The 104,577-nt window shown below is 43.7% G+C and overlaps 2 protein-coding genes across 3 annotated transcripts; both read left to right on the top strand.

Moving 5' to 3' along the window:
- The first annotated feature begins 365 nt into the window (after positions 1 to 365).
- Positions 366 to 10,099, top strand: spns3 (SPNS lysolipid transporter 3, sphingosine-1-phosphate (putative)). The gene is made up of 13 exons (XM_015961754.3): positions 366 to 501; positions 2,543 to 2,789; positions 2,871 to 2,936; positions 3,123 to 3,259; positions 5,893 to 6,044; positions 6,238 to 6,304; positions 7,035 to 7,177; positions 7,646 to 7,798; positions 7,887 to 8,076; positions 8,189 to 8,254; positions 8,352 to 8,450; positions 9,180 to 9,351; positions 9,991 to 10,099. Exons 2-13 carry the CDS (start codon positions 2,564 to 2,566, stop codon positions 10,056 to 10,058), a joined length of 1,539 nt encoding a protein of 512 aa, XP_015817240.1. The 5' UTR covers positions 366 to 501; positions 2,543 to 2,563; the 3' UTR covers positions 10,059 to 10,099.
- An 8,124-nt stretch (positions 10,100 to 18,223) lies between these two features.
- Positions 18,224 to 93,373, top strand: spns2 (SPNS lysolipid transporter 2, sphingosine-1-phosphate). Of its 2 annotated transcripts, none has more exons than XM_054730900.2 (13): positions 18,224 to 18,624; positions 38,562 to 38,627; positions 57,558 to 57,694; positions 61,648 to 61,799; positions 63,154 to 63,220; positions 66,250 to 66,392; positions 68,190 to 68,342; positions 68,440 to 68,629; positions 70,989 to 71,054; positions 75,349 to 75,447; positions 77,686 to 77,849; positions 82,004 to 82,040; positions 93,118 to 93,373. In XM_054730900.2, the coding sequence occupies exons 1-13, from the start codon at positions 18,390 to 18,392 to the stop codon at positions 93,142 to 93,144; spliced, it is 1,536 nt and encodes a 511-aa protein (XP_054586875.2). In that variant the 5' UTR covers positions 18,224 to 18,389; the 3' UTR covers positions 93,145 to 93,373. The 2 variants fall into 2 exon arrangements, with proteins under 2 accessions (XP_054586875.2, XP_054586876.2); XM_054730901.2 differs by having other exon boundaries at positions 82,004 to 82,050; positions 93,118 to 93,319.
- Positions 93,374 to 104,577: the final 11,204 nt, after the last annotated feature.

Below are 104,577 nucleotides of genomic sequence, written 5' to 3'. Positions count from 1 at the left end.
GCCCCCACCGTGTTTGACTGTTGTTTTTTTAAACACAGTGTTTGTTTTACACCAGGTGGAAAAGGACACACACCCTCCTCAGAACGCAATATTTTCTTAAAGTGTTTGGGATCAATCAGAGCCAAATGTTTGTTGTTGCAGCTGTTGCTCAGCTTTCAAAGAAATATAAGAAAATAGAACAGTCTTCCATCCTCCCTTGTTATAGATCTAACGAAGAGTGACTCAACACATTGACACACGCTGCTGATTACAGCTGAAACACATTCAGTTACAGCTTCACAGCTACAACCAACCATGAATCGAGCCAAATGTGGAAACCCTGTGACCAACGCGACAGCCCTGAGTGGGACGTCTCTTCACTAACTTAATAGAGTCAAGTCAAAAGTGAGGCTGTTAGTTTCCTGAAACTCTGAAGCGGGGGGAGGACTGCGCTGTTCTCCAGCAGCCACAAATCTGCCACTATGGAACAGATAATGTTTTAAAGGCCTTATCAGCAAATAGGTAAGTTTAAAAAAATCTTGTTGAACTATTTGATGCTTAAAATACGCAACACAAAGTGATTGCATCAGTAGCTGTGAATCTGGTAAAAAGACAGAGGACTTTGGGTTTTGGAGCTGCTGGGAGATGTTTAGAGAATAGATTTAATGGCCTTTCGACTTCCTGTTATCACCTGGCGGACTCTGTAACCTCTAAACTAATGGGGCTTTTCCATGAGGACCCCTAAAACCAAGATGCACCATGTCTTATAAACGTGTTCTTTGTGATCCAACGTTAAATCATTTAGTGAAAAACAAACGTTTAATCACCAAAAACTTACTCAATGTGCTGTTTGCAAACACTGTGAAATACATCTTCCTTCTCTTTTCTTATTTATTTTGTCACACGCCTTCACACTTGTGCAACTGATGTTTCAAAAGCGTCTCTGTGTGTTGGCTCATTTCACTAAAATGAGATTATTTGCAGGACTTCAGAAGGGAAACTTAAAAAAAAGACGAAGGACGTTCTCGCCATTTGCTGTCGAATGATAATAAAGCTGCATGTTAATAAAGTTGTGCGTTGCTGACTGATTCAGTTACAGCACATTTCTTCATCACTTTCCTACCTAAACCCCTTATTTCTTTCCATTACTGGGTAGGGTTAGGTCAATGTGTCAATCAGATTATTAGTCAGGAGATGATCGGATGAAAGCAGGAGTTAACTGGTATGGTGGATCCTGGCTTGTGTGCTGACATTGGATAAGAAACAATTGCTGCAAATTCACCCCAAGGTCAGAGGTCAATGTTTAGAGAAATGTTATGAAGCCATAGAGCTACACCTTGGACTACAGCCCACATCAGCAGATTACAGGTCATGAAAGGGTAATCCATCCATTTTCATCCACTTATCCGGAGTCAGGTCACGGGGGCAGTAACCTAAGTCGAGAGGCCCAGACTTCCCTCTCCCCAGTCACTTGGGCCAGCTCCTCCGGGGAAATCCCAAGGCTTTCCCTGACCAGGTGAGAGACGTAGTCCCTCCACCGTGTCCTGAGTCTACCTTCAGGTCTCCTCCCGGTTGGACGTGCCCAGAAAACCTCACCAGGGAGGCGTCCTGGAGGTATCCTGACCAGATGCCCGAGCCACTTCAACTGAATCCTCTCGATGTGGAGGAGCAGCGAATCTACTCCGAGCCCCTCCCGTATGACCGAGCTTCTCACCCTATCTCTAACAGAGAGCCCAGCCACTCTGCGGAGAAAACTCATTTCATTTTGTATCCTTGATCTCGTTCTTTCGGTCACTACCCAAAGCTCATGACCATAGGTGAGGGTAGGAACGTAGAGCAACCGATAAATCGAGAGCTTCGCCTTCTGACTCAGCTCTCTCTTCACCTCGACAGACCGGTACAACGCCTGCATCACTGCAGATGCAGCACCAATCCACCTATCGATCTTTCGCTCCAGTTTTCCCTCACTCGTAAACAAGACCCCGAGATACTTAAACTCCTCTACTTGGGGCAGGACCTCATCCCTGACCCGGAGAAGGCATTCTACCCTTTTCCGAATCAAGACCATGGTCTCAGATTTAGAGACCATTTAACACAGCAATTAACAAACAAAGGAGCAAACTCCTGGAGCAATGCCTAAAGTAGACGTTAATCCATAATACACAGCAAAATGTTTTTGAAGAACCAAGCACAGCGCAGATAAGACTAGCTATCAGCTGTCAGCATGGGGGCGAGAAGCTGATGATTTGGGCTCCTTGCAATCAGTCATTAACTCCTTAGTTGATTAAAAACTTCTGGAATCAAATGTGAGAGCATCGATTTGACAGCCGAACTGGAAACCCTGGGCCGTAACACAGCAACAAAGCTACAGAACAATGGAAGAAGACGAGGAGAAGGCGAAGGTCTGCAAAGCTCAATGAGCAGAAGTGGTTTTGCACACGCCACTCTTCTATTATCTGTTGTTTGTAAAAGCGTGAAGTTAGATCTGAATCATTAATATAATGACCACTTCCTTTTGTGATGTCCTGATATGATTAACCTCATGTTTGAAACTTATTTTTAGGTGAAGAAAGAGCTGCTCACCATGGAGAAAAACGGACCTACGAGCTCCACCCAGGACCCCTCCGTGCCTCCGTGCAGCCGGGGCTCCAGCTCGGGGCTCCGCTACGGTTCCCTTGTCAACAGCGTTTCATCGCTCGCTCCAAAAGCTGCAGAAGCATCGGCCGTGTCACCTAAGCAGGCTTATGTGGCCACAGCTGTGCTCTGCTACATCAACTTGCTGAATTATATGGAGCGATACACAATAGCAGGTTGGATGATGTTGTGGAGTCTTCTCACTTTTTATGGCCTCTAGTTTGGTGTGTGATTCTATGCTGTTCTCTTTCATGCAGGTGTTCTTTCTGACATTCAGAAGTTCTTCAGTATAAGCGACAGCACAGCTGGACTCCTGCAAACAGGTATGAAGGTGCAAACTTTGCAGATGCCACAAATTGTGCAGAAGTAATCCTCAGGCTGAGCAGGTGAACTAAAATTAGTCTGTGTGTTTGTGTGACCAATTCTGATACTACTGATGTGACTGGCTGGGTTTCTTTTTTAGGTTGATGCTTTTGGTGTAAATGAGCTGCAAATTCATGCACATACAGTTTTCATCTGCAGCTTCCTGCTCCTGGCGCCCCTCTTTGGTTACCTGGGGGATCGCTACAATCGCAAATACATCATGATTGGTGGACTGAGTGTGTGGCTTCTGACTGCAGCCGGCAGCTCTTTTGTCACACAGTCGGTGAGGAACAAACGCGTTCAGATGTTATTCAAAGCTCAAGAAGCGGAAGACTAAGCGAGGTCAAATGGTGTCACTTCTTTCTTTTACTGGTCTGTTTCCCTGCCTCTGACATTCAGCTTCATTGGGCGTTCTTGCTCAAACTGGGAATGACAACATGTCAGTTTGTTCAACTTCCTTGTTGAGGCTACCAGAATGCAAAGCTTCAGCTGCAATACAATGTTCTTGTTGTTGGCATCACCCATCATACATCATCAGGGATTGTGTGAGAATTTAGAGGCAAGAAGCTCATTTATAAATGTTAAAGTTCACAACTAAATATTTGCTTAGCAAGATAAATATTAATTTTAGAATTCAATATTTATTTTATGAACTAAATATTAATGTCAGACCTAAATGCTTAGTTTGTTAAATAAATATTTAATTTACTAACTACATTATTTTCGATCCATTCATCCATCCATTTTCATCCGCTTATCCAGAGTCGGGTCGTGGGGGCAGTAGCCTAAGTCGAGAGGCCCAGACTTCCCTCTCCCCAGCTAATTGGGTCAGCTCCTCTGGGGAAAACCCAAGGCATTCCCTGGCCAGGTGAGAGACGTAGTCCCTCCACCGTGTCCTGGGTCTACCTTTAGGTCTCCTCCCGGTTGGACGTGCTCGGAAAACCTCACCAGGGAGGCGTCCAGAAGGCATCCTGACCAAATGCCCGAGCCACCTCAACTGGCTCCTCTCGATGTGGATGAGCAGTGGGTCTACTCCGAGCCCCTCCCAAATGACCGAGCTTCACACCCTATCTCTAAGGGAGAGCCCAGCCGCGATCTCGTTCTTTCGGTCACTACCCAAAGCTCATGACCATAGGTGAGGGTAGGAACGTAGATCGATCGGTAAATCGAGAGCTTCGCCTTCTGACTCAGCTCTCTCTTCACCCCGACAGACCGGTACAACGCCTGCATCACTGCAGATGCAGCACCAATCCACCTATCGATCTCACGCTCCAGCTTTCCCTCACTCATGAACAAGACCCCGAGATACTTAAACTCCTCCACTTGGGGCAGGATCTCATCCCTGACCCGGAGAAGGCATTCTCCCATTTTCCGAATCAAGACCATGGTCTCAGATTTAGATTCTATTTATATTATTTTTTTCAAAGTAAATTTCTTTTTCAAAATAAATATTTTGTTCCCAGCTAAATAGTTATTTTGGAGGTAAACATTTAGTTTACAAAATCAGTGTTTAGGTTTAGCCCCAATATAAATATTTAGCTGTGATTTAAATATTTATTTTGTAAAATAAATATTTAATTAGGAGTTCAACAGTTTGTTTGCAAACTAAATATTTAACTCCAAATGAAATATTTAGTTGGTAAATTAAATACGTATTTTACAAACTAAATATTAATTTTGAACCTAAATACTTAGTTTGTGAAATAATTATTTAATTTAATAACTAAATATTTATTTTTCTAAGTAAATTAATTTTTTTCAAAATAAATATTTAGTTCCTAGCTAAATATTTATTTAGGAGATAAACAATTATTTTACTAAATCAGTATTTAGGTTTAGCCCCAATATAAACATTTAGCTAGGATTTAAAGAGCAAGTCACTCCCAAATAAACTTTTTTTTGCTGATAAACTAAATAAACGAGTGTCTAATTGTGCTGCAGACACGTGTCGTCAATAATTTGGCACTTCAGTGCATCTTAGTTAAAATTTAAATATTCTGCCTAAAACTGGCAGTGTTGTGCCGTTGTCAGGTAAAAACTCTGCACTGTATTTGAATTTAAATCTGTCATCGCTATTGGCTAAGAGGTATGCTATGATGTAAACTGGTACATTATGATGTCACAATGCTGTCGTGAGCCTGTGTGTGTGTGTGTGTGTGTGTGTGTGTATTTGTTAGCAGCTCCGCCCTCTCGGTCTGCCAGGCAACAGCATTTGTTGCATTTTTCAAACATGAAGTGAGAGTGGAGTTAGACTCTGGTAGGAGGTGACTTGCTCTTTAAATATTTATTTTGTAAAATAAATTTTTAATTAGGAGTTAAACATTTTGTTTGTAAACTAAATTTTTAACTCCAAATGATATATTTTGTTGGTAAATTAAATATTTATTTTACAAACTAAATATTTAGCTTTTACCTAAATATTTTGTTTGTAAAATAAGCCTTTAATTCTGAATAAAATATTCATTTTACAAACTAAATATTTAAGTTTAACCTAAATATTTAGTTTGTAAAATAACTATTAAACTCTTAAATAGATATTTATTTTACAAACTAAATATTTAAGTCTGACCTAAATATTTAGATTATAAAATAATTATTTAACTCTAAATGAAATATTTAGCTTGATAATCAAATATTTAGTTTGGATCTTTAACATTTATAAATATATGAGTAACATGGTGAAAATAGGACTTGGGTTAAGTTGTGACTGTTTGATTTTACAAATAGCACCCCACAGATGTCCTGTAGAACAGTTGTATAAACTCTCCTTCTCTTCCTTTTTCTGACTGCTGAAGCTAAAGAATATTAAATTACATGTTAGAATCATCGACATATATATAGGTTAGAATTGTTGGGATTTCAAGTGGAAGACTGTGAGCTGAAATCCCTCTTTGCCTTTGACTTGATCCCTTTCAGCAATTCTGGCTCCTGGTTCTCCTGCGGGCGCTTGTCGGAGTAGGAGAAGCCAGCTACTCCACTGTTGCTCCCACCATAATCGGAGACCTCTTCAGCGGGGGTCAGCGGAGCATCATGATCTGCGTCTTTTACATCTTCATACCTGTTGGAAGGTTAGAAGAAACAAACTTTGTCTAAAACCTTGTGGGTTTGTTCCAGACGTGGAAATTTGGCTCCAAGCGGCTGCTGCAAAACAATAGGAGCTCTAATTTAGATCTAATTTTGCAGATTTATTTTTGTTACTGTACATGAGTCAGCGTATGGGCTCTGCTGATCCTGTTTCTGCTCTGTGGTCGTTGTTTTCAGTGGTCTTGGATACATAACAGGAGCGGGGAGTGCTAGCCTCACAGGGGACTGGCACTGGGCTCTCAGGGTAAGATGTTTGCAGTTGGGTCTCTTCTTTACAACTGCAACAAAAATGCAAAACATGCACAATATTAGCACTGCTGGCATCATTCTGCACTGATTTGAAGGCTACTTTTGTCTGGTGATGTTTTTGAAGTGACATAACTTTGTGAAATGGTTGCAAAATTACATTTATTGCTTTGCAGGGGTAAGGTTGCAGGTTTAAATCCCAGCTGTGACCTTTCTGCATAGACTTTGCATGTTCTCCTTTCCATGCCTGCGTGGGCTTTCTCCAGGTTTCATCAAACAGTTCAAAAACATGCATGTTAGGTTAATTCGTAGACTTTAAATTGTCTCTATGAGTGAGTGGTGATGGGCTGGAGACCTGTCCAGGGTGTCCACCACCTCTCACATAACGAGTTAGACACCAGTTCCTCATGACACAACCGAGGAAAGGTTGTTAAAAATAATGAAAGACTTGGTGACACATGCAGATATCTTATGTTTGGGCTCAGATGTTCCACTTGCATGTAAATGCAAAATAATCAGCCTTAAATCATTTGGATCATGTTGTAAAAACTCAGCCTACTTTAGGTCTAAATAATAGCATCAGCATGTGCAATAGTTCACATGCTGATGTTGTGCGCTTTGCTTTTTGTAGGAGTTGTGGAGATGTGACACCACTGATGTGACTTTATAGATGAAGAGGAAAATGTGTGCGGAAGTACTTTAATCAGTTTTTGTTCTGGTGTTGTCAGATCACTCCCATCATGGGGGCTGTGGGACTCATCCTGCTGGTGTTCTTGTGTCCTAACCCACCCAGAGGCGCAGCAGAGACCCAGGGAGGTGGAGTGGCAGTACAGAGCACATACATGGAGGATGTCAAGTATCTTCTTAAAAAGTAAGATGTGAAAAAACATCTGGATTGTTCACCTAACCTGCAGAAATGTAAAAATTCCTGAAAATATAAACCATATAAGATAATGTCGTCCACATCCCTGCCACCTTTCATGCCAGAGTCCTCAGATCTCAAAACTAACGACAATCCCGGCGCAGCAAGATTTCATTCACTTGCATCAAAACTTCCCTACAATTCCCCCTTTGGCTCACAAGTACTTTTCCTAACGATCACACATCTACAAACAGGTCAATTTACTCTCATTTGGCTTAAGGTGGCAGGTCAAATCTGGTTTGCAGGAGATTATTTTGCATGTGAACAAAAACCTTTCCAGTGGCGACCAGGAATTTCTCACGCACACAATAATCCTTTATCTCTCCTTTTCTCTCTCAGTCACATGCTTTCTGATGATGATATCCTGCTATTCCGGGTATGAACTCTTGGTTTTACTCACGTGTTTTCTGATCCCAGTAAAAGTTACGTTTGGTCGTCTCTCGGGGTGACGGCTCTGGCCTTCCTCACCGGAGCTCTGGCCTTCTGGTTGCCCACCTTCCTGTTCAGAGCTCACGTTACCCAGGGGCTCCGAGAGCCGTGCAACGGAGACGCCTGCAACACCACAGACAGGTGCTGCTGGCCTTCTGACCTGCACTTGTTTCACTCTTGAAACGTTTCAGCAAAGGAGAAACAACGATGTGTGTTTCTGAATCCACAGTTATATATTTGGTGCTGTGACAGTAGCAACAGGTGTCCTGGGAGGAGCTCTGGGCACCAGCTTGTCCAGACGCTTTGTAGATAAGTTCCCACATGCAGACCCGCTCATCTGTGCTGCGGGCATGCTGGGATCAGTCCCCTGCCTCTTCGTCATCATTTTTGTGGCATCTTCAAGCATTCCCGCTACTTACGTAAGATTAAATTCTGTTTGCTTCTCACTTCCTGAATTAGTAATCTTCAAAAAGATGCAACAGCTTCACTTGTTTAGAACTTTCTCCTTTTGTTTGCAATGTTTCATTCCAGGTTTTTATCTTCTTTGGCGAGTTGTTGCTCTCTCTGAACTGGGCCGTCCTGGCAGATATTCTGCTGGTGAGGCTGATCTGGGCTTTTTAAAAGGAATAAAATAAAACAATTTGCTGAATGTTGGTGCCGACCGGTTGTTTTGTGCACGCTTTTCCCTCTTCAGTACGTTGTTGTACCGACAAGGCGAGCGACGGCCGAAGCTCTGCAGATCACAGTCGGCCATCTCTTTGGAGACGCTGGGAGTCCGTACTTGTTGGGAGTGGTGAGAAATCACTCCACTATCTGTTTACTGCTTTATAAACTTGTGGGATTTGGTGAACTGTGGCTTTTTGATGCTGTTTTCATGTGGGGTGCCATTTTCTTTGTCATTAATACGTTTAAAAGTGTTAAATTTACCAACAAAATATTCACTTGGCAAGCTAGATATTTCATTTGGTGTAAATTATTCATTTGACAAAATTAAGATTTAGTTTGGAAACTAAATATTTAGATCAGACATGTTTATTTATTTATTTATTTGTTTGTTTTCTAAACAAAATATTCAATTTACCAACAAAATATTTAATCCAATTAAAGCATTTAGTTTGGCGCTAAATATTTAGTTAGTAAATTATTAGATTTCAGAAAATTTTTCTTTCCCAAACAAAATATTTATTTAGCAAACTAAGTATTTCATTTACTAACTAAATTTTTTCTCCAAACTAAATATTTTTTTTCCTTAAATAAATATTTAGGAAATGTTTTGTTTGAAGCTACATATTTAGTTTGAAAACTATACATGTAGCTCCAGAATAAACATTCAGCTTTGCTAACCGTATACTTAGGAACTTTAACATTTATGATTGTATGGATGACATGGTAAAAATATGACTTTGAAAAATGAACACCCATTTTTCTTCTCTTGTGACAACCTAAATAAACTAAAGTGTTGCTGTTAAATTCTATTTGACTTTACAAATAGCACCGCATATTTTCACACCTGCCCTGGTAGATCTCTGATGCCATACGCTCATCCAATCCCGGAACCCACGACTGGAACTTCCAGAGTCTAAAGTACAGCCTGATCCTTTGCCCCTTCGTTGGGATCCTGGGTGGCATGTTTTTCCTGATTACCACCCGCTACATCACTGAAGACAGGAAAGCAGTCGAGCGGCTGGTTGAAGGTGAGACAACACGGCTATGTTTGAGTGAAGGACCCAGAGGAGAATCTGACTCCTTGTCCTGTGTCAGGCTGGAGTGTGTTTCTCCTCCTAAACAAATGCTCCTTTATGGAGGTCACTTATGGACGTGGCTCTGCTCCTTCTGCATTTCAGCACTAATTCTCCTGAAATTCTGCAAACATGCTCCCAAACAGTTGAGTTTTCTGGCATCTCAGAGACTTAAATGTCCAAGTTGGTGATGAAAAGGATATTTTTCTTGTCTGAACTGACACATCTCTTTCCTTTTGGAAAACTGATCTCACATCAGTTTAGGAGATTTTTTGGAAGCTTCGTGTTGCTTTGGTCCTGCTTAAACTCTCCTTTTTTACAGCTTAGCAGCTCTTTAGGAATAACCACGTTTATGCAAAATTACATTTTTGTTTCAGTGAAAAAAAGAAAGCTGTGATGTTTTTTTTAACAATGTGGTAATTACAACATGCTTAAATGCTTCTCTGCTAAAATGTCTACTGACGCAATGAATGCTCATCTCTTCAGTTATGTGCCTAGTTTTCTGTTTGTGCCTCAGGTTGGTTTTTGTCTGCTTGTATATTTCTGTTATTGTCAGAAGTGCTTCAAATATGTTTTTGTTTGTGTTTCCAAAAGATCTGCAGCCAGAGGCGTATCCAGTTCCTGATTCCTCTTTAGAACCGAGCAACAAAAGAACGGAATAAAGTCGGACATTTCTGGACGTGGAAATGTCAAATAAAACACGCTCAGCCTCTCGTGTGTGTTATTTTCTTTAAAAATCACAACCTTTTTGTCTTTTTTCCCCCTTGAACTATCAGCATAATGGTAATGAGCTCAACATTACCTTCCATCTTTCCAGCAAAACCTGAATAATACATGTAACATAATGTAAATAATGTGTTTTAGAATTTAATATATCTACAAATAAAGATTCCTTGATATTTGACAGAGTCTGGGTTTGGTTAGCAGCCACAGGTGCTGAAATAAACTGGAGCTTGGACCAGACAGGGTCAGAGAGAAGGACAAGGATCCCAAACACAAGAAAATCCCCCAAAAAGGAAGAGAAAGGGTTCAAATATTGTTAAGATGAAACCAGTGAAAAGATTATGAGAGCTTGCAAACCTTAATCCATTAGTTTAATCCTATTATTTTGCAACATTCAAACATGTATTAGTGTAGAGCAGAACAGTTTAGTTTTGTTTAAAACTTACTGTGTCACATTCTAAATGTGATAAAAGGAAAAATCTGTGGGCTAGCATTACACTTGTCATCAGAACCATCCAGCTGTATTTTTGTTTATTATGGTGTTGCTGACGTTTCTGTGGCCTATTGTGGTCCTCTACTTCTTCAGCTGCTTTGACCATCCCAGAGCAGCCGAGTCAGCATCCAGCTGCTCCTGGTGAACGCCTCAGGCTGCACCACACGTGCATCATCACTAATCTAAAGATGGACGACCTTCATTTCCTGTCACTCTGTTGAAACTTGCACCAGTTAAAGACCCACTCCAATGAAAATTGCGTTGTTTTTTCTTTTAAATGGTAAATGGACTGTATTTGATAAAGCGTCTTCTAGAGTGCTGGAACCCCCCAAGGGGCTTTGCACACATTCTCACCCTGTTTCTGTTTCTAACGTCTTTTTGAGGCATTTTCCTTATACTACAGGACATATTTAAATAGATTCGAGCTGAAAATGGCACTTTTGAGTATTTCTGCATTCATATCGCTGTGAATCGGTAGCAGATGAAAAGATTCAAACTAAAACTGACTTTGTTTAATCACAAACTCCCCTCCGCTCTGCTCCCTCGGGCTCTGAGAAGTAGAGAAGATGGAGGAACAACACCTATGTGCTGTAACGGGATGTAATACTAGGAAGAGAGATGGTGAAATTAGCTTTCGCACTTTACCAAAATCCTTTTCTGTTAAACAAAACTGGATTTCGTTCTCGGGGACATTAAAAACACACATTGGTTGTGAGTGGACGTCCAGTAGGAAATGGCCTTAACACGTGCATTATATAGTCCTTCATGCCCCTCTATGAAATCAACTGTGATAAAGCTGCACTAAGTCCTTGAATGGTTAATAAAATAATTAATTGAAATTGCCAAGAAGTAGAGGTTTACTGACGTCCTTCGCACGTTTTGATCAAGGCTGTGAAAAACGTGGAATTCACTATTTATTTTGGAGTCTCTTACTAGAAGTTTCTCTGCACTTAGATGGTATGTTGTCCAGGCGCTGTGAGGAGCTGCTGGTTGTCTCAAAATGTATCGTCTGTTTTCCTCCACTAGATGGCGCTGCAGCAACACAGTAAAAATAATAGTTCTTGCAGGAAAAAGAGGTTTTAGTTCTTTTTGTGCAGCAAAAACCAGAAGATCCAAGCACCTGTTGTGAGGTTAAAGCTTTGATTTAAAAGCTTTTGGATACTCCCGAACTCTGGAAGGCTGTGACCTATGCAGAGTTCACTTTTGACGCTGCTGACATCCAGCTCCTTGGCTGCTCTTTTCCAACACTTGCACAAATCATGCAATAAGGGCTTATTTCCATACTTGAGTGTGACGGCTCCCCGTCAGTCCCAGGCTAAATGGCTCAGACAGCTGCTGTGGAGGAGCTGAAGGTCCTCTGCCAAATCCCAACAGCTGCAAGTCAGCACGCGTCCCCATTAGTCTGCACCAGAGAGGTCAAAGGTCAATGCTCTTTTTGCTCCCGGGTACAGGTTCAGTGAGTAATAGGGCACACTGTCACGATGTCAAAGACTTTGTGGACTTGTTGTGATGTTTCCTTTTGTTTCGGAGCTCTTTGTCATCTTCCAGAAGCTGCGAGTTGACTTGGAATGCAGCCGGTGGGAATGGAAACATGACGAGCGTTATTTTCTGAATAACAAGCCAGCACGCACATGCAAACTATGTGGGAAATGTTTTGGAAGTCGCAGTCGGACTGACCTGTGTTTTACCACAACAGGAATTGTGCAGCTCATTTCAGAGCTCTTTATCTTCATACCTTTGCATTTCCACCCCACCAATGGAGCCTGGCTTTACAGGAAACAGTCACAATGCCTAATAAATTGTGCATGCCAAAATAAACTGTGTGTGTGTGTGTGTCTGGAAGAAGGGATCTGCAGTATTTACTCAGAGAAACTCATCTGCAGGAGCAGCAGAGGAGCGGCCCTCAATCAGAATGCTGTCATTGTATCATTAATATCCAGGAATGGCTCACGATCATCACAAAGACAAGAGCCAGCTTATCTGTCCCGTGCTTGAGCTCCTCTCGACCACAGAGCAGCGATAAGAACAGTCTAACCACATTTGTGGATGTGATGTTGGACTTTTTTCCTTATCACAGCCAAACTGCTGCAGCGACATGACGTCATGCAGAAGAAGAGTCCTTCCCACCCTCTGTGCTGTTGCTCACGGGGAACCATTACATCACTGGGTGTTTCCTGTGGTTGGTGTGTGTGTGTTTGGTAGCTGATGTAACTAAATTTAACTAGGTGTGATTATTTAAAAGGTACTGATTAAAATAGGGGTTTTATTCAATAAAGAGAAAAATGATCTGGATTGGTTTCTGAGAGACTGAAAACGTTCTGAATTTTGATTTTAAAATTGATAATTTTGCCTGAAAATTTTACACAAAATTTCCAATTATGAATAAACAATTGCTGCTTTGTTAGAGGGGCTTGCATTTAATTATCTCAAACTTTAGAGCGTATTTGCAACTGTTACTGTTTTAAATACAACAACTGTTCCATTAGTTTTAAAATGTAGCTGTATGCATGTCTCTCAAAGAAAACATGGAAATATTTGTCTAAAATCACATTATGACATAAACATCAGTACTTGTTGATTATTGGGTCCACCTTCAGCAGTGGGGGCACAAGAGGGTCCAAGCTTGTTGTCAGGGCAACACTGGCCTACCCTAAGCCCCCTCTAGAACCGCCCCTGTGAATAAATGAATAAACTGTATTTCAAGTGTAGTGGTGGACGAAGTACTTGATTCTTTTACTTAAATAAAAGTACAGATAAAGGGGTAAAAAATTACTCAAGTAAAAGTGGAAGGATCCAAGAATTTTCATTAAAGGATTTTTAAATGTACCTAAAAGTAATAAAGTAAAAGTAACCTTTAAATCTGCATTGTGTGTGTAGAAGTGTACTGTTGGACTCAGGGGTTGGGGACAAAACACAAATTAAAGTACTATTACCTTTGGAGGTGCAAGAGAGTACGCTGCCCATCCCGATTGGACCAGGGAAGGAGTGGGATTCGGATAAAACGCAAATAAACTGCTTTTATTTTGAAACACTTTAGGAAATGTAATGGAGCAGAAAGCAAGTGAACTCGCTTTAAACTGCTGTGGAGTAAAAGAAGAAGGTAGGCCTCATGAGAATTACTTAAGTAAAGTACAGGTCCAGAATAATTGTACTTAAGTACGGTAACAATGTACATGTGTTTCATTATATTCCATAAGTGTTAAAGTGTAAAAAGAACTAAAATAATTAGAACAAACATCAAAGCTTTTGCCAGTCGCTCATTAGGGTTTCCATGGTAACAGCACACCTGTGTCTTTCACAACCTGAGAGCAAGAGGTCGACAAACTAAATGCTTAAAAATGAGTTGAAACCTTTATAGAAAAATAAGAACACTCATTTATTCCTTTTATTTCTTTGAAGATGCGGGGTGCAAAAAAAAAAGAAGCAATTAACTGCCTCAAAATCCCAGTCGGACTAGAAAAGGTGCATTCTGATCCGTTTGCACCCTTAAATCTGCATTTATTTTTTATTTTAGCTTTGAGTTTGCTGCAGAGGGTTGCAGGCCACTGAGCTGAATCACAAAGCAGCAGCGGGCTTCCCACAGAACTAATCAAATGTTTGCAGTTCATCAGGATTTTAGATTCTTCTCTGCATAACAAATATAGTCTGAGCTAAAGTATGATGCAAAAAAAGAAGGTTGGCTAAAACGTGGGCTAGTTTTACCTCCCAGACTGAAGATTCTGGTCTGAGGAGTCCAGCCTGGATGGAACTGTCAAATAAATAATGAAATGAGCAGATAGACGGCGCCGTCTTTGCCCCCAAGCTCTATATTTAGTCCTCACTGTTCCTCTGCTGCGCACCTCAGGTCATACTTCCAAGGAGAGGAGACATCGCCCCCAGAATCTTCAGCTGCTCGGCTGCTCTCCTGCCTGTTGTTGTTTTAGTCTAAATGTTCGCCGCCAAAGTAAAAGCATGGGTTGTTCCTGAAAGTTGCAGGAAGACAGACATCTCAGAGGTCAGGAGGTCACAACATATGAGGACAGGTCAGAACGGCTGGTTGGGCACCTCCGTACGGAGCGGAGCCGGGACGGCTCCGGCTTTAAAAACAAATGCGTGTAAGAAGAGATGACAAGAGGCTGGAGCGGACGTGCCCAGAAACAGATTAGTCTTCAGTATTCTTCAAGTGTTCTCTTATTTTTCTTCTTTTGGAGCCTGGAAAGAAAGTGTAGAATCTGTGAAAAAGTCTCAACAGATTTTTACTGTTTTTGTTCAAATAAAAGACAAAAAAGAGGACCCCTAATAAACCAAACCAACAGAGGATTTCATCGATCAAAAAGAAATAACTAAGACATCCTGGCCCTTTGTGAAAAAGCAATTAGCTCCTAATAAATCATGAATTAGCTTTGATGAACTACTTCAATGTCACCAGGTACACCAAGACATGGGTCTAAATCTACAGCCAAACCTGCAGAGTAAACAGAACAAAGTGGGCTAAAAGATCTCAAAAAGCAGCTGGTCCTGCCCTGACGGGACTCATATGAGTTGAGCCATGAGAGAACGGCTTCTACCAAAACTGAAACTGGAATATGATGCAGATGTGGAAAAAGCACCAAGTGTGGCTGAAGCAGGAGACTGAGCCACACTTTGAGGAATGTGATATGACCTAAAACTCTGTTGTAATAAACGTGTAACTTATGGAGATGTTTACGTTTGAATTTCACGCAGGAGGAATCTGATTGGTGGAAGGTGGTGATGGGGTTTGATCTTTAGTGGACGTTGTTTTCCAGAAGGCACAGCCTCGTTTGTTCGTGCAGGAAGGAAAACTACATATAAACATGCTGGTGGGTAGAACAATGAGAGGGTCCTGCGTGTGTGTGTGTGTGTGTGTGTTCATGCATGTGAGCGTGTGTGTGTGCGTGTGTGTGTGTGTGTGTGTGTGTGTGTGTGTGAAGGAGATAGAAGGTGTGTGTTAGAGAGAGAGAGAGAGCGTGTGTGTGTGTGTCTGTGTGTGTGTGTGTGTGTGTGTGTGTGTTCACGCATGTGAGCATGTGTGTGTGTGTGTGTGTGTGTGTGTGTGTGCGTGCGTGTTCATGCATGTGAGCATGTGTGTGTGTGTGTGTGTGTGTGTGTGTTCACGCATGTGAGCATGTGTGTGTGTGTGTGTGTGTGTGTGTGTGTGTGTGTGTGTGTGTGTGTGTGTGTGCGTGTTCATGCATGTAAGCATGTGTGTGTGTGTGTGTGTTCACGCATGTGAGCATGTGTGTGTGTGTGTGTGTGTGTGTGTGTGTGTGAAGGAGAGAGGTGTGTGTTAGAGAGAGCATGTGTGTGTGTGTGTGTGTGTGTGTGTGTGTGTGTGTGTGTGTGTGTGTGTGTGTGTGTGTGTGTGTGTGTGTGTGTGTGTGTGTGTGTGTGTGTGTGTGTGTGTGTGAGTTAAATCACCTCAAGTTAAGTTTAACTCCTCATTTGCTTTGCTTGACTCTAGAGGGTTCTGATGAGCTGGAAGTGGTGAAGATGTGTCAGCAAGTGGAACAGCTGATAGACACACACACACACACACACACACACACACACACACACACACACACACACACACACACACACACACACACACACACACACACACACACACACACACACACACACACACACACACTCACACACACACACACACACACACACACACGTGGCAGTGGGGCATTTAAACTTTACTGGCAAACACTTTTTTTTCTTTTTACATTTTTGAACGACCCGGGCTTATCGTGCTGCAGGCGCTGGACCCGGCGATTAGCAGGTTTATCTCCCATCCTGCAAGTGGAGGCTCGGCCCTGTGAGGAGACAGGAAGGAAGGCCGGCGCAGTGACTCAGTGGCTCTGAGCCGCATGGAAGAATAACATGAGAGATAGTCCTCGGTCTGGGCAGCCGATGGAAAAACACACACCATCCCACAGACATGAGCAGCATATCAAACACGCCAAAGAAAGAAGGTGTGTGTGTGTGTGTGTGTGTGTGGTGGGGGGGGGGGGGGGGGGCATACTGGGGGCTCCAGAGAGGGAGACTGAACTGCTGTGGGGCTCCATTCTAAGCCCTCCACATGAGACCATGAGATCTGCAGTGGATCTAATTTTGTTTTCTGCTGCCAGCCTACACACACCTTGTTTTCCTCACATGCATCTTTCTCCCTTTTTTCTTTTGCATTTCACAGATATTGACAAACTCTGCATTTTTATTGTATTTCTGATCAATAGCATTTGAGCCGCAATACAGAAACTCCCTCAGGATTTCTGCCAGGCTACGTGATTTAGCTCAGATGTTGCTTTCAGGGGCAAATATTAATAACGCTGGGAACGTTTTGGGATTTTTGATGTTTGTGGCCAGACTGATCTCTACACCTTGGAAACTAATGTTTACTCTAACCTTTGAGAGATTTCGATCATGAACAAACAAAGAAAACAAAAACAAGTCAAATGAGCCTCGTCTGTACGGTGTTCAGGTTCAGCCTTAAAGCGAAGGCGAGAGGCTCCTTCATGTGGGAGGGGCTTGGAGTAGAGCTGGTGCCTGGTTCAGGCATCTGATTAGGATGCATCTTTGGTCACCTCCCACTACAGCATGTTTTAGCTATTTCCCTGCTCCAACACACCTGATTCCAGGATTAAATAGCTCTTGCTTTAGCAGATATTTAAATGTTTTACTTCACGCCAGAGCTCCATATTATAAGACGTAAGTTTATTTTAGAATGACTATGTCTTTTAACCATCTAATAGCAGGTCAAGCACTTGGCAATCATTTAGTAGTTCTCATATTTTCACTTGAAAAAACAACTAAACAGAGAAAAAAGTCTAGAACTATGAATATATTTGAATAAGAAGTTAACAATGTTTTTCATTATTAAAGCAACAATATCATCACTATTACTTTATGTTAATAATTTGTTATGTATGCTGCAAACAAACAAGACAATTGCCTTACAGGACCCAAGCTGACCAGGGGCCCCCAGACCCACCCCGCCCCGTTTATGACATTAATGCAGGACAAACAGTGTAAGCTCAGCTGGCTCGTCTTTTAAATCTCTATTATGAGTTTTTAATGATCAAATTGAAAGATTTGCTGTGTGAAGATCCTTGAGACGGCTCTTGTTGTGATTTGGCGCTATAGAAATAAAGCTGAATTACCAGATATGAGGGTTAGGGTTGCTGTTCTCCCCATGCATGCGTGGGTTTCCTCCGGGTACTCCAGTTTCCCCCACAGATCACAACATGCCCTATATGTTATAAACTGTAAGTCACTTTGGATAAAAGTGTCTGCTAAATGAATAAATATAAAATAAAAACTCCAATTATAGCTTCACTTCATTGACCTACTTCAGTGATAAATGTCCTGATGAATTATTTATGTTAGTCATTTGTACCTGATGGAGAAACAAAACCAGTCCAACCCGGCTCTAATTATAGTGAAGCTCTTCAGAAATGCGCTTCCTTTCTGAATTCCCTCAGCATCCATCAGGTGCACCATCCTCCGCTCCGCAGAAGCCCTGGTGGGAGGAGCTACAGCAGGAGGACACGCCCCTACACATAGAGGAGGAAAAAAATTACTAAGGAGCGCACAGCAGTCTGTCTTCGCACACTGCTAGAAAAATATGATCCGGAGAAGATCGCGCGTCTTTTCCAACAGGACAACATTCCCAGTGCGACTCATTTCAGCTGAACACCACCGAGGCTTTGCTCCCTAGTGAACTCTTCTCTTACAAAAATCTCTCTCTTTTGATTTCTCCCTTTCTGCGCTGGAGCTTTCGTGCCAGAAAATGTGCGTGGAGAGCGATGGATGCGATATCGAAGGCTGCAGCAGTTCGGATGAGGTGCGCACGCTGTCTGGCAGCATGAGCCCGGGTCTGATGCCCAGCCCGGACCTGCGTCCCTGCAAGCCGGGCCAGAAATTCCGCGCGGCGCTGCTCAGGTACCGCTCCATGCCGGCTGTCGCCGCGGGGATCCTCACTTTTGGAAACGTCCTCAATTACATGGACAGATACACCGTGGCGGGTAAGAGAACGGACTTTCTGTTTGAGACTAAATGTTTTTTTTTTCACACCCCCGGGACATCTGCGGACGCGGCGCGCTTTGGTGTGATTTCTGAGGTGGATTCGCGCTAATTGGCTCCGGCGCAAAAAATAAAACAAAAAAATAGCTGCTCCCCTCAGCTGAGATGTGGGAACAAACAATGGGTTTGCCCAGGCGCAGTGGTCTATCAGCCTCCAACACACGGTGATTAAATCACCCAGATAGCAGCTCCCCGTATCGCTGACGAAAAAACCAGAGCGTAAAGATTTGCGCTATTTACGCGGCAGGGATAACAGATGATTGCAGATCGATCAATTAAGATGATCAGCTCTGTATCCGCCCACAAACCTGGCCGCATGTTTACCGTGCGGTGTGTGTGTGTGTGTGTGTGTGTGTGTGTGTGAGACCACCTTCATCTGCTGTCAAAATGACAATCAGTCAGCTTCCGAGACGGGATTGATGATGCTCTGAGGAAGGCTGCTAATCCTCCTCAAACATCCAGACTTCCTTTCTTTAGACCCACATTGATTCATTAAATTTTAAAAAAGTGTAGAAAGTTAAAGTTAAACTGTTATTTCTCATGGATTTTAAAACATTATATAAGCATTATCCGCCTTAAAATTCCTTCCTATTTGTTTGAATCTACTTTTGAAAAGTACATTCACACTCTAACATTTCACAGTTATCACTGTTTGGTGCAGAATGGGTTAGAAATATTGCTGCAGAGGTCTGAAACCCCTCTGGAGATGCACATAATGAAGCACGAGCTGCCAGTTAGAACTTTTTGCAGTTTTCCATCATTTTATTGTTTGAGGACATTGAAAACTCAGTAATTAATTTAAATTTTAAGCACAGTTTATGTGTTTTGCTGATTATATTTAGTGGTGGAACAGCTTATGCTCGAGATTTCATGGAGTTGAATTAGCTCGTTCCTCATGCCACACAATGTGCGGCACAATCAATCTGAAAAATTACTGAAGGAATGTCCCCTGAAAGAGGGAGTGGTCCATTTTTTTGGACCCACTTTGAGTATTCATGTGCCAACAGCTTCTTGGCTTCAGGTCCGTCATCATTTGAGTAAACCTTCTGGCGCCTGATGGGTCGTTATGGGCTCTCCTCTCCTATCGGATCCTGACAGGAATGTTTGTGGATGTACAGCGGCGTATCTAATCTTAGCATCTCTACTCAGTCGCAGCAGATAGCTGAGAACTAAACAAAACACTCCTCCTCTTTAGTCACTGATGAGTCAGTCCCACTCTATAGCACTGATGTGTCCTCCTCACCTCCTCCTGCTTTGATTAGAGGAAAACCCTCATTACGCTGCTCAAAAGCTACTGTATTCATCTCATTCCCATCATGAGCGCGCTCCAGAGCGGGCCGTGAGCGTTGAAGGTAAAATCTGGGCCGGGATGAGAGTGATGAAGAGACGGGTAAGGTGCATGGTGGGGTTGGGGGTTGATGCAGTATTTGGGCCTTGAGGAGTTGGTGGGGGGGGGGGGGGGGGTGGGGGGGGGGTTGCTGCCACTTGAGAGATGCTGTTGGACAGTTCTGCATTATGTATGGGTAGCATCGTGGTGAAGCCCATTCACACACACATGCACACATGCATGCACGCACATACACACACCAGCAGCCGCAGATTCCCTCCATCGCTCGTTAAGCTTTTTTCTCCTGCCGTGAGCTGCAGCAGTGATTAGCCTTATGCAGCAACTTTCTTCTGTCTGCTGCCTCGTGGCACCGCTGTTTTCACCCAAAAGCGCATCCCAAACCCATCGATCTGAAATGTCAGTTAAGCAAAAATTAGAACATGCATGCACAGAAACAGACACACGCACTAGAAAAGTCCCACACAAGCATTGCAAGAGGTGCTGAACATGTGTTGGGAGCTGTGGAGGGAGGGGCAGGCTGCTGCAGTGGCAGGCCGTCAGAGGCAAGTGGAGGCAGAATACCCCCCCTCGTCAACGTCAAAAGCTCTTTGTACCACCAGCTCTTACTGTAGTGTGTGTGGATCACTACAGCATTGTCAAATAGACACAGGGTGACCGTTCTGGACACGGGGGCCATTCTGATCCACAACAATGATTGGAAGTGTGCACTCACCAGTGCACGGCAGCAGCACCAGCAAACTGGATCTTTCTGTCATGATGGAGGTGAAAATCCCCTGCACGAGGAGCCACAAACGAGAGACTTGTTTTGGTTTGGTTTTGGACAGATTTACTGCCAATGTGGATTTTTTATTCAACTCACTCAGAGCAGGGGGAAGCAGCGGCTTCAGAACACAGTAATTACATGAGACGTAAGCCGCTGCTGACTGGAACTCACGTTTAGGTCCCAGCATGGTGGCAGTCTGGGGAAAACAAATTTAGTTAGGCATTTGATGTACATTCTGACTCAAATTACACATTTGTGTACAGAAAATGACTTTTCAATCTGTAATGTGAACAAATAAGACACAAGCTTTTTCTAAATTTCCACCACTTCAGCTGCTTTTCTCGTCCCTTTTGAAATATTTCCTGAATTTCTGCTGGAATCCTGTTATGTGGTGTGTTCAGCCATGGTCATCAAACGGCCGTCAGGGCTCACATTTCTGTAGTTCCCACTGTTCTACTGGGTGTGTGTGTGTGTGTGTGTGTGTGTGTGTGTGTGTGTGTGTGTGTGTGTGTGTGTGTGTGTGTGTGTGTGTGTGTGTGTGTGTGTGTGTGTGTGTGTGTGTGTGCGTGTGTGTGTGTGTGTGTGTGTGTGTGTGTGTGTGTGTGTGTGTGTGTGTGTGTGTGTGTGTGTGTGTGTGTGTGTGTGTGTGTGTGTGTGGAATTGGCAGTTTAGTCTGAAACCTGGTTTTGCTCACACACACTTTCTCTATGGGCCAAATCCAAGTGTAAACAGGCAGAAAAGAGACCGATATAAAGTTTCAAAGGTGCAGACGGGAGAGAAACAGCCGAGCTGGACTTCAGCTCTCCAGTCGCTCTGGGTCGGGTCAAGCGAGCCTGCTCTTGTTCTAATGTCTGTCTGCGATGCAGACGAGGCAGAAACGTGTGGTGAGTGGGTCGTCTGTGTAGAGTTAAGAAGTGTGGAAGAGGAGAGGTGGAGATGTGGCGAGTTCAGCCGGACCAGTTAGTTTGCTTTGGCAGGGTCCCTCCTGTGTGTGTGTGTGTGTGTGTGTGTGTGTGTGTGTGTGTGTGTGTGTGTGTGTGTGTGTGTGTGTGTGTGTGTGTGTGTGTGTGTGTGTGTGTGTGTGTGTGCGTGTGTGCGTGTGTGTGTGTGTGTGTGTGTGTGTAACCCCCCAGCCACTTATATGTTGTCTGTTAGAGTGCATAAGAGCTCTGAGATTTAAAGCCCCACTGTGTTAAATTTAATTTGAGGTGGCTTTGAAACCTTAAATCCTCGTGTTGGTCCCTAGCAGACAGTCCAAGCTCCACCACAGCTTACCATAAAGCGGGGATTAACTGTTTTTTATTTTATTTTAGAGAATATCAGGATATTTGAGGCAGACAAGCAGCACTTAAAGTTATTTGCTTTCTAAGTAAGTACCCCTGATGTGTGCTCATGCTTTTTTTCCACCTCCCTTGCGTGCAAACAGGACGGTTTGTGGGGTACCTTCTGCAGCCTAATCTGCACTAAGCCACAGTCGTCGTCTCGGTCAAGCTGTCTTTGGAGGGGTACCTCCGAATCCAGACGAACCTCATTGGACCTTCACATGAAAACCTTTAGACACAGATGAGCTTGGAGGAATAATCCTCTTGAGACAAGCTCTTTTGCGACTCAGTTAAAAAAAAAGATGAAGTTATTTATCCTGTCTGACCAGCCGGGCAGATTAATTCCTATTAGCCTCGTCCAGTTTACTTCACGTCTGCTCATAAACGCCGTGCACACAGGCCCGAGGCCGTCTGCCGGAGCGGGTAAATGAGCTGGTTTTCTGTCTTCTGGGCTTTTCCTGAAGGTTGTCACCGACTAAACCATTTACTCTGTGTGAGGAGTGCCCTAAATGTAAGACACTGCCCTACTTTGAGTTCCACAGAGCAGAGAGAAGAACAGTCCAATGAATAAACCAAATCTACAGTCAACAGAATCACACAAGTGTTGGTTTTTTGGTGCTTTTAGATCTGTCATTACAAGCATTTTGTTTGTTTCAGAGGATTTTATTGCAAATTACAGTCAATTCATGCAAAGAGTCGCTCTGCAATTTGTCCTGTAAGCCGTCCGTCGACTCTGACCAAATTCACGCCTGATAGAACCCAATTCTTTCATATTTGATGCTCGGAGCTTGTCTAAATTTCTGGTATTTTCATTTGTTTCGGTCACAAGTTCAGGGATTTTCCTGGACGTAGAACCAACATGTACATGTTTTGTTTCCCGAGACACTTAGTTCTGATGTTAGCATCACGGCACGGTTCTCCATTCTTGACAAACTGGAAACGTTCCTGTTGGTTAATACTTTAAAAACGTACTTTGACAGTTTGCAACAGCAACACAGAGATCCAGGGCATGTCAGCGTTAGTGTGAGGGGTTGATGCTATAGGGAAGTTTTGGGGATTTGTCTGCTGGTTGTTTTCACCCGCCCCCATTTTCCCAATTTCACCCTCTCTTGTTTTATGCTGTTAACATTAAAGGTCCCCAAACAACAGCAGAGGGAATAAAAAGATGGAGGGGCCTCTAGTAATTTTCTTTATGGGGTTGCAGCCTCGCTCCTGCTGTGCTCCTTCTGTCTGAAGTTTTCCACACAAACGGCACCGTCTGGTAGGACTCCACGCCTTTTCGAATCAAACTCTCATTCACTTTCTGTTCATTTTCTTACATTTCAACATCTTTTGTTTCACCGTTGGGAGCGACGCCTGAAAAGCAGGAGTCGTTCACAATTACACCACTTCCTACCAAGTGGACTTTTCCAGACTGGTTTCCCACAGATATCCTACTAATCACATCACGTCCATTACACTGGCGTGCCACCGCTGTAAGAAAACAGCCTGTGTGTTCTTTAGGCTCCGATTTAGCAGACGTCTGTAATAGTAACTGATGGATTTAGACAGACAGAGCTCCTTCCTGTGCCCATGGAGGCCCTTTCATGTGGCTGCTCCGGGGTTTGCCATCCAGCAGACGCGTTTCCAAGGCGGCGGCGTTCACCTAGTGACCCCGGCAGCCATAAACGGTGCCGCTTCACAGCTCTGCTTGACGGTCACTTCATTCTCAGTTCTTCACTTATTTTACAGTCGATACAGCAGTTATTTTAACACGCACCCGGTGTTACTCATCACAGCAATGAGCCGCTCCATGTGTTGCATTCTGGGGAGGATATTTTTACACCCTGCCGACTTTTTTTTAGATTATGAGGCAGACTGTCAAAGCTCATGTGAGGCTAAAGCAGCTTTTATGCATGCTCTGGCTAAATGTGGTTGAGTTTTACTGATGAATACATAAATTAACAATAGTTTGCATGCATCTAAAGTGTAATAATGGATGCCATCGCTAAACTTCACTCATGTAAAAAAACTGCTTTGAATCAGTGATTTTTACAGATTTTGAGCTAAAATTATACATATTTTGTAGCCGAGAGTCAATAAAAACATATGAATGCTAATTCTTCATGACAGGTTTTAGGAGGATGTAGGAGAGTTTTGACCTCTGAAATGGTTTTAACTCTCAATATGTGAGGATTTTAGTTGAAGTCTAACACCACAAGTTCGTTTCTTTGCTGTTTGTTTTTTTGAGACAGAGCCTCGAATTTGCCACTGATCTTTGACACGGGTAAGCGGTAGCTTGATAATCACTGACCTCTTTGTCATCATCAAAGCCCCTTGTGTGTGTGTGTGTGTGTGGGGGGGGGGGGGGTTGAGGAGGTGCATTCTTTAGTTTAAAGAGTTTGCTTTAGGATTACAGCACTTCAGATAAATACAGCGTCTGCTATCTTCACTCAAAGAGGGTTTTTTAAGGACAAGCACGGGGGGGGGGGGGGGGGGGGGGATTCATGCAGCCTCTGTCCAGCTAGAGTTTACATGCTGCTCCTCCCTTCCTGCATCATTATCCAAAAAAGATTAGAGTGTTTACCTGAACAAGATGTTGGAAGACGGAAAGATTGCAGGGAGGAAGCGGGATGAGATCGCAGATGTGTTCCGAGTAGATAAATAAAAGCTCATCCCCGTGTAAAGGTGTGGTTTGACTCCATGCATTCCATCTTTTAGGAGCACAGTGGAATTCTGTTATTCCTATCCTATGGTTGGGTGTGATGGAAATAAAAACGCAGCTACATCTTTGAGCTGAAATGTCAAAAATATACTTTTGATTGCTTGGATGTGGTTTTTCTTCCCTCGCGGCCGTCCCCAACAATCTCTGACATTCGCATCCATTTCAGCACAAGCTGAAACTTCTGGGTCGGGAAGGTTGGACTGTTTTATTCCCCTGAGCCCAAAGCTTGCTTCAGACTGCTGATACACACAGAGAAGAGCTGGAAATACAAGCCTGTGAAATCCTCATTTTGTGTCCATGGGAACAGAATATTGATCAACAGGATGGCTCAGAATCAGTAAAAACAGATGAAATCCTGGGAATAGAATATAATTTTTATAGGATTTAAAAGTTCTGTAGAGGATTTTAGAATCTGATGTTGACCTCCAGACCTCCAGCTCCTGGTAATATTAGCTCTCAGCTTCTGGAGGCTTCCAGGGTCGCTAGAATAAAATTATGAAGGATGATCCTGCATATGAAAAGCCTCCAAGGAGAATTTAATCTTCTCCTCAATTCCAGCGGATGCTGCAGCTTAACCAGAAGTCTCCATCAGTCAAGGCGTGAGGTTTGTGTTTGTTTGTGCATCCTCTCGTGAATTTCATCATCGGTTCTTATTTTGACGTGAGGAGCGGGAAGCTGTCATGTCATCAGTGTCAGAGGAGATTACAGGAGGATTTTTATTATTGTGTTTTGTGTGGGGGATAACGCTGCAGGTGGGAAAATAACAAAAAACACATGACTGAATCAGAGCACTGACCAAGTCAAGACCTTTTAGTTAATGAGCTGGGTGGGCACACACACACACACACACACACACACACACACACACACACACACACACACACACACACACACACACACACACACACACACACAGGTAGGTAGGTAGGTAGGTAGGTAGGCTAGTAGGTAGGTAGGTAGGCTGGTAGGTAGGTAGGTAGATGGGTAGGTAGGTAGGTAGGTAGGTAGGTAGATGGGTAGGTAGGTAGGTAGGTAGGTAGGTAGATGGGTAGGTAGGTAGGTAGGTAGGTAGGTAGGTAGGTAGGTAGGTAGGCTGGTAGGTAGGTATGTAGGTAGGCAGGTAGGTAGGTAGGCTGGTAGGTAGGTAGGTAGGCAGGTAGGTAGGTAGGTAGGTAGGCTGGTAGGTAGGTAGGTAGGTAGGCAGGTAGGTAGGTAGGCTGGTAGGTAGGTAGGTAGGCAGGTAGGTAGGTAGGTAGGTAGGCTGGTAGGTAGGTAGGTAGGCTGGTAGGTAGGTAGGTAGGTAGGCAGGTAGGTAGGTAGGCTGGTAGGTAGGTAGGTAGGTAGGTAGGTAGATGGGTAGGTAGGTAGGTAGGTAGGTAGGTAGGTAGGTAGGTAGGTAGATGGGTAGGTAGGTAGGTAGGTAGGTAGGCAGGTAGGTAGGGTGGTAGGTAGGTAGGTAGGTAGGTAGGTAGGCTGGTAGGTAGGTATGTAGGTAGGTAGGTAGGTAGATAGGTAGGTAGGCTGGTAGGTAGGTAGGTAGGTAGGTAGGCTGGTAGGTAGGTAGGTAGGTAGGTAGGTAGGTAGACTGGTAGGTAGGTAGGTAGGTAGATGGGTAGGTAGGTAGGTAGGTAGGTAGGCAGGTAGGTAGGGTGGTAGGTAGGTAGGTAGGTAGGTAGGTAGGTAGGCAGGCAGGTAGGTAGGTAGGTAGGTAGGTAGGTAGGGAGGCTGGTAGGTAGGTAGGTAGGTAGGTAAGTAGGCTGGTAGGTAGGCAGGCAGGTAGGCAGGTAGGTAGGTAGGCAGGTAGGTAGGTAGGCTGGTAGGTAGGAAGGTAGGTAGGTAAGTAGGCTGGTAGGTAGGCAGGCAGGTAGGCAGGTAGGTAGGTAGGCTGGTAGGTAGGTAGGCAGGTAGGTAGGTAGGCTGGTAGGTAGGTAGGTAGGCTGGTAGGTAGGCAGGCAGGTAGGTAGGCTGGTAGATAGACAGGTAGGTAGGTAGGCAGGCTGGTTGGTAGGTAGGTAGGTAGGTAGGTAGGCAGGTAGGTAGGCAGGTAGGTAGGTAGGCTGGTAGGTAGGCAGGTAGGTAGGTAGGCAGGCAGGTAGGCAGGTAGGTAGGTAGGTAGGCTAGTAGGTAGGCAGGCAGGTAGGTAGGCAGGTAGGTAGGCAGGTAGGTAGGTAGGCAGGCTGGTAGGCAGGCAGGTAGGTAGGTAGGCAGTTAGGCAGGTAGGTATGTATGTAGGTAGGTAGGTAGGTAGGTAAGTAGGTAGGTAGGCAGGCTGGTAGGTAGGTAGGTATGTAGGTAGGTAGGTAGGTAGGTCGGTAGGCAGGTAGGTAGGTAGGTGAGTAGTGAGATAGGTAGGTAGGTAGGTAGGTAGGTAGGTAGATGGGTAGGTAGGTAGGTAGGTAGGTAGGTAGATGGGTAGGTAGGTAGGTAGGTAGGTAGGCAGGTCGGTAGGGTGGTAGGTAGGTAGGTAGGTAGGCAGGTAGGTAGGGTGGTAGGTAGGTAGGTAGGTAGGTAGGTAGGCTGGTAGGTAGGTATGTAGGTAGGTAGGTAGGTAGATAGGTAGGTAGGCTGGTAGGTAGGTAGGTAGGTAGGTAGGCTGGTAGGTAGGTAGGTAGGTAGGTAGGTAGACTGGTAGGTAGGTAGGTAGGTAGATGGGTAGGTAGGTAGGTAGGTAGGTAGGTAGGTAGGCAGGTAGGTAGGGTGGTAGGTAGGTAGGTAGGTAGGTAGGTAGGCAGGCAGGTAGGTAGGTAGGTAGGTAGGTAGGTAGGTAGGTAGGTAGGGAGGCTGGTAGGTAGGTAGGTAGGTAGGTAAGTAGGCTGGTAGGTAGGCAGGCAGGTAGGCAGGTAGGTAGGTAGGCAGGTAGGTAGGTAGGCTGGTAGGTAGGAAGGTAGGTAGGTAAGTAGGCTGGTACTTAGGCAGGCAGGTAGGCAGGTAGGTAGGTAGGCAGGTAGGTAGGTAGGCTGGTAGGTAGGTAGGTAGGCTGGTAGGTAGGCAGGCAGGTAGGTAGGCTGGTAGATAGACAGGTAGGTAGGTAGGCAGGCTGGTAGGTAGGTAGGTAGGTAGGTAGGCAGGTAGGTAGGCAGGTAGGTAGGTAGGCTGGTAGGTAGGCAGGTAGGTAGGTAGGCAGGCAGGTAGGCAGGTAGGTAGGTAGGTAGGCTAGTAGGTAGGCAGGCAGGTAGGTAGGCTGGTAGGTAGGCAGGTAGGTAGGTAGGCAGGCTGGTAGGCAGGCAGGTAGGTAGGTAGGCAGTTAGGCAGGTAGGTATGTATGTAGGTAGGTAGGTAGGTAGGTAGGTAAGTAGGTAGGTAGGCAGGCTGGTAGGTAGGTAGGTATGTAGGTAGGTAGGTAGGTAGGTAGGTCGGTAGGCAGGTAGGTAGGTAGGTAGGTGGGTAGTGAGATAGGTAGGTAGGTAGGTAGGTAGGTAGGTAGGGAGGGAGGGAGGGAAGTAGGTGGGTAGGTAGGTGGGTAGGGAGATAGGTGGGTAGGTGGGTAGGGAGATAGGTAGGTAGGTAGGTAGGTAGGTAGGCAGGCAGGTAGGTAGGTACAAACTTAGCAAAACAGTTGTGATTTGTTTGCAACTGTGTCTCATGCCCCACATGATCCAAAGTGTTCTGCAAAGGTGTCAGAAATGTACTTATTTTATACAACCTCAATGACCCCATGAGTAAGTGGCTCTCTTTTATTCATCTGTAGGCATGAAAAAATATTTAAATATTAAAATGTTAAAAATTTGTATTTATAATATTTCTTAACATGTCCACTCAGGGAGACAACATTAATTTACATTATTAATTTATTATGTCATAATAATCAATGTGGCCAAAGTGGTGGTTTATGTGCAAGTATCCCATCAACACCAACTCATAAATAAGAAAACAGCTATTGAGTAGCTGTCCACTTTAGTAACCACTATGCATGAAAGGGTTAAATATTTAATGATGATTCAGTTCGGGTTGCAGAAGGACTTCAGACTGACACTCAGCTGTTTTTCACCTGAGGTAACAGCGCTGCTGGTATTTGAGTTATTCTTTAGTCAGGCTGGTATGTGCAGGAAGCTTTGAGAGAGACAAAACACCTAAAAATTACCTTGGTGTGTTTTCCCACACAGGGCAGAACTTAATCTCACCTCATTTTTTCACTATGACACGTAAAAAAATGTTGCCTGAAAGGCAGTCACATTTTCACTGTAAACGTTTTTTTTTTTAAATCATTAAAATATGGTTATTTGTGTTTGAGATTTCAGAAACGGCATCAGATGAGTTAAATGGACTCAGGTTTGACACTTGGCCTAAGGCACGCACGACTTCACCAACCATTTTGTAATCCCACACCAACACGGGGCTCCCATTTAGCACCAAGATACCATGAGAAAAATATATGTTTTAAATAACGCCAACAATATTATGTCACACATGCTAAAACGATTTATAGATTATTTTTAGTGTCATTTGGTTTTATTTTGTAGTGATGACATATTTTGCATATCTGTTCCAAATTTAGGAACAAAAGATAGTAAATTCAGTTGTTTACTGCATTCAGTGTTTGTTTACTTTTTGTTGGTTTGCTACTCCTGTAAAGTTTGAATCAATAGCCTCAAAAACACCAATATGATTTAATTGTATTACAAAAAGCGTTAATGGTAAATGGCCTACGTTTGATATAGCGCCTTCTAAAGTCCTGGAACCCCCCAAGGTGCTTTACAACACAATCAGTCATTCACACATTCACACGTTGGTGGGGATGAGCTACGATGTAGCCACAGCTGCCCTTCGGCGCCACCGCTCCCTCTGACCACCGCCAGCAGGCAAGGGGGGTTAAGTGTCTTGCCCAAGGACACAATGACAGCAACAGACTGAGCGGGCCTTGAACTTGCAACCTTATGATTACGGGGCGAGCACTTAACTCCTGTGCCATTGTCAGCCCATTAATGACTTTAATAATAGTTTTTTATTTTTTCAAACATAGTCCTAGGAATGATCATCTGTTATTGACTTGTTGGTATGGGGGCCCCGAAAGAAAACCTGTTTAGGGCCCTAAAACATCTTGAGCAGGCCCTGTCCATTTTTCTGGGGTTTCCTATTTCTAGTCCAAAAATGAGCACATTAGCGTAATTAACCATTTAATCTGCTTTAGGAGTCAAACGTGAGTTAATGTAGTTGTGTGTTTCTGGGTCAAGTGGAAAATGGACGGATAAACACTTCCCAATCATGAAATGTGATGTTTTTCTCTTTATTTTGACTCATTGTTTCTTCCCTTCATATGACCTATATGCAATTAATACAGATCAGTCGACTCGTTTACATCTGAATATTTAGATAAAAAAGACCAATTTTTTAAGTAAATCCAAGGTTGTTTTTTTTTTGGAGTGTATTTCTCACTCTATTTGCCTTTTAGAGACAAAATTTAGGAGAATCCTCATTCCCTCTTGGTTTATTTGGAAGGAAAATCTGTCTAACTTTTTCTAAAAGGCAGCAAGGCCTGAGACACCCTAGTAAACATTTGGAGACATTTTGCAACGTCCTACGGGAATATCGTTCACAATTTGTGGCTATGTGGAACCAGCTGCGCCCTGCTGGTTCTTAATCCCCTATTTCTGAAACCCAAACAGGTTCATGCTCCTGAAAAAAAGCAAGCTTTATGTGAAGCTCACTTGATCCGAACACAGAACATTTAACCCATTTTAAAAAAGCAAGCTTTATGTGAAGCTCACTTGATCCGAACACAGAACATTTAACCCATTTTAAAAAGGCTTTCTTTGAACATTGGATCTACCCTCTGCAGGAAAGAAAGCACTGATTTGTTGACAGATGCTGTGATTGCCTGCAGGTGCCTCATTGTTGAGCATTACAGCTCATATTGTGGCTGAATCAAGGAGAAGTCAGACAAAGCAGACGAATCAGGTGTCAAGCAAAGTGTCCCAAACTATAAAAGTACATTTTATTTAAAGAGTGACTCTCGGGCTTCGTACGAGTTAGAAAACAATATGATAAAACAACATTAATCACACTTTTAAAGTAGTTCACTCGCTTTTCTGCGCTCCCGTGCGCCGATGTGCTCGCACCACTGCAGACACATTATGGAAATGCTTTTCTTGTAGAGAGAGCAGTGTTATCTTTCTGTAATTACACATGTTTTACGTGAACGGGTGCTGTTAAATGAGCTGGTTTAACAAAAGCTGTCTGTGTGATAGAATTTAGGAAATGGGATGTTTCGACAATCCCACAGAGAAACCAGAGGAGAGAGCTGCAGAGGAGACATGATATCTCATTAAAACACGACATAATGACTTTAATCCTCCACACTGTTATATAAAACAGGAGGATTACTGACAGATGCACATGTGATTGTGGCTGCGTGTGGTTGTCACGAAACAGGATGAAGATGGCTGAAAAATGCAGAAAAATCCTAAAAAATCAGGTTCAGATTCAGGTTGCTTTAGTGTCTTTTCTTTTGTCATGTGTCATTTCTCCGTTTAATGCACCAATCTCACCCCCCCTAAACAACACATTTCAGGTAAAGGTCATCCGCTGTTCAGTATTCCTGGGAGACATCGACGTGAATGAGGGTGGCTCGTGGATGTCCCGTAGCAGTCAGACACTCTCATCATCCCAAATACCTTCGGTTCGCTTGGCTGCACCTCTTTCCAAAACATCTCGTGCATCAGCTCATGCGAACAAGCGGGCCAGACCCTGGATGTAATATTGATGAGCTATAGGTTTAGTCTGCTCCCTTCATGCAGCCGCAATGCTGACATCAAACATTTATTATGTAGCGGCTGTGGCTAATGGAGTGGAGCTTTTGAGCCTTTTGATTAGAGATGGAAAATTAATTGAAAGAGATTTTAATCAGAATGGTAAAGCTGGCGATCCTACAAGCCTCTGGCTCAGTTGAGCAGCAATGGTGGATTCGGTGTTTGATGCATCTTGTCCCTTCAAAACAATGGAACTTCTCAAAAGCCATGTTTCCACTATCGGAGTTCTGGGAAAATTCTGGGTGAGAGAAAAGGGACGGGGAGATACGATGGCTCTGTACTCTCATTTGAAAATCGGCCCTTTCGGGACTTCGAGACTGCACGGGGACTGATGGGGACAGAGACCACACCTTTAGGAGCTGCTTGTTAAACGATTGCGCCACATTGCCGCCACGGTCTGATCTTATAAACGGCCTTTATCCTCCCCAGGGAGCGGTGGCAAATCCCGCTTCGGTCCTGTAAAAACAGCAAAAGAAGTGCAGTTACAGTATTTTTCTGCGCTCTGTGAAACCACATTTTTCGGCATTGAAAGATTGGGAACGGCCATTTTAAAGCGGCAACAGAGCATCTTATTTTCCATTCTGCTTCATCATCTTTTCAAATTTTACAAATGCTGGTTTTTTAGTCATGTCTGCCAAAATCAGACTTCTGACCAATCAGCTTGAATTAACCACAAGTCCCCCCAGTGACTCTACAGGGCCTTTTCAGAGTACATACCCCACCCAGTTCAGGTGCTCGGTTGGTCCCTGAAATGGAAAGTGGTCCTTTTGGGCCAGCCTGGTGAGATGGAGACATGCGTGTACCGTGAAGGTTTGGTGAAAATACCCGGAAGTTCTGATCGTGGAAACGAGCCTTTGAAGATGGAAAATGTCTTCCACTGATGACCCAGTGAGATTGTAGTGTCAGACAGAAGAGGCAATTCATCCTTAAGACATTGGTTTATGTTAATATGTTGTTTGTGTCTTTGGTTAAACTGGAGAAAACCCACGCATGCACATGAGAAGCCACACAGGAAAGTCCTCCATATTCCCCCGCAGGCCTCATCGCAGGATTTCCACCTCTTGTAGGAACTCCGGAGCCCTCCCGTACGGGCGGCTCCGCACTGTTTCCCGCACATCTGCTGCACGTTTCCTTTCTGTGTGGCAAGCAAAAGGAAGTCGAATGGAAAAACTTCTCCTCCGCCCCACTGTGGCCACATGGCAAAGGGAGGGAAGCAGTCGGTCAGGAGCCCCGCCGGCCGCAGTCGCGCATATTTGTGGTCGACTTTCTCCTCTGCTGCAGTCTCAGGCTCTCTGCAGCTCTGCCTGCCTCCACGCTCCAATCTCCCCCAAAAAACACTCCAAGTACAATCAGAAAAGAGGCACTTTCTCCTCACTCATTATGCTCCTTCACCGCCTTAGCTCCCAGACTATTTATACTGGCGGGGGTGACTCCGCCCAACACACTCCGAACAGAATGAATGGCTTCCTTCTATTTGATCCTAAAACTCAAGCAAAAAAAAAAAAAAAAAACAATAGAAACGTGTTCTAAAAACACATTTGTCTTTGCTTCTCCTCCCCATTGTTCCTACTTCACCATCACTTCTCGTCCTCTCTAGCCTAGTTTCTCTGAACAGAAATAGAACCAGGAAGGCTGCGTCTGAGTCCCTGTTGGGGAATGGATGTGAAACCTGTCTTCTCCAAGCTGATGGGGGTTTCTGACCATGCACGGCTGCTGCCGGGTTTGTTAGTCTCACATGCCCGGTGCTACCATTGTTTATTTAGCCTTTACACTAAGTCAGCAGTCTACAGAAAACTCTATTCATATCTAGGAATGATTATTCACCATTCATGGATCTGAATGTGCCGTTTGTGGCTCTGGAACCATTTGAGTCCTTTCGTCTGGTTCTCTGCTGGTCGTAAAGGCAGACTTTATGAGCGTGTAGCGCCGCTGCGGTGTCAGTGCTAAACTCAGCTCAGCATCACAATCGTTTCATGAGAGAGGCCTTTAATTGGCAACAGCAGGGTTGTAGATGGAGGATGGGCGTGGCCTGCTGCTGTGAGCGAAGCGCGGCAGCAACAGGTGTTCCGAGCTGTCAGGTAGATCCACATTCCTGCCGCGTTTCCTCCTTTAGCGGCACCTGCTAACAGATTTTAAACTCAAGGAACATGCTCAAGTTTAACCCTTTGATTGGATGAAGCGTAAGGTGGAACTCCATCGCTTCTCGCTAAGCTCGTCACCGAGAGAAGGAGATTCAGATTGGAATAAAAACTCTATTTGAATAGTTGAAAAACGATTTTCTCTCCCCCTGACCTTTATCCCCTTCAGAGCACAGACTGCATCGCCATGGCAACTGGAGTGGTAGTGCTGCCAGCTGGAACGAAGGCTGAAGCATCAGGAAAGAGAAAAAGAGCAGGAATCGCTGAGAGATTGACGAGGGAAAGTGTGGCGCGGTACAGGGAGGAGGTGTCAGAAGGTTCTGCAGTGAGAATAAACGATAGTTGCGCCTGGCTGCAACACAACGCTTCTCTATAATCCCCCACAGATGAACTCCTTCCACAGCTCATTTCACATGAAACCCGTGCAACCCACAGCAGCTCTAATCTGACTTCCATCTCTTGTTTGAGGTTGTGTACTGGAATGCAACAAGCTGTGTGTGTGTGTTTTTATCTTGTCTCGTCCCAGCGTGACCAGTTAAGTGCTTTATGTGACAGCACTGACAGCCAGCTCTGCCTTTATTAATTGTTCTGTAATTGTGAGGTAAGCGCAGATGGGCGTGGCTCAGACAAACCCACACACCGTCCAGGAGGGACGCCCCACCATCTGGTGCAGGAATCCTCCTCCCAGCAGGCGTGTAGACGGATGGGGAGGTGGGAGAACGGTCAAGGCTATTTACTGTACAGCTGCAGTTTCACACTCTTGCTGCTGTTTGACAGGCTCGACAACGGGGACAGTCGTTGTCACTGCTACCGTATCTACTGAGGACATGTTGGGAGGACAACCCAGTGTGTTTCTGCGTCAGGGGGCTTGTGTGTGTGTGTGTGTGTGTCTTTGTGTGATTACTGCGTATCAGACAATCTCGGCATACGCCCACTTGCTTGTTCTAGCTGTTCGAGTTTCTGCCCTAAAAGATGATGTGATACAGATCTGAACACTTGGTGGAAACCAAGTCAGGGACGATGGATTTTTATATCCAACAATTAGATGTGATTGGTTTAAGCGACACATGAAACGGCTACTAACATTTGTTTATTATGGATTTGTTTCTTTATAGGGATGCACCGATGGATCGGCATTTGATCCCAATCGGCCGATAGCGCCCCTATCGGTTTTGATCGGAGTTTTCAAAATGGATCAAAGCAGACCGAACAGACCATTTTAGATTAGGTTACATTTCCTTTATTCCCAGATTATGTAGTTTGTAGCACTCATTATAATGTTGTAGAAAATTTCTGGCCAATCCACGTAATCGGTATCGGTGATCATCATTCTTTGATATTGGTATCAGTGATCGGCTGCAAAAAACCCGATCGGTGCATCCCTATTTCTTTATATAAATTACCCTGGTGGGCCCTGGTTGCATGGGCCGCAGAGTGTAAAAGGAGAAGAGGAAAAAAAGTACTGGCAAATCTGAAATAAAAAAAAAGATTTTTTTGTATTAAAATCCTATTTTTTTAAATGGAATCAAATGTAAGTTAAATTTGATTAAAGGTAAATCTAAATATTTTGAATAAAATCAAAGGATATGAAGTTACATTGTGATATTTAGCATCAAGCTGAAATGATGTTCAAAATAAATATTTTTTTTCTCTTTTTATTTCATTCAAAATAAAAACAAATAAAACATATAAACAGTAAGAAATACATAACAAAAAATCTAATTTGAACAAAAAGGAGCAGAATGAAGAAAAACATAATTTCTGCCCCCTTTTCCAGAAGAAATAATCAATTTATATACAATTTCCATTTGTCACACACACACACATACAGATTCATTTTAAACTTTTTTCCAGTTCTAAATTCCAGTGCAATCATGATCATTGATTTAATTTACATTTTCATAATTATTTAGTACACTCAATTTGGTACATTTTTTAATATATTAAATAACAGAGTTTTTTAAATTTCCCTTTTAAGGTTATTCCATAATTTAACACCATTTACAGATATATTCCACTCCTTAATTTTAGTTCTAAATCTAGGTTTTGTAAACACGTCAGTTTCTTTCAGCATGTAATTACTAGTTCTCTTTTCAAACATCCCCTGAATGTTTGTTGGCAGAGTACCTAAACTGGCTTTATACGTGGTTTGTAAGATTTTCCAGTCTTTTAAATCATGAAATTTCAGTAATTTATATTTAATAAACAATGGGATTGATGGATCTCTACAGCCACTATAAAAGATGATTCTCAGAGCTCTTTTCTGTCAAATAAATAAGGGTTGTGTATAGTTTTTGTATGTTGCTCCCCAGATTTCTACACAATAAGTCAAGTATGGAACAATCAGTGAATATGTTAGTTTTAAAACAGATGTATAAAAGTAAATATAAAAAAGTTTAGAGTCAAAACATTATGTGTGGTTACATTTAAATAAGTACCTAATTAAATGTAAAAGTTCATTCTATTCAATTTTTTTAATTTATATTAAATCTTTAGTCTTATTTTTGTTATTATTATGGTAATACTTTACAATAAGGGTCCCATTATTAATGTTAATTAGTGCATTATTAGGCATTAATAAACAAAAGATTCCTTTATTAATGTTTCCAGTATTGTTATTGTAACTATTAAGTGTCCCTAAGGTTTGGGGGGGGCATATAAAGTCATTGTTAATACTTTATTTAATAGTTAATTATTGCTTAATAATGCACTAAATAACATTAATAAAGGGACTCTTATTGTAAAGTGTCATTAATATTTTTATTAATAGTGGTCATATTGATCATACACTTTAACTATTTTATTATCAGGTTCAGAATCGTTTTCTCTTGCCACGTAAGTGAGCAGTCTTATATTATTGGGTATTTGCTTTGTGGAATGATGAAAATACCCATTTATATTCTGTATATTTAGACTCTAATCCAGGGGTATTCGATTCCGGCCCTGGAGGGCTGGTATCGAGCACATTTTAGTCGTTCCTCTTCTCCAACACATCTAATTCAGTAGTTGAACCTGTGCAGAGGTCTGTTAATTGTTTGCTAATTGAAATCAGGTGTGTTGAAAACAGAGTTAAAGCCAAAAAGTGCCTTCCAGGTCCAGATTTGAATTCCCCTGCTCTAATCATTTGACTTCACTTCTCTTTCAAAGCTGTCTGAATCTGTGTGTCAGCTAAACATGTAATCTAGCATGGATTATATAATACATTATATTTTTATCTACATGCTGAATATGGCACATGTACTTTACATCAGAGCAACACCTGTTGGTCTTTTCTCCCCTTTTGCTTTAGACCTGAGGTTTAAACACAGGTAGATGAGTCACTTTGATGACGTGGCTCTCTCTCTCTCGGTTCATTCGCCACACCTGAGAGGATTAGGTCATTGTCACCTCCTTTACAGTAGGTGACTGGCTGAACTGTGGGTGTCACTGAAACTCAACGATGAGTTGCGTTTGCGCACATTTCGGTTTGTGTGAAAGAGGAGGAAATCTTAGAGCTTCGACTGTAATACTTGAAATATGCTGCGGAAATGTAAGCCAGTGGTTTGACTCATCTGACAGGAATCTGACCTATCTGCACCTGCACCTGCCTCTGCACCGCAATGCCTTGCTCCGCTGCCGATCACACGGGGACATTACCATATTTAGAGGAGTTATGTGCTCGCCTGGTCTGGATCGTTCTCGTCATTGTTCCAGTAGACAACGAGGATTTTAAATCTGTGTTCTGGAAAGATGCAAAGATGTGGCTTTGATGTAATGTTGGTCTGCTGGGTTCACAGGAGGGTGCAGACACACCAGCAGCAGCTTCTCTGCATGCCATCCCCGGGTCCAGCCTGTCAGTTGAACCACCAGGCACACCACACACACACACACACACACACACACACACACACACACACACACACACACACACACACACACACACACACACACACACACACACACACACACACACACACACACACACACACACACACAGACCTAAGATCTGATATAAGATAATTTAAAACACACTTTCAAGCTCAAGAAGTGCAGGATTTATTTGACTTGCTGCTTCTTGTTTAACTTTCCTGGGACTCATAAAAGAATTTTGTTTGCTCTGATCTTATCTTCTTCATCGCAATCTTCTGATGTTTGCGGTGTGTTTAAAACTTTACGAGCTCTCTTCTACGTACGCCTTCAATCATCACAAACTAATCATAATGCTGCAGCGAGGAGATAACCTGTTTTATTTTGTTGTTGTTTCCATGAGATCAGATAGCAGTCGCCTCATAAAGATATTCGAACCTCATCAGAACATGGACTTGTGTCTCTAAAGCCCGGCTGATTCCGGGTTACAGTAACAGAACTGAAACAGCATCAAAGCCCTTGTGGTTTTTCTCTGCGGCGTGTTGTTAAATTGTTGCTGCATGACTGGCGGAGGCCACCAGATACATCGACCTCACGCAGTCGCTCGGTTACTGTATCATCTGGTAAAACCCAAATCGAACCTACTGTTCCTGCGCTGCTCCTCAGAGATGTTTACAAGAGCCTGAGAAAGACTGATGATGTAGAAAGTGTGTGTGTGCGTTAGGAAATTCTGCAGCAGAACACACCTTTTGCTAAAATCCAGGAAACTTTTAGATGTTCTTACGCTAACCCTATTTTAAACGCTGGGCCTCAAACGAAACAACAAGGAAGCTATTTCTTTGGAGTGTTTGAGATGGCGGCGACTTCAAACATCAAACACCCATAAAGCCAAACTTTTCAATAAAATCTAAATTTAGCGCCACCAGAAGCCCCGAGAGCCTGAATTAGCTCTGCTGTCAGTGTGAATGTGTTAATTATTATGTTTTCATTTTGCCCGTGGCCCTGTGTGCAGGTGTTTTGCTGGACATTCAGCGGGATTACAGTGTGACGGACAGCCAGGCCGGCTTGTTGCAAACAGGTAAGGCTCCTTTAATCCTTTAATTACACATGTGAGCATAGCTGTGTGTGAGATGGTAATTACCCTGTAGCTCTAAATTAAAACAAACAGGAGAATGAAAAACAGCTGCTGCGATACCAAAACTCACCTTTTGAAGTGGACACAAATTTTAGGATTAAAACAGAATTTACTCTAACAAAACAAAAACACCTCTCTCTAAATAAAAACACTAAAAATGTCAGAGCTGTGACTCTCGGTGTAGGTCACATGTAAAAAATGTGGCTGTTTTTATCACACGCTGTGGGAGAGGCGTTTCCTCGCAGCAGCGTCAGCAGGGCTGGACGTTAGCGGAGGAAAACACAGAGCCTGTATGCACGCTCCCAGGGCGACGGACGGCTCTGGTTCGGGGTAGGGTTTCCTGCGCCGCTCAGTACCCCAAATAAATGTAGCGCTATTGTGGGGGGGGGGGGGGGGGGGGGGGGGGGCTGGCAAAGCCCTCTTATTGGAGGACAGAAGCCCGTCTTGTCTCTGCTATGCATTCAAACACCAACAAACCTGCACACAAAGTGGCATTGAGGACAAGCAGGCAGGTTTGGGTGTGGGGTAGGTTAGAAAGCAGCCCAGTGTTTGGTTAATGACAAAAATATCCAGCTGGAAAAAAGACTTGCTGTGGCAGCGAATGCAACATTTCTGCCCTCTTCTTTTTGGTTTCTTATTTTTAAAATTCTTAGTTGATACAGAGACCCACGCCTCAACCTTCCAGGTCCCAGTTCAGACTCCACTCGCTCCCTGATATCCAGGTGACTCGTTTCTCACGCCGTTCTGAGGAATTCTGGTCGTCCAGGCCTTGAATTTGCGAGAGAGGGTATGTGCGGATCAGGAGGTGTGAAGAAGGTGTGAGAGGGATGATGTTGTCTGGATGCAGGAGGAGAGAGCCCCTCAGCTCGGTGGATATTTACAGTTTGGAGATCCGGTGTCCGCCCCACCCCTCAGTGAGTCTCTAAACGGGGACAATCCTTGCCTCTGTGAGCACCTGCAAGCCAGGCTGCTTCTGTCTCTCCACCTGGACGCACCAACGTGGATGTTTCACGGGCTCGTTCTCTGCTGCCAGGTCGAAATGACCAGATTACAAATCAGAGATTTCAGCAGCAGCAGCCAAATTAAACATCCAGGGTTCAAGTCTGCCAGGAATTTCTTCCCTTTTCACCTCAAACAACCACGGAAAGCCTTTAAAATGTGTTATCTGTCATGTGCTGTGTTAGCTGGCGCGAACGCCTCGGAACAACACGAGGAACATCCCCTGTGGTGAGCTCAGCCTCTGTGTTTGGCAACAGGCGCTTTCAAAAGCCGCTTACAAAACACTTATTGACCAGATAGGTGTGTGCTCACCTTCATTGGTGTGTTTGTGAGAGGATGACATCTCAGGTCGATGAGTTTGTAGTAAGTGTGAGATTTTCATTTGTGAGCCTGGAGCACTCGGGCCCATCAGGTCTGTGTCAGTGGTCCTCGGGCGGCTGCAACCTGAAGAAACGGAGTCTCACAAAGCTGTGAAGAGGACAGGCTCGAGGGTACGGAGGGAGCTGGAGGTTAATGTAAGAAAGGAAAAGAAAGAGAGAGAGAGAGAGAGAGAGGCCCACCTGGATGGTGTTACCGTTTGCGGGGGGGGGGGGGGGGGGGGGGATAGGCACTCTTGTTTACTAGACCAAGAAATCTGAGAGAACCTTCTCCAGCAGGTAACACACTGCAGTGATCGTGTTCAGGAGCTTCGAGGCAAAGTTGATGCGTTGAGTTATCTCCTGATGGAAACTGGCGTAATAATTATCCCTCACTGGTCGGTCAGGATGGCTGAACACTGGAGCTTCGGCTCGACCGGGAGCTGAAAACGAGCGTGAGTGTGGCAGCCCGCCTCATCTGAAACACGATCCCACGCACACACACACACAGACATTGACCCAGTCCTGACAGGGTGTCAGTCTGCCCCTGTCAGAGCGAGACCTGTAAGGAATGAGGCCACAGCTGCTGTGTGAGACTAGTGACTTGATCTTCTCACACATCTGACTTCTACGAAACATGCTGCGGGCAGCAGGGGCATGCAGGTCACCCTCTCTCCGTCAGAAAATGATAGAGTTAAAGCTGCTCTGGTCAAATCTCAAAAGCAACCCAGCGTGTTCTGCAGACTGTGTGACGGGGCGACCGCACAAACCCGTGGCTCATGACCTGGTTTGTGCTGGCTGATGCTGACTAGACGCGGCGGCCATTATCGGTTGAAGATGAGCATGAATGACTTCTGAAATCTCTCGGGTGGTTTACGAAGTGTTCGCCATCAGACACATGTAGGGGAAAACAACCCTGACAGCAGTGTGTGTGATGATCTAAACACAGAGGCAGAGCAGCGAAAGGGCCAGCACCACAAGGACACGGCCAAGAGGAGAGGACAAACATGCCCTGAAAACCGGAGACTAAAGCTGCAGGAGCCAGGTGGGATCGCTTCCAAAGCTGCAACTTGTGACCTGGTGTGAGAGGAGAGCAGAAAGTAGGACAGCAAATGTGGAGACGAGAATAGAGAAGACGAAACCAAAGCAACAAACAACACCATCGTGCTTGTAAACAGCCGTGAGTCAGAAGCTTGTCGTGTCCAAAAGAGGGACCTCTGACTTCCTCCATTGCTGCTTGGTCAGCTGGTTTGGTTGCTCTCAGCTGCTCTTGTTTTGTCTCTTGGCCTCGGTGGCATCCCCCTGAAACCTCTCCCTTCTCTCGCGCAGCAGTTTAGCTGCTGTTGCTAGCGTGCTGTCACAGCCACTCATGCCTCATAGAGACGAGAAGCTGAAGGGAAACGAAGAAGCCACCTGTGACTTCCTCCCTTTGCCCATGCACAGCAGCAGGGTTTAATCTTCCTGGTTATTGATTCCCAAACCCGGGTGATTGCATCGTGATGGTATTCAACTCCTCTCCCACTCCTTTTCTTTTCACTTCTCTCTCCTGCTGCGACAAAAATAGCACGATGACCCAATGATGCATCAACGTAATGGCGTCGTCTCAGTCTGTTTTTAATAGCCAGGTCTCAGAGGGTGGGGACAACGGTGGGGTGATGATTGGTGGCGTGCTGTCTTCTTTACCTCCATGATGGACTGCAGGTGCTGCAAATCCAGCCAGGCCTTTAAGACCCGTGACAAGCACCATCAGATTATTTTATTGTTATCTTTAAACAAGTTCTGGCTTCAGTAAATAGTCAGTGACATCGATTCAAGACTAATCTTTTATTCGATAGTGATGACATTCTTCTGTGGCGTCAACAGAAGATGGTGGAGACACCTGGTCTGTCTTTATTCATTTTTATGAAACTAGACCCATTGTGACTAGAATCTGGACCCACTTTTCACTTGTTTAAGATGTGTCATGATGGGCAGGCTTTAGCACATTTTGTTGTGCTGAACTCAGTGATAAATGTTCTAAATGGGATTCATGGGGCCAACATTTAGAACTGACTTGGTTAAACACAGGATCCTCGACTTGGTAAGACTTGACTTGATTCAACAAGCAAAAATGACCTAACTCAACTTGGCTTTAATAACTTGACTTGACTTCAACCTCGACTTAACTCGACTTTGACTTAACTTGACTTAGACTAAACTCAACTCAAGTTCAACTTCGACTTGACTTCGATTGACTTGATTTTGACTTGACTTGACTTGATTTACACTCAGCTTGACTCAAGTTCAACTTTGACCTGAGTTGACTTGATTTTGACTTGACATATATGACTTGACTTGAGCTGACTTAACTTGACATGACTTGAGTTGTCTTGACTTTGACTGAGACGGTCCATGTCTACAACCTTCTTGGTTAGATGAGCTGTTGCTGCAGGGAGCTCAAGTGTACACAATGTATAATATAATTTATTATCATTATCATTATTATTATTATTGTTGTTGTTATTATCATTGTTATTATTATTGTTGTTGTTGTTGTTAGCTGCTTCTCCTCTGACTCAAAACATCAAACATGACAGATCCGAGGTTTAGTTTTTGAGATATTTCTGTTTGCTCAGCACAACTGGCCTGACTCAAATTGTATTTTTGCACAGACAATGATTAAAGTTTAAGTATAAATCTCCTATAGGAGACATTTGATGTTAGCTGCCTAAAATAATTTAGGTTTTCTCTTTTTTTATGAGGGAAGACCCCTGCACATATCGGTTTATATCGATAATTAAGGGTTAGACTATATCGGCATATATCACACATCTAGTAAATAGAATAATTGATAAAAATTGATCATTTTCAAACTGAACATTGCGATCAAGCTCGTGTTACAACAAGATTCTGCCTGATTTTCTGGTTTATGCGTGTCCAACAAGGCTGAGTCACGATCAATTGTTGCTGCTCCTCTCACACTCCTCTGTGACATCAACAGATCAATTAAGTACACACACACACACACACACACACACACACACACACACACACACACACACACACACACACACACACACACACACACACACACACACACACAGACACACACTCCATCCCTCCCAGTCCAACACATGTGCTCCGCTCGTGTGTGCCGCATCCTCTCAAGGTCAAAAGAAGGAGAGGATAACTGCTATGTTTGCAGTCACTACCATGTCCTCGTGTTTGCGTATAGCAGATTTGTTTTGTTTTATTCCCGCAGCCCCAAATACACGGAGAGCACACGGGAACACAAACACAGACGAGCAAGGTGCTCTTTCATTTTAGTTGGGACTGGTCATTAAGTCGGCTGCTCCTGCCGTTACCGCAGGAAATGGCAGGAAAAGAAAAAATAAATAAAAAACTCGCTCTGTGCTCAAGTGTTTCACTGCTGGACTTTAGCACGGTGCCGTGTCAGCAGCCGCAGGAAAGCATCCTTAAGAAACGGAGAAAAAAAAGAGTTACGCTGCAGCTTGGCGTGATAATTTGGAACGTCTGATTCTTTATTTTTACCAGATTGTTTGTTAAATGTGTCGTAAATGCACAGAAGATGAGATTCTGGTGTGCTCCTGCCAGTCGGGCAGCGTGTAATGCTCCCCATCTGCAACGTTCACATCAAGCAGGTAGACAGATTTGCTACAGCTGCAGAGTTCAGTTCTCCACTTCTCCAAATGGTTATTAAACGTGATCAAATTAAACAACGAGCTTAAAACGCTTTGCAACAAAACAACCTGGATGGGAATTAGCCACTCAGTTTGAAAGAAGCTGATCCGACCCATGTTTCTCAGTCATTTATCAACCAACTGCCTGGTAATAAAGTGCCGCTGGACCTGGGATTCTTTGAGTATTAGCGGTGATCAGAAATGTGAGGAATGCAGACATATGTGCGGTTCGAATTCAGAAGGAGGAAACGTGATGCAGGAGAATGTCTGAGAGTTTCAGTCAGAGTCATCGGCCGGCTCAGGTGTCCTACTCGCACCAAAGTTATGTGTTCCACCCACCACAGGCAGTGCTGTTAATCATTAAAGGCAGAACCCCCCTGACAGAAAACACAACCGAGCGCCGGACCCCAGAACTCTGGTTCTGCCGAAACTCTCAGGCTCTCTCTCTCTAAACTCTAACTTTACATGCCAACAGGTTTCTCCTCCACATGCTGGAGCAGAGAAACATTTAAAACATGCAGAGAATAGTTGCGAAATTCTAGATTTATTGACTTTATCAACACGAATAAATCTACTGGGTTTTGCAATCTGTAGTCAAAGAGAAAAATCATGCCCTCGGAGTTTCATTTTTTCAAAATTCAAAACAAAAATATGCTGGAGTGGAGAAGATGGTATGAGCAAATTCAGCTTTAGACTTGAATCTTACAGCTTTGCTACATAGGGATCGGTTTTGTTTTCCTTCACAGCTAATAAAAAGATTATTAAAGTCTTTCGGGAGCGATTGGTGGATGCATTTTCCAGTTACACTTAAAGGTGTTCTAGAATTCAAAACCACATTTACCTTGATGTTGTTAAAGATGCATGAGCAGCTTGGGGTGTCTAACTTTCAAAGAAGCCTATGTGATCTCCGACCTGCTTTAGAAGCAAACAACAGTTGTACAGTTGTAGCATATCCACAAGAGGACAGTTTTGTGTTGCCACAGCAACATGCTTTATTCTGAGAAAAGCTGGTTTAACACGTCGTAAGCCTAAACAAGCTCCCTTAAGTGAACATGTCCCAACCTACTTCAACATTGGCAATGTATAAATGCCGGTGGAGATAATGCTAACCACAGAATGACGCAAGCCCGCGTTACTGCCAACACTAGTCGTGGCTACTGTTAACGCAAGCCCGATCTACTGCTGCCTCCAGCATGAGCTACTGTTAACGCTAGCCTGACCTGATAGCGCTAGCACAAACTATTGTTAACGCTAATAAGGAACTTTTACAAAGGAGTGCTTCCTGGACTCAACACAAGTTGCTTTGAGGTGCTCTTTGGATGGGAAGATGCAGTCGAAAAAACAAGAGACACTCCAAGGCACTCTCAAAGAGAAAAAGGTAAAAAGCCTTTATTGTAATGGTCACAAATGGCCTTTTTAAAACTCCTACGCGTTTCGGCGAATGTAGCCTTCGTCAGGGAGTCAAACCACGTTTTGACTCCCTGACGAAGGCTACATGGTTAGATTTAAAAACCTGAAGAGTTTCCAGTTAAAAGGACTCATTACTTTAAAAAATAGATAAATCATGCTGAACTACTCTGTGGTCTACCCTGTGCACACGTCCATCCAGAAGGTGTTGCAATGATGGAAGGGGCTAAGACACAAAGGTGGAGGAGACTCCAAACACTCCGTGTATTTTTAGAAGCCGGGTGTGTGTGAATGCTGACACTTGGACACACACTTCCCCATCAGGCTCGTCACAGTGACACTTGGTGGTGCCTTTAATGTTGTGACATGGCTACGCCTCGGCTGTCGACATGCACCAACCTGCAGGAAGGATATGCTTACTCCTGGTCCTCTAATTGTGTTTCAAACAGCTGATGGACATTCAGGTGTGAGACTCTGAATTGGACAGCTTCTCCTGCACACACAGAGGGAAAGGTTCAAATCCCAAACAAACTGCAGACAGTGAGCACAATAATGCCGGTACTTGTTACAGCAGTATTCTCGGCTCGTACTGGTGATGCATTTATCTCTAGAGAAGCTCAAACTTGCTTACTTTCATTTGAAAAACTGCTTTGCAGAATACTTTCCAGCAATTATATCATACCTTCTTCTATCTAAATCGTGGCCTCCAAAGAAATTTCTATCATCTCATGTCCTCATAAGCAGCTGAATATGTTATTTTTAATGGAAAATTAAAAGATCAAATGGAGCATTTGGCACCCGGATGCAGAGCCTTGCAGGTGGTCTCTTCACGGAAATCCTGTATTTCAGCACAGCCTCAGTGAATATCAATCACTGCTCGTGAGCTCCACAAGCATGGAGCTGTGAATCTTAAGGGGTGAGTCATCCTGAGAGCCATTGTTGCGTTCAAAGCGAGTGCTGGACGTCCAGCGTGTTCCCAGCATCTAAACGCATCTGCACCCCGATCAACAGTTTCATTGATATCAAGTGACTTTTCTAATCCATGATGTTGACCTATAACGAGATTTAGATGTAAGTTACTTTTGTTGCTACAAGTTCATAAGGTGGCATCAATAATAATATAATTATAATATTAGTCATTTAGCAGCAGAGTCATCATGTCTCTCTCCTATGGTCACACTTTCTTATGGTATTGCATAAGAATTGACCTTCTGTTTGCAGTTAAAAAAATACTGAAAAATATGCAAATTATAGCTGACTTTTGTTTTAAAAAATAAAGATGGAAAAAGAAATGTTCACATAATCAAAGTGATAAAACTGTGCTGCTGTCATGTATCACAGCCGTAATCAGGAGGATGAGGAGATTTTGAAATCTGAATGGCTAAAGGTCCCTGCTCTACTTGTCACGTTGCGGAGTAGTTGGAGGGGGACCATGTGTGGTGGAGCTGACCAGGAGGCAAAAAGGCAGGCATGGATAAAGAAAAAATGATTTAACGGTAGATCGGGAACGAACAGCACGAGACAACGATGGCAAACAAACCACAATGATCTGACACAGGACATACGAGACGGGAGGTATAAATACACTGGGGAAAATCAGGAACACATGGGCATGTTAACAAGGGGCAGGTGAAACCAATAGGGACTAATCAAGGGCAGGGGCAGATCGTGACTCTACTTCCCTATCTGGAAGGAGCTGAAAGCCATGCTTTGTACCGCACACACAAATAACGTTTTTGCGCTAACGTGCAAGTAATGTTTTTGTTATGTTCCTGCTCAGACACACATTCTAAATGCTAGATTATCTATCTAGTCATCATCTGGTTCTGCAGGAGCTGCTAATCATTCGTTTCAATCAAATCTGCAGAAATCAGCGATGGTATCACATTGCTGCTAACGCTACAACAAGTTATAACAAAAGTCTGATGTAGTGTTAAGCCGGGCGTACACTGTGCGACTTTTTCACTTTTTTGAGCCGATTTTCCAGTCGTGCGAGAAGCCACGACATCGGGGCGAGTTTTGCGCCGAGCGGTCGTGTAGTGTACAGGGGGTTACGAGAGGCGATTAACACCACGTGACCAGCCGCCGATCAGCAGTCGTGAGGTCGCAGGGACTTCTGGTGTGTTTAATATTTCGCTCGTCCCTCGTGAAGGTATCGCACTGTTGAAGCGGCGCTGCGAGCAGCTGCGACCCAAAAAGTATCAGAACCGCTCACGGCGCATGCGCGCGCAATCCTGCATCAACGCCGGCCGGTCGCTCGCTATTTCCCTAATAACACACGCTGTTCGTTTTTGTTTCTACACGTTTTTTTACTCACAAAGATTGTCAAGAAAGCGTGTTTGTCGTGTTCATGTCAAATTAAACTGATCATAAAACACAGATTCACTTTCTTTATTTCGTTTTCCTCATCCAACCCCCATAAATCCCTGTGTGTCCTCCTGCAGCACTCCCGAAGGACAACAGGCAAGACAAAAAAGTCTGACGTGTTGTGTAAAAACTGCAATTTTTAGCACATTTTAGGGCCGACGTGTTGCTACCAGACGTACAGTGTGAGCAGTCAGGTCGCATGCGAGAATTGGGTCGTACAGTGTGAGCACACGACTCGTGAGATCTGCTCTGCGAGGAAGTCGTACAGTTTGAGCTGAAGCTGAACGCTGCGAGTGAAAAAGTCGCACAGTGTACGCCCGGCTTAAGGTTGAACGCAATGTTAATCACTTTGTTCCAATACACTAAGGATAAATCCCTTTTCATCCCCCCCAAACCTCTTCCACAGTTAGCTCACAGACTGACATTAATTCAATGCAGGTCCAGTTAGCATTCACTCTACAGTAGGTTTGTATGCGAAACGCATGTGTGTCACGCTGCAGTGCAGGCTGGGAACTGACGTGCGTTGTTGAATGACAACTCCCTCTTGGCATATTCAACTCAATTGGTCAGCGCTCTAGGCTAACGTAAATCATAAGTTTTGCAGTAGAGTCCAGGGGAGGGATTTAAGCACTATGTGACATTTTAAAAGATTACCTATTTTATGTCACTGGCTCAGATTTAAGTAGTTACTTTAGAGTTTCAAACAGCGTACCCCAGCTTTAATCTGTGGTTTCTATGCTTTCATATCGGGGTATCCAAAACTTCCAAACAAGAGCCAAAATCATCAAGCTAAAAGTCCTCACAGGCCTCAAATTATTATTATTTTTTTATTTTTTATTTAAATTTTTTTTATTTTATGGTTATTTTTCCTCAAAGGGCATAAAATGGGCATGTTAGAAAAAATCTGCACATGCTTAATAAGTGTCAATTTACATCAACAGCTTGCTGGAGACACAGCATTTGACCATTCTGGGAGTTCATTTGGGGGCCGAGGGCTAAAAATGGCCCCCAGGCAACACCTTGGACACGCCTGCTTTAACCTCTGATTGGTTTATTGTGGACAGAAAGAAAGTTTGTTGTATTCGGTCTATCATTCTGTCTGCCTCTTGTTTAGTTTGCTCTCAGCGAGTGAGCAACAAAGGTGTGGTTACTATGGTTACCCTAATGAGCCACTGACAGCAGCATTACCGTTTCTTTTAATGTTGGTTCTCCTTACACTTCCTACACAGTAAAGTATAGGAGTCTTTTTTTACCTCTTCCTGGAAAAGCTGATAAGGTGACAGCGGCTCAGTTAACCTGCTTTGTTAGAACAACAGCAACATAAATGCCCAACTTCCATGTTTCCACTTTATCTGTGAATGTATCTGTTCAAAGAGTTCTCCGAACGCCTTTGTCCCTTTTGTTGGAATGTGTCTTATTATGGTAATTTACCCGCTCACAGGCTGTGGGAAACACGCGCAGCGTCTCGCCTGGAATTTAAAGAACATCCGAGCAGAACAGGTTTGGCACTCCCACCTGGGGTGAATGTGAAACTGAAAATGGATTTTTATGTTTGGCATCTGTCCGTTGAGCAGAAAAAATGGATCTGAGGAAAAGATGATCAACCTAACCTTTAAATTAGAAATCTTTCTTTTTCATGACACCATCGAAGACGTTCCCTGTGATCGGATATTTGTGCTTCAACACAATTTCCTCTGTATTTATTTTTGTGTGGAGACAAGGTAGAGAAGAGAGGGATGTTTTTGTTTGTCGGACCAACTGAGAGGAAAATGTTACATAATCCTGACAATAAAGGCAGGATGTCAGGCAGTGCTGATATTCAGTGACTTGTTTAAGTCCAGCAAACATTTGAGTCACTTCCTTCAGAGGTAGACGACAAACTACAACAAAATCGGAAACTCCTTCTTGCCCTTTTCTGGACTCATAACAGTGACGTGTCCAGGCTTTTCAAAATGGGGTGGCCCAGGTGAGATTTATGCATGGGTGGCACCTATAGGTTTTTTTTAAGGAAGGGGATGTCAACCCTCACAAAATTATTCATCTTTTGTGGACAATGTAAAGTAATTTTAAACAGAGCCCAGTAGGGTGGCAGCTAGGGTGACCAACAAGATTTCAAGGGTGGCACATGCTCCTCCTCGACACTCCCTGGACACGCCCCTGATTGATCAATTTAGAAATTATCTGGGTTTTTTTTTAGACGTAATGATGAGCTGATTTTCATCTCCAACATTAAACACTACCAAGTTAGAGCCTAAAATCAGATTTTAATGAGGCTTGCACAAATAAAAACCAGTTAGTGCTGAAAGAAAAAAAAGATGGTTGCTATTAACACGATGCCTGCAGAGTAAATCTACAGAGAGCAGCTTTGAGTCATCAAGGCTTTCCTCTGTGTGTATTTAAGATTAGCTTCCATGTTGAGAGATTACCACGTCCTGCGTCGATCTCACAAACACACTTTTGTGGCGATGTGTGGCTAAAATATTAAGGAACAAGACAGATGACAGTTGGTGATCAGCTGAGGGATGTGACACCTATGTTTCATTATCCGTTTATTGTAAGTCATCATAAACTGGTCTGACAGCCTTTCCTCCCCATAGGTTGGTTTTTCTTGTTGACATAAAAAAATAATAGTAATAAATACAAAATGTAGCTTTAAAATCAAGAATTTGTTCAAACATGATAGGTTTTATAGAATGAACGGTCTGCTTAAGGTCAAAGGTCAGACATTTTCCATCAGGATTTTCTGCTGAAGATCATATTTAATGGTGCTATTAATAACAGGAAGTGATTCAAAAGTAAGACATCAGCCCCGAACCATCATGCCACCACCACCATGCTTGATAGTTGGTGTGTAGCTTTTGCTGAATGCCAAAACAAATGAGGGTTGTCTGTTGTTGTGGCTCTACAACCTCTGGTCACTTTGCTTCCTTTGAACTGCAGCTGGTTAAAGTCGGGCGTAAGGACCCGTTCTACTGTGCTGTGGTCTATCGTCCACCTGCTCCAAACAGTTCTTTCCTTCAGGAGTTTTGTGACTTCCTATCCTCCACTGTGAAGCTGTCCAGACTGGTGATTGTGGGTGACTTTAACACCCACGTTGATGATCCCTCTGATCACTTTGCCATGAATTTCTCCAGACTTATGGACTCCTTCAGCTTTACCCAGCATGTTTCTGGCCCCACACACACCAGGGGACACACACTAGACCTTGTTTTTACCCTGAGTCTAAATGCTGACAGTGTTTGTCCTGAGGACGTTTATATTTCAGATCACCATTGCATTTTCTTTAACTTGTAAGTTTCTGCGTCCCCACCTCCTGCTCGCCGCATGGTTAGTTCTCGTTTTCTTAATGAGAGTACAGCTAGCAATTTTTCTGCTGCTTTTGATCCACCCTGTTCTTCTGATAATGACCCAGATTCCTTAACTTCTCAGTTTAACGAGCACTGCCTCTCCATTCTGGACAACATCTGTCCTGTCAGAACCAGATCAGTTCCTGCAGTGAACCCTACTCCCTGGTTTACTGACAGCCTTCGCAGCCTGAAGCGCCAATGCAGAAAAATTGAGCATTTGTGGAAGAAAACCCATCTCCACGTTCATCTGCTGCACCTAAAGGATCTTCTGACATCCTTTAACTCTGCAGTCAGAGACGGCAGGGTTTCCCATTTCTCCAACCTGGAGTCCCAGATCAAAGGGAACCCCAAGGTGCTGTTTAACATCATCAGCAGCATTGTCTCTCCTGCCTCTCCTACAGCCTCCATCCACTCTGTTGCAGACTGTGAGAACTTTCTGTCTTTCTTTGTGGACAAAGTCAATAAGGTTAGATCTAGCATCTCTCCTTCAGCCTTATCGCTGCCTCTCCCGACTCCAACCAGGCCCATCATCCTACATATGCTTTGCTCCTGTTTCTTTGCCTGAGTTAACCAAACTAGTTAACTCTATGAAGACCTCTGCATGCCCCCTCGACATCTTATCCTCATCTTTGTTTAAAAGTGCTTTTCAGTCCATCGGTCCCAGCGTGCTCTCTATAATTAATGCTTCTCTGGTCTCTGGTCAGGTCCCTGCTTACTTTAAGAACGCTGTAATCCACCCGCTTCTTAAAAAACCGAGTCTCGACCCCTCTCTCCATAGCAGCTTCAGACCCATCTCTAAACTTCCGTTCATCTCCAAGATCTTGGAAAAGGTTGTGGCTAAACAACTCACAGCTGCTCTTGATGAACATAACATCTATGGTAGCTTCCAGTCAGGTTTTCGTAGAGCTCATTCTACTGAAACAGCTCTTCTTAGGGTCTCTAATGACCTTCTGATCCACAGTGATTCAGGGGACTGTTCTGTTCTGGTCCTGTTGGACCTGACTGCAGCCTTTGACACTGTTGACCATCATCTGCTACTGGAGAGGCTGAGAGACTGGGTAGGCCGATCAGGAACTGCTCTGGAGTGGTTATCCTCTTATCTCTCTGAGCGCTCCTTTTCTGTGGCCGTCTCCAAGTTTAGGTCCTCCACCACCTCCCTTACCCATGGTGTCCCACAAGGTTCTGTGCTGGGGCCTCTACTCTTCCTCCTCTATCTGCTTCCTCTTCAGCACATCCTAAGCTCATTCAATGGAATCTCCTACCATCTTTATGCAGATGACATCCAACTGTACATCTCCTTTAAGCCCCATGAGATGTCTAAGCTGCAGCTGTTACACACCTGCTTAGACTCTATCAAAACCTGGATGGCTGGGAGCTTTCTACAGCTGAATGAAAATAAGACTGAGATCCTCATCTGTGGCCCAGACAAGCTGGTTCCCAAAGTCAGAGACTCGCTTGGTCAGCTTGCTTCTCACACCAAACCCTCTGTCAGGAATCTTGGCATGACCTTTGACCCAGCTCTCACCCTGGATTCTCATGTCAGTTCTCTTGTTCGCTCTTCCTTCTTCCATATCAGGAACATTGCTAAGCTGAGTCCCATTCTGTCCCACTCTGAACTTGAGACAGTTATCCACACCTTCATCGCCTCACGCTTAGACTACTGTAACTCTCTTTTCACGTGTCGTAGCAGAACCTCCCTGAACCGTCTACAGGTGGTTCAGAATGCCTGTGCTCGGCTTCTGACCAAGTCCTCCAAACACACCCACATCACCCCGCTTCTCCTCCAGCTTCACTGGCTGCCAGTCAACGTCAGGGTTCATTTCAAGATCCTGGTTCTGGTCTATAGGGCCTTACATGGACACGCACCATCTTACATTGGTGATCTTCTTAGTCCCTACACCCCCAGCAGGTCCCTGAGGTCCAGTGACCAAAGCCTACTGGTTGTTCAGCACCAGGCTAAAGACCAGAGGTGACAGATCATTTGCTGCTGTGGCCCCCAGACTCTGGAACTCTCTCCCCTTGAGCCTGAGATCAGTGGACTCAGTGGTCTCCCTTAAAAAGGAGCTGAAGACTCACTTGTTCAAGCTGGCTTTAGAAATGATACTTTCTTCTTCTTCATCTTCTTGTGATGTCTTACTGTCTTGTTTTTCTTTGTCCTTTCTACATACATTTATAAGGACTTAGGAGATTAATTTCCCTGATAGACATCATTCCTTGAATCCTGCTGTAAATGTGCGTCTTTTTAGCTTTTAAACGTAATCATTTAGAATGATTCACAGCAGAGCATTCAAAAATACAGGCTGGAAGGTTCTAATTTGTTGTAATTAAATGGAAGTGTGAGAGAGATTTAAGCCCTCGGTGCTGACTGACAAGAGAACATTAACCTTCTTATTGTGATGAGACGTTTCCTGGATGAACTCCCTTAGAATCCTGTCATGATGACATCATGCATTCGGTGTCAGTCAGGGCAGAAAAACTAAAAATAAATGACACGTGCTTACATCTCCATGCAGGTTAAATGATTTTATGACTCAGATAAGGATTCCAACCTGAGATCAAGGACTTTTTTTAGATTCATAACTTTGAATTTGTTCCATGCAGGAAGTGTTTTATGAGAAATAAAGCAGAAACAGTATTTCAAAAGAAAAAAATTTCTGTTTAGCTTAAAGGTGCGGTTCACTAAAACATCTTTTTTTATGATTATTTCTGATCATAATCAGTCACTCTGAGTTTTTCATGCAGGCTGAACATAAAAATAGTCTCCTACGCCTATCTCCTGAGTCTCCTACACCTATCTCCTGCATTAGCTTCTGATAGAAAATAGACGGTGAAACTCTAGGACTAGAAAATCCTGACAGATCTACGTCAATACACTGTCACTTAACATTCATGGACTCACCCATCTTGACTCACGACGGGGAAGGCTGTTGCTCTCAGCAGAGAACGTATTGGCTAACAGAAGCTAACCGTTAGCATCAGCACCTCAACCACGCGGCAGAAGCTCCTTCAGGCTTGTATTATTTGTGGAGATAAAACATCAACATCGCAGAGCAAGCAGAGTCAGTGGTAGAATCGTGTTGCTGTTAAGCTTGGTTTATGCTTGACGCATTCACTTTCCGCTTGGTGATGCGGCTCGCGGCTGGAACGCGCTTCACAACTCGCAGCATTTATGGTTCATGCGGCTTGTCTCTGCGGTGAGCCAATATTCTCCCAAACTGTAGGGGGCAGCATGGAGCTCTACAGCATGCACCCAACACTACACCATAGTAGAAGTAGAAATTACTGTTTACAACATGGCATTTCAATATTTTTTAACAGCGTCCTCGTCTTTTCCGACAGTGCGAGCTATTTCTCTCCAAGAATTATTAACAACATGTTGATCACGGTGATCTCTGAGAGCTGAATCATACAAATGTCTGTATTTACGAACCTCTGCCATACTAGTTCTTGCCGGTCCGCCATGTTTTTCCGCGTCCGACCATCTGCGTGGTTAGAAAATTTCCTAGGTGCGCGTTGCGGAAATTTTGGGCCTTGTGGGGGCGCGGTGGAGGGGCGTGGTTGTTAAAATGACGCAATTTCGCTGCGCGGAGCCGTGAGTACCTCGCGGACGCGTCAAGCATAAACCAACCTTTAGTCAGTCTGAGGCAAGATGTGCAAATATCAGGAAATAAGACTCCAGATCCTGCCGTGCTAGGCTCTCCTCTGACGTGGTAGACTTGTCCCTGCTGATCCAAGTGTTTCTGGGCTTTTTTTGCCCCGAGTTCGGCTTCCTACCAGAGACCACTACAAAATTATTGATTAAACAATGTTCCACACCTTTAAAATAAATAATAAAAATTGTTGTTGCATTTTGAGTGAAACAAGTTTCTTAAGTGTGACTCTTATTATTTCAAATTTATAAATAATAATTAGGACCTCCCACTGAAGGTTTCTGCTAATTGCGCTTGCATAGTGACAATAAAGTTTCACTATCTTGGCTTCATCCGCTCATCACACCAAAGACGAATGCACATAATGCAAAGAACAAAGTCAGTTTGTCTGCTCAGAGCACCGGGGGCACTGCGTGGACATCTACGTGACTTTACTAGCAAGTGTTGATGTTGTTAAAAGATGATAATGAGTCTCAGGAGGACCGAACAGCAAATTAACCGATAATCTGAAAGAAAATGCAGAAATGGGAACGTTCAGCCTTAAAATAGATCACTTCTGTATAAAAACCGTGACGTGACTGTACCCTTTTTAAACCCTTGTGAACCAGCTGCTGGTGGATGATTGTGGACCTCGCCCTCATCCTTATCTCCAGCGTGTGCTGCAGCATCCCCCTTCATACATGGAGAGTGCAGCAACGAGAGAGGAGTGATCCAAAGTCATCTTGTGCAAACATGAACCTCTTTAATAAATAATTCACAAATTTTAGACCGACATTTGTAAATGCAGTTTGATTAAACTTTTTAATAGATTTTCTTCCCTGAAAACAACCTAAGATGGGCTTTAATGTCCAAAATATTATAAAATAACAAGAATTATTGTCTTGAATCAAAGAGACTTGGTTTTATTCTACATTTATTACATTTTTAAACTTTATTTATATACATTTTTTGTTGTTTTCATTAAAAAACTATTTATTTATTTTTCATGATTCTGAAGTCTGATCAATCCCACGTAGGTGGAATGGTGGCGCAGTGGTTAGCACTGTTGCCTCACAGCAAGAAGGATGCAGGTTCGAAACTCGGCTGTGGCCTTTCTGCGTGGAGTTGCGTGTTCTCCCCATGCATGCGTGGGTTTCCTCCGGGTACTCCGGTTTCCCCCACAGATCACAACATGCCCTATAGGTTATAAATTGTACGTCGCTTTGGATAAAATCATCTGCCAAATAAATAAACATAAACAAGGCCCTCCAGAAAGCTCAGGTCTCAGGAACATAAAAGAATTATTTTTGATTGTACGATCTTGTTGTAAAATCTATTTAAATCTATTTTCAGAGCTTGTGTTTTAATAAGAAATGCTTTACTTTCTTCTGTTTTTGTTTTTCAGGATTTCATATATTATAATTCAAGCTATTTATTATGAAATAAAAGCTAAAAAAGTGAAAAGTGGAATCTAGACTTTAAAGATAAATAGATTTGATAAACAATGTGGAGTAACAAAGTTATCACTGTAGCTCAAGAGGGATTAGGACCAAAGTGGAACATTTTGTTTTAAAATAACTTTAATAAATCATTATTATTCGTGCAATCTCTGTTTTATAAAGCTTTACTCCATCACCGATGCTGATTTGGTTGACATAGCAGAAATATGATGACATCCTGATGGAAGAAACCCACCAGAAATGCTAAATGCAGCTAGCTGCTAACTCCTGCAACAGCGTTACATAAAAAGATTTGACATCACGTTAAATAACTCAACAGGACATCTCCTTCTTTTTCATTGTGTCATAGAAGAATATCACGTTTTAACTACAGTTGGGCTATAATCTGATTATTGTCCCTTATCCTGCGGCCTCGGCAGCAGTGGGACTGCGATGCCTGAATCTTATATAACACCGCCCCACCTAATCTGTATGTTTATGCTGATGATGTGTCAGAACACTCCCGCCTGCTCCCAGAGCTCACCTCAGCGCTGTCAGGGGCAGCATCTCTGCCCTCTCTTTGCTGCATTCCAAACACAAAACACTGCTGCAGAGCATTAAATATCCAGAGATGTTAGGACACTCGTTGACTAATAGCCCGAACAGCGAGGCGTAGCTGTCTGGTGACCAGTGAGACTTTTGGGGGGAGTATTTTAGATCACTTGTGTTCTTTTCACTGAGACAGGCGTTCAGTTAGAAGAAATCAGCACAGAGGGATTGTTTACGTCCATCCAGGTCTTCTCTCTGGATGGGTGCTGCTGTGGGATGAAGCGCCTTGAGGTGCTTTGGATCTGGGTGGTGTTATAATTCCAGCTGTGCTCCATTAAACCCTTACACGTTGTGATCGTCATCCCCCTCGTCTATTTAGCGTGATCTGATTACACCAGCAGCTTATTTTTGCCACTTCTTCCCTCCCTGACTGGCTGAAGGACTATGGTGCTCTTCACACAGAAGCTTTATTCACTCCCCTCTTGTTTATTAGATCCTCAGCAGATGCTCTACTTAAAATGCTCTTGGGCAAAGTTACTTGTAATAATTGTAGGTGAAATGTAATGATGTGATCCTTTTCAGCTGATGGACTCGTCCTCTGGCCGTCCTCCTCTGTGTCTCAGGCTGTTGTCTTGCGCCGGATCTGGATCCAGGAATCTGAGCTTATCCAGCAAGGATTCAACAGAAAAATCATTTATCCATCATGTCATCTTTATTTTGGAAAATGTTTTGAGCTCTTTAAACTTTAGCTCAGTGTCTGTGGAACTGACTGAATCATTTCTGTTGGCTGTGGAGGCCATCTTGAATTGGGTTGGGTCCAAAAGTTAAATCAGTTGTACATGAACATCCCATAATTATGTTCTGAGAGTTTCATCCAAATATAACTAGTGATGTGTGAAATATTTTGTTAATGAACGCACACGCACACACACACACGCACACGCACACACACACACGCACACGCACACACACACACACACACACACACACACACACACACACACACACGCGCACTGCAGCATGAAAAATGACTCATCAATAACGATGGTCTGTTTTCAGGACTGAAACCATGGTGACATGTTTCTTCTTTTCTTCCACAGTCTTCATCTGTAGCTTTATGGTGGCAGCTCCCATCTTCGGTTACCTTGGCGACCGCTTTAACAGAAAGGTCATCTTGAGCTGTGGCATTTTCTTCTGGTCCATTATCACCCTGTTGAGCTCGTTCATCCCAAGTGAGGTAAGTCACAGCAGCTCAGGACATTACCCCCCCCCCCCCCCCCCCCCCCCCCACACACACACACACACCCCTGACAGTGGCGAGTTGATTAGTTAGTTAGGACCTGGATATGCTCCACGTTAAAGCTGGTGAAATGAAATGACACGCTAGTTAGATTGGACCTTTGTTCTTTGGCTGCTGAGATAGACGGAGCATAATCTTCTAATGAAGGCTTCGCGGTCATCTCAATTACTGCAGTAGAAGATAAGAGTTTCCCATAAACACTCCGATTTATACTTGATACCTCTAAAGCCTCTGTGTGCTCGCTGGGGGGGGGGGGGGGGGGGGGGTTGGCTAAAATGAGCAATAATGTTATTGTGAGCGATTTTTGGGGAAGGTGGATCCAGCTGACAGCAGAAAACCCACTGGAAGGTGGGGAGGGGGTAATAAACATATCTGAAGAACAATCCCAGAGACTGAGAAACCGGGGTGACTCCTGGAATGGACAGGAGGCATTAAAATATGTGGTTAAATTTATGCAGCAGCCAGCATGACGATGGAGTCCTGCAGCGTTGTAAGGCAGCTCTCCGCCATATTAGCTTTTCGAAGCTGGATGGAAGTGACAGCTCAGACATGTCAGTAGCTCAGGAGGGAGTTCTTGGGCTTAAATCCTCTACAGGCTCATCTGCTGGAAACAATATGCAACCCGTTATAGATGCAAGGAAGGAAGTTCTTCTCTGACAGGTGTCACTACCAATCCTGGATGTTGATGAGGACACGAAAAATGCTCCTTAAGGCTCTTTGTCCTTTGCTCCGTACTATAATTCCTCCCAGAAGCGATGATTTTGCCAGTCTGATAGAAAATTTTTTGTCTTCTTACATAATCCCGCCACAGCACTGCTGCCAGGAGAGATAAGAGTGATGTCAAACAGCGGGTTCATACATGTGTGTGTGTGTGTGTGTGTGTGTGTGTGTGTGTGTGTGTGTGTGTGTGTGTGTGTGTGTGCACTGTCTTCTCAATCCCCAGTGAGTTGTGGCGGATGGCCGCTTACACTGATCCAGGTTCTGTTAAAGGGAAGTTTTCCTCTCCACCGTCACTACATGCTTGCTTAGTATGAGGTTTGCATCGAGTCACTGACAGAACAAGTCAGTGGCTCGATGCAATCTGCTGGGTCTCCTTTTGTAAGAAACTTTGATTTGGCGTTGAATTGAAATCTGAATTAAAATGCTAGGATTTAGATGGAATCTGGATCTTTTGCAGCATAAACCTAAACTTGTTTTCTGCATGAAATTTGTGAAATTGCCCTACCTTCTCTAATTTTGTCATTAATGTCTGAGCACAACTCATTACATTGAATTCCACAAATCCAAAGCTGCAGATCATATTACTGTTAGAAGCATCAGGAATAGCTATTTGACCCCTGCAGCTGGTTTATTTCATTGCGAAAATCAGCATGCTGTGCCTCAGAAAGGACGGGCGATGACGAAACGACTTTAAAATCCTTTAAAGGTCAGGCAACGTTAAAATAGGAAGAAAAAGGTAAATGATTGTGTTGCTTTAGGGAACTCTAGTGAATGAGGATGATGCAAGTGAGCAGAAATAGGAATGCAATCGATGCAACCGGCAGGTAAGAGCAGCTGCAGGAGAAAGGTGAAAAAGAGAATAACAACACTTAGCTATAAATGCATTCAGAATCTAAATTATGATGGATTCTAAAGCTTAAGTGGCATATTTAGACTCAAAACTGGTCTTTCTATTAATAAAACATGATAAACACTGATTTAATATTATCACAGGCAGTTTTTCTCTTCATTTCTGACTTATTAAGCCTACTTTCATCTACTTTCAGAGGCACATTCAGGGAGTTTTGGTTTAAAAAAAATTCAGTTATTATAAGTTGTTAGTGCAAGTTGAAAAGGACAAAAATAACTCAATTTTTTATGAAACTTTGGAAATGCTATGTGCTTTTGGCCCCATTTGCTTTGCTTTAGCTAAAGCAGCTTGTCAGTATTATCTTTTAGCTTAGTTAAGTGTTTGGAACATTGAAAACCCATTTTTTAATGTTTATTTCTGATAATAATCGGTCACTGTGAGTTTTCCATGCAGGCTGAACATGAAAATAGCGAGCCTAAGTCACGCCCATCTACTTCCAGACCATGGATCCCCGGAAGAACGAAAAAAATGAATGCAAGTCAGTGGGGCTAAAAACGCAATTTTCTAATTCTGCTTGTTGTGTGCAATATATTTCACATATGATGAGACGATGAGATGTCCAAATTTAAGGAAATAAGACTCAAAAACCTGCCATCTGAAGCTCAGCTGTGATGTGGCTCACTTCTAGCTCCTGGAAATGGTGTTCATGCCCCAATGCATTCATTCCTACTGGAGACCACTGCAAATGTACTGATTAAACCAGTGCTCCACACCTTTAAAAGGAACTCCGGCTATGAGGACGTGTACGCCCTAATAAGCCACAAGTTTTCTATTGTACCAAACTATGTTGTTAGAAACACACAAAACATTGCTGGTTATTTATAAATCTATAATATCTAGTACATTTTTGGACATACGTACCGTAAATCCTCTAATACAGGCCCGACTCAAGCTCATCAAGCTCCAGGCCTTTATTGGAAGGAGGACAAGAATTAGAGGCAGGCCTCAATTTCTATTTGAGCAAAATGAACTAATGGTTCGCTGGAGTTTTTGACAATTAAAATTGCGCCCACATTTTCTAAGTTAACACATTTCTTTTAACAACGGTAGTTTCTGCTTCAGCCCTCTCCCCTCCCCCTGTGCAGCGGCCGCAAACTCACTGATGCGCCTGCAGCCTCTCGGAGATCCTGCTGCTCTAAACATTAAAATAATTATTTTATTTTCTGTTCCTCACTTCTGATGACCTTCAATGGTGTCTGTTTGTTGCAACCACCAGGTACAAAAACTAACTTGTTTTTATTTGACTTTTTTTCTGTCCTGCCTGCTTATTATCTTCCTGCATCTCCTCTCAATCCTAAAGAAAAACTGCTACCTGGCTTCATATATATTCACCTCATGAGTTACCTTTGAACTGTAGTTCTAAAAGATAACAACTAACGTTCTAGGGTACCTCTCAGCCAATAGCGATGGCAGATTTAAATTCAAATGCAGTGCAGAGTTTTTACCTGACAACGGCACAACACTGACAGTTTTAGGCAGAAAATTAAAATTTGAACTAAGATGCACTAAAGTGCAAAACTATTGACTACATGTGTCTGCAGCACGATTAGACACGCATTTATATATTTTATCAGAAAAATAAATGAATTTGGGGTGATTTGCTCTTTAAGTTTATAAAATAGCAAACTGTTACCTAATTGCTATCGAACCTCAGACATTATAAAATCATACACCAATAAATATTCTGAGATGGAGATAAAAATACATTCGAAGCAAATGAGAAATGTATTACTGCACACAAACCAACAAAATCACAAAGTGACCTCGTTGCTCAGAAATCAACAAGTTTACGTGTTGGACAGAGTGACGGGAGGCATTTTTGTGGAATCCCTTCTGTGTGTGTGTGTGTGTGTGTGTGTGTGTGTGTGTGTGTGTGTGTGTGTGTGTGTGTGTGTGTGTGTGTGTGTGTGTGTGTGTGTGTGTGTGTGTCAGGGGGTGGGGGTCGCTTCCTTTGCAGCACTGCTTGGAGATATGGGAGCCTGTATCTTCTGAATAATTGTTGCCATGGAAACAGTTGACACTCCAGCAGCCTACACAGGTGCCGATGGTGCCTCCAACAGAAAGCATTTTTGAAAATCATTTACTTTTTGACATTTAATGGGAATTATGTTAAATCAGATCAGAATGTGTGATGATTTGTTGTTTTTTAAAGATGATAATAAATAAATCTTTGACGTTTTAGATCCGATATTTCTAAAGTCATTGTAGGAAACATAAAAATAGTTTCTGAAGATCATTTTCCTCCTCTTGTTGTCTGCAGCACTACTGTCTGTTCGTGCTCTCCAGAGGCCTGGTGGGTATCGGAGAGTCCAGCTACTCCTCCATCTCTCCCACCATCATCGGCGACCTGTTCACCAATAACAAACGCACCATGATGATCTCAATTTTCTACCTGGCCATCCCACTGGGAAGGTAATAGGCAGGCAGATGTTGCTGCGCAGTTTTTAAAAATGTTGAATTATTTTAAACATTTTATCAGATGCTGAAACCAGGAGCATTTGGAGTGAATTTGAAACCTCGATCTCTGCCAGAAAGGAACCACAAAGACTCTCTGGGAGTGGGTGTAGGGTTTTGAGCCACTGGCAGAAGACAAACAAATCCAAACACTAAAACGATAGATGCTGCAATGGATCCGTCACACGAGTCACCTCTGCGTATCAACATGTGGCTGAAATGCTTCGTTCTGAGTAGTTTTTTTAATCTTCTGCGACGCAGATTCAATCTGAGGATGACGAAGGAGGAAGGATGTTCTGGAGTTTCTTCAACATTACATTATATGTCTGTAATTGTATGACCTGCAGCTTTGGATTGTTCCAGGTGAAATTACAGTTATATAAGCAGCTCTGTTCTTAAAATCAGACTGGAGACAGTGATGAGGAAAAGGGAAAAACAGAGCTGCCCTCAGATTGGTCATGGAAAAACAGTTTGCCAAGCGTTTAGGACAGTGTAAACGGACAATGGAAGGTGGAAGTCTGGACTCTAGTAAAGGACACTCAGTTGGTCTCCTGTTTGTTTGTCTTAACCAGTGATGTTCTGATCGTTTCCAGGAAATGACCTCAGGAATTCACAGGAAATGGTTTTTGGCTCCACGAACAGATCAGCAAGCCACGATGGCATTTATGAGTGTTTTTAAGCATTTATTGTGGGTGCTGAACTTTCCAAACACACCCTGACTCTGATAAGACTGTTATTCACAAACAAGCAGTTACATGCGGTCAGATGAAGTTCATGCTGAACTCTAATGTGTGAAATGCATGTTAGATGTGATCTGGTGAGGTCATTCGTCTTTTCTGGTCAGAAGCTTTGAATCTGCCGAAAACCATGTGACACATCAGCGTTGTTGTTATGGTTACATCATGAAAAGTCACCAGACGAGTTTCGTGAACAATTAACAGGAAATCAAGAGCCAGTTTCCATAGTAACGGCCCCTATTACAGTCAGAAAACGTATCCAGTGTTAATATTGTTGACAACTTTCTTATTGTTTACCTCAGGTTATCAGTTCCTGTGACATCACAGTCAACAAATCAGCCTTTGAGCACATTCTCCTGCGTGTTTACATGAACACATTAAAAGTATTCAAACAAAGCTGATTGTGGTGCCTTGATCATTTTTATCTCAGACTTTTAAGTAATTAGCTCAGCTTTAGTCACAGAGCAAACAGGAAGTGAGCCCATCTGGTGTAAGTGACGACTCTTTATAGATAACATGCACCGATAGATCAAAGAGGCTTTGTGCTAATGTGCTAACTTTGTGTCCCTCTGCAGTGGGTTGGGTTACATCCTGGGCTCCGGTGCGAAGGACGCCGCCAAAGACTGGCACTGGGCATTAAGGGTAAGGTCATCATCAGCTTCCAGGCCTCTGCGCTAACACTAAAATGCAGATGAAAGCTTCAGGAGACACTCACAGGCTTTACAGGCGATCCCAGATGTGACAGATCAGAGAGCTGCAGGCTGATCAGCTGTCAAAGTGCTCCTACAGAAATACTCCCAGAAATGGTGACTTCAGAAGTGTGTCTGAAATAAAAAGCTGTTACATTTAGCTGGGAGAGGATTGTCTCTGTTAAAACAACATAAGTGTCAGCTTCACTTGTTAGCTAGTTTTTGTTTCTAATGTGTTTTTTTCACTGAAGGATAGTAAAATTGCTTTCCATGCTGATTTCCTATTTTAAAACAACTCTATAGAGTGTGCTCACTTACTGTTTATTTATGTGGCGAGGCTAAATTAGAAGCAAAAATCACTTTTTTATTGGGAATCCACTGAGTGCTTGAAACTAAATGCTTATTAAAGCTGTGGTGCGTAGTGTAAAAATGGTAAAGTAACTCAAAAAATGCTTACATTTGATTCTCAGTCCCAATCCTACAATCTAGACTATCATTTGCCGAAGTAAAATTGACGATCTTGCAACTCTCCATTGCATTGGTTGAATCATAGCGCTCTATTGGTTTGGTGGGCCAATCACAGCACTCTATTGGTGGGCGGGATGTTACTGATAAAAAAACAATGAGAACGGCTCCTTTGAAATGGCTTTGGCATCAAATGGACTATTTAGATTTGGGCTTTTCTTTGACTGAAGAGCAGAGGTACTTGGGTTTATTTAGAAAAAGGATGTATTTGCATCTTCTTTGATGGAGTATGACAGACTGCCACGTAACAGTGACATCATGTTGCTTGTTATCCAATAGAATTCGGAGACAGTTTGAAAGACGACCGTTGATCTCGCTCTACAACTGAGAGCCATCAATGGCCCATGGCCAGACTATAAATTCACATATATAGGATGGCTTGCCAGGCTAATCTGTCCCAATTCTATGATATAATGTAGGTAATTTTTCATAATTTAAATTTCCCTCCCCATGGCCTCCACTGCAGAACGAATCATTTACATGAGCCTGTAGAGCTTTGACCAGCTGAGTTGCATATTCCCAAGCGCGAGCTGAGCATTAACGAGAATGTGCCCCAGTTTTCAGCATGCACTAAAAAAGAGATGCGGGCACCTCAGTTAGCCTAGCACACCAACCTAGCATGAATGCTATCTCAACCTGCACTTAATTAATATCAATCTGTAAACTTCAAGTAAACTGTGGAAGAGGAGGGAGGGGAAATGAATTAATCCTTTTTGTACAGGAGATAAGTTATTAGCATAGCGTTCAGCCTGTCTGTTTTAGCATTAGCAAGCTAGCATTGCAAGTGCTGGAAGCCTTGGAGCTTTTAAGATTGTTTATTGTCACGCTGTCAGACGCGACAGAGTTAAGAAAGCAGCCAAAATGCTATACTGTATGTTAGCTTTGGCCAGATTTTCTTATTGTGGCAAGGTGGAGAAATGAGGACCCGGGTAGGATTCGATCACCAGACTCCCGGGTGAGAGTCATGCGTGATAACCAGTCAGCCAAAGGGACATCCCCTTGGCCAAGTAGCCAGGGCGCATGATCAATCGGAACACTGTGGTAGGACGCTCACACTGCCACATCATCATCCTTCCACCCCAAGTAGGCAGAGGGATTGTGTCCCGTTTGAGCTCTGATAGCATGAATGGATCGCATCGTCCATTTATGGTCACAATGTAAACAAATGCTGAACCAGAAGTAGGTTGCATTGAATAAGGAATAAGGTGGCAGTTCAAATTGATGATGTCATTCCATGGACCTCAGCTTTAGGTGAACCCTTCTATAAGGCTTACGAGCCATTACAAAAAAAACAAAAATCCCCAAAACAAATCATAACCTTGCTTCTATCGTGATCGAGTCATAATCTAAGGAAGGTGTTCAACATTCTCTGACCATGTAGGGGTGGAAAATTAATCCTGGGCAGGAAGTCTTTTTAAGGTATTAGAAAAACAAACAAGGGTGGTGAGACGTGTATGTGTGTGTGTGTGTGTGTGTGTGTGCGTGTGTGTGGGTGGGGGTGGGGGTGGGGGTATTTGTTCCAATGCAGCCACAATGACATTCCAATAAAACAATCTTAAAGCAGATTAATCACCGGTGTGGCATGCAGAGGAAGGCAAATACCAAGACATGAAACGGGTTTGGGTTTGGCAGCATCCTGTTTTAATGAAAAGAGAAAAAAAAACACTCGGCGCTTCCGTTTGTTTTTGTCCGGCGTGTTCCAGTGACCTTCCTGGAGTAAAATAACGGGAGATCCAAAGTAGTGAGTGAGAGCTAATTTGTTGGATTGGCCACCATCCCCACAGGAAGTGCTTAATGGGTCCTGTAGGAGCTGAGGTCAGAGGTCACGGACTCCCGATGTTCTGTTGAATAACCCTTAAAGGGGCTTGAAAACACAAAAAGGAAAATGTGTTTATGCTCAGTCGGAGGAGCAGTTATTACATCATCAGGTTCTGATGTTGATTCAGCTGAGTTGCTACACACTAGCAGGAGGAAACAATACAGGACAGTAAGTGATGAGCGTTGATGTACTCTGGATCTGGTTTGGTGACATGTCCACATTTTACTGTGGACGTGCTGATGAACAGAAATAGGCATTAAAAAGCTGCAAACACACACACACACACACACACACACACACACACATACAAACCTGCAGCCACATGAGCCATAACGGATGATCGTAAACATAAAAGCAGATGAGCAGCTTCCAGGTTTTCACCTGCTTACAAAAGCCAAAAAGCTCTTTTAGTCGACTGCGAGCCACGGACAAGCGCCACACCCACACACGAACACACACACGGTGCTGGAAAAGTGAGCAAAGGGAATGTTGTCCATTTCTTGTATAGGAGGTCAGGGGCATCAGCAAACAGTAGCTGTGCATTCAAACTGTAAACGCATAATTCTTTCATGTTTTAGTCCCGCTCTCGTGTTGACACAACGGAAGCCCTCTGAACTGACAGACTGACTGTTTTCTAGGTGTCCCCCCTCCTGGGTATCACCGCAGGAGCTTTGATCCTGCTCTTTGTGCCAGATCCAAAAAGAGGCGACACTCACCAGAAGGGAGGACGCATGAGGACCAGCACCTCCTGGATCTACGACATTAAAGCACTCCTCAAGAAGTAAGACCTGAGCTAACACCACAATCAGCTGTTTCTAATTTCTGTCAAACAGAGCTTTACCTGCTTTTTCTATTTTATGAATGAGAATCATTCTTCTTACGTCAGACAAATTCCACAAGATTAATAAATATGGAGTTTATTAGAGTCATTCTTCAGAGAGCAGCTATGTCTAACTACTGGCACTCCCCCTCCTTCACCGGCCGTGGGACTGAAAATAGAGTCAAACTGTTATTTTTGTGTCTAAAATGAAACAGTCAGCATCACGTCACATCAGTCACTTCTAAAACAGTCTCAGGAAGAAATTACATCCAAGCCTGGTGAGGAGAGTAAATAATGCTGAAAAGTTAAACCTGTTTTATTTTCATGGAAATTCTGACTTTTTGGGTCTCAATTTTCTCTTTTTGTTGCCACAACGAATGAAAAAAATTACGATTTTATCATACAGCATAGGAGAGCCCTTCACTCGTGCACTTCTTGTTTTTGATTTGAGCAACTTTATTGACAAGTAGATGCACACGTAACAACTACAAGGAAGTTGTTTCGGTCGTTTTAAATTCATATTTCATAGAGTATAATAGCACCACATACAAACATGCTGCTTTGAACACTAAAACTTAAAGAGTTGTCACCCCCATATCAACTGTTTTTGCTGATTAAACTGTATAAATTAGTGTTCAATAGTGCTATACATGCATAGACAATATTTTGGCACTTTAGTGCCTCCTAGTTAAAATTTAAATAAAACTGTCAGTGTTGCGCCCTCTTCAGGTAAAAAGTGCACTGCATTTGAATTTAAATCTGCCATCGCGATTGGCTAAGAGGTACACTGTGACGTTAGCTGGTACCTTATGATGTCACAATGTCGTTGTCAGCCTGTGTGTGTCTGTATTTGTTAGCAGCTCTGCCCTCTCGGTCTGCTAGTTAACAACATTTTTCAAACAGGAATTGGGAGAGGAGTAAGACTCTGGTATGAGGTGGCTTGCTCTTTAATAGTCAAAGCAACACTACTTTCCTGGTTCTCTGTCCTACTGGTTGACAATGGAATTACAAGTGTCGTAAACTACCTGCCACATTTTGCTGTGGCTAGCACTAACAGTTAATGATAACACAAGCCAACTGATACTAAATAAGCCACAAAGTAAAAATATCCACATTGTTGGACTAATTACTTACAAGTCCAGTAGCAACAGAGGCAGATCCCCATCAGTGTGGGATTTTGTACCCTCATTTAATCTCTTCAAACGAGTGTAGGCCGCGTCCATGTTCACTCCGGTTTCGGCCCTTTGCTTCGCCTTCAAGACATTATTCTCCTACTTTTCCTTCCAGGCTCCACCATGATGCCAACAAAAAAGAAGCAAACTTCCTTTCCTTCTTATTGGGCTTTTTGCTGATGGCTGGCAAACTAAAAAACCTAACTGATAGCCTTTAAATTAGCTGCCGGCAAAGTGAACGGCTAACAGCCATAAAGAAGGCAGAGAACGCCCCCTAGTGCACCTACCGTCTTACAAAACTATTTAGCGCATCTTCTGGTCAGCAGAGGGCCACAGCATGCTGTCAATGTGAAAATGATAAAGTTTCTACCTACAGAATCACCAAAACCCACTTTTAAAGGATTAGCTTAAAGTGTAAAAACTCTTTAGTGCAGCTTTAACTCCTGAAAGAAAGTTTTTGTTTGGAATTGTATTAAAGTTTGCCTGTTTCATCATAGAAATTACAAAGTTTGGGAATAGCTGTAGCTTGTTTCTTCCAAGTCAGTCACATGTGTTATTTTATGTGTGTTTTTTTTTCCCTGGTCAGTCGCAGCTACATGTTCTCTTCCCTGGCGTCGGCAGCAGTGTCCTTTGCTATAGGTGCCTTTGGCATGTGGATTCCCATCTACCTGTTCAGGGCCCAGGTGGTGCAGAAGATTGCGGTGCCCTGCACTAAAGGAATCTGCCGCAGCACAGACAGGTGAGCCCCCCGTTTCATCTGTATTGTTTCGTTTGTTTGTTTCCTTCTTGCTGGTTGTATGAATTTCTAAATAAAAACAATCATTGTTTCCTTCCAGCCTGATCTTTGGGGCGATCACCTGCGTGACGGGACTGCTGGGCGTGATCATCGGGTTTGCCACCACCCGCTTCTTTCGCAAGAAGACGGATCGAGCTGATCCGCTTGTGTGTGCTATCACCATGCTGGGGTCAGCCATCTTTATCTGCATCATTTTCGTGGTGGCCAAGAAGAGCATTGCTGGAGCTTATGTAAGCATGTTTTTCTGTTTTATCCAGAAGAGAAAAGCCTAAAAACTGATTTACTCTTAGAATAAAAGAACACAAAGCATGACAGCAGTTCTTTTCTGGCCCGATTATTGGTGTCCCTTGTTGTAATTATGAGCTTTAATTGCACGTTAGATTTAAATGATCTCAGAAGCTGCTGCAGGTAGCTGCGGTTTACACCTCCTTTGGCCACAAGTTAAGAGTCAAGAGAGCAAATAAGCACAGCTCTTGTGGGTGTAATTACCTTGAAAAGCAGGAAAGGGTGCCACTTCTCCGTCACTCCCTCAGAACAATATGCTTAGGATTTTTGGTCTAACCAAACACTTTTTTGTCTTTTATCAGTAACAAAAAAATAGGAAATGACTGTTGGGATGTTGTCAGGTATTAGTGCTGCCAACAGTTTTCCTGTGCATGTGAGAGAAGACGTTTTCTTAGCCTGAAAAAAAGAAAGGCTGTGATTGAGATTATGCAGAGTCTGAGTTACCAAGTGTCAAATCAGTGCTGAAATAAACATATTACATATTACGCATAACTCACCTTTTGCAGCTTTCTGTGCTACAAATGTATAAAACATCCATCCGTTTTCTGTCAATATTTGATTTTAGGAATTATGTGCCTTAAACAAGCCATTTGAAAAACTCACAGTTTGTGATGTCACAAAAAGGTAAATAGGCACAGAACACCTCTCACTTGTCTACACTAGAGGAGCGGCTCTACTCTGAACCCCTCCTGTATTTGTGAGCTTTTCAGCTTATAGCAGCCCAAGTGAGGTAGGAGTGGGTGTGGCCAACTCCAGCTTGTTTTCTTAAAGTGGCAGAGCCCTGAAATGGCTCATTCTGGAAGGTACTGAAACTGTCAAGAAAAAAACTGCTGAAATGCCTTTATGTGAGAGGGGTTTTGCTCAAAGAACTTCGTAAACATGTTTTGTCTCGACCATTTTATAACTTAAGAAAAAGGTCTTAATATGTCCCCTTTAAAGGAAGGAGTTATAGTTTTCTTATAGTTTTGGTCAAATCTTGGCAATGCACAAACTCATGCAAAACTGAAAAAAACTGAAGTGATCACTTTGAACCTAGAGTGTGTACGATAAAGTACTTTCAGCTGCAACGACTCCAAATTTTAGCTCATTTTCTCTGAGATTGACTAAGTTGTGGTCATTTAGGTGTTTGAATTGGGGCAGATGTGCATCCAGACTTTCTGAGGATCTCATCCATCATGTGAAATGAGAGACTTTGCACCGAGACAAAGACACATGCAGAAGGTTTATCGGATTATTTTTGATGCTGGGCAGCGACAATGATAATAATTTAGGTTTAATGAGGTACGGTTTGTATTGACTCCTGTTGGGTCAAAGGTGCACATTTAGCAGGTGTTTGACAGCGGTGTGACTCAACCAATTAGCTTACTTCCCGATTATCTGCCCAACTCAATTTAAAACACTTCCTCCTTCACCTTCTCCTAATGAACTCACACACCCATGCTTTCTACCTATTTTGCAAAGGATGGAGATGCCCGTTTAATGATTCATGTCCTCTGTCGCTTCTCTTCTGCACCGTATCAAATCATCCCAGGTATGAGAGAAGCTCAGGTTTCTTTGCAAAGAGCTGACTGATGTGTCACATTATAAGGCGTGACATGGCTGTAGCAGTCGGACGGCTCTGTTCAAGCAGCTCGACTCCTTGCAGCTGTTGTCTCCTCAACACGTTGTTAAGTTGAGGAAAAGGCTGAGGTTCTTTCTTCTGGAAGGCAACATGTCGGTCACGGTGACTGCTTGTCTGCGTCTCCGCTGTCAGCTCCCTGCTTGAGCTCTCTGTACGTTACTGTAGGTCTGGCACTGATGGCTGTGGAGGGTTATTCCCCAGCAAGAAACACATCAGTCAGCTGTGTTGAAAGCATCTGAGATGAAACCAGCCAGTAGAGATACATGAGATTCCACTGCAACCAAATCCCTCTAGGTGTGTTTTTTAGGAAAGGAGCGGCAGCTGCGTGCAACCCATACAGGAAGTTATTTAAAGTACTTAACTAAAACTCCACCCTTGCTGAAGCAGGACATAAATTCACATAGTCAAAAAAACAAAATGTTTTTCACTTAGAAAATCTTTGACAAGAATAAACAATTGTTGTCATCCTGTGCCGGTTTCCAGCTCAATGAAGGCCTGCACATCCCCGCAGAACCGGGCCACAGCATAATTACATGTTTTTGAGCCACCACAACCAACGACCTTTTTTTAGACGAATTGGGTTCTCACACAATAAAAACAAAGGTTTTCCTACTCCTTCTCTTGCTTTGTTCTTTTTAAATTCAGTTTGAGTTCTGATCATGGAATCTTGCTTCTTCATTTAGATTTGCATCTTCATCGGAGAGACGCTGCTTTTTGTGAACTGGGCCATAACTGCTGACATTTTAATGGTAAGGACAGAGAACTCACTGAATGTAAATGCACATCACACTTCTATGGAGGTTACATTGTCGTTTTATTAAAGTAACACATAACAGACCTCTTATGATGAATTATATAAATGGAAACCGTGTTCCCTCGACCGGACGTGGGTCACCGGGGCCCCCCTCTGGAGCCAGGCCTGGAGGTGGGGCACGTTGTCGAGCGCCTGGTAGCTGGGCTTTCACCCATGGAGCCTGGCCAGGCTCAGCCCAAAGAGGAAACGTGGGTCCCCCTTCCCATGGGCTCACCACTCGTGGGAGGGGCCAAAGGGGTCAGGTGCAGTGTGTGACGGGTGGTAGTCGAGGGCGGGGGCCTTGGCGATCTGATCCTCTGCTACAGAAGCTGGCTCTTGGCACATGGAATGTCACCTCTCTGGTGGGGAAGGAGCCTGAGTTGGTGTGTGAGGTTGAGAGGTTCCGACTAGATATAGTCAGACTCACCTCAACGCATGGCTCTGGCTCTGGAACCAGTTTCCTTGAGAGGGGTTGGACTTTCTACCGCTCTGGAACTGCTCCCACTGAGAGGCGCCAAGCAGAGGTGGGCATACTAGTTGCCCCCCATCTTGGTGCCTGTACGTTGGGGTTTACCCCAGTGAATGAGAGGGTGGCCTCCCGCCGCCTACATGTGGGGGGACGGGTTCTGACTGTGGTCTGTGCTTATGCACCAAACTACGGTTCAGACTACCCACCCTTTTTGGAGACCTTGGAGGGGGTGCTGGAGAGCGCTCCTTCCGGTAAGTCCCTCGTTCTGCTGGGGGACTTTAACGCTCACGTGGGCAACAACAGTGAGACCTGGAGAGGTGTGGTTGGGAGGAACGTCCCTCTAATCTGAATTCGAGTTGTTTTGTTTTTGGACTTCTGTGCCAGTCATGGGCTGTCCATAATGAACCCCATGTTCAGACATAAAGTTGTCCATATGTGCTCTTGGCACCAGCATACCTTAGGCCGCAGCTTGATGATCGACTTTGTTGTTGTTTCATCTGACCTGCGGCCGCATGTCTTGGTTACTCGGGTGAAGTGAGGAGCGGAGCTATCAACTGACCACTATCTGGTGGTGAGTTGGCTCAGATGATGGGGGAGGATGCGGGTCAGACCAGGCAGGCCCAAACGTATGGCAAGGGTCTGCTGGGAACATCTGGCAGAGTCTCCTGTCAGAAGAAGCTTCAATTCCCTCCTCTAACAGAACTCCCAAAATGTTCCGGGGGAGGCGGGGGACATTGAGTCTGAATGGACCCTGTTCCATGCCTCCATTGTTGAGGCGGCCGACCGGAGCTGTGGTCGCAGGATCGTCGGTGCCTGTCGTGGGGGCAACCCCCAAACCCGCTGGTGGACACCGGCAGTTAGGGATGCTGTAAAGCTGAAGAAGGAGTCCTGTCAGGTCTTTTTGGCCTGTGGAACTCCGGAGGCAGCTGATGGGTACCGGCAGTCCAAGCGGAACGCGGCTCAGGTGGTCGCCAAAGCGAATGACCACAGTCACCCATTCTTGTCATGTGTCTTGCCCATGTATGTCTGATCTCTGAATTGTGTGTACTGAAACTCTAATTTCCCTCTGGGATTAATAAAGTATCTTTGATTTGATTTGATAGATGTCTTCCAGTGAGGAAGCAGAGTCTGGGGACTTTGGGTTGGCCTCTTAAATCTCTGGTGCTGAGGTCACTGAGGTGGTTAAAAAACTCCTCTGTGGCAAGGCTCCAGGGGTGGATGAGATCCACACGGAGTTCCTTAAGGCTCTGGATGTTGTGGGGCTGTGTTGGCTGACGCAGCTCAGCAATATCACGTGGACATCGGGGGCAGTCCCACTGGACTGGCAGACTGGGGTGGTGGTCCCCTTATTTAAAAGGGGGGTTGCAGGGTGTGTTCCAACTACAGGGGGATCACACTCCTGAGTCTTCCTGGTAAGGTCTATTCAGGGGTTCTGGAGAGGAGGGTCCGTTGGATTGTTGAACCCCAGATTCAGGAGGAGCAATGTGGTTTTCGTCCTGGCCGTGGAACACTGGACCAGATCTATACCCTTAGGGGGATCCTGGAGGGTGCATGGGAATTAGCCCAACCAGTCTACATGTGTTTTGTGGATTTGGAGAAGGCGTTTGACCGCGTCCCTCGGGGGCCCTGTGAGGGATACTCCGGGAGTATGGGGTACCAGGCCCTCTGATACGGGCTGTTAGGTCCCTGTATGACCGGTGTCAGAGCTTCGTCCGCATTGCCGGCAGTAAGTCGGACTTGTTCCCAGTGAGAGTTGGACTCCGCCAAGGCTGCCCTTTGTCACCGATTCTGTTCATAACTTTTATGGACAGGATTTCTAGGCGCAGCCAAGGTGTGGAGGGCATCTGTTTTGGTGGCATGAGGATCAGGTCTCTGCTTTTTGCAGATGATGTGGTCCTCAGAACGTGATCTTCAGCTTTCGCTGGAGCGGTTCGCAGCTGAGTGTGAAGCAGCTGTGTGAAGCAGCTGCGATGAGAATCAGCTCCTCTAAATCTGAGATCATGGTCTTGATTCGGAAAAGGGTAGAATGCCTTCTCCGGGTCAGGGATGAGATCCTGCCCCAAGTGGAGGAGTTTAAGTATCTCGGGGTCTTGTTCACGAGTGAGGGAAAACTGGAGCGTGAGATCGATAGGCGGATTGGTGCTGCATCTGCAGTGATGCAGGCGTTGTACCGGTCTGTCGGGGTGAAGAGAGAGCTGAGTCAGAACGCAAAGCTCTCGATTTACAGGTCGATCTACGTTCCTACCCTCACCTATGGTCACAAGCTTTGGGTAGTGACCGAAAGAACGAGATCGCGGATACAAGCGTCCAAAATGTGTTTTCTCCGAAGAGTGGCTGGGCTCTCACTTAGAGATAGGGTGAGAAGCTCGGTCATTCGGGAGGGGCTCGGAGTAGACCCGCTGCTCCTCCACATTGAGAGAAGCCAGTTGGGGTGGCTCAGGCATCTGGTTGGGATGGCCTCTAGATGCCTCCCTGGTGAGGTTTTCCAGGCACGTCCAACCGGGAGGAGACCTAGAGGTAGACCCAGGACACGTTGGGGGGGACTATGTTTCTCACCTGGCCAGGGAGTGCCTTTGGGTTCCCCTGGAGGAGCTGGCCCGGGTGGCTGGGGAGAGGGAAGTTTGGGCCTCTCGCCTTGGGCTGCTGCCCCCACGACCCGACTCCGGATAAGCGGATGAAATATGGATGGATGGATGGATAACAGTTTCCAGCTTCTCTGCTCTATTGGTTGAAAGTGGAATTACAAGTGGTTTGTGTTGGTTGAAAGTGGAATTTGAGCCTGAAGAAGCCGGCAGCCGTCGGCGAAACTGTAGCGTCAATAACAGGTAACAAAACCGTTTCTGTGTTTTAAAAAAGAACGACAACATGGAATTACAACTGTCAAAAAAACACTGCAGTAGTCTGCTGCAGCTAATCCTAACAACGAGCTAGCACCATAATGAGCCAACTAATACTAAATAAGCCACACATTAAAAAGATCCACACTGCTGGGCAAAACATGACTTACAAGTCCAGTAGCAACAAAGCCAGGTCACCATCAACCAGTGATTTTATAGCTGCTCTTCTTCCAATGAGTGTAGGCCACGCCGACGGTTTTAGCTTTTAGCTTCACCTCCAAAGATATAACTCTGTGACATTTACTTATAGGCTCCACCATGATGCCAACAAAAAAAGCTAATCTCTTTTTTTCTTCTTTTTGTGTTTTTTATTGACGATCAGCAAACTGAAAAAACTGACAGGGGAGACTTTCTTAAAAACTGGAAACTATGTACCCCCGCTTTAACGGCTGAACTAAAAACCAAATGAAATTGTATATTTTTTGTTTGAGTCAAGAGAGGTCTTTCATCACCCACAGCAAGGCCCCTCCCACAAAACTAACTTTCATCTCAAACAAAAAAGGCGATTCAAACATAAGAAGTTTTTACAGCAAATAATGGAGATGGACAAAATTTCTGGTTTTCAAATTAAAATAATTTTATTATTTTCATTACTTTTTTGTTTGAACGATAAAGAAAAAAAAACCTCCATGCACTCATCTGATTTTTATCTGAGAGGAGAAAAACCTGTAAATTCACTTCACAGATCTGCACCGGTTTGTGTTGGTCTATCACACGTGGTTGAAATTAGACAAAATGCAGAAAGTGACACGTATTTGAAAGAAAACAGGAAGCCCAGTGGATGAAGCTTAGCTGACGTGATTCACAATTTATTCTCACCTGAATGAGTGAATCCGGATCCTAATGCCACATATTTTCAGCAACCCGTCTCTTTGTTCTTGCAGTTTGTCGTTATTCCCTCAAGGAGAGCAACAGCCCTTGCCTTCCAGAGCTTCACCACTCATCTCCTGGGCGATGCGGGAAGTCCGTATCTGATCGGTCAGGTAAGACCCATAACAGCAGCTCTGAGATCTGGACAGAAAGTGCAATGTACATACCTGGGGGTTTAGATCAGCACCTCATTCATAAACACATTCACATGCCAGCTATTGCTTAAGTGGGCCAGAGGAAAATGTAGCACATGAGGAGCTTTTAGCACACATCTCAGGAGAGCTGTGATTTCTTCGCTCCTCTTCAGGCAATCAACAATATCTTCTAGCAAATCTGTGTCTCCCAGGAGAGGAGATGCCAATTTTACTGTTAGATTGGTCGGGAGATGAGAGAGGGGTCCTTCCCGGGATGCTGGGTTCCCTCTCTTTTGACTGAGGCATGTTCACCCAAAGGAAAGCATCCAGGAAGGAGTGAAAATGCTGCTGCTGGAGATTCAATGGAGCGTGAAAAAGGATCCACCTCATTCCTCCCATTTAAAGCCGAAAAGGAATATTTCTGAAGTTTAATAGTCACTTTGTGGAGGACTGTTGAAGGGAAGAAAAAAGCAATTGTCATAGCGTGTCACACGCCATCCGCACCTATTTTATCAGTGTAATTTAGTCCCAGTGAATGAGACAGAATAAAGGGCTTTTTCAACATGGGTTTACATTCTATTTTATCGCCGTGAGTCTGAATTACTTCAACAAAAGCACAGGAGGTCTTTGGTTAAGTAAATCTGACTGATTCTCAAGATCCACTGTTCGCGTCTGACGGGACGTCGGCAGGAACAGCTGTCTGCTGAGCTGCTTTCAAACTGCCTGAATGAAATCCTTAAACTATTGTCAAAAGCTGATAAAAGAAGCAGCGAGTTACCTTCTGCAAAAGATGAATCGGAAACAATACAGCCCTCAGAAAAACACTTGTTCTAATTCAGGAAATACGGCTCAATAGATGAAACTTAATCATTTATAAGTAAACTTTGCTAAGCTAGTGTAGGAAATGATTGCAGCAAAGAGAGAAAAAGAGGTTCTGCCATCCTGAATTACTCATGCGTGGCCCTGCAGTTAGTCAGTCCTCTCTGATCCACTCCACTCCACCTCAGGGTCACGACTCTGAGTGACTCGCTGAAATTTCCGGGGGGGTTCCTCCCTGCTGTCCACAGCCTGCCCAACAATGTCCTGAATCCTCAAAGTGCGTCACCACTCACCATCTCGGTTCCTGCGCTGAGGCTTTGGCACACAAGTGTGATGGACGGGTCGTGACGCACGCCGAGCGGGGGCAGATCAGTGGTCGCCCATGCAGATTGGCAGAAACGCTGTGAATTAGCAGGAAAGTTTACCCGAAATGGAATGGCAGGATAAAAAGCCAGTGGCTATCTCTAAGGAACCACAGGAGACAGACAGAGAGAGTGAAGGAGTTAACAATTTTGGTTCACATTTGGACCTAAAGACGATAAACCAGAAGAGAACAACCTTGTGCAAGAAAAGTAACACTTTAGTATGGCTTGGATTCTCGCCTTTTTAAGCTGCTGTCACTCAAGATACCCCCCACCCCCTCCAAGAACACAAGAGCTCCTCCTATAATGTCTGAGTGAGATGTGAACACATGGTTAGCAAGAAATGCCTTCTGGCACGATAATTAGAGAAGCTGCAGCTCTCTGCATATTTTTAGTTGGGCTGCTCGGAGCATATCGCAAAGAATTTACTTTACTTTACTTTAGACACACACACACACACACACACACACACACACACACACACACACAGCTGCTTGTCACCAGTTTTCCTTTCTCTTGCTCTCACCTTGCACTCCGTGCACAAATGAGAATTTACCGATTCACCCACTTCAACATCCTCCTGTCAGCGATTCTCCAGCTGCCCTCGCATAGACGCTCCATCTGCTGACACTAACATGAAATTGGTGTTATTTGGTCGACCTGACCTACAGCTGCTCCGACTTGGTCGCACACACACAACTAGCCTCTCCTCGTGTTCTCTCTCCTCATCCCTCAACGCAATCCGCCTAAAGTCACCATCAGGATCATCAGCCGTTGTTCTGCAGCGTCCAGTTAATGCTAACCCAGTTTGAGAGCTGCTGGGAGACAGGAATGATCGCTCCATACCCAATTTGTCCAGCTGTTCTTGCTCTCAACATCACGTGCCCAAATGCAGAAAAGACAGATTTTAATTGAAATAATCTGTGGTTTGATAAAACAGGAAATCCAGATGTGTGAAAGCAGCACGGTGTCCGTGGGATATTTTAAGAAATGACTGATTTAAATGAGAGCTCTCTTCTCCTTGGCTCTGCTGCAGATCTCCGACAGACTTCAGAAGAACTATACTACATCAGCGCTATGGCAGTTCCTCAGTTTGGGCTACGCGCTCATGTTGTGTCCCTTCATCATCGTCCTGGGGGGCATGTTTTTCCTGGCCACTGCGCTGTTCTTCCTGGATGACAAGGAGAAGGCCGAGAAACAGTGAGTGTACCACCCACCCGTCACTATTTCATTCATTATTAAATCAGACGCTCGTTAAATATTTAGTGTTTGCTTGAGCTGACTCTCTGAGTTAGAAAAACAAAGAAATCCAAACACGAAAATGTTTTATTGATGTTGAGTTTTAGTCTAACCTTGGTGTGGTTGGCACAAGTCAGCGACAAACTTCTCAAAGTGCCGTCCAGAAAGATGCCAACTCTAAAATAAGTGCAACTCAGCACCGGCCATCTAAAAGCTGACTCGCGTCATTCTAGGTCACTTTTAACATTTTTCCTTACATTTTGCTTCCCCTCTGGTTCATGTTTTCCTGTAGCACTAAATATGTGAACCAGCAGTAGCTGGTCAGGGCCTTAAAAAGCTTTAACAAACACACTCATCCTCATCTAAACACAAAGATGGTACTTTTTGTTTCTTTCTGACTATTTTTCCCACTTTTTATCACGCCGGCCTGCTCCCCTGGTACGGCCGCTTTCAGAAACGACTTCCTTCCTGTTGAAGATGAGGAACATTTCTAGACAGGATGGTATTATAATGTCTGACGTCTGTCCGCCGCCACCTCGTCTTCACCCTGTGGGAGACTTTTTCTCACGGTTAAACCAGAGGAAGCTTGAAAACTACTTTTCCATCCTCGTAAGAAGGTTGAAATTTGCAAATGGGATTCAAATAACTGCTAACACTGTATATCAGTGACTTAGCTGTAGCTTTTTTTTAGGGTCAAGCTGTTAACATTTCCTTTTTGGAAGGTTAACATGCAGAATTAAAAGGTTTTTTTTTCCAAAGACAAATACCCATGCTGCCACTGACTGAGCCGCGTTGTGGCTTTTGCTGGATCTGCTCCAGGAAACAAAAAGAACAACTAAAGGAGAAGCTATACTCCTGGAGTTAAGCCACTGATGCTAGTGTGAAGTCAGAGAAGTGTTTCGGACGGTCGAACCGCACTGAGAAGATGGGCTTGATCAAGACACCTGTCAACAACAAAACTAACATTTTGGATGCTGCTGAAAGCTCCACAGTGTTTGAATGGTTTAACTGGATGTGCTTTAAAAAAAAAATGATGCATTGAACTTATATAGCGCTTTTCTAGACACTCAAAGACGCTTTCACACACTCTCACATTCACACCCTGCTAGTGATGGTAAGGTACTTGTAGCCACAGCCGCCCTGGGGAGGTCTGACAGAGGCGAGGCTGCCATTTGGCGCCGTCGGCCCCTCTGACCACCACTAACACAGGCAAGTTGGGTGAAGTGTCTTGCCCAAGGACACAACAGCAGGATACCCCTGGCGGGAGCTGGAATCGACCCCATGACCCTCCGATCATGAGGCAACCCGCTCTACCACCTGAGCTACTACTGCCCCAATAATGTTGCATGTCTGCAAGTGCAATGCATCATACAGAAAAAGAACTTTAAAGGGGGCATGCTATGACTTTGTTTTTAATGTTAAAATGGTTATACTCTATATGAAACATGTTAGCGGAGATTTCTGCACAACATCCATCTCACATGAAGTGATCTCACCAGCTCTATTTCTGACATTTAAAGTCCCCGAATGATCCCATTAGTAGGGTTGTAGGATTTATTCCGACTTGCAGCACAGAATGCTGCTGTTGTGTCCTTGGACAAGACACTTTACCCACTTCGCCTGCTGGTGGTGGTCGGAGGGATGCCTGTGGTCGACAGTCTGTCAGTACGTTCCAGTAGCCTGTCCAGCCATGCCGATGCTTCCTTATGGAAATCGAAGGGCCTGGTAACGCTCCCATTCAAATAACCCCACTCCCTGAGTTTGCTGCAGCTCTTTTCTCTGTTCTAAATGACTTTAAAACCATGAGAAGAAGCGCTAAAATACTTTCTTCTAAAGAAAGATGGCGGGCACCTGCTTTTAAATGCTCAGTGAAATGTAAGTAAAGGATAAGCTAACGCCTGAGCCAAGCTAGCTCAAACTGACAGAAACACAAGCGTCACTATTTCAAAATACTTACACCTCTCTCTTCTGCTTATTTGATCTGCTCCCTTCATCAGAAGAAGTTTACTGGCTAATCTTGCCCGAACTACTTTGCGATGTTTTAAAACAGCTTGTTGTAGGCACATAATTCCTAAAACAAAAGCATACGGAAAGCAAATGGGCAGCTGTTTTAATGTTCGGAATGTATATAGAGACAGTAGAGACCTATATGGCAACACAAGAAGTCAGATTAAACAAAAAAAATGTTTTGTTTTATTGAATGTATGCAGAAAGCACTTGAAGAGAGTTTAGCTGTTTTAAGGTGTTTTTAACTGCTTTAATGCAACCTAAATGTTGCAAAGCATTGACATTAACATATATAAAGGGTTGCATAAAATGCATAAATGTCAGCATCAATCAGAATCGTGCAACTTGTCCGTAAAAGACCGGGACGATCTGCTAATGGTGCACCAGTTGTGTGGTTTACACTGAACTGTATTCGTGCAGACAGAAGCACGCCTCTCAGAGTATATGGAAGGCCCCTGCAGATTTGTGCTAAACATTCCAGTGAAGAAAAGAGCAGCAGCTCTGTTGTAATGAGCTGCAAACAACACCTCAGGGAGCAAAAAATAAGACAACCGTCAAAATGTTTGTTCCACAAGAGTTGTTTCCGTGACTGTGATATTTATATATTCCATTCATACTATGAACCTCCCAATTTATAATTCCCTCCGACTTTACAGAGTGCTATTCATTTTTTCTCCCTCCTTTTAGTGTGTCCCCAGAAACCCGATGCTATTTATAAAATGCAGCGAGCCGAACGAGTAAATCGCTGGAGCGAGGGCGTCTATTTCCAGCCTTCAAGACTGCATTATTATTCCTGAGTTGTTAGCTTTTTTGGGCTGCAGGATTTCCATTAATAGCTCAGCTTTAGTACACCCACGCATTCAAACAGTCCACATTTGCGCTCAGCGATGTACGAGAGCAGAACTGTCTAATCTGCTGCCTCAACAAGCTCTGACAGAACCAAACTGGAATGGGTCTGGGTCAGCAGCAGGAAAACGAGAAGCAAACATAAAAACCAGATGAGGACTGTGTGATGACTTTAATTAGAAATAAAAGGTTGAAATACACAGAGCAAAAAGAAAGAGAGCAGGCCCGAATGTCTGTCTGTAGCGAAATTAGCACCTTATTCACAAACGGTCACAAATGTTCTTTGCACCGATGCAATTTGATCACATTTAAATTAGATGCTGTAATTTAGTGTGAAATGTTTGCAGTCTCCTGAGAGCTCAGGGAAGAAAACAGCGGAAAAGAAGCTTCGGGGGGGGGGGGGGGGGGGGGTGGTTGCTGTCACAAAAAGAGGGTGGGCGTGTCAGGAAAAGTCAGCAAAAGCAGCATTTTCATTGTTAAAGGTCTCATTCACTGAGAAGCCATTTAATTCTAGTTCTTTTCGAAGTATATTTAATAACTCTGAGTTGCACATGCATGCAGAAAAAAATAGGTGGGTGAATGCTTGGGTCAGAAAATGCCCACTTCTTCTACATCACAGAGAAAATTAGCTTTTGTAGATTCACCCACCTTTGATTGCAACCATGGAGGACTGTTTTACAGCCAGGAGAGAGCAGAGCGCTCTCATCTATTAAAAACTAACTGTTAGCATTAGCAACTCTACGACATGGCTGAACACGTTCAGGCTTGTGTTGTTTGTGGAGATAAAACATCAATGTTGCAATGTTTACTCATGAAAGAAGAGTAAAGGAAGGGAGCAGACGAGTCACATTGCTGTTAGCCAATCAGAGGTGAGAAGGTCGTATATCATGAATATTAATGAGTAAGACACCAAATCTTGAAGTTTTTGACTGCCAGTGCCACCTTCTGTGATAAACTTATCCTACCCAGAACAGGAGTGCGAGAGCTTTTTTTCCAGAGAACACAACTCACAAGACATTCATTTATGCGAGAGACCGCAGCAGATGTATTGAAACAACGAGTGAATTAGACCTTTAAGTAAAGTAAAAAGATATGAGGCAAACAAAATCACTCTCGCTGATTTTAAAATGGAACCCTGAATGTGATTTGGTTTTTGATTTTTTTTTTGTATTTTTTTTTACTATCCAAAAAAAAACTTTTTTTCTTCATTACTTTTGTGCCTGTTTACTTTCCTTCTTAATTATTATTTCTTCTTATTTCAGGTTGAACCAGTCCACACATCGGTCCTCTTCCGTCAAGGTATGACCAGGTAAATTACAGCTTCATTTAAACACTTTAATGCTTTTCACATTAGCACCTCTGAACTCCTCCTCCTTGAACCGTCACCTTATCGTGGTGGAGGAGTTTGAGTGCCCTAATGATCCTAGGAGCTATGTTGTCTATGGCACTTTGTGCCCCTGGTAGGGTCTCCCATGACAAATGGGTCTTAGGTGAAGGGTGAGACAAAGAACGGTTCAGAAGATCTTTCATGGACGTAAAAACAAAGAGGCGAAGTACCCGGCCTGGAGGGTTACCAGGGTCCCAGCCTGGAGCCAGGCCTGGGGTTGGGGCCCGTGAGCGAGCCCCTGGTGGCAGGGCTTTCGCCCATGGGACCTGGCCAGGCCCAGCCCGAACTGGATACATGGGCTCATCCAACTGTGGACCCACCACCTGCAGGAGGAACATGAAGGGTCCGGTGCAGTGTGGATCGGGTGGCCGACCGAGGCGGGAGCCTTGGCGGTCCGATCCCCGGACAAGGAAACTGGTTATTGGGACATGGAACGTCACCTCGCTGGCGGGGAAGGAGCAGGAGCTTGTGACAGAGGTTGACCGGTACTGGCTAGATATGTTGGGGTTTACCTCGGGGGACGAGAGGGTAGCTTCCCTGCGCCTTCGGGTCGGGGAACGGGTCCTGACTGTTGTTTGTGCTTTTGCGCCAAATATCAGTTCCGATTACCCACCCTCGTCCCTGGGACGAGTGCTAGATAGTGCTCCATCAGGGGACTCCATTGTCCTGCTGAGGGACTTCAATGCTCACGTGGGCAATGACAGCATGACCTGGAGGGGTGTGATTGGGAGGAACGGCCCACCTGATCTGAACTTGAGAGGTGTTTCTTTATTGGACTTCTGTGCAAGCCACAGTTTGGCCATAACGAACACCATGTTCGAACATAAGGATGCACATCGGTACACTTGGTACCAGGGCAGCCTAGGTCGATGATAGACTTTGTAGTCATATCATCTGACCTGCAGCCATATGTTTTGGACACCCGAGTGAAGAGAAGAGCGGAGCTGTCAACTGATCACCACCTGGTGGTGAGTTGGATCAAATGGCAGAGGAAGATGCCGCGTAGACCTGGCAGACCCAAACGCATAGTGAGGGTCTGCTGGAAACGCTTGGCAGAAGAACTTGTCAAGACGGTCTTCAACTTCCACCTCCAGCAGAGCATTGACCACGTCCCGAGAGCAGTGGGGGACATTGACTCCGAGTGGGCCTTGTTCCACTTTACGATTGTTGAGGCGGCTGTTGCTACCTGTGGTTGCAAAGTGGCCGGTGCCAGTCGTGGTGGCAACCCCCGTACCCGCTGGTGGACACCAGAGATTTGGGGAGCCGTCAGGCTGAAGAAGGAGGCCTACAGGGCGTGGCTGGTCTGTGGGTCTCCAGAGGCAGCAGACGGGTACCGGATAGCCAAGCGGGGTGCAGCAGTGGCAGTTGCCGAGGCAAAATCTCGGGCGTGGGAGGAGTTTGGTGAGGCCATGGAGAAAGACTATCGATCTGTGCCAAAGAGGTTCTGGCAAACTGTCGCCTCAGGAGAGGGAGGCAGCAACTCGCTCACACTGTTTACAGTGGGGATGGGGAGCTAACGTCCACTGGGGCAATAGTCAGGCAGTGGAAGGAATACTTTGAGGAGCTCCTCAATCCCACCTACGCGCATTCTGAGGAGGAGCCAGTGCCGGGAGACCTGGGGATGGACTGTCCAATCTCTGGGGGAAAAGTTGCTGAGGTAGTCAAACAACTACACAGAGGCGGAGCCCTGGGGGTGGATGAGATTCATCCTGGCAAGGCTATGGATGTGGTTGACACATCTCTGCAACATTGCGTGGTCATCGAGGCAGTTCCTGTGGAGTGGCAGACCAGGGTGTTGGTCTCCATCTTTACGAAGGGTGACTGGAGGGTGTTTTCCAACTATAGGGGGATCACGCTCCTCAGCCTCCCTGGAAAGGTCTACTCCAAGGTACTGGAGAGGAGGGTCCGATCGATAGTTGAATCTCAGATTGAGGAGGATCAATGTGGTTTTCATCCTGGCCGTGGAACTGTGGACCAGCTCTTTACCCTTGCAAGGGTGATGGAGGGGGCAGGGGAGTTTGCCCAACCAGTCGACATGTGTTTTATGGATTTTGAGAAGGCTTATGAGCGTGTTCCCAGGGGTACCCTGTGGGGGACGCTCCAGGAGCATGGGGTGGGTGGCCTTTTGTTAAGGGCCATTCAGTCCCTTTACCAGAGTAGCGTGAGTTTGGTCCGCATAGCCGGTAGTAAGTCGGACCTGTTCCCGGTGAGGGTTGGACTCCGCCAGGGCTGCCCTTTGTCACCGGTTCTGTTCATAAATTTTATGGACAGAATTTCTAGGCTTAGCCATGGTGTGGAGTGTGTCAAGTTTGGTGGTAGGAGAATCTCGTCTCTGCTTTTTGTGGAAGATGTGGTCCTCCTAGCTTCATCCAGCTCTGACCTTCAGCTCTTGCTGGGTAGGTTCGCGGCCGAGTGTGAAGCGGCTGGGATGAGGATCAGCACCTCCAAATCTGAGACCATGGTCCTCGACCGGAAAAGGGTGGCTTGCCAACTCCGGGTCGGGAGAGAGGTCCTACCTCAAGTTGAGGAGTTTAATTATCTCGGGGTCTTTTTCACGAGTGAAGGTAGGAGGGATCGGGAGATCGACAGGCGGATTGGTTTGGCGTCTGCAGTGATGCGGACGCTGAGCCGATCTCTCGTGGTGAAGAGGGAGCTGAGCCAGAAAGCCAGGCTCTCGATTAACCGGTCGATCTACGTCCCAATCCTCACCTATGGTCATGAGCTTTGGGTAATGACCGAAAGAACGAGATCGCGAATACAAGCGGCCGAAATGAGTTTCCTCCGTAGGGTGGCCGGGCTCAGCCTTAGAGATAGGGTGAGGAGCTCGGACATTCGGGAGGGACTCAGTGTAGAACCGCTGCTCCTCCGGATCGAAAGGAGTCAGTTGAGGTGGTTTGGACATCTGGTCAGGATGCTTCCTGGAAACCTCCCTGGGGAGGTGTTTCGGGTATGTCCTGCCAGCAGGAGGCCCCCCGGGTCGACCCAGGACACGTTGGAGAGGTTACATCTCCAATCTGGTCCGGGAACGCCTTGGGGTCCTGCCAGAGGAACTGGTGGAGGTGGCTGGGGAGAGGACGGTCTGGAGCTCCCTAGTTGAGACGCTGCCCCCGCGACCCGGACCCGGATAAGCGGAGGAAGACGACAACGACGACACCTCTGAACTCCTCTTGAGTGTGTGGAAAGCAAAAGGCAACACATGAACATTAGTGTTTCCAAAGCTCTCCTCTCATTACCTACCAGGCATCATTTATTTGAGTTTAGCAGAACTTTGGTGAGATTTTGACCCTGAGGTCACACAGGGCATCCCGACTGTCGAGCAGATAAACATGATGATGCTAAAATGACTGCTCTGTGAACCATTTCCCATCACATTGTACTCTGAGAGACATTCTTGGAGTTGGCCAACTAAAAGGCTTTTTATCACAACCTGAGCTGCCTTTCCTACTTCCTGCCTTTATCAGACTCACACACAAACCCTGTAATTATTAACCCAGAGGAAAAACACAGTACTTGGCAGAACACCAGCAAATTCTATATAACCGAAACAATGGGGAGCTGCTGTAACTGCAGCTAACAAATAACAGGGATAAACTTTGACTCCTGATAAGAAGGACAAGAAATCTGTTGTGGCTTATTTGAAAAGGTTAACACTTTACAGCAAAAGGTCAAGGTCCTTTACTCCTTCCTTGTCTGGGTTCATTTTTTCCAATACAGAGGATCTTATAATGGCCATCTGTTCAGTGCAAAACTATGGAGGTGGTCGAAAGATTATGAGGCACTTGCTCATTTAATTCTTAATTTATTTAAGGGGAAAAAAGATCAAAGACTCCTTCTTGACCTCCTCAGATCTGATTTTGTATGACAAAAATTACATCAATGTAAAAACCAAAAAATGTGCTGTAGATGGTAGGAAAATTGACAGGATGCATAGACTTCAGTCCAGGAAGTAGTGTGATCAGCAGCCAAAACGGCAACTGCCTGTAATATTTGGGAGAAGCAGACGATAAATGAATCCTCTTGGCCTCAAAATTCGTTCTAGGACCCTATTTTCCATATTTTACCTTTAAAAAGAAAAACTTTAATGGAGACATTTTGTGACTTTTTAAAAATATATATAACAGTTATTTAGTAAAAAACAAATACACACATTTTCAGGATAGTCTTTGCAGAGAATCCCTCTCACACAAGGAGATTTTTGGCAGTTTCAGTACCTTCCAGAATGAGCTGTTTCAGGGCTCTGTCACCTTAAGACAAGCTGTTGCTGGCCACGCCCACCACCCCACTGCTCAAGCTGCTGTAAGCGCAGAAGCTCTGATAGCTGAAAGGGACTCGGAGTAGAGTCGCTGTTCCTCCAGCATCAGCTCTCTCTTGCTCATGAGATGTGGTTGTATTCTACTTTCCCTGTTTATGACATCACAAACGGGGACTTTTTGAAATGGCTTGTTTTAGGCACATAATTCAAAAGCTGACAAAAAATGGATTGACAGGTGTTTTTTACATTAATAGTGGTTTTAGAGGTAATGGAGACCCACATGGAGGCACCAAGGGAATAAAAAGGTTAGTTTTGTGCAATTTGTCTCTTTTAACAAGAGGCCTAATTAACAAGATATCACTACAAAGATGAAGATTAAGTGCAACAACTGAGACCTGGTTTGAAAGTAACAAAAGGTGAGAAATCAACCAATTGCGCAATAAAACAGGAAGTAAAGTTACAGGAATGAAGGTGGGTGGGTTCTAGATTATAAAAGTAGTAGAGGTTGATATTAACCAAGGACAGACATGAAAGTGTCTTGCAGAGACCGCTCAAGCCTTTTGTCCCCAACTGGGACAAGAGGACAATGATCACAGCAACACAAGGTCAGTGTTGTGCATTCCTGTCCTGCATAGATGCTCCATGATGATTGATTTTCAGCTCATTTGTCTCAGATTAGTATCAATTATTTGAGGTGTTTTCCCTTAAGTCCGACTTACAGATAGATACTTCTCAGATCACCTTCCCTCCAGGGAAGAGCACTTCACACTTGCTGATTGTACAACAAATGCTTCTTTCTGAAACAAGCCACATTAAAAATCAGGGAAATGGTTGTAATAAGTAAAAGAAATTTAACAGGAAGTGAATCAAAACCATTAGGAGGAGAGAAAAGGCACCTCACCTAAATAAATGAGGATAAAAAGAGGCGGTGATTGTATAAGCTGTTAGATATCGCAGGCTATTAATCTCCCAAGAGCACATTCGGATACTGAGATCCAATTAACTTCGTCTTCAGCCTCTTCTGATCAGGTCCGCCCTCCCCGCGCCACCCACACCACAGGATTAACGTGAGGACATCCCCGAACTAGAGGGGCTGTCAAAACATTAGCTGGAGATCCAACCGTGGAGCTTCACACTCATTTTTTTAGAAACCGCAGTCCCATGCTTCCCAAGAGGAAAATTCACATAAAAAAACTGGGATTCAGTCTTCGCCGTCCAACGTTAAACTGTTTGGACAGCTGCAGGCACATTCTTTGCTGCTTTTGCACTGTTATCACTCAGCTAAAGCTCCAGCTCTTTGTCTGAGTGGGTTCACAGTTCTGGGTAGGGCACTAACCACAGACCACACACACATAAAGGTGTGACACTGGAAAACCTTTTGAATTTGACATTATTTTGTGTCATTAAGGGACGACGATTCTTTGCAGAACCACTCATTCTTAAAAGCGAAGCCATTCAGATCTACAGCTACGCTAACCCCAAGGCGTTTTCACTCACAATTTGAATCCTTTCAGCCAAAGAAAACACCATAGGTTGGTTTGATTTCACTTTGTTCAGCTGCCAGACCAATTAGCCCTTCCTCTTTGCTCGTGAAGCCAACGTGCTGCAGCACGGCAACCAGACGACTGCTCTCGCACGTATCAAAGCGTTCACAACTCTAATTGTGCCTACATCCCACTAGCAGCTCAGCAGTCTGAAGCTTGGCTCACAAACAATACGGCAGTAATTGACAATAAAGTGAGGAAAATGGTTCATCCCTAAATGGACCAGATCTGCAAACACAGACCCAAAACAGTAAAATTCAATAAAACTATCTGTTGAGGCTAATTACCTCTGCTGAGGTGTCAGGGACACCATCTAATCTGTTTCTGCAAGTGACTTATGGGCCATTCCCATCTGTACCGGGTCGGCCCGGGCCGGGTAGCCCCAGTCGGCCCCAGCCTGGCCCGGTTGATTCCACACATCCTTGTCTTAAGCCCATGTGGGCTGATTCTACCCACCAATCAGAGGCTTGCTCTAATGGAAGGTGTGATTGGGCTGATTCTACCCACCAATCAGAGGCTTGCTCTAATGGAAGGTGTGAATTTGCTGTCAGCAGTGGGCGTGTTGGCCCTGGTCGGCCTGAAGCAGTACCCCTCGGGAAGAGGGCCGAGAATGAGCCTTGGTTGGCCCGGGAAAATTCCAGGCCACCCAGATATGTAAACAACCTATGCTACCCGGCCCGGGTTGCCCCGGTACAGATGGGAATGGCCCATTAGAGGCTCTGGGTGGGTGATTGAGGCCTTTAGGTGATAGTCTGGTGTTGAGAAGGGCAGCAAAGAAGCCTTTCTCAACACTGGAAATGATTTTACAAGGTTGAATAACACCACTTAAGATCTTGAAGAGATTACCTCTCTCTAGTTATGTCTTTGTTTAAAAATTCAGAAAAAGGCGTATAAACTCTTACCAGAGGGAGGTGGTCAGAGGGACCGACGGCACCAAATGGCAGCCTCGCCTCTGTCAGACCTCCCCAGGGCGGCTGTGGCTACAAGTAGCTTACCATCACTAGCAGTGTGTGAATGTGAGAGTGTGTGAAAGCGTCTTTGGGGGTCTTGAAAAGCGCTATATAAGTTCAATGCATTATTATTATTATTATTATTATTATTATTATTACCAGATCGTGTAATTTAAGTGATGAACACAGAGGTCATATTTTCAGGTCAATAATCAGTCATGTAAAAAAATTCGAACTGAGGTACAAGAAATGCATTATTTAAATCTGGGATCTGGGAACAGCATCATGCCACTTCATGTGACAATGCTACCCCATCGGCTCTCTCAGTTAACCACACTTTCTCCCACACTTCTCGTGCATCTGGCCGAGGTGGTGGAACGGGCATGCTAATTTCCAACAAATGGATATACAATCAGTTGCTACCCATCACTAAATACAACTCCTTTGAATACCATGCCATCCAGGTAACTGTACTGAAAAAATTCTTTTTGGTTGTCATATATCGCCAACCAGGTCAACTCGTAGACTTTCTTGATGAACTCGACACTCTGCTCTCCTCCATTCCTGAGCACGACTGTCCCACAATGGTCCTTGGAGACATGAATATTCACCTGGACAATCCCAGCTCATCAGGCTTCCTGTCACTAATGTCATCATTTGATCTAAAACTAGTACAAAGTCCTCCAACTCACAAAGCTGGAAAAGCACTTGGCCTCATTTTCACCAGAAACTGTGCCATGGACACAATCTCTGTCACACCGCTGCATCTTTCCGATCATTACTTCATCCGTTTCAGCTCGACTCTACAAGGGAGGTCCACTGCTTCCTCCCCAATGGTCTCATTCCGCTGCAACCTCCGCAATCTGGCACCCAACCACTTCTCCTCTCTTGTTGCCTCCACTCTTCCATCTCCCAGCACATTCTCTGCTTATGAAGTGAATGATGCCACTGAGTCACTCTGCTCCACACTCTGCTCTTGTCTTAACAGCTTGTGCCCTTTAGCCACTAGACCTGCTAGATCCTTGGCTAAATGATACCCTCCGGTCTCTACGCACCAATCTTAGAGCTGCGGAACGGAAATTATGCAAAACAAAAGATCCTGGTGATCAATTGAAATTTCATGAATTGCTGTCCTCATTCTCTGCCAGCATCACTGATGCAAAGAAAGCTTTCTACACTGACAAAATTCTCAGCTCTACTGACTCTCAGAAACTATTTTCAACATTCAAAACTCTGCTCAACCCTCCATCTCCACCTCCAACCAACAATCTATCAGCTGACACCTTTGCCTCATTCTTCACTGACAAAGTGGCAGCTATGAGCAAACAGTTTACTCAACTGGCCACTCCTGAACATTCACTACCTCAAACTCCTTCTAGCCCAACCATCTCAAGCCCCACTGCTTCATTTTCCTCTTTTTCCCCTCACTGAGAACTGTGTGTCCAAGCTTCTCACGTGCAGCCGCCCTACTACATGCCCACTTGGCCCCATTCCGACTAAGCTGCTCCAAGCTATTGCTCCTACAGTAGCCGCAGCAGTCACACATGTGATCTATGCTTCACTGACATCCAGTACATTTCCCACCTCTCTCAAGCATGCTCAGGTTAAACTGCTGCTAAAAAAACATCTCTTCCTCCTAATCATGTGGAGAACTACCAACCTATCTCTCTCCTCCCTTTTCTGTCCAAAATCATTGAAAAGGTGGCTTTCAAGCAGATCACAGAATACCTCTCACAAAACTGTCTGCTTGACCCTTACCAATCTGGGTTCAAAAAAGGCCACTCCACTGAAACTGCTCTGTTAGCAGTGACTGAATCCTTAAAAGAAGCTAGAGCAACAGGCAAATCCTCAGTGCTTATCCTGCTCGACTTATCGGCTGCATTTGACACTGTCAACCATGGCTTCCTTTTGCCCACACTCTCTAGCATGGGCATCACAGAGAAAGCACACGCCTGGTTTGAATCGTACCTCACAGGACGATCATTCAGTGTATCTTGGCTTGGACAATTCTCTACCGTGCACCATCTTGCCACATGAGTCCCCCAGGGCTCTGTACTAGGACCTCTTCTCTTTTCCATATACACCACCTCAATGGGTGAGATCATTCGATCACATGGCTTCTCCTACCACTGCTATGCAGACGACTCCCAGCTCTGTCATTTGCACCGGACGACCACACTGTCTCTGCACGAATATCAAACTGTCTCTCTGACATATCAAAATGGATGAAATCCCACCATCTCCAACTCAACCTCTCTAAAACTGAACTACTTGTCATCCCAGCAAAACCATCCATACAGCACAATATCTTAATCCAAAATGACTTCCTATCTCCTTCAAAGGCAGTTCGAAATCTGGGTGTTGTGATTGATGAACACCTGACCTTTAAAGATCATATTGCCTCTGTTGCTCGTTCATGCCGCTTTGCGCTGTATAACATACGAAAGATCAGACCATACCTAACACAACATGCCAACCAGCTCCTGGTACAATCTACTGTAATCTCCCGCCTCGACTACTGCAATGCCCTTCTAACTGGTCTTCCAGCCTGTACTTCTCTCGCTCTGAACTTGAGACTGTTCTCCACACCTTCATCTCCTCATGCTTAGACTACTGTAACTCTCTTTTCACGTGTCTGAGCAGAACCTCCCTGAACCGTCTACAGGTGGTTCAGAACGCCTGTGCTCGGCTTCTGACCAAGTCCTCCAAACACACCCACATCACCCCGCTTCTCCTCCAGCTTCACTGGCTGCCAGTCAACTTCAGGGTTCATTTCAAGATCCTGGTTCTGGTCTATAGGGCCTTACATGGACAAGCACCATCTTACATTGGTGATCTTCTTAGTCCCTACACCCCCAGCAGGTCTCTGAGGTCCAGTGATCAAAGCCTGCTGGTTGTGCAGCACCAGGCTAAAGACCAAATGTGACAGATCATTTGCTGCTGTTGCCCCCAGACTCTGGAACTCTCTCCCCCTGAGCCTGAGATCAGTGGACTCAGTGGTCTCCTTCAAAAAGCAGCTGAAGACTCACTTGTTCAAGCTGGCTTTTGTATGACCTTCTTCACCACTCTCTCTTCTGCTCTCCCCACCTATTCCACCTTCCTCAGGATCCAGTGATTTCCCTCTTTCCTGTTCATTTTCTCTCTTTCGTAACATTTTTTCTTTTAAATCCCAATTGCCTATTTTTACTCATTTTAAATATATTTTAAACATTTTCTAAATGTTTTTTTTATATTTTTACATTTTTTTTTTTTTGTTTTTGTGAAGCGCCTCGTGATTTTTATCTTGAGAGGCGCTATAGAAATGATTTTTTCATATTCTTCTACTGTGAGACCTCTTCAAATGGTCCAGAACGCAGCGGCGCGTCTGGTCTTCAATCAGCTAAAAAGAGCACACGTCACCCCTCTGTTCATTGAGCTCCACTGGCTACCGCTAGCAGCACGCATCAAATTCAAATTGCTAACACTAGCATACAAAGTCCAAGATGGTACGGCTCCCATCTACCTGAATCCTCTTGCAAAGGTTTACGTCTCGGCCCGGCCGCTCCGGTCATCACAGGATTGTCTGCTCGCAGTGCCTACACCACGCTCAGGACAATCCAGACTCTTCTCATGCATCGTTTCACAAACGTGGAATGACCTACCAAGCACTACCAGAACAGCGGCTTCCTTTTCAATTTTCAAGAAACTCCTGAAGACCCTGCTCTTCAGAGAGCATCTTCTTAACTAGCACCCTCCCCACACCCGTCCCCTTCTCTACTGTCCACTCCTTGCTCCCTCCTCTCCATGATTGATGTCAAGTTGTTGTTGTTGTTAGCCTCAAGGGCAACATGCTGATTATCACTTATAAGTCCCTTTGGACAAAAGCGTCTGCTAAATACATAAACATAAACTTCAGATCATAGCTGTTACAGGTGTGTGTGTGTGTGTGTGTGTGTGTGTGTGTGTGTGTGTGTGTGTGTGTGTGTGTGTGTGTGTGTGTGTGTGTGTGTGTGTGTGTGTGTGTGTGTGTGTGTGTGTGTGTGTGTGTGTGTGTGTGTGTGCCCTGCATTAAACATTCTGCTATGTGTTGGTATGTTGATGTGCAAGGCTATATTTGGGTCACATGGTGGTCCTGGTGTGCAGGCGACACCAGGAAGGTCCATCCAGATGGCTGAAGGGGCTGTCGACCTCCACATTAATTACATGAAAGGGTCCTGTGGTGAGGCCAGGCTCTAACTCCCCTTTGTTCTTCTATTTTCATCAGGTGGTGAGCCAACAAGAAGCCTTCTGAGCAAACTAAAGAAGATGCTCTCCGTCCTTTTATCGTCCTCTTGACTCCTGCTGCTCTTACACGCTCGTGGAGGCCACGCCAAACTGAAACGAGGGAGCGTCTTGCCCCTCCTCAAACTGCCAGTGAGGAAGTGCTCTGCTGTGTGCTGAAATCATCCCTCCAAACAACGGAGGTTTCATCACCTCCGTCTGCGAGGATCCACTGAACCTTCCAGGGGGGATTTCGTACCCCTGGGAGTCCTAATGCCATACTACTGAATGCTGACCCTGAACCCACCCTGCCTGCCTGCCTGCTTGCCCAGCCGTATGTCTCATATGTGTCTGTCTGTGTCTTTCATTTGGCTGTCAACCTGCACCAAGTGCCATAGCCTCATGACATTCCTTCGGACTTTGCACTGAGTTCACCACTGGCTATGTTTACATGCACGTAACAGTTCTGGGATCATCAAGCTGTGTGTGTGTGCATCTTTTAGATTCTAATGTTTTGCAGAAATTATCCCACCCAGACTTTTTTTTAGTTTAGACCAATGAAAAGTGTTAACCGTCATCTGTTGTGGAAAGAGGGATGCAACAGGTGCTTAAATGAACAAAAACACAATCTGTTTTGGACCTTGACCACAGGATCAGTGTTGCAACGATCCAGTCATGCTGCAGTGACACCGTACTCCCATGCAGGAATCTGCAACTGCTAAAATGCACAGAGCTGCAGCTTCCTGCACTTTCTTAGGAGTCGTAGAGCTACAGCAGTACTGGAATGTGATTTGATTTTTGCAATGCTTGGTGGTCCATCTTTACAGAAGCACTTCCCATATTGTGACAACTGTCAGATACACCTTAATCACAGTATTAACAAAAAAAAATGTTTTGATTTATTTGACGGGTGCAGTATTCTTCTTTTTTAGCTCTGCTGTGCATGTAAACATAGCGGTCAACCAAGAGCCAAAAACAGTGTTACAGTTCAAAGGTCAGTGAGTCAGCCTTAAGAACAGGAACTTTCACATCCACAGATGTTTAACCCAGATTTATGAATTCTGCTTGATGTTTTTTAGCACTTAAACCAGTGCAGGAGTGACGAATCTGCGCGATTTCTGCACATTTTGTTACTTTTGATTTTTGTGTGTGAGTATGTAATGTCAAATTTAATATTGAGCTAGGATTGTTTTCGAGGAGTGATGATGCAATTCGGGTGATTTAAAGCAGACACTGGATTTTATGCTTTGTAATTTATTATATATGTGCTCATATATGCTTTAATCCTTCCACCCCCTCCAAAACAACATGGATTGCTCCTCTCTTGGCTTGAAACGAAAGACAGCTGTGTGGGGAAACCAACCATTACATATCCACACTGCCTTATCAGGTAGTTGGGTCTCCCTTCATACTCTCTGATGGTTGGTTTTGAATTTCTGGACACAAAAAACACCCACACAGAGACGGGGGTCACTTTTAATGATGGATTCCAGTCCAGTCCTCGAGGGTCACAATAACATGCATTGTGAAGAGAGAGAGAGGACACCCCTCCTTCATGCAGTGTAGATATCTGATTCCAGGATTTGGTGAAAGGTCCTTTGAAAGGAGCTGGAGACGCAGTCATCACTTTATTAGTGATTGGAATCAAAACCCAGGAAAGGAGCCGGAAAGTTTTCAGCCTTAGGACGGACAGGAGAGACTCTTATCAATGATAAGGAGTCTGTCTTTTTGGCGGAAGCACATAATAACAACAAGCTGCGTAACAGTCCAATTCAATATTAGAAATAACAAATTAGTTATATATATATATATATATATATATATATATATATATATATATATATATATATATATATATATATAACTCAATGCATTATTTTGGGGAGAATAGTTTTTTTTATTTCTACAAATTTAGAGAAATCTGGAGTTTAAAGCAACACATAAGACGTTTTCTGCTTCTCCCTCCTACTGGTGGAAAGCAGAATTACAACTGTCGTAAACAACCCTGCTGTAGCTAGCGCTAAGAATGAGCTAAGGCTAACACAAGTAAACTGATACTAAATAAGCCTCGAAGTAAAATGATCCACACCGTTGGACAAAAAAATATTATTACTTACAAGTTAAATTGCAACAAAGCCAGGTCACCATCAGTCTGTGATTTCATAGCCTCCTTTAGCTCACTGAATTGTGTGCAGGCTGCGCCGATGTTCACTCTGGTTTTAAGTTACTCTCTTACTTTTACCTCCAGGCTCTGCCATGATGGCAACAAAAAGAAAACCTATTTTTGTTCTTCCTGTGCTTTTTTGTTGACAGTCATCAAACTGAAAAAGCTAACTGCTAGCCTGTATATTAGTTACAGGCACAGCAAACAGCTGTTGTCTTAAAGGAATTAGAAACCTCCCACTGGTGTTCCTACCCAAACCACAAAACTATTAGAAGCTGTTTCTGGTAATCAGAGGGCTACAGAGTGCTTTCGGTGTAAGGTTGCTCAATTTTACGGCTCAAGAACCACTGAAACCAGTTTGAAAGCAATATTTTAAAGCATTTAAAAATATTTAGTGTTGCTTTAAGGGTGGAATCAGCTGAGAACTTCTGCATACATGTTTTTCTTTTTTAAAAAAGCACTTTTTTCAAACCCCTAAGACATGATCTGAGGAGGATTGTTGACTGACCCCAGCAGAGGAGTGTGTTACGGTGCATCTTGTAGCAGTGGTGTGTTAGCGTGACTCACTGAGGGTGTGTGGGCTGTGTCCTTAAAGCCAGACCGTTAGCTTTAGCTTGTATCCAGCTGCATGGAGCTCTCTGAATGTGATCGCGTCCAACCCGATGTGTTTACACACCTTCATCTTAAAGAACTAAGCTTCTTACTCTCCATTTGTTGATTTTTCTTGTCTTTTACCAAATGAGGTTTTTATTAACTACAGTAGATATATATATATATATATAAATATACATATAAATAGCTATATCATGCAGTATCTTTAATATTATTGTAAATGATGGTTTCGATGCAATGTATTTATTATTTGTTACCATAATGAAGAATTTTCTATAAAGGGAAGTTTATAATGTTGAAATATACTACATTTTATTGTGTCATCGGGTTTTTAAATGCCTAGTAGTTGGTTTTGTATCAGAATTAATCAACACATTACCTTTTACTTATCACTAAGATTCATCTCGTTTACTGTGACTACAAATTTGACTTCTCACACACAAAAAGAGAAGTGCAATGTGATGTTTTTAGGATGCAATTCTTTTGTTTTTGGTTTTTTTCCTCTGCTTTTGTGAATTTATATTCTTTTAGAATAACCAGAAGAAAAAAATTATTTTTGCACACTTATTGTTCAGGGATTTGTTTGAACCACAGCCTCTGTCGCAGACGTTTGTCACTTCACGCACATTTTAAGGCGTTGAAGTCAAAGAAGCTGGCTCTGGTCAGATGGGTCATGAACAAAAGTTTCACTTTGCCAAAAACAGAGTTGATTCTGGCGCCTATCCTGTTGCGTTGAGTTCTTCTACGTAAATGATCCCCGAGGTGATGTCCTGACAGCGTGCTATTTCTTGTCATACAAGAATCTTGTATAAAGAAACATATTTCTGATGTTGAGCAGAAAACAGAGGCTATTTTTTATTTTTAGTCAGTAAAAAGAAGCTTCAGAGAAATCAAAGTAATATAGTAAAACTGAATTGTGACGCCACTTTGTCAAGGGAAGGGGGTGTCAAATTAAAATGTACATGTCTGTAAATCAAATAAACCTATTTAATCACCCCATGCTGGTGTTCTATGTTTTTCTTTGTTAGGGAAAAACCCCTGTGTTGATATTTTAGCTGAGAGAAGAAGCAGACGACAGTCGGCATCTGCAGAAACAAGAAATACCGAGGAGCCAAAGCATCTACAGACTGTTGATTAGAGTTGTGCAGATTCATAAATGCATGAATGAAACTGCATCCAGTGAGGCTCAAATTTCACATCCCATAATGTCTATAGCATTTATACAAGTTCTGCTGCTCCTCGTGGATGCATTGATGAGTAAAAGTATAATTTATGTGTAGAAAAGTTAAATTACTTTGGAGAACATGGTCAGATGCACAAAATATGGTTTAAAAATTTGCTTCATCTTTTTTCAATTTTACCCATATTTTGTATCTAATATTTTATTTCATTTTTGTTTAAAAGTTATTTTTACATTTTTCATCCTGTTTGTGAAGCACCTTGTGGTTTTTATTTTTAAAGACACAAAAAAAAGTTTCTTCCATCAATCTGTAAACAAAAAAATCTTAACATTTTTTTTATTTTGCAGCCATGTTAAAAATACACTTGGCTGTTTTGTTTGCTTTTAGCGCCCCCTAGTGCCTGTTATTATCTGGTTAAACTGAAAATCCTCGCTGTGCGTTCGTCTTTTTAATGCTTAGTTTAATTGAACTGCTGAAATGTCTCCCCAGCTTTCATTATTGTCTAAAGGAGCCGTTCATCACTAAATGAAACAAGTCCGCTATGTTCGTGATCTAAAACGTGCAGGAAGCAGACTGCAGCCCTCCACACTTAAGTTGCAAGGGAGATATTCTGGCCACAGGGGGCTGTAGGGGTCTGAGGGACATTTCAATAACCCTGTAAAGGGTCATTTTAGCACATACTGGCTCAAGAAAATTATTTCAAAATATTAAGAAGTTGCATAGTATCCCTTTAATAACAATCAGAAGTAAAAATCAGGCAACAAATCCATCTTTAGTTTTGGATTTCTTCTGGTTCTTTAATGAGGTTTTAAACTTTGTGATTAAAACTTTTCAGGCATTAATTCACCTTATTGTAAAATTTTGCTAAGGCATCTTTCAGCTCAGCTGCAGCAAAGATCCACAAGCATGAAAAAAACCCACTTTTGGGAACTTGATCCCCTTTAGCTGCTCCGGCACTCATCTTGGCTTACAAAGACTCGATTTGTGTCTCAGTGAAAGAAGGATGGAGCTGATCCGTGAATGAACTGCTTTATTGTTCAGGTTCAGTCAGACAGACCTGTGTGCGGCTCGGTTTGTGAAGCAATCTTGTCGTCTCCAGAGTGGTTTACAGGCACACTGGCAACATCACAGACAGGCTTCAATCCATGCTAGTGGATGCCAAAGAAAAAAACCTAATATTTGCCTTCACAGGAGGCTTGGAAGTCCTCAATTAAAGTACCTTTCTGTGCTGACGTTCATTAGAGAGAGCTTTTACGTGATGATGCACCTAATAGAGCTAATGGGTGTGTGTGTGACAGGTCTGCACAAATACACAGAGTCTTCTGTGCACCTAAAACATTCATTGGCTTGCATTTTAACAAGCCCCAGCATCTGACACATCTTCAGACCGAAGCAGGAAAATCCTACAGGAGCTCAAAGTGAAGAAAAGGCCCCGAGTCGGACAAATATGTCCCCGAGCGTCAGATGCTCCCGTCTAAAAGTCAACACACCTTGTGCTGCAGCAGGCAGGAAACATCGGGGCGTCGACAGGAAATGGGGGAGCCGTTCGAGCAAACACTGGAATTTCCAATTGCACTTTGCCTCTTCAAATCACAGAGGGCAGACTTTGTAGAATACGCAGGGCGAATTAGGTACAAAATAATACCCGCTGGAGGATGTGAGGCTTCAAAATGTCAGTTTGCTCTAAGTTTAAAAACAGCTCTGTTCAGGTCATGGCTCTTTTTTTAATGTCTACGTGCAACATGATGTCCTGCTGTTTCAGAATTTATTAAGCTTCAAAGGACAAAACAAGGGGGTTTGAGGTCATATTAAAAGTTTATTTCAGTCACATCAACAACAGCTGATACAATAAAATAACCACCTTTGATCTAACTCAATCTGATTCCCGCCACTTAAAACTGTGAGATTTATGTTGGTGCAATCGAGTTTAATGACCAAATGTTAAATTAACAGCCCACCGAGAGCCCTGACTTACACTGTTATAAAGGATCTCTAAGATAAATGATGTTTGAATATCCTAATTGATCCCTTTAATCTCTGAGAAAACCTGGATCAGAACAAACAGCGAATAAAGAGAGAAATGGCAGCTATTTCCAACAGAACAGAAAGTTCATAGAGAAACACATAAAATCACACCTTCACTGTGAATCTCTCACCTCCACAGGCACCCACCAGCTTTTCCATCCCACCTCATCCTGATGAAACACTGCTACAGTCACAAAAACTAGAGGAAACATTACACAAGCTACATTCATGTGGAGTAAATCATTATTTGAGTTCAGTTTCAGTGGCCATACTCTGGCCTGATTACAGCCAGACCTGTCTGACATCACCTGGGCTAAAAGCAATACATCACAACCTGTTCTATAGAAGCAAAAGGGCAAAATATCCTAGGAAACACGTAAAAGTTGGATATCTTCTTGCAGAATTTGAACCTCATAACATTCTTTTTCATTTTTCTACAATTTGTCATCAGCAATGTGTGCTTTAAAGACCCACAGTTGTCACACATTGTCCCCCCTGTTTGACCTATCCCTGTAGAGACCAGTGAGCTGCAGCTGTGGCTGTGCTCAGGAACTATTTGGTGGTTTAACCACCAAATCCAACCCCCTTAAAGCTGCGTGTCAAGCAGGGAGGCATTGGGTCCAATTTTTATAGTCTTTGGTTTGACCCGACAGGGATTTCAACTCCAATCTTCCAGTCCCAGGGCGGACACTCAACTACTTGGCCACTGAGCTGGTGCATGGAGCACTCTGAGAAGACAAACTGATGTAAACAATGTGCTCACCATCATGTAACACTTTTTTTTTCACCAACAGAAATAAACTTGAGAAGCAGACAACACCAGGCTGAAAATGACTGCAGGTTGCATGCTCACTTTTATTACAAGAGTCGAAAATGAAACAAGCACAATTAAACTTGAAACAGCTTTCACCTTTTGGGAAATCATCGATTAATGGCTGGAGTCTGCTCTGCAGCTTTTTCGTTGCTATTTAAGAGACATTTTCAGATTAGCTTTAGCTACAGATTAAAAGCCTTATCATTGTGATCTTTAGTGTCCAATCCTAGTCCCCGAGAACCACAACCCCTCATTTTATAGATGTTTACTGCTTCGGCACACCTGACTCAAACAAATAAAATTTGATCAGACTTCTGCAGAACTTAAGGATATCTTGAATTCAGCTATTTAATCAGGGGTGGTTGTACAGGATAGTGGCAACCAATATTAACCTTGCTGATGATTATCTATTGGAATCAACACGATTCAAGATGGCTGCCTTCGCTAACTGACATTAGCAAACAGAAAAATATCTTTGAGTCACTTTCACAGACAATTCGCTGGAGTTCATTGCTGGATTATCAGCATCTCTCACACAAAATACTCAAGTTGTGCATTCCTTCAAATACGTCTTACTTATTAATATGTTGAGTGAAGAACAGAAGTTGCAAGGACAGATCCCTGAGGAACACCATGTGAAAGTTCATTTTCCTGGGAGAGTAAAGGGTAAAAGGTCATTCTCCTAAAGGAGAACCTGAAAACTGAAAACCAAAATAAACAAAAGAAAAACAAACACAAAGTTAGGAAAGAAACGACAAAACATTATCACAAAATTATAATGACTTCTAAATTAATCAGAAAAAATAAAAACTCCAAAACATGGGATTTTATTTCTGAGTAAACGTTAACGGATTAGGTATATTTTACCCAAATTGACCAACTGTGAGATGTTCTTTCACTTCTTCCTCTCATCTGAGAGAATTGCTTCTTTGTGCATTGTTGCTTTCTAATGGTCCATCAGAATCGAGGAGCCAAATAACCTTGAGTCGTCTGCATAAATGCATATCATTAAAGAGGCTGACACATGTTCCAGAGGAAGTAGATGTCCTCTGACTGTCTGTCCATGTGAAATGAATACAAGATATGCTCCATGCTAGCAATGTCAGCTAAAGAGCCGAGTTTAAAGATGTAAGAAGACAAGTATGGACCGCATCTGCTACAGCTGCGGCCACAATAAGGTCAGATACAATCATCATACCCCGTTGGGCCTTTGGGCAGTGGCTGCATCTCAAACTGCACCACTGAGATTTACAATGTGAGATGGGATTAATTAGATTTGCATGCTCACTAACGAGGATCTAATGTAAATTGACAGAAATGCAGTGTTAACACAATGTACTTGTTATGTGCCACAGTGGGATTTGTGTCACGGGTGAGAAGAGCTGAGAGTCCCACAGTTTTCTGAATTAAACATGAGTCAAACTGAGTGGGTTGAATGATGTTGGTTGGTCTTAGTTGCTATTTTAGCTCAGATGTTTCCATATTTAGAACAGGTGTAGAAAAGTATTGCGGGAACTCTGCAGCTTCGTCGAGCATTTACTCGGTGAGATGCACGTGTGTGTCTCACGTGTGAAGCTGAAGCATCGGCGTGAATGATAGCAAAGTTAGTGAATGGAAAGAGCTTTGTGAATGCAAGCTGAAGGGTAGGTAAAATGATGTATGTGCACACTGCACAAACACATACAGGTAAGTTAGAGCAGGTGTGTGCAGCAGAGAGGCCTGATTTGTCAATCCACACCCCTTCAAACACCCACATCATGCAAATTGTTCTCTATAGAAACGGATCAAGGGAAAGAATTTTAGTTTCTCACATGAAATTTTAATATTATTGAATAAAAAATTATTTTCCTTTGGCTTCTTCAAATCAAAACTTTAACACATTTATTGTTACGCTACATATTGTTATGCTTGGTGTGTCTCCTGCGACCTGATGCTGGCATTTGTAATTTGACTATGGCCAGCAAAGAGCTCCAGAGTTGTTTGAAGAACTAAAGCCAGTAACTAGAGGGACCCCAAAGTTATTTCTTGTACCCCTAAGAAGCCACGACATTTTGTTGTTTTACTCTAATATGAGCAAAGAAGTCTAGAGACTAACGTTGAGCTAATAATGCTAACGGTACATTAGAAACACATAGTCGACTCTAAAAAAAATCTCAAGCCACCTTTTCAATTACCTACATCTTGATATTACAGTGAAATGTGTGTGTAAAGTGAATAATCAGTCAAACGTGGTGTTTTACGTCCTTAAATTCGTCATTCAGAGAAATAACAGCAAGCTACCGGCCAGCCAGACAGGAAAAACAACACTTCCTCTATGCCAGAGGCACAATACCGTAATAAGTGTAGTAGGTGCTCCCTATCGTAAAACACCTATAAACGCAACCGGTTTGACGATGTAACAATCTAATCATCACCTTATTGTGTCTGACTCATCTTAGCTTGTCATCCAGATTTTTCTGGTACTGATTCGTAACTGACCACAACCAGGAAATTCACGGAACAGGAGAGAGAGAGAGAGAGAGAGAGAGAGAGAGAGAGAGAGAGAGAGAGAGAGAGAGAGAGAGAGAGAGAGAGAGAGAGAGAGAGAGAGAGAGAAAGAGAGAGAGAGATTGCAGTGACCAAATTTGACCACAGGAAGTCATCTTACTTTATTCTTACACAGTGCACCTTTAAAGTTACTTCTCTAAGTAGAGCAATGAAGCCAGGAAGTGACGTGAATTAACGCCAACATTTGTGTTACATTACATGGATATTTTATATAGAAGTCTACAGTTATTAACAGCAGGATATTTCTACTCATATTTCTCCCAGAATATTCCTATAAAATGTAACTGACTGTAGTGTCAAGGCTTAAAACATAAGCTTTAAATCAAACGTGTTGGATACCAGCCCTCAGAACTGTATTCCCTTCATCAAAATAAGCTTTATTTGAACTTTGAATTAAATTAAGGGCAAGTGGCTCACTCAAGATTTCTACTTTCTGCTTTCAGGTTCCTCTCCTCTCAACAAGAACAAAAAGCAGAAATATGTTAAACGCAAGAGCGGATGTTCCTAAGACTGGACTGGAGTGAGATCATTTTACAAAAGCAGGTATTTGCTTAGCCAGACAGTGACGAGCTCATTAGGACACAAAGAAAATGGCAGCATTTTACTATGTGCAGCAAAGAAAATGTCAACACACCCAAAAACTTCGTTTTCACTTTGGATCAGGTTTTGCAGTGAGAACGCTGTGAACAAGAAGGTGTTATTAGAAACAACACTGAGGCGCGGCGCACTTTCTTTGACCCAGTTCTCGGTTCTGACCACAGGAACCACGTGCAATACCTTCACACATATAGCCACCGTGAAAGAAAAAGGATGGAGATTTATTTTTTCCTAGGAAAACTCTTTTTTTTTATAATTCATAAACACCACAATCTTAATGGTGCTTGAACCTAAAACCTTGTTTAACTATGACATCACAGAGAAAATACTTCAGCATAAAGAAATACTGTGAGAGGGCTGAACATATGTAGAAGTGAGAGATGAACTTTACTTTCTGCTTTCTGAAGTCACCTTCTGTTCAGGAAGTGTTTGGTCAAGCAAAGAATCAACAAAGAAACAGGAACATGGGGATAATTTTATTTAAAAATGATACTTTGGGCATTTTGAAGTGGCCTCCGATCAGTTTTTTTATCTATACTAAAAACCTTACCTGCAGGTGACGTCTAAAACTCATTAGTAGCCAGATCAGTAACAATTTATTGGCTAATTTACAGTATTTAAAACAACTTTTGTTCAAATCAAAGTCACACTAATGCATTTAAATGCTTCATTATCTGCTTTTTAAACCGGTTCATCCAAAGCCTAGCTCAGGGGTCTGTGACTTTTACAATACATAGAGTAATTTTCCCCCCATATCAACCTAAATAAATGTTTAGACCAAAAACTGTAACAAGCAGTGACACCTCAATGGGGTGGCCAGAGGGGCACCATGGCCACCCCTGGATTTTTTTTCAGGGAGCACCACTGTTTACAGGATATTTAGAAAAGATAGTTTATACTTTTTGATAAATAACTATGGAAGACTGAGGCGCGGCGCTGCCATTGAAGATAAAGTTTTTTTCCCCCTCAGAATTCTGAAATTAGAATCCGAATTCTAGCTTTATCCGAAAATCATTTCAGAAATGTCTGTTTTTCCTCTTCTGTAAACATCCAACATAAGTGATTTGCTGTCATTTAAAAAATAATAATTTTTTCTATTATGTTAAAAATACATTTTTGCAAAAAGTTTTAACATTCTTCCTGAGATATTAATATTTGTAGAAAATAAATTGGTCTAAATATATGACTGGTACTTTTAACATTTAATGGAAATTCATGTGGTTTGAAAAACCCAAAAAAAGCTGCTTAAACAAGACATTTTTGTAAAGCAGTTTTGATCATATTTAGCCAAATATATTAAGAAATTAGAGTTTTACTCTCACTTAATGCCAACAAATTTACGTCAGCAGGTTTGCTTTGACATCCCATCGTCAACTAAAATGTTAAAATCCCAACCAACTGGACCCATCTTTGCTTTAACCGGGATCTCACGGTGATTAAACCCAGACTGAAGGTTCAATCAATCTGTTAATCCTAGCTGACGATATTTCTAATCAATTCAAAGGATCAGGAGGTTGATTCACT

Source organism: Nothobranchius furzeri, chromosome 10 (assembly GCF_043380555.1).
Source record: "Nothobranchius furzeri strain GRZ-AD chromosome 10, NfurGRZ-RIMD1, whole genome shotgun sequence".
NCBI classification, from domain to species: domain Eukaryota; kingdom Metazoa; phylum Chordata; class Actinopteri; order Cyprinodontiformes; family Nothobranchiidae; genus Nothobranchius; species Nothobranchius furzeri.
The sequence above is the reverse complement of the archived record's forward strand: the minus strand, read 5'-3'. Positions and strand labels throughout refer to the sequence as shown.

What these genes read in the sequence shown, in the direction of transcription:
- spns2 (XM_054730900.2), top strand. Translation starts at nt 18,390, where the DNA reads ATGTGCGTGGAGAGCGATGGATGCGATATCGAAGGCTGCAGCAGTTCG. An exon ending in ATCTGCCGCAGCACAGACAG is followed by an intron (nt 68,343 to 68,439) that starts GTGAGCCCCCCG and finishes GTTTCCTTCCAG; the next exon opens with CCTGATCTTTGGGGCGATCA. An exon ending in ATCGGTCCTCTTCCGTCAAG is followed by an intron (nt 82,041 to 93,117) that starts GTATGACCAGGT and finishes TATTTTCATCAG; the next exon opens with GTGGTGAGCCAACAAGAAGC.
- spns3 (XM_015961754.3), top strand. Translation starts at nt 2,564, where the DNA reads ATGGAGAAAAACGGACCTACGAGCTCCACCCAGGACCCCTCCGTGCCT. An exon ending in ACTGGCACTGGGCTCTCAGG is followed by an intron (nt 6,305 to 7,034) that starts GTAAGATGTTTG and finishes TGGTGTTGTCAG; the next exon opens with ATCACTCCCATCATGGGGGC. An exon ending in GTCCGTACTTGTTGGGAGTG is followed by an intron (nt 8,451 to 9,179) that starts GTGAGAAATCAC and finishes CTGCCCTGGTAG; the next exon opens with ATCTCTGATGCCATACGCTC.